The 144,179-nt window shown below is 46.2% G+C and overlaps 2 protein-coding genes across 3 annotated transcripts; one reads left to right on the top strand and one right to left on the bottom strand.

Annotated features, from left to right (window-relative positions):
- Positions 1 to 58,274: 58,274 nt before the first annotated feature.
- Positions 58,275 to 126,668, bottom strand: GLIPR2 (GLI pathogenesis related 2). 2 transcript variants are annotated; one of them, XM_019485309.2, is made up of 5 exons: positions 126,591 to 126,668; positions 87,652 to 87,760; positions 78,806 to 78,909; positions 60,677 to 60,754; positions 58,275 to 60,087 (listed from the first exon to the last, which is right to left on the bottom strand). In XM_019485309.2, exons 1-5 carry the CDS (start codon positions 126,634 to 126,636, stop codon positions 59,927 to 59,929), a joined length of 498 nt encoding a protein of 165 aa, XP_019340854.1. In that variant the 5' UTR covers positions 126,637 to 126,668; the 3' UTR covers positions 58,275 to 59,926. The 2 variants fall into 2 exon arrangements, with proteins under 2 accessions (XP_019340854.1, XP_006266216.1); XM_006266154.3 differs by lacking the exon at positions 126,591 to 126,668 and adding an exon at positions 96,729 to 96,857.
- Positions 106,123 to 143,419, top strand: LOC109282636 (uncharacterized). Its single transcript, XM_019485304.2, has 5 exons — positions 106,123 to 106,344; positions 123,352 to 123,531; positions 123,896 to 124,021; positions 133,607 to 133,750; positions 141,954 to 143,419. The coding sequence occupies exons 1-5, from the start codon at positions 106,269 to 106,271 to the stop codon at positions 142,037 to 142,039; spliced, it is 612 nt and encodes a 203-aa protein (XP_019340849.1). The 5' UTR covers positions 106,123 to 106,268; the 3' UTR covers positions 142,040 to 143,419.
- Positions 143,420 to 144,179: the final 760 nt, after the last annotated feature.

The raw sequence follows: 144,179 nt of genomic DNA, 5'->3' as shown, positions 1-144,179 counted from the left end.
GAAGCTGCTCCTTCCTCTGGAAACTTAAGCACAGCTCTGGGAAGCAGGAACATTATTCCTATCTCTTGCATTTCTAAGTCAAGTGATGAGATGTATCATAAATTCACTATATAATTCAAGAAATGTGAATTGCTATTTCTAGAGGTAGTGACTAACACTAGCAAAAATTTCAGGGGTGTTCTGGTACAGTTCTGGTACAGCTGTATGCTACCATGGGCTCTGACACCAGGTGACAAATTGATAATGCACAGTCTTGTGAGTTGGGACACATCACAGATTACAGAAGGCATATGAGAAAATAAATGTATCTGAAAGGAGTCCAAATCCCACAGCACGTTCATAGCCAGACATGCATGTGATTGTGTGTGTGTAGTTATGTAGGGGGAACAGCCCTTGATCTCCTAGCTATCCTCTCATATTCACACACTCCACTGGGTAGGGCTAGAGGGAGAGTGAGGCCTGGAAAGAAATTTTTTTCTCTTATATTTTGAATGCAAGGGAGGAAGGCCAAATGCTTCTTCCCCCTTATAGGCATAGTTACTCTCTTAGAGCCTTGTTACACGAGAAGTTTAGGTGGCTTCTGGAGCTCTTTACCCTCAAACTGGCTGCACGTTAACATCTTTTAAGTGGCTTAAAGTTATGCCACTCCAGGGCAGGATTATCTCCAATCCATCTAGTTTTGTTCCTCTTTCACTACCATGTGGCCACTTCCCACAGCTAATCCACCCAAGTTCAAGTCCGCCAGTATTCCAAAATGTAGTGAACCCTCCTGACTCAGGGCAACACAGGCAGATTAACAGAGGGGCCAGCTGGGCCCCTGCCAAACAAAGGCTCCCAGATGCCTAAGTCCCCGCCCACCCTCGCCCGCCCCCCATGCCTGGGCTCAATGTTGGCAAGTATATGATAATTAGTTTTCAAGTTTGACCCAGTTCTCATTCACTCACTGGCAGTTACAGTGAGCAATATAAAGCAAATAAGAAGAACACTTATTTGCATATTGTACACTGGAAAATATGCGAATAAGTATACAAATAAGTTCTCTTCTTATTTACTTTACATTGCTCACCATAACTTGCTAGTGAGTGAGTGAGAACTAGGTCTCAAACCCCTACAGCAGCAGCAGGAAAAGAGGTTACTGTGTGGGTGCAACACAGGGGTCCAAGATTTATTGATGGTGGGGAGCTATGCAGGTGCTGTAAAGAAAGGCACAAATGTTGGAGAAGAAGCAGCCAACAGAGAAACAGCTAGACCAAAGAGAAGGGGTTTTTGCATAGAGTTCAAGGTGACTGGATATGATTCACAGACTGGGTATCTCTCCAATGGCATGAAAAGGGAAGATTTCAACAGGAAAGTCCTATGAAAGCTACTCCAGGTAAATAAGGAAGATGTAATTTACATATGGAGGGAAAAGTCTGCTCATGATTGGGTGGTGGTATTCAGGAACCCTGAAGCCAGGGTGCATTTCTGACAATGCCTGGAGGAAGTGGGGGAGGACCCCAGGCTACAGGACTATGCTTTCTACAGGGGAGATACCAAGGGAACTCAGTGAAGACAGAAAATTGTAAAGATTGATCCATGTACAACATAAATATACGAGGCAGACCTCCACTTCTGGCTGAGTAGGCACTGTGAGGAGGTGAAAACAATAGAGGAGGAGAAGGATGGGGAAGGAGTCTGGACTTCACCCGTGTGGACCCAGCATAGAAAACCAAGACCTGAATAGACTTTGTCTTCCTCCACAGGGAGTGGAAGGCAAGGGAAGCTCACTCCATGCCCATCTGTTTCTCGGACAACCGTCTCCTCACAATCCAGGAAGAAATGGGAGGACAGCTGGACGGGGCAGAGGGATGTAGAAGCTAAACACCAGCCTGTTCACAGAATCATAGAAGTAGGGTCGGAAGGGACCTTGTAGATCTTGTAGTCCGACCCCCTGCCTGGGCAGGAGGGAAACTGGGCTCAAATGATCCCAGCCAGGTAGGCATCAAGCCTCTTCTTAAAGACCCCCAGGGTGGGAGCCAGCACCACTTCCCTTCCAGATCCTAGCCGCCCTAACTGTGAAGTAGTTCTTACGGATGTCTAATCTAAACCTACTCTCCAACAACTTGTGGCCATTATTCCTTGTTATCCCAGGGGGCACTAGGGGAAACAAGGTCTCCCCAAAACCCTTCTGGTCCCCCCTAGTGAGTTTATAGACCATCACAAGGTCCCCTCTCAACCTTCTCTTGTGAAGGCTGAACAGGTTCAGATCCCGTAGCCGTTCATTGTAGGGTCTGCCATGCTGTCCCCGGATCATGCGGGTGGCCCTCCTCTGGACCCTCTCAAGTTGTCCACATCCCTCTTGAAGTGGGGTGCCCAGAACTGGATACAGTACTCCAGCTGTGGCCTGACCAGTGTCGCGTAGTGGGGGAGGATCACCTCCTTGGACCTACTTGAGATGCACCTGTGGATGCACGATAAGGCCAGGTTAGCCCTGCCAACCGTGACCTCGCATTGTTGGCCCGTGTTCATCTTGGAGTCAATAATGACTCCAAAATCCCTTTCTGCCTCTGTGCTCTCAAGAAGGGAGTTTCCCATTTTATAAGTGTGCTGCTGGTTACTACTGCCCAAGTGCAGCACCCTGCACTTGTCAGTATTGAAACGCATCCTGTTTTTGTTAGCTCACCCCTGCAACCTATCCAGGTCTTGCTCCAGTCTTTCCCTCCCTACTAGCGTGCCCACCTCACCCCAAATTTTGGTATCATCAGCAAATTTGAACAGGTTGCTTTTCACCCCATCGTCCAAATCGCTGATAAAAAAATTGAACAGTGTGGGCCCAAGGACCAAGACCTGGGGGACTCCGCTGCCCACTTCCCCCCAGGTCAAATATGACCCATCCACCACCACCCTCTGAGTACGACCCTTCAGCCAATTTGCAATCCATCTGACTATGTAGGCATCAATGCCACAGTCACCTAGTTTTTTAATGAGGATGGGGTGGTCGACAGTGTCAAAGGCCTTGCTGTAGTCCAGAAAGACTACATCCACAGCAACACCTGCATCCAATGCTTTGAAGATTCTTATGCTTGTATTGGCTGAGAATCAAACCCAAGCCCCCTGTATGGCAGGCAAGAATTCTACCACTGAACCGCCAATGCTCCAGCTGTTGGAAGATGAAAAGACCCAACATAGTTTCAGAGAGCTCTATGCAGGCTGGTGAACCCTCAAGACACTGTACCAAAACAAGACAGAATGGTGGGCCAATGCCAAAGACAAGACCAAGGATTTCTTCCAGCAGACTGGCAAATGGTGAGCTTTCTTCCACAGAAGGCAGCATGAGTACCTGACCCATAAGTTGCAGGCCTTGCCTAGGTAGGCAGTGGTGGGCTGGGATGTGAGGGAGGACATGCAGAAGGCAAAGGCCCAGGTTGGTGCCTGGTACCGGGAGGAGGCCAGGAAAAAGATCTTCCAGGCCAGGGCCCACTGGGTGGCAGACCGGGAAGAGTGGTCTGCTTACTTCACCAAGCTAAGGAAGAGCAAAGAAAAGCCCATGACATGCCTGAGAGATGGCGCAGGAGCAAAGCACCGGTTGAAGGAAGGCATGCTGGAAGTGGTGACTGCTTTCTACCGAGAACTCTACACTGCACAACTGGAGGACCCGTAGGCCATGCAGCAGTGTCTGCAGGGTCTCACTCAGGCGCTTGGAGAAGCCAGGCAGCAGCAGCTGAAGAAGTAGACACTAAGAGGTCGAGAAGACCCTCTGGAGTTTCAAAAACGGTAAGATTCCTGGATTGGACAGCCTGCCCAAGGGGTTTTATGTGAACTTTAGGGACTTCGTGTGCCCTGACCTGCTGGAGCTCTTTCAAGAGTGACTGCAGGATGTCCATCTGGGGACTGGGATGGACCAGGGCCTTGTGACCCTCTTGCACAAGAAGGGTCCAAGGGAAGAGTTGAGGAAATGGAGGCCCATCACACTCCTGAACTTCAACTATAAGCTGCTGGCCAAAGTCTTGGCCAAGTGATTTAAATCTGTCCTAGGTTCCATCATCCATGAAGACCAGTCATGTGTGGTACCAGGACGCCAGATCCATGGGGCCCTGCTGCAACTGAGGAACGTGCTCCAGCTGAAACAGGACAGAGGACACAAACGGGGAGTGCTGAACCTGGACCTGGAAAAGGCCTAGGACAAAGTGCCACATCAGTTTCTCTTTAGGACGCTGAAGTGAATGGGTGTGCCTCCAGCCCTCACCGGCTGGATAAGGACACTGTACATAGACATAAGCAGTGAGGTGCTGGTCAGTGGGTTCTTGAGCACATGGATCATGATAGAGTCAGGTGTTCGACAGGGCTGCCCACTCTCCCCGATCCTGTTCATCTGCACCATTGAACCTCTGGCCCAACGAAATAGGCAGGACCCTGGGATGCATGGAGTCCAGATCCCCAGGGGAAGCAAGGAAGAGACCAAGGTCCTGGCCTGCATGAAAAAGTGCATGTGCCAGAAAAAGTGTGCTGTAGAGAGAGCAAGAATGACTGGCTGGAGGGAGGGAGGGGGCTGGGATGGAGTGCCACCACCTAACGACCCATGCTGCCACTGTTCACAGTCCCAAAGTTCGTAGGCCAGCCAGTGAAAATTAAAAGGAGTGTCCCCAACACGGGATGGAGTGCAGAGGCAGACCAGCAGGAAATAGGAAGTGCTATTATCACTAATTGTTACTTCAGAGGTGATTGTTAATACCTGTGAAGTAAAGAACAATGGGTTGTTAATGGACCAGTGCAGATGGCCCCTGAAGAGATGACCACCACCACCTTCCACACCACCTCTTAGCTCTCTACAACCTACACAAGGCAGGACAGTATGAGTTTTGCTTCATACAGGACCTTCCACGTACACAGGGTAAGCTGGAGGGCTGATCCTTTGTTGCTCATTGCAGTGATCCTTATTGTGATATAGCCATTGGAACTTGCTGTTACTAATATTTGGACTGGGGCACCCAGGAGCACCTATCATGGACCTGAACCCCAGTCTGCTAGGTGCTACGTAAACACCCTGGCCTCAAAAAACGTACAGTTTAACTAGACTGAAATTAAATCCCTTTCACAAAGATAACTGAACCTCACAGCTTGAAGGGAACAGTCCTGCACCCTATTGGTAGTCTCCTGTGTTATAAGGTCTGCTGTGGTCCTTTTTATGTTTGAAAAATTCACCCCAGAATGCAGTAAATTAGTGGAAAATAGAGCAGGCTGCCCATCTACACTTAAATTTCTTCATCCACTTCTTTAATCAGAGGAAACAAAAAGTACAAACAAAAATGAAATGTAAACTATGCAACCACTACAATGTTTTAATTATATGGTACTTATAAAAGCTTTAATAAGTATTAAAGTTTTATTTTACTAGAGAAAATATTTCACTATCTCTTTCTAGACTTTGGAAAAAAAATATTAAAATGCAGTCTCCTAGTTTAGCATGCTTGCATTAAAATGATGCTTAATCAAAAAAAGTATGTCTATTTTGTTTGTAAAGTAAGCAAAACATGTTTGAATAGATTTTTAAAAAACTGTGTAGATGCCATAAATCTCCATGGAAAATATTGTATTGTCCATGGGGGAAAATATCTACCCCAGAAAATTAGTTCTTAAAATTCAGAAATGTTGGCTGTATCAGTCTTTTCACAATTGGAATTTTCACCTAACAGAGATTTTTTACAGGCCAGTTTTAGGCTAGTTCTGAGATTTATGTTTATACATAAACAGAGCTCTGATTTTAATTGCTATCAACTTCTGATACTTTGTAGGTTGTCTTAAACATTGTGTGTCCCAAGAGACTATTTAGTTTTCCAGGCATGGTCACTGTTTCTAGATTTATATCGCTCCAAAGAAGGAAGCGCACAATAAAACATAATGTATTCCATGGCTGTGAATGGTAATGTCACAAAAGAATGCAGGGATATTTCAAGTCTTATAACTATATCCCTATCACAGTTGCTGCTGCAGTGCTGTAGTTTCATAACAGGAATAGGTTTTTCAGGGAACTAAAATATTTAGTCTGTCTGCCATGATATCTCAAAGCTCTGATATTACTGACTTTTAGTCCTTCCTAGCTTTCTTACCACTGGACCAATACTTATGAGTGCAGTTTCTCCACTTTAAATCTTGTGGAGGAAATTCACTTTGTTATGTGTCAGGAATAACTCTTTAAGGAAAAGTTTGCAGTGTAGCCTTCTACAAAAGCTTATCAAAATGCAGGAGGAAATAGTAGTTACTTCCTGAATAGTAAAATGTAATGTGAATCTCATCATTAAAACAGTTATTAAATGTTAAACAGATATGATTCCTTGGATAAGTGAAGTTATGTTCTAATCAAAATATCTGAACACAGCTTTTGTGTGGCATTATCCATTTACATGGAAAATCCAAGGCAGCTAGCAAAAATTCTTAAGACATCCTAGATAAAATTCCAGTATCCATACTCAGCCAGAGCAATACATTCCCTTAGGTAGTTCCAGTGAGATCTGCCAATAGCTCTTTGAAATCAGTTGAAAGGAAATGAATCTACCTGGTATGTGTCAATGTAATAAAAAAGAAAATTGTGAAATAAAAGTAGTCCCCCCAATCTTGAAGGAGAGACTTTTTAAGGAGGAAAAGCTTCGAAAGTCTCACAACAAAAATTTTTAAATTGTTAGATCATTCCAGCTTTAAAAATATATTTATGTTAATTTAGAGGCACGTATGTTGTCCAGGATTCCTATCTGTACCAGGCACGAGAGATAGAATAGTTTCTGTTTACCAGTTATTCTGAGACCACAGGAAGGGAGGACAGTAAAAGGAAACACACCCTAAACTAGAGAACAATACTTTGTTGTTTAGTAAATTAATTAGATATAGCCTGAAACTCTCTCTCTCATTCTTGTAAGCTATACTGTCCTCTTAGGGTACTAATTATTGTGAAGTTTTAAATGGAACATTGTTTAGTTTATTAAATAATAACTTGTTTGGTTATTACTCCACTTCAGTTACCATTTGCTCTCAGGCATGGATTAACTTGCTCCTGCTGATTTCTGCAAAATATCTTAACATATTTCTAGCAATTAGATATTTGGTAAGGGGAATCATTTTGGATGAATTGCCCTCCAGTATGTGACCCAGTGTGTGACCCTGTATTTTGGACTGAGGCAAGTTTCCTAGCAACTTCCTTGGTGTTTGTTTTTTCTGAACAAGGGCCATGCCTACACAAGCACAGTAACATCGCCAGGCATGAACCATGATGTGATACTACTGTGCAGTAGTAACAAGTTCCTGTGCAGTAAGTGTCGCTTGGCAACTGTGCTGGGATGCTACTGTGCAGTAACGTTGGTTACTGTGCAGTAGGGGTGTGCGAAGCAGGACATATTCAAATCAGATTCGGATTCGGCTCGATTCATGGGACAGTGATTTGATTCACTGATTCAGATCACGGTCCCATTTTGATTTTGCTGAACCTGAACATTCAATTCTGATTTGGAGAATAAGTGATTCAGCCATAGACACAGCTTTATATGTTTTTTCTACATACCTCAAGGTACCAGGCGCAGCTCGTGAATGCTGAGATGGTGGGACAGATGGAACATCCCACAGGAGGGGAACCCCCACGTGCTCAGCAGCGGATCCCTGCACCCTTCCAGCTGGGCAATTGGCCACGGGGGGACCCCGGGTACTTCCCCAGGAAGCACTAGTCACCGAGCGGGGGGGAGGAGGGGGTCCACTGCCGAGTACATTGAGGACCCCCCCATGCTCCTGTGGGATGCTCCATCCGCCCCACCAGCTCAGCGTTCACAAGCCACCTGGTACCTTGAGATACGTAGAAAAAATATATAAAGCTGTGTCTATGTCCAAATCATTGAATCTCTCCAAATCTCTCCAAATGGAATCAGAGTCTTCCAATTCGATTCAGAGAGATTAATGGGTCTCCTGATTCTATTTGGATTCAGAGATTCGGCCACTGAATCAAATTAAATCTCTGCTGAATAGAATCAGCGACCGAAGCTTCACACAGCCCTACTGCGCAGTCATTTAGTACTTGTTTATTTAAGTACTAAATAACTGTGCAGTAATAACTGTGCAGTGGGCATCTCATGTAGACATGTCCAAGGAGTATAAGACTGAAGATAAGCACTGAACAATGAAACAGATGCATGGCAAGAAAAAAAGAAAATACAAGAATGGGAAGTTGTAACTGCTGACAGCTGCAATAACCAAATTTGAAATCAAATTGGTGAGAATGATTAGAAGAATAAAAACACAGAAAATAATAAAGATGTTGTTTCCGACTTGAGCATGGGGAAGTTTTCGATTCAGAAAGCACTTAAGCAGTTGCTTAACTTTAAGTGCATCCCTAAGTCCTATTGTGATCAAGTGAAACATATTTATGTTCTTTTCCCGTACCTAGACAGTGAGACCTCTTGGTAGCAGAATGCAGATTTTGTAAAGTATCATGATGGACTCTCCAGAAAAATGACATAATTCATAAGTAAATGTAGGCTGGAAATCAATTTCAGGAGATAAATGTAGCACAGCACAGTTATTGTTTTTGTTTTTATTAACCCAAGGATATACATAAATCCCAAAGTAAATGTATGCCACTGTACTAGGAGGCTTGTGAAAGAGAATAGTATGGAATAATTAATTTATATTAATAATAATTTTACTTGCTTTTCTTTTCATATTTGTATTAATAGCACATTTTATGCTAATATTCTATTGAGTTGCTGGGAATTTACTGGTGAATTTTACAGTATGTATGTAATACATTTAGAACTGAGACTGAAAATATTAATATAGTATTAATTAAGCTAATATTACCTACTGTGCATGTAAAGGGTTTAAACACACAAAGAAGCTAATGGTATTATGATTTTCAGATAATCTGTTTTAAAATTGCTGACTTGGAAACTGTTTGTGAGATTAATAGCACTGAAAACATGCAGAGGTAATAGGATTACAATGTAATATTAAAGAAGGGTTTCTTGGGGGTTTGCTGCAATGATGTCTCATCTCTGGGTATCCTGGACTAATTAGTCTGTAGTGGCATACAGTGGCAGAGCATGCTAACTGCAGATTTATCTTGCTATAAGTAGGGCTTCCAGTTCTGAGATAACTGATATTTATTTTTTAATGCCTGATGTAAACCAAGCAGGGCAAACTCTGGGCCATACCTCTCTACATCAAGCTGTTCAGCGATGTGCTGCAATTCCCCAGATTGCTATGCCTCTGTCAGCTCCCTGGACAGCCCCTGCTTTGGCCCGTGGCCACACATTTGGCCCATCAAAAATTATATAAAGAATAGCAAGGCAGGTGAGCTGGTGATTTTATGACTGTGAATCTCTACCGTCTATAACCATATATGAAGACAAGATGCCATAGAAAAGGAAGGACTTGTGTGCTGTGGAAAAGCATTAAACATACTAGAATTGAAGATTTTTTAACTCATTTACTTTTATTTTTCCCCTAATTTTTCTTGATATTTCTGCTGATTGATTATATTTATATTTTAAACGATTTGCTTCTTCCTAGCCCCTGTTCTCAGATCCTGTCTTGGATTAGATATAGTGATTTAATACAATTTTAACATATTATTTCAGCTGATTATAGTAGGCCTGATGGACATGGCAGCACATTATCCCTGTTTTTGACCAAGCCAAGTCTGAAGTGTAGTTGATCCAGAGCAGTAATGAGAAAGCTAAGAATGGTAATATTCCAGCTGAAGCCAAGCAGTGCATGGAAGATCCCACAATAATGAGTACTTGCTTGCTTGCTGTAGTATAATGATATATTCATTAAAGATGGGGATTGTAATGGATTAGGGAATCCCATTCCTAGCATGACCCTGGTAAACAGTTCTTAAAGACCATAAAGCTTGGCTTCTTCCATGGCTGTTGACTAATATAAAAATGTTGAGTAAGGAAGGGATTTCAGTTATGTCCTCTAAGCCCAGTGAAAGACTGAATGTAAGTGTCCCTGGGCTGGGCAGGAAGGAGTACCCACCTCCCCAGCCTGTCACCCTGGCACCACAAATGGGATCTGTTTCACAGGCTTTTATAGGTACGCAGAGAAATCCCATTCAGTGAAGATTAGTGTTGTTCATAATGAGAGTCAATGGTTAGTGGCAGCATGAAAGGACAACAACATTATTTACCATGACTAAGGGACTTGACTTTTCCCTTAGCTGGAAAACTTGCTGGAGAAGCCCAATCCATACAGCCCTCTCCATTTGGAAAGTAATACAAGGATTTTGATACACAATCAAATTCTTAATTATAACAGTGGCCAGTTTCTATAATCTTTTTGAGCAATGCACAAAGGAACTGCCAATGGCTCTTGCCCCTAGGTGGAAGAGGAATTCCCAGTCCTGGTGAATGCTGTTTTTAAATTTAGTTTCTTCAATACATCTTATAGTGTATTGTTACATTACACTGCAAGAACCTAGAACAGTTGAGAGAGTTTGGTGAGAGTCTTTCTTTCCAACACACTTTGCCATGAAGGGCAGTAGAGGACAGAAGTAGAGCTATGGCTATTCAGTGAATGTTCAGGTCTAAGGATAGAGATTGGAACTACACAGGTAGAGGAGCTTAAAGTCTCTTTGCCTTCTCCTGGAAACAAAGTGCCCTACATGTGAAACAAAAACACTGGTAATTGTGAATGCTTCAGACAGCAGACAGTACCTGGATAACAATTAGGGGTGTGCAAAATGGGCTATATTCTATTCGGATTCAGATTCAGCCCAATTCAGGGGACAGTGATTTGATTCGCTGATTTGGATCATTGTCCCGATTTGATTTGGCCAAATCTGAATATTTGATTTGGATTCAGAGAATCAGCGATTCGGGCATAGAAACAGCTTTATGTTTTTTCTACATACCTTTAGGTACCAGGTGCAGCTCGTGAATGCTGAGATGATGGGGCGGATGGAGCATACCAAGGAGCATGGCAGGGCCCCCATGTGCTTGGTGATGGACCTGGAACTAGACCGGAATTACTTCCGGTCCACTTCCAGGTCCACTGCCAAGCGTGAGGGGACTCCCCACAGTCCTCCCAGCTCAGCAATCAGCTGCAGGGGGACCCTAGATGCCCCCCCCCCAGACCCAGAAGGCACCAGTCATTGAGCTGAGAGGCAGGGGGGATCCCCCGCTTGCTCCGTGGTGGACCCAGAAGTGGACCAGAAGTGCTTCTGGTCCACTTACGAATCCGCTGCCGAGCGCACTGGAGACCCCTCCCGCCCCCCACGCTCCTGTGAGATGCTCCATCTGCCCCACCATCTTAGTATTCATGAGTCTTCTAGTGCCTTGAGGTATGTAGAAAAAACATATAAAGCTGTGTCTATGTCCAAATCGTCAAATCTCTCTGAATCTCTCCGAACCGAATTGGAGGCTTCCGATTCAATTTGGAGAGATTAATGGGTCTCCTGATTTGATTTGGATTCAGAGATTCGGCTGCTGAATTGGGCCAAATCTCCTCCAAATAGAATCAGTGACCAAAGCTTCGTACAGCCATAATAACAATATCAATAAGCCAACCTCCTCATTCACAAAAAAGTCCATGGGCAAAAAAAGCTTCATCCACTTTCAGCCTCCCAAAAATGCAAAACCAAAAAAGCATCTCTAATATTTACTGTGAAGAATGCACACTTCAAGAAGAATATGCATAGGACTTGCAATAACACTGCCACACAAGTGCAACTGCAGGAAATCAACAGGAGTGGTTCTTTTGTTCATACTGCAAATTGCACAAGGAAGATTCAGCAGCAGCAACAGCACAAAAGAAACTGTCCTGAAAGTAAAACATTTACAGTTGTTAAAGCATTAGTACAGCTAAATCTTTTCTACCTGGGGAAATTACTATGAAATAAGTATGTGTGAATTTATAGCATGCTAGCTATTCTGCAGAATGGACAAATGCTCTTAAATAAGAAATAGTTTACTTCACTCATCTGGGATGAAGAACCTTGAAGACAAGTGTTAGGGTGACAATATTTGGATCTTGGGAAGCACTGGATTTGCAGCTGAATAAAGGCTTTACTCTATGTCTCAGCAAAGCTGCTGACCACAAAGCAGAATGATATATTAAAAGTAACATTGCAAGACGCTTAGGCAAGCATTTTTCTAACGATATATTAGTGCTGTAATACATATACATATATATATATATAGCTCATTATGTATTGTTAGAAGATAAAGCAGATTTTGCTTATGAGTGCTTATGCTAAGCCAGCCATTTGCTTATGCTAAGTAACCGTCTTAACTGTGTCAACCATTTTCAAGTGAGTCTGTGTAAGTTTGTGTGCTGTGAATGAGGTAAAGTCTTAGGAATGTGGAAGATGGTACAATATGGGACTGAAAAACAGACTGGAACATGAAAGACAAACGTAACTGGTAGCAGAATCCAAGATAAACATATGCAAAAAAGGTGAATGGTGATAGGTGAAGAGGCCTCCAGAAGCTTTCAGGTTTGGTCAAAGTCCACGCAGTGACTGAAGAAGTGGAGTCAAGGTCTTAGACATGCGCTTATAACAAAAAGCTATGTAAATGAATGAAATGCATAGGCAATTCCATGGTAACAAAGTAAACAGTAAACAGAGGCAGAGCTTGAGATAGGAGGGAATATGGGTGGAACAAAGGAGGGACCAAGGTGGAGTAAATGCTAATGGGTATGAACCAAGGTGTATAAATGTGGAAAAAAACTGATGTTTAATGCTGCTCCCTGGTTTACTGGTTTTTGGGGAGCTCGCTCGAAGCTGTCTCCATTCTGAATAAAGCTGTTGTCAAGCAATGTGTGCTGGTGTTTGCTCCCTGAGCAACTGGATCCATGAGCAATTGGATCGTCATCTCCCTAGTCGTGGGGCACCGCATGGAGTCAGGGTCTAATAAGGATGGGAACCTATCTGGCCACTTTGGGAGATCAGTCTATTTCTGTGGACCCTGAGAACCTCATTTATCATTAACAACATTTTTGTCAGATACAGAAATGTCATTAGCTCCATTTTACAGGTGGAGAACTGAGCTGCAGAGAGAGACTGACTTGGCTAAGATCATACAGGAGATCTGAGGCACAGGAAAGAACTACAGTATGCAGATCCCCTGGTTCACAGGCTGCTGTTTAAGCCATCCTTTTTCTCCATAACAGCAATTATCTTAGTGACAAAGTTACCTCCCACCCCACACAAATGTTTCTCCTCACTCCTACTGTTGGAACTTACTTACACAGGAATTTAAAAGAAAACCATGAGACAGTTTACCAAGTTATTTACACTAAATTGATAAATCACCTGATTTCATTCCCTGATTCCTCCTGGGTATTTGTTGAAAACACTGAATCTTACATCTGGACATCAACAGGTTGCCAAGCACAGCAAGGAAGCCAACATGGAAAAGACAAACTATTAGAAGCAGTGGCCAGCAAAGTGCCAGCAAAGTGCACAATAACTAACAGTAAAATTTTGCAGCCATCTGCTAATGAATAAAAAAAGAGTGAAAAAACAAGAGAAAAGAAAAGACAGGAAAATAACATGTTTCTAAAGAGGAAAAGGGTTGAAGGAGTGAGCTCTGGTCTCAAAGAAAGATCTCTTATGCTAGGAATACTCCAGGGAAGAGAGGAAGGATTATAATTTAATTCATTACGTCTTTCCCACAGGAATAAACTGTACTGGTAGAAGTACATTAATTCCAAGAGGACTGCATGAAAACTAGGGTGGTCCTATCACTCTAATTTTACAAGGGTAAAAGGCTGGGCAGAGTGGTATCTTATAGACTAGCTCATTCAGGAAGTCATGAATTGTAGCCTACAAAAACTCATGCTTCTCTGAACAACTTAGTGCAGGGGTGGGCAAAATGCGGCCCACAGGTCGGATGCGGCCCACCAGGCCATTCTATCTTGCCTGCGGGGCCCCTAAAAAATTTAGAAAATTAATATTTATTTGTCCCTGGCTGCCTGTCATGCAGCCCTCAATGGCTTGCCAAAACTCAGTAAGCAGTCCTCCACCTGAAATAATTGCCCACCCCTGATTTAGTGTATAAGGTGCCACATGGGTGCATCTACACATTCATTAATGTGCCATAATTACTGCACATTAAGTTTAGTGCTTGCATAACCAAGTATTAAATCAATGGGCAGTAACTGGCACTACTGTGCATTAGTGCTGCGCATGGATTTTTACAGATGCTAACTGCGCAGTAGCCTAATACTACTGTGCAGTAGTAGTGTATTAGTACGGTTTTTGCCTGGCACACTACTGAGCAGTGTTATTAAGTTTCTGCACTGCTAACATCTCATGTAGCTAGCACCCACTGTCCTGTCTTCTGCCTAACCTAAGACTAACACAGCTAACTACCTCTGTTTACTACAATAGTCAAAGTACCATAATTTTGCATGCACACACACCCTTTGTGTGTCATTTTTGGAACTATTCAGTGTTACCTTGTTTTTGTTACACTGAGGTCATTAACTTTGGAAAATCCCACTCAAAACACCCTAATAGTATTGTTACACACAGTGGCCTGTACTCAAACAAATATTTTTATTTTATCGTGAGATTGCTAGTAAAATGTTAAACTTCTGAATGTCTCAATTTGTTATTGATCATGCCTTTTAAAGAGTCTGTTGTATCCTCCTGGTAGAAAGATTTGTTTTGCTTTAACAATACATGGAATTATGCTTTCAGTTCCTTTTCTTTGTTTAGTGAAAAGCTCTCTTAGTGAAAACCCAGTAGACCACAAAACTAGTCAGGGACTTTTATCCAGGATGCCTGACCCATTGCCTGACAATAATTAGTTCAGGTTAATTACAGCAAATCTGTAGATTTGCTGCCTGAAATCATCTCATCCCCTAAGCTGAACCCTCTAGAGGTTTCTTTTATGAGCTCTGCATCCTAAGGGTGGACTTAAAGTAATGAATTTGCCTCTAATAAGATTCATAGGTTTGTTCCCTAAGCAATGGTGTCAATTATAGAATCTAACACTGATGGCTTATTTTGCTAGAAAATACAGAAAATGGGAGTTTTTAATGAGGCATGAGGCATGTATGAGGTTTAACATTTTTATTTAACTCTTTGTCTTGTTGAAAATGACAAGACTTGATATAATTGTATTTTTATATCATTTTCTGTATATTTCTGAGTCTGCCAATGACTAATTTCCTTCTGCTTTATAAAGGAAAAGGTTAATATAATGACTCTGAGATTTCATTTGGAAATGTTCCAGAAGAGTGTTTAAGTATTTGCTGCACTAAACGGCAGGAAGTAATGAAAGAGGTTATATGTTGGCAAAAATATTTCATGTGCTGAGAAGATTAATATTGGAGAAAGGCACAGGGGACTCCTGTCTGAGCTTCCACCTCAATCCTTGCACAATATAATAGACCCATACTTAATATTTACACTTCTGTGGCCAGTACTTAATCATTAACAAAGCAAGCATTTAGTTTTGGGGGGCCACAGCATGAAGAGATGAAACAACATATTACAATACTCCAGTTGTCTATACCCAAGTAGATGCCTCATTGGTAGAGCCTGGTTTAAATCACAATTTTGAGTTTTTCATGAAAATCGCAAAATTAAAAAATTTCCACAAAAAATGTGATTTGCAGTGAAATGCTATGATATGGCCACTTGCTGCGATGTTCCTCAGCAAGTGGCCACAGCATGGCATTTTGTTGCAGCAAGATGGCTGCTACAGGCTCGGAAAAGCATTCATCAGCCAGGAGCAAAAGCCTAGCAGCCCAGGGGAGGGAGGAAGGGCTCACAAAAGAGACGGGGGGAGGAGAGAGCTTGGGGATGAGGGGCTGTTTGCTTCTCTGGGCAGTAAAACTGGGGTGCTGGGGCTTGGAGGCAGGGAGGGAGAACAAAAGCACAGAGGAGCAAACAGCCCCTCCTCTACCCAGCACCAGGGCTCTCTGCCTAAGGCATCCAATAGCTTCCAAGCCCAGGAACATTATTGCCTGCCTATTTCCCTGCTCCAATCATGCTTGAATAAGAAGAAATCAAGGCAAGTCAAAAACATCTCAGTCCAGGGAGGTGGGGGGCAGAGAGAGGCATGGGGGCCATGGGCTTTTCAGCAGTGATCAGAGGCCTTGGGAGCAAGGCCTCTGCTGCTGCAGTTAAACCTGGCCCTAAACCTGCCCCTTCAGCCAGTCTTAGGGCATAGGGAGGCAGCATGCTCTGGGCATGAAAATGGTGGTCCCTACCACAGTCGGACCATGATATTAGTGAGCTGGACCCACAATTTAAACCAGGCACTACTCATTGAAGACAAAGCAATACTCACATATTAGAACCCAGACAGAGGGGTAATGCTGGGAAACTCTTCAAGCTCGGTACTGAGTGGCTCAATGTTTCCATTCTTTTTTTTTTCATCTAGTTACTGTGCTTAGAGTCTCTGGAAAATGAACCACAGTGTTAGAGCTGACGGATTTATTTCATAAATCCTTTTATCCTGGTGAACCACAGCAGTAAGTCTAACTCCCGAGTAAAGCAGCAATAGATTCTAAACGGAAATGCATGGCTCTTATCACAGGGCAGATTTCTGCTACCTTAATGACTCTTACCAGAAATTTTCCTCTTCTTTTTGCTCAGAAAAGTATGTATATAAGGAATTAATCAGGAATCCAGGTGAACTCTTATCATAACAAAGGGGGAAACTTCTTTTTGTCCAATGTCTCTGCAATCCTTCCTGTTTGTCCAATGTCTCTGCAATCCTTCCTCTTAAGTCAAATTTTACTTTGTCTCCACGGTCAGCTATCTCTAAACTACTCTTGCCTGAAAATATTTTTGGTCTGCACTTTTCTTCTCTTAAATTCTTCTCTTTTCACTTAGAAGTGCCACCATTCTCCTGGCACCCAAATTTACCTTTACTTGAATTCCAGGTAGTGGAAATCTTTATTTGTGTCAGCATCACTTCCTAATGCAACTAGGTTTTTCTCAGTCCAAACCCTATGAACTCCAGAGAGTTTGAATGCTGCAGCCAGAGAAATCCCATTAAGATAAACCTGCCCCCTCAGCCAGTTACGGGTTGGGGGGGGATGAGAGAATCAAGCTCCACTATGGAGCTGATCCAGGAAAGCTGCAGCTTCTTCCCCCACACTGCCCCCCAGCTCCAGTGGCTCCAGTACTGCAGGATGGGAGCAGGGAGGAGGGAAGGAAGAGGCTCCAAGCTAGGGTTTGCCCAGCCTGCACTGGAGTGGAGGCAGATGGATTGGAGCTGGGCAAACCCCAGCCTCAAGCTCCCTTCCCCACTTCCCCCCTCCCATCCTATAGACAGTACCACTACTTCTAGGTCAGAATGAAAAATGTTGCTTCTGCCATTATCTCTGAATCACAAAGTTGTATTACCAGTTCATGAATGACAACAAGGATTATTGATTTGTCTGGCATATGAAATCATTATTTTGCCTTAAAAAGTCCAAGCCATGGACCACATTTCAAGACATTCATTTCCTTTATTAAAAGACTATTTTATAACTCCAAAATCAGATGCTATGATTTTTGATAATAGGCACGAGAGGAACAGTGTCTGAGTCTAAATGAGATGCTGACTACACAGTAGTATCACAAAAAAACCCATTCATCAGCACTACTACAAGGTAGGGCTGTGCAAATAGGGAAGTATTCAATTTGGATCTGGATATGGATTTGGAGGACAGTGATTTGATTCAGAGATTCAGATCACTGTCCTAAATCGATTGAGCCGAATCAGCTTCGGAAGATTTGACACTGATTCAGAGAGATTCGGTGATTTAGATCAGCTGGGGAGAGCCACAGGAGAAGCCCCCATGGCTGTCCTGCCCAGCCCGGCCCCATCCCCTAGTCTAGTCCCAGCACTTAAAAAAAAAAAAAGAAAGAAAGCCCCATACTCACCAGCTTCAGGAGCGGCGATTAGGGCCTCTGAGCACTTGTGGCAGAGCCTCTCCACACAGCGTGGGACAGTGAGGATTGCCCTCTTCCCCACTGCCTGGCACCCACACGGCTGCTGCCCCATGGCACAGGTGCAGCGTGGCTCGGTAGGGCACTGCATGCTGTCCCAGAGCTGGGGCCACTAGGGCTGAACAGCTCCCAGGCAAATTGAACCGGGGGCTTGGGAATCAAGCCAGGAGCTGGGGGGAATGTTCAGGTCCCTGAACATTCCCGCAGATCCTGGTTTGATTCACCAGCTCCCTGATATTTCCCCCAGTTCTCTGATTGCTTCCCCCAGCTCTTCCCCAGGGGCACGGGCCCCAGGATGATGTGGGATGACAGCAGGATGCTGCTGCCAGCTGGTGATGGCAGTGGCTCTGGGTTATATCCCCAGCTGCCAGCAGCAGTCTGCTGAAACCCTGTGTGCAGATCCAGGGGCCGCGCCCCTGGGAAGAGCTGGGGGAATGATCAGGGAGCTGGGGAATTGAAACGGGAGCTCTGGCTGACAGGTGGAGCCACCCCAGCTCCTGGACAGCGCACAATGCCCTGCCAAGCCATGCTGCACCTGCGTCATTGGGCAGCTGCTACGCAGGTGCCAGGCAGGGGGGCGGTTCCCACTGCCCTGTGCTGTATGGGGGGGCTCTGCCACAAGCCCCCAGAGGCCCCAATCACCACTCCTACAGCCAGGGTGTACGAGGCTTTTTTTTTTTTTTAAGTGCTGGAGGCTGGGCCAGTGGGGGATGGGGCCAGGCAGGGCAGCCATGGTGGCTTCTCCTATGGCACCTCTAGCTCTGCCTTCCTTTGCTCTGGCAGGGGGAGCTGTGGGAGCTCTGCCCTGCTGCCGCTTGCCAGCCAGGGTGGGGGAGCATGGGATGCAGGCACAGCAGCGCTGGGAGCAGGGGCTATGCCTTGCTGCCACTTGCCCCCTTCTGCCTGGAGTGAGCCATGCACGCATCCCGCACCCCACCCCCACTGCCCCAGGCTGGGCAAGCAACAGCAGGGCAGAGCCTCTACTTCCAGTGCTGCTGCGCCCGCATCCTGCAGCCCCTGCCCCCCCCCCCCCCCCAGCTGGGCAGCTTGTCCAAGCCCCAGCCCCAATCCCTCCCTCCCCCATGCCCTTTCTTTTCCCTTCCCCCCTCCGCCAACCCCAACAGACTTACCAGCTGGAGACAGCTGTCAGCTGCTTGTTTATTCTATGGCTGAATCTCTGAATCAGCCGAATCTTTTCCAAAGCTTTTCCGAATTGATTTGGATGCTTTGAATTGATTCGGACTTTTTACTTGGTCTCCCTATTCGATTCAGATTCAGAGATTCAGTCCCCAAATCGGGCCAAATCTCCTCTGAATCGAATCGCTACTGAAGCTTTGCACAGCCCTACTACATGGTAACTCAGGTTACTGGGCAGTCATTTAGTACTTGTTTAGACTAGGCCAGTGTCAACCTATAGGTGCTCCTAGAACTGAGAAATTATACACATTATTTTATTTATTTTCTTAGATTTTCTGTCAGTCTCATATTATTAGTGCTATTTAACACACAAAATAACATTATTCAGCACAGAACTTGAATGCTTCCCTTCACAAAGTGGATGCAGCACAGGACATTACAAAGCCAGCTTCATCATGTATGTGCCCTATGACCAAGAGAGTGTTGAAGCTGCTACTCTAGTTATATTCGAGGCTGCTTTTCTGTGGGCATGGACACACATAACAATTTAACTTCTCCCAGAATGTCATTGAGTGGAAAATGGTTCACAAATCAATGTGAGTCAGAGATGTTCATGCATAACGCTGCCAAGGGTTCCAAGTAGAATGGTAACTTTTTAGATTTTGCAGTGCTGTGGGTCAGCCACCAGGTGTTGGAGTGAGCATGCAGCCCAACATACCTTGCAGTAGCAAGTCCCCAGAATTTCCACAGGCAAGGAAGAAAGACCCCAGCTGGCTGAATGCCAAAGAAGACTAAAAGGAAGATACCAGTTGCCTGCAGTTGCAATTTTCTGCTTCCCCTTCTCTCCTACACTTGACTTCAGTAAAGACCATTCCTGTACTTTTCTGTATTCTGTGTGGTACTATTCTGATTGAGGGTGGCCAGATAGGTGTGTGGGTGGGTGGTTGCTGCCTGGACCCCTGCTTCTGCTTTCCCAGGAGGATGGGTGATCTGGTGGGGTTGCTGGCTTGCTCTCTTTTTATGAAAGTGATAAAAAGGTTCATTTTCCAACAAGACTTAGTAAAAGATGAGGGGTATTAAACATTTTGTCTTAAAACTCATGCTGCATCTTCTCTGGAAACATTTCCTTTTATAAAGTTATCATCAGCAGTCTAGTTACATGTAGAGCGTACTGGACTCAATGTGCTATGTTTTGTCACATAGCAACTGCTCCCTGTAGAAAGGCAATTGAAAGGTTCAGGTGTGCAGAATATTCCTCTTTTAATCCTCTATTTTAATAAGAATCCTCACCAATTGGAATCTGTAACCTGTTAATTGCCTTATCCTCATTTATATGATAAGTGGTTCATTTCCTTTATTGTGATTGAATCCCCTCCCTGTATTCCAGGAAAAGTGGAGCTGCAGAGAGTGCTTGATTGGATTTCATTGCCGTGGGCCATTTCTTAAACAGGTTACAGGTTGCCAAACATAGAAGAGGGATCAATATCCATCCTTTGCCTCATTGACAAGCTAATCTTTTCAGTAAACATTTCATCAGTACCTGCCATTTGTATACATACCTGCCACATGAGGATTGGAGAAAGCTCTGCTTTATAAGGTTTAGGCAACTAATAAATGAAAGGACAACAATATAAATGAAGCAAATCACCAAGATAGCATTTTTCTGTAAATGGCCTTTTGTTGCCTGCAGAAATTATCCAGGCACATTTTTAGCAGTTCTTAATGTTAATTGTGTGGGATTAGGCTCAAAACCTGCGACAAATTCTGTTTTTGCAACTTAACTTGCATTGTTATATCTAAAAGGACCAGCTTCTCAGTCTGAAATTTGGAACCAAGCTGGAACCAATTTTTGGGAACCAATGTCATCAAATTTGTTTCTGTTACTGGGCACATGTAACTTAAACAGGGACACTGCGAAAGGTCCCCTTGAATCTACAGGGGCTGCTCCACCTCCATTTTGCCTGATGTAAATTATTGGAAAGTACCCAGGTATAAACAAGAGCACAATCAGGCTCATCTCTCTCATGACAGACAACAGGAATATGTTGCTTGTATCTTGAGAGAAGGATACAGTATTCCTAACCCCAACTCATCATAAACCAGGACTCGAGCTCCAAAAAGCATGACTGTCTTTAAAATTGTGAGATTTACTTATTTATTATTTATTTTGTAATAATCTGGAGTTTTTTTCTTTATTTACACTTGGGTTTTGAACCCTTTGGTCACATGGGTTATGATTTCAAGCTTTTCTCCCCACATATATGGACAAAAAACATTTTTTTTAAAGTGAAATCCAAGATTTTCATATAATCACAGAATTATATATAACTATTGTCAGACCCCTGTTATAATTGCAAGAATTAGCAACATTAGATGGTAATCCAGCCAAATAAAAAGCAAACACAAACATACTGCAGAATTCTGATGCCAAAATATGCCAGAATATGGACCTCAAACTTTGGAGACGATGGAAACGTTTTATTGTAAGTTTTATTGTAAACAGTTCAGTAATATGTTTATTGCCATTCTGTCTCTGATATAGAACAGGAGCTAGGGCCTGCTCACATCAGTAATTCCACATGGTGACAGATAATCAATTTATTTTACAATCCATTCTTCTGCTTCTGAGATACAGCCACTGCATTGCTTATATTTGTATTAAAGAATTGCATTGTTCCTCCTTGTGCCACTGGGATTCAAGCAGTGTAAGCTGAAATCGGTCATAATATTCCCTAGTGCTTTTGGGGAATCTCCTGTCATTACTCTAGCAGTGGAGGAGATTTTGCTAAAATCCTAAGTGTAGATGTAGTCTACCTATGTTTATTGCTATTTTTCAACCAGGAAATGGTACTGGTTGTACCAATTGTATATCCTTACTACCATTTCTTCTAGTCCTGAAGCAATGTCCTTAAATCAGAGAAATCTTGTGATTTCTTTTTTAAAGCTCAAACAAATAGCTTGTTTCTTTTTTCGTATTTGTCTCTTGATACATGGCAGCACATTTAGTATAAGAAAGTTCCCTTGGGTGGTACACTTACATTCATATTCTCATTGCAGAAAGTCAGAAAAACTTGACCAGTTACAATTCCATTGACATCAATGCAGCTACACTAGGAATTGATATGATTCAGCATGTAGTGAAAATGATTGAATCCATCCGTTTTGTGTTCTAAAAATGCTAATATAGGAGGAAAGAGATATTGCACTAGTTTGAAAAGCTCATACATTTCCCATGGAAACTTTGAATTAATAAAAAAACATGTTTCAACTACAACCTAAATACCTTCAAAAACAGCAGAGAGGAAGTTAACACAACAGTTTGGGGAAGAATTTAAAAATAAAACATTTTCATATTAATTAATGGTATTCTATTAGGTATCAAGTTAGACCATCTAGGTCTGAGAATTTTCATTTTATAAACTTTCCAGGTAACAGAAGCTGTATTTGGATATGCCTTTCATTTAGGGTAATTGGGTGCTCAGACTAGAATAGTAAGAGAAAAAAAAGAGTTCCTAGAACTGTAAGTTAATTGCTAGTAAATGTTGCTCATGCAGTCTTGGTTTGGCTGATTAATGGCCGCAGTGAATAGCTGAAAATTTGCTACGGCTGTTAGAAAGATCAGTAACAGCTTTAACTTTCAGCTATCATGACAGGTGGAGGGAAACAATTAACAAAATTTCTAATGCATTTTGCTGGTGTTACTTTGCATCTTGAGCAAAGTAGAAGTGACCGGAGTGCTATTTTGGTTTGCTAAGATTTATAGACCCGTACAAAAAAAAGTAAGAAATTAAATTGTTTAGTCTTAAAAGACTTTGGGCACATCTTCATTGTATACGTAAGAGATTTTTTTTATACATAAGTAAAGAAACCCAATTCTGTTCATTAGTCCTACTATTTAAAAGAAGAGGGAGAGGAAGATGATTTAAGAAAGGTTACTTGTCAGCTGCACAAATCTTAGTTTAGCTCTTACAGGCTTAGGTGAGATTCTGTGCTGTGGCTCTAAGAGTCACAACACAACACAGCAGTCTGGGAGATGCTAAGGAGGCTTTAGGTTACTGTAGCATCTTCTTAATCCTGGGCTATACCAGAGGCTGGTATGCTGATATAGCTTACCCTACCTGGGGGACTGTCTAAAGCTATTTCTACACCACTCTTTAGGGTTGCTCTTAAGGCCACCTACAACCCCATACCTGCAGACCATCTACACTGAAAACCCCTAGGTAAGACCCTGTATCCCTACTTAAGCACAGAGGGTCATGTGCTAACCCCCTGGGCCTTCCTACACCAGTTGCCTCACTCACCTCACTCCAACCACAGACTTGTCATTGTCAGTGGTCTCGCCCACCATGACTTGTTGGGAGATCTTGACTAGAGACAGTTTTCCTAGCAGAACAGGCTCTTGGGTATTTGGCCCTTGTCTGGACAGGGGTCCACGCTGCCCACCCCTGTCCACTGCTGAATCTAGTGACTCTGGGCCCGCTATTCAGGGCTACGGGCTCCCCGTGCAGCAGTTTGTCCCAGGCTCTCAGCTGCCAAGCAGGGCAGTGTTGCTGTTTAATCGTCTCAGCAGGCACTTCCAAGCTGAGCTCAGAGCCAGTCCTTTCCCTCCGACCTGGCCTGTGCCGGCATCTCCTGGCTACTCTCCATGTCTCTCTAACTCTCAGTCTCTGCAGTTTCAGTCCCTCTTCTCTGTACTCCTGCACACTTCCCAGCGTCAAGGCTCAACTGCAGTCATGAGCGGCAGTCTGATTCCAGGCACAAGTGCTCTGCCACGGTCCTCTCCACCGGAGGTGCCGACATCAGAATCCCCACCAAAAGCAAAGGAAAACAAAGACATAAGTCTGGGGACTTAGCTGGTTCTGGCATATGACATCTTTCATCATCCTTACTCAGCCACTGCTTCAGTTTGTTCCTTGGCACCAACGCTGGCCACCTGTTGCAGCTCCTGGGAGGCTGTTCCCTTTGGACTCTCTCTGCTGCTCTCTCATCCTTCTCCCCCCGTCCCATCCCAGCTAGCCCCAGCCTCACATCTTGCAGCAGCGGGTCACCTAACCCTTCCACTTCCACCCTGAGTACTTAGCACCACCTCTGCCTGCACTCAGCAGTTCCTGGGCTCCCGCTGCTTCAGCCTAAGTCCTCACCATGGCAACACCCAGAAGCCCCTTAGCTTTGACCATGTGCTACAGGTAAGTGGGTGAACGTGCTTGTGTGTATGCCTGGAGCAATAGGGAGCGCGCACAGAGTGAAGCGAGAGATAGAAAGGTGCTGACACAGGAATAAACAGGAAGGTATGCCCACATCACTATGAGATGGGGAGTGGGGAAGAAGAAAAGGAAGGCTCTGAATGCTTGTCATCTCCCTAGTAACAGGGTAAGGGCCTGGAAATTGGCTGCTACCAATCCCACAATTAGCCTGTTCCTAATTCCCAGCCGTTCTAAATCCCATTTCCTGTTTCAGCTGCCCATCAATACATATGAGCAAACGAGGGGCAAGGAATAAGCTCTGGACCGGTTTCTAGAAGGGCTCTGCTTGTGGTGGCCTGTGGTGAAGGCCACAAGTTAAGATATAGAAGAAAAAGGGCACCTCACATGGCTTCAGCTGGTTGAGGATGATCTCCTGGATCAATTATTAATATCACCATATGCACAGCCTACTGCTATTCGGGGTCCCTACAGCCCATAATGCGGCAGCCCAATCTTGACAACCCATTTCTACCCCATAATGCCCCCAACACTGGGGATGCAACAAATCTTCAAGGAGCAATACTCTGGCTATCTTCTGTAGGCATGTGCCTGGGGAACCTTTCCACATCCAAAAACAGGGCTTTCTGCTTCTCTTTATACTGCTATGGCCCTTATTTTGCAGGAAAAAAGAGACTGGAACATGGACAAGAATCTCTCCCTTAGTGAGTATCAAAAAGTATTTACTTGTATAGAAGATGAGTTTTTTTTCTCCCAATCAGTATAGGGAAAAAGCTCCTCTTGTTATATTTACATAGAAGGAAATCTCATCAAAAACACTGTCTATCATTAAACTGCTATCAAAAGCAGCCTGTGCTCAATAATGGAAACCAACATGAAGGTGAATATATGTACCCAACACTAAGCATGGCTATAAAACATGTGCCCCATATTAGACAAACATACTGATGAGGACCTTTTTCTTTTCTTTTGTGTGTGTGTGCATGTGGCCCTTAAAAAATGGGCAGTTGATCCTCCAGAAGGGAATGAACACTGGGCCTGGAAGTACTGCAATACCAAGCTGGCACTCTGAGAAACCAGAACAAGCTCCAACACCCTCCCCTGGTGCCAAAAATGCTGATGGGCTGGGGTGGGGTGGGGTGGGTGGGGAAGCTCATCGGGCTGGGGTGATGGCAGCGGCATCCATCTGTGGGGCAGGGAAGCTCACCAGGTGGGGTGTGGCAGCAGCAGCCGCCTCATGTGAGCTTCCCCACTCCACAGAGGGGCACCGCTGCCCTTGCCCCACCCCTGCTCTGCTCCTGGGAGGCAGCAGTGTTCCATGCCCACCCGCCCATGCATACACCCTAGGAGCGGTCCAAGTACCTCCAGGGGTACACATACCCCTGGTTGACACACCCTGCTCTAATTTGTCATAGTCTCTCTGAATCCTAGCCCTACCCTCCAGCATATCTACTACTCCCCCTAGCTTTGTGTCATCTTCAGACTTGCTGAGGGTGCACTCTGTGCCATCTTCCAGGTCATTGATGAAGATATTGAACAAAATTAACCCTAGGACTGACCCCTGGGGCACTCCACTTGACACCAGCTGCCAACTAGACATCAAACCATTGACTTCAAGCCATGAATCCCTCTAAGCTGAAGTTCCAGTCAGTTTTCTATCCACCTTACAGTCCATTCATTCAACCCTTAGCTTGCCTAAAAGAATGTTGTGGGACACGATATCAAAGTCAAGGTATACACATTCACTTGTCTCTCTGCATGCACAGAGCCAGTCATTTCATCATAGAAGGCAATCAGGTTGGTCAGGCATGACTTACCCTTTGTGAATCCATGCTGGCTGTTCCTACTCACCTTCTTCTCCTCCAAGTGCTTAAATCTGGTCTGTGATTTTTCCAGGGCCTGAGGTGATGTGCACTGGTCTGTAGTTCCCTGGATCCACTTTTTTTTCTGTTTCTAAAATATGGACACTATATTTTCCCTTTTCCAATCATCTAGGACCTCTCCCAATTGCCACGAGTTTTCAAAGATGATAGCCATTGGCTCCACATTCACATAGGCCAATTCCCTCAGCACCCTTGGGTGCACTGCATCCAGCCCCATGGACTTGTATATGTCCAACTCTCCTAAATAATTCATAACCTGTTCTTTTGCCATAGTTGGCTGCTCACTTCCTCGCCAAACTGTGCTGCTAGGTGCAGTAGTCTGGGAGCTGACCTTGCCTGTGAAGACTGAAGTGAAAAAGGCATTGAGTACAGGCAGTCCTCTGACTTACGACACAATTGGTTCCTGAAAACTGTGTCTTAAGTCAAAACGTTGTAACTTGGAACCAATTTTCTCATAAGAAACAATTTTATAAATGGGGGATTGGTTCCTGAACCAAGGCCCAATACCCTATTTTCACCAAAAATACCCCAAAATTTTATACTCAACCAATTATAGATGAGTAATATACCTACATTCATGTATTTATATTGTAAATAGCAATCATACCGATTTGGAAGGACTCTTTCAGGTAACTTTGCTGGACTTTTTGAAGGGCTCTTGGTTGGATTTTTTGAAGGGTTCTTGGCTGGAGTCTTCTCAGGAGTCTTGGCTGCTTTCTTAAACAAAGTGTACAAGGAAGGTTGGACAGATGTTCTCCAGGGAGATGAGTGACGCAGCGAACTTGCTCACTGGCATGGCGTTGCATCAGATCAAGCATTGTAAAGTCGAAACTGACGTCAGAAAGCTGAAACAGGGTGTCAATTTATAAATGTTGTAAGTGCAAAATGTTGTAACTCGAAACGTTGTAAGTCGTGGACTGCCTATACTTCAGCCTTTTCTTCATCCTCTGTCACTAGGTTGTGACCCTCCTCTTGCTTTCTTTTTTTTTTTGTTGAAAATTTTTTGTGTCCCAAGTCAAATCCACCAGATCATATCCAAATCCATGAGTCATTCAAGAAACATATGTGGTCCTACCACTGGCAAGCATCCACCACCCTCACCTGAGGCTTCAGATGTTTCCAAATCCTTTGGCGGCATCCTACATGCAGGCCCAAGCCCAGAGGCTTGGGGTTCAGACACCCCCAAGTTTTGCTTGCCCTCAGCCATATGGCCACAGGAGCAAGCTAGCGAGGAGTCTCCTGTTACATTGAGTGGGACCATACATCTGGTTAATTGGCAACTGGCTGCCCCATCCCCCAAGGTCACATTGCTTTCCTGAGATCAACTCCCTCCTTCTCTCTACTTCCGGAAAACCAGAGAAGGCTCATCCCTCCAAACCTGGACACTTGGGTTCCTAGCTCTCCAGGCTCCCACAGCAGGGAGATGGAACCCAGGTGTCCAGGTTTTCCCAGCTGGAAGGCAGAATGCAAGTATTCTACAGCATGGTCAGTGCCAGGTTGTGAGCAACTGCATGGCCTCTGGCCCCAGAAAGGGGGAAAAGGACCAGACAGGGGACTCACCATAGGTCCCTTGGTTTCTCCCTTGTCTGCAGACTCTACATTTATGCACGGGAGGCCTGGTTGTGGAGCCCAAGAAGCTGGATGTAGGATGGATGGCCAGACACCTACAGAGTGCTGGAGGCATGTACATAGACTGTGTTGGTGAAATGAGTACTAAAGGGGACCCTCCAGGGCTGGCCCACAATTTTTTGGGGCCCCCTGCAAGATATAGTTTTGGGGCCCCCTGATCCATCAGCAGAGATGACCATAGCAGGGTGCGGGACCCAGGGCAAATCAGTCTGTGTGGAGCCCCCTTTCCCACCCCACAGCACACTTATACCAGTAAATGAACATCCCAGCACACCAGACACGAGGGGGGAAGGGAGGGTGGCCAGAATTTCCAGCCAGAACATTTAAACAAACATCCAACCACCCGGTGGGTGGGCAGGCTACACCGCAAACACAGCAGCCACCACCGTAGTAGTTTCATAATTTCATAGTATGTACCAAATAGTATGTACCAAGTACCAAATGTGGGAGGGGCTGCAGCCTCTCTGCCCAGCTCTGCAGGGCCCCCTGAAGCTGCAGATTCTGCAGGATAGGATGGGCTGAACCTGGGACCCTCAGTGTGGGGGGGTGGAATGGACAAGTTGGCAACTGCTTGCACCTGCACTGCCTTGGCATTTGAACAAGCCATCCAGGCCCAGGAACATGCTGCAAAGTTCCAAGAATGAAGTCTTCAGATGCCCACCCGCTGTCTGAGGAGCTGAGAGAGTTGCAGTGCTAGGATAAGCAGTTTATGCACCAGGTCAAAGACCACTTGAGATCCAGCTATGACACCCCTGAGTAGCATCAGTGCCACTTTCCATGAGGAGACCATTGCCCTCCTGGGCAGGAATGGTGGGGCAGGCTGCCAACCAGTCCCCACTCTGCCCCACCCGTGCCCAGAATGAAGAGCCCAGCTCCAGGGACTCCTCCCTGGGATGACATGCCTGAGAGTCCCGTGGGGGCGGGGTGGGTATTGGGTGGTGACCGTGGGGAAATGCTCCACACTGCACATTGATTGGGAGATGCTGGGGGCAGGGGAGCCCCAGAAGAGGAGATCTGACCCTTTGGAGCCATTGACCTCTGGTCCAAGAAGCCAGGAAGGCATCCAGCGGGGCAGCATTGCAGGAAGGGAGAGGGACCAGGCTGCCTGATACCCAATTCCAGGGCCGGCATTCACTCAGCCTACCTACCAGGGCCAACTTGATACCTCTGGACGCTGGTGGTTGCCAGTGTAGGTGCAGGGCCCCAAAGAGGTTTCAGACCAGTCCCAGAAGGGCACGGGAGTCCTCAAAGCAGGAGATGGGTGGGGGGAAGACTGCGCAACAGCCCACTGGGCCTGGCAATTCCGGGCCCAGGTCCCACTCTGAGGAGCGGCGCAGCCTCTGTGAGGATAGGCAGCCCCTTGGGCTTGGGTTCAAGTTCCAGAGTGGGCAACATTCCACATTTTTCCTTTATTATGCACACAAAAGTTTTGGCAGCTGCAACACATAATTAAACCAAGGGGCAGCAGTTTCATGTGTGGCATTCCCGCTACTGCCCCAAGGTTTCATATTTGTTGAGGGTTCAAACTGTCGCATGATCGGGCACATTTAAAGTACTCTGCAGCTGTGCTCTTCTGTCAGGAGACAGCTGAAGAGCATTTCAGGGGCCCGATCACAGGACAAACCATCACTTCTTTCATCGCCCTTAGTGTCATGCAAAAACTTCAGGTGAGGCATCCTGTACAACACTCCAAGTGACACATTTCTGCCTGTCCTCTATGCCAGCATGAACTGTGCCATTTAAGCCACATGTTCATGATCTTGATCATACCTATTAGCATTCAAGTACCAAAAACAAAACCTGCAAGAGGAAAAGACAAGAAAGCTGCAGGGCATGTCTGACTGCTAATTAAGCCAGCTGAATTGCAGTAGGTGTGGGGGAAGGTCATCATGAATGATCCCTTACACGGTGACAGAAAGTGTAGAACAGGAAATTGCTGCCTGCAGGCAGTTTGCTCTCTGGCAATTCCCAGCCAGGGAAGTTAAGCAGAGGACAGATTGAACCGAACACCCAGAGCTCACCCAGAAATTGTGCACTCATTTCTCAAAGTAGGCAAGCAGCAAAGGAGCGTGATCCAGAAATGGTCACCAGCTACAGGGTATGTTGTGTCCTGGCTGTATTTAAAAAAAAATCCTTACTGAGGGCACATGAACAAACCATCCTGATGTGCAGAAAGAATAGCAAATATGGCAGATGACCAGCTTGGCTTAGCAGAGAATTCTTCACTGAGCTTAAACACAAAAAGAAAGTTTACAAGTGGAAGCTTGGACAGATGACTAGGGAGGAGTTGCTTGGGCATGCAGGAATGAAGTCAACTCCCTAAGTGTAATTGGAGCTGCACCTAACAAGGGATGTGAAGGGTAAGATGAAAGGTTTCTTTTAGCTATATTAGCAACAGGAGGAAGGTCAGGAAAAGTACAGGTCCCTTACCGAATGGGGGAGGAAACCTAGTGACAGATCTTGAGGAAAAGGCTGAAGTACTCAGTGCCTTTTTAACCTTGGTCTTCACAGGCAAGGTCAGTTCCCAGGCTATTGCACTGGGCAGTACAGTTTGGGGAGAAGGTGAGCAGCCCTCAGTGATGAAAGAACAAATTAGGGACTGTTTAGAAAAACTAGACATGTACAAGTCCATGGAGTGGGATGCAATGCATCCAAGGTTGCTGAGGGAGTTGGCTGATGTGACTGCTGGACCATTATTTTTGAATACTCATAGCAATGGGGGGAGGTCCAGGGCAATTGGAACAGGGCAAATATGGTGTCCACCTTTAAGAAAGGGAAGAAGAAGGATCCAGGGAACTACAGACTAGTCAACCTCACCTCAGTCTCTGGAAAAATCATGGAGCAGGTCCTCAAGGAATCCATTTCTAAGCACTTGGAGGAAAAGAAAGTGATCAGGAACAATCAGCATGAATTCACCAAAGCCAAATCATGCCTGACCAACCCGATTATGTTCTATGAGGAGATAACTGGCTCTGCAGATGCGGAGAAAGCAGTGGATGTGATATTCCTTAACTTTATCAAGGCTTTTGATATGGTCTCCTGCAGCATTCTTGCAAGCAAGCTGAGGAAGCACGGGTCAGATGAAGGGACTGTAAGGTGGATAGAAAGCTGGCTGGATTGTCGGGCTTAATGAGTAGTGATTAATGCTCAAGGTCTAGTTGGCAGCTAGTATCAAGTGGAGCACCCCAGGGGTCAGTCCTGGGGCCAGTTTTGTTCAATATTTTCATTAACGATTTGGAAGATGGGATAGATTGCACCCTTAGCAAGTTCGTGGATGACACCAAGCCTGGGGGGCGGGGGGAGGTGGGGTATAGTCAGTACACTAAAGGGTATGGCTAGGATTCAGAGTGACCTTGACAAATTGAAGAATTGGGCCAAAAGAAAGCTCATGAGGTTCAACAAGGACAAGTGCAATGTCCTGTGCTTAGGATGGGACAATCCCATGCACCACTACAGGCTTGAGACCAACTGGCTAAGAAGTAGCTCTGCAGAAAAGGACCTGGGGGTTACAGTGAATAATAAGCTGGATATGAGTATGCCAGAAAGCTTAACACTATGGCTGCATTATTAGGAATGTTACCAGCAGATCAAAAGGAGTAATTATTTCCCCTCTATTTTGCACTGGTGAGGCCACATCTGAAGTAAAGTGTCCAGTTTCAGGCCCCCCACTATAGAAAGGAGGTTGACAAGTCGGAGAGAGTCCAGTGGAGGGCAACAAAAATGGTTAGGGGGCTGGGGCATGTGAGGCTGAGGGAAATGGGCTTATTTAGTCTGCAGAAGAGAAGACTAAGGGGGGATTTGATAGCATCTTTTAACTACCTGAAGGGTGGTGCCGAAGAGGATGGAGTTAGACTGTTCTCAGTGGTGACAGATGACAGGACAAGGAGCAATGGTTCCAAGTTACAGCAAGGAAAGTTTAGGTTACATATTAGGGAAAACTTTCCCATTAGGAGAGTAATAAAACACTAAAACAGGCTACCTAGGTAGGTTGTGGAATCTCTGTCATTGGAGGTTTTTAAGATCCAGCTCAACAAAGCCCTGTATGGAATGATCTAGTTGGGGGTGGTCCTGCTTTGAGCAGAAGGTTGGACTAGATGACCCTCTGAAGTCCCTTTCAATCCTAATTTTCTATGATCCTATAATTCTTTATCCACATTCTTTCCACTGGAGGGCTGCCTCTTACTAAGGCCTTATCTCCACTTAAAAGCTGTGTGTTAATAGCTGTACTAACTCAACCCCTTCTATGCCATGTCAGTGGCAGGTCCCAGGGAGGATGGGACTGAACACACCCCACCTACCTGATCTTGGTGACACATTCTAGAGATAGAAAGATGCCCATGAGGCTTCTCCAGCCTCATTTCCAATGCTTGGTCTCAGGCCTGCCAGATAAACAAGGGCTGGAGAGCAAGTGCTGGGAATGAGCCCAGAACCACCTGAAAGGGGAACTTACTTCTATAGAAGACACCAGTGGACTCAGGTGGGGGGACGGATGGTCGGGAGGGGACATGGCTGGCCCTGTTCTCTCCAGCCCCCACCACCGACATAGTAAAAATGACCCCTCAATGTAGATGCAGTGTATAATGAGGAGTGCGTTTCCCAGTACAGTCTGTGCTAATGGCACTGATGACACTTGAGTAGAGATACAGCATTACTAAATAAAGACTAATACTTATTTAAAACTAGAATGTTACAGTAAGGAGAACACTTCACAAAATAAAGTTCTTTGTTATTATTTTCCTTGACTATGTTGTGTCTAAACATCTGACAATAACTGATTTTAAAAGGATGCAAATGAAGCAGTAACTGATGCACCAAATATTCTGGTGCTCATATACTGTAATTAAAACAGAAATACTGTATAAAATATAAACTAAATGTTCTAAGCCCTTGGCTGATGCTTATACTCAAAAAGCTCTGAATATAGCTTTTCATGACTGGAACATGAGAACTGAAGAATTTAACCTGTTAGGAAAGATAGAAATAATAACAAATGACATAGGATAACAGCATATATCAAGGAAGTGATAGATGGTGATGAAAACTATGGCATAGACAAAACAGAATCTGTTTTGGGTAAGGATCACATAAGGAAGGAAAAGTGAAAAGGGTCCCATAGGAATTTTATGGGGGCTTATTGTGTATCCTCAGGCTCTTACTTGGATATGAACAGAAATCTCTGTAAGGTCATGGCAGAATTTAGTAATTGTGGAAATTGTGTAATTATGGGAGACTTTAATTTCCCAGTTATAGATTGGATAACAAATGCCACCAATAACCGTAGGGCACATATATTCTTGGGTGAGATTGCCAATAGATTTCTCTATTAAACGGTTGCTGAATCAACAAGAGACAATGCCATTTTAGATTTGGGTTTGCTAAATATTAAGGATCTCATAGAAGAATTGTTTATAGAAAACAAAGTTGGATCAAATCTACATAAGTGAATTCAGTATATTCTGAACTATAGGATAGTCTAGAATTGCAAATGATAAGAAATTAAAGGAAATAATTAGGGAAGCCAACTAGATTCAAGGCCTTGTTACACATTACACTGTAAGCCATACAAAAGTTGATGGGTGTTAGCGCTAGCTCAAGTTTGGAGTAGTCACACGTTCAGGCCAGCCCCCCTGGGGGCCTGGAGGATTGAAAGGTAAGAATTCCACCCCTCTCCCATTCTGGGTTTTCCCTTGGTCCCTTCTCTCTGGGGCTCCCTCCTTGCCCCTTGGGAATCCCCCTACCCTCACTTGCTTGTGACTGCCCACACTATTTGTCCCAAGGGAGCAAGTAGGGAACAGTTAATCTGCCTGCCCAACCCCCACCACTACAGAGCTGCTTCTCCTCTCTTAGCGTGGCCTTGTGTCCTGGTTTGGCTGGGGCACTCTAGGATTCGGTAGCCCAATCTTTGTAGGTTGGTCAAAAGTCCTGGCTGGAATCCAGTGGGGAAGCAGAGCCCATGGTGTACCAGGTAGGTGGCTGGGCAGGCACTGCTGGTCCTGTGCAAGGATGTGCCACATGTGGGAGGGTTGGCACCTGCTGCAGTCTACCCACCTTGCTCCCATCTAGAAGCAGCAGCACCTGTCTGGCCACCTGCCTGGTGCACCATGCTGCTCCACCTCCCTGCTGGACTCCAGTCCAGGACTTTTGACTAACCGGCTGGGACCTGGCTACAGAGTCCTGGAGTGTTCTAGCCAAACCAGGGCCCATAGCCACCCTATCTTCTCTGGGTTGAGCAGCTGCAACAGGGCAGGCAGGTTAACCCTTCCCTTCCTGCCCCACCTACCCACCAGGGACAGGCAGCCACAAGTAAGTGAAGAGGTGTGGCGGGGGCAGTGAGTGGGGATCCGGCGTGCTGGGGAGAGTCAATAGCCTACAGGTGAAAAATCTGATGAAAGGCACAAGAACATTTGGAATTTATTCAAGAACATCCATCAATGGACAGAATCATTATGAACTTGTATAATAGATAAGGAAAGCATTTAAGATGGTACAACTAAACCTGGTACACTAGACATGACAGGTATGTAGGGATATAGTAATTAAATAAGTTCATTAATCAGCAAATGGTAAGGTGCATGGCACCAGACATGGCTGATCATGTGTAGGCAATCATGTGTGCTTGATGTAATCACTTCTAACGTACAAAAGTATAGAACAGAAACATTCTTTGGGTTTGTGTTTAACCTTGCACTATCCCTCCTGTCAGCCAGTCTGATCACCTGGCTGGTAGTATGAATATTTAATTAGCATTCCTGAATAGCTGCATGCTTATTTGAACCATGTTGTGGTAGGACCTAATCAGCCCTTGGAAGCAACAACAAAAGATTCTTCAGTCATCTAAACCAGGGGTGGCCAATCTGCAACATGAGTGACAAGTGGCACAGGCAGATTTTATGTGGCATGCAGCAGATTGGGGAGGGGACAGGCAGCACAATGGCAGATAGGGCAGGGAGCAGAAAACAGAGCATCAGATCAAGCAGGGAGTACAGGGCAGGAAGCAAAAGGTAGAGCAGCAGTTCAGGTAAGGAAAAGGGATTGGAGTGGCTTGGGGAGGATGCAGGGCTCATTTGCAGCATGCCTACCAAAACGGTTGGCCCCCATTGACCTAAACAAAGAAAACCAGGACAAAAGAAGTTTTTCACTGAAGTTGGAGTGGAGGATCAAAGATAATCTAGATATGGCCTAAGAACTGAATGAATATTTTGCTTCAATCTTCAATAAAGATGAAGATTTAAATGAGGATGATGGTAGACTACCAATTGGGAACAGCAACACAGTAAAATTTCTACATCTAAGATGAAAGCAAAGCACAGGTTGTTTACTATGACAAGACTGAGGGACATGGAAAATCTATAACCCAAAATATTGAAAGAAATGTCATATGAAATAGTACTCTCATAGCATGGCTCTTCAATGAATCTGTTGATTTAAGGACAGTACCCTACAGCTGGAAAATGGCAAGCGTAGGATCAATATTAAAAAATGGGGACAAAGCATCCTAGGTAACTACAGGACTTTTAGTTTGAGTACAGCATTATGCAAGGTCTTAGAACAGACATGGAAGGGAGAAAAAAGCAAAGTTACATATATAAAAGAAAACGGGACAAAACAATAGATGAGATGCCACTCCACCTGTTATGCACATCAGTGAAGTTAAGTTGCCTAGGAATGATCCTATCCCACCTTACATGAGTCCCTGAAACACAGTTAATGAAAAAGGTGAATGGGTCCTGCTAGTCACTGTTTGGTGACTCAATCTTAGGAGCAGAATAAGGGTACATTAAAGAAGTACAGGCATTTACAGAATTTTCAGGAATTTGAGCAGGGTAGAATAGAATTGCATTTAGGCATGCACCTAAGTCTGCTTAGATGCCTCATAAGTAGAATAGGATCTGACCCAAAATGACTTTATCCAAAGAAGATTATATCACATGAACCTAATTATTCTTCTGTGCTAGAGTAACTATTTAGATACTGGCAATGCAGTTCACTTTGTCTGTTTAGAAGTAAGCAAAGTACTCAATACCATGTCTCTTGGGAAATTATTAGCTAAACTGTACTAGATGAGGATTAATAGCATAATTATGAGGTACATAAGAAGTTGGTTAACAAAGGAGATTACAACGGGTTATGTTCACAGGCTGGGGAATGGTTCTTAGGGATGTTTCACAAGGATCAGTCTTGGGACACATCCTTTCTAACATTGTTATTAGTGAGCTTCCTGCAAAAATGAAATGTGTGCTTATGAAAAGTGCTTTTTCCTGCAAACTAAAAGCTGGGAAGTACTGACCAAATAGCAGAGGATCAGATTATTTTTCAGGAAGATTTAGATTACTTTATGGAGTGTAACAATAGAAATAGCATCAGATACATTAGTACAAATAAAAAGTCAGTCTTTTGGGGTGAAATTCTGCTCCCCTTTGTGCATCTAAATGGCAGGTTTTTAGCCATAAAAGTGGTATTTTTGGCACTTGCACATAGGTAGTGATTCTATTACACCTGTGCTGTGGATATGTAAACAAGCTCATCTACACTGAGCATGCACAGTAGGCTATTGCTTGGCCAAAACATACGTGGCTACATATGTATGCCCATTGTGGACATTTACTTGTACCTCAGTCCCTAAAGGTAGACCAGAAACCAATGACTAATGCATATTAGATCCCAGAGCAGGATACCCCTGCCACATGGGTGCATGAGGTGGCCCACTCCTCACCAGGTTGCAGCAATGAGAGTGCAGCCACACACCCTTTAGCTGTGTGACACATGTAAAGTGAAGAAAGCTCTTTGTGTATGTGCCACACAGATGAAGAGTGTGGGGTTGCAGTCCTTTGCTGTGATTCTGAATGCCAAGAAGCCCTCAAAACTCACCAGCATGTCATCTGGTGAGCTCAGAGCTATATGAGTTCACTGGTACAGGGTCTTCCCAGAGTCCCTGCTTTCAGCTCCAGAGACTGCTCGTGTTCACTTGGAAAAGTGGTAGTTGGAAAAGAGGGGGGAAACACGTCCAGACCCCTCCCTTGTGTTTCTTTTGAAGCTGGTTCCTTGGACAGCCAAGAAAGGAAGGCATGTAATATCAGGAGCAGGAGAGAAACCTACTGGGTGCATGACATAGTGAGGTGGACACTGGCCTCAAAAGAAGCATGGTCTGGGTTCATAGCCTGGACCCTTGCTCCTAATGGATCAGAAACTTTCCTACTTTACTGTTCTCCATCCATTTTTTTTTTCAATGACTATTAAATGCAAAGGAAAGTGGCTCACTTTCCATTACCCAATCCAGGTGCTCCCTGTTCCTATGATATAGTCTGACATGCCCAGAGAAGGGGTAACAAACTCACTCCTACTTTTTAGCCAAGTGATTTGCAAGGTTTATGTGAGTTTTCTGCAATATAAAATAAAATTCTGTTCTGTGGCTATAAAAAGGGGGCTCAAAGACTGGAGACATGGGCAGATCCAGGTTCATGGTGATGGGGGTGTAGCCACATCCCCTTCATTGGTGTAATGTATGTGCAGTAAATAGAGCTCATTGTGCACATGCCACACAGAAGAGGGTGTAACCACCACCCTCCTCTCCTTCTCTTGCTAGGAAACTAGATGCCAGCAAGCCCAGAGCTCCTCATGTGCTGTCTGCTCTACCAACTCACTGACTGGTCAGCATAGGCAGTGGAAGACCAAGGCTAACAGGGCTCAGTCCCCGCAAATGTGGGGCAGTAGGTAGGGCCGCGAGGCAGCCCAGCCGTGGGCTCTGGGTGGCTGCAGGAGTGGGGAGGGGCATGCATGAAACCAGGATTGCAGCCCAGGGTGTTGATGACTGCCTACCCAGCAGGGCAGGCAACTATCAGTCTGTCTGTTCTGTGAAGGGGAAGGGGCTTGGGTGAGGGAAGAGGCTGTAGATCAAGACCCTCAGATTAAGGGAGGAAGTGCAGCAGAGGCAGGGGCTGGGATGAATGGGGCCCTGACTGGGCCGGGTGGTGGGACAATCGGAGCCCGGGCAGTTCATTCAGGGGCATGGGGGGACTCCTGCTGCTGTGCACACCTCAGTGGAAGCCCAGAGGATGCATGCCCCCCCCAATCTGTGCACAGGGCACAGGCGGCTGCCGCTGCACAGTGGGCTCTGTGCACTGCTGCCGGAGCAGCTGCCCCAGGAGTGGCACAACACCATGTGCATCCTGCCACTGCTAGGCTGCGCTGTGCCTCTTGACTGCCCAGTGAGACACACATGGCGTTGCATGGCTCTCAAGGCAGCTGCACTGGCAGCAGCACGCAGCGCCCAGCTAGCAGCTGCCTCCATGCCGCACACAGATCACAGGGTGGGGGGGAGCCACGTGCCCCCATGCCTTTGCCAGGGTACACACAGTGTTAGGAGCGCCCCACTACCCCCCACCCCTTAACAAGCTGCCCAGGCTCCAACTGTCCCACCACCCAGACTGGCTAGGGGCCCATTCACCCCTGCCCCTGCCTCACACCCTCCCTCACCATGGGGGCCTCAATCTGCCCCCCTACCCACAGCCCTTCCCCCACAAACTTACCTGCTGGGGTGGGGGAGGTTGCACACACATGCTCAGCCCCCCAAATATTTTTTTCTCCCTCTGCCTATGCTGGTCAGTGTAGGGTCTGCCTGGAGTCCCTGCATTCAAGCAGCTCTTGAGCCAGAGGATGAATGCTGTTGATGTTCACCCTTCTCCTCTCTCAGAATGGTTTTCTGAGGAAAGTGCTGGGAGCAAGGAACTTGAACTGCACTGCAGTGTGACTCAATAGGTTAATGGCAGGGACTGTGTGGTGGGGTAGGGGTGTCCTTTGTGTGGTAATTTGAGCTTGTCATAGAAGCATTCAGATATTTCATATCCCATGAAAAAATGCTATTTGTGTGGAGGAGATGTCTGAAAATTAATTGATTAAGGGCCTCTGCCAATTATGCGTTGGGATGCGGTAAAAATTTCCCCCCTGTGAATCATGAATGTTTTGTTGGCTTCTGGTAGGGGGGAGGGAAGGGGACTCTGCCTTCCTTTTAAGCATTAGACATTGTTGGACATTGGTAACATCTAGGAGTTGGAATTTGGCTGAGCTTTCTTGGTGCTGCTAATGGTACTTGGAAATTTCTCAAGTTAGGTTTGGCTCATGCATACAGTGCCAAACCAGTTGCCATATTTGGGGTCAAGAAGAAATATTTCCCCATGTTTGGTTGGCAATGCCTGTTGTGGGGTTTTTTGTTTTCAGCCTTTCTCTGTAGTTTGTTTTTCTTCATGTTAAAATTTGATCATATTTTAATCCAACTAATTTCCTGCCACTCTAGTGGCAAGGCATTAGCAATGCCACTGTCTCCCCTTATACTCTGTAGTGTGGCACACTGTCCAGGGAACTGGACTCAACCCCCCTGGAAGCTCCTTCCCATTCTCCATTCCTATTTCTTTATTTCACTTAATATTGTTATCACTTTCTGAATAGATTTAGTAATTGTATAGTAGGATTAAGAATATTTAAAAATTATGCTTTATTAGAGCAAACTGCTCCCATTTTGCACAAATTATATTATGTTGTAGCCCAAATAAAAAAAGATGCTAAGTAGTCTGCCAGCTAATACATTTCTGCTTTTTATTCTTTGGGCATAAATAAAAATGGAAGAGTCATGCTGCCATCTATCGTACACACTGTAAACAACTTCAGTTATAGGCTTGCAGTTAAAATGCCTTTGGTATTAAAGTAGTATTGGAGTGTTGTAGCTGAAGTGGTCCAAAAAATATGTGAGTTAGGAGAGATGCTAGACAAGATTTTGGGCACAAAGAGTCGTTCTTTAGGCCCTTTGTTTATTTTTTATCATTATTGGTTTTGTCAACCCCATGCCTCCCAAAATCATGACCCAGGCCCCAAAAATAGAAATTAGCTTAAAATAATAGCAGTGACAAATTTCTCATTTGCCTTTTCTTTTTATTTATTTTATTCTACTTATTCATTTATTTGATTTATATGCTTCCCTTCCCTAGAAAAGTTCATTTCAGGAGCACTTTCAAACTTTTCACTGTCACCTAAAAGCCAAAAACCCACTTCAAAAAAAAATGAAAGCTGAAATCTTCATGTAATCACCTGATTCCATGAAGTAAGGCTTCAGGAAAATAAATATATATTAGAGTAAGACATGTGAGTCAGCAGCATTTTATCCGACAGTGTTTGAAAATGACGACCTGCCTTCCTAGAACTCTAATTCTAATAAATAATTATTTCAAGCAAAGCAAACTAAAAATTGATCTTTTATCCCTTTTAAGGATCCTTTCATCCTTCCACCCTTTACCAGTTTGGCTGGTGTTAATCTAAATATTAAAGCAAAAAATAGAGGGGCCAGGGGGGCGGTGGAAGGAATACAGAGAGAAGCAGAAATGAAAAAAAGGTTTGGAAGAGAACAACATCGTGAAGACTTAAGGGAAAAGGGCAACAGAAGGAGGAGAGGCTTATATTTGCATGGTCCTATCAGTTTGTTACACAACCTTGGAATTGCCCATGATTCTCTACCGGTCTACCCCAACTGAGTCTCTCTCAAGGATTTAAAAACAAAAGCAATAAAAGCCCAGTTTCTCTTTCTCTTTCTAGCCTACCATGAACCAGAGGTTGAGGCTATTGCACTGCTTCACTGGTAGGCTGCAGGGAGGCTGGGATTCTGGCCTTCCTTTCAGCTTCTCTCCCCTGAGCCTTCTGGGATTGAAACCATTCGGTTCAATGGAAAGTCTTACCCAAGGTTTCCAGAAATTTCTATCTTTACTCCCAACAATTCCCAGTTCGTTAGAAAGACCAGTCAGTTTCTATTGCCGTTACATTCCAGCTCTGTGGAAACTGAACACCTTCCATCACCTTGGCTTGCAGGCATTGAGTAATAAGGCCATCAAGCACGAGTGCTGTTTGTGGCATCTCCAACTCCCTAGCCATGCCTGCCATGTCAGCTGATCTGCTGAAGGGTGGCAGCTCAGGACCCAATGACCCTGCTATTGGAAAGATGATCCCTGGCAACATGCCAGAAGAGGAAGAAATTAGGAATTTCATGGAAGATTTCATGTGGGACCAGCTAGTGCCGGTTCTAGCTTGGAAGGGACAAGCATGGACTAATGAGAGATTTCCCATGGTTTCTCAATGTCCTAGGTCTCTAACCATTTCTTGCTTCACTGCAAACATCAGGGTTTTGCATCATGGGCAGATGGCCCCCAGGGTTCAAAGACTGGCATAACTGTAAAGCCTTAAAGATTCTGTAATCTGATCTGGTTCCTCCCTGAAAGCTGCCTTTTTTGCCATACTTACAGTAGTGCATGGGTGATACTAGCATAGGCTACACTGGGCTTAGTACCACCCACTACCAAAGTGTGGGGAAGATACATGCCTCTTGCTGCCTTCTCTTATTTTTCCCTCTTGACCCCATGGTCACTGATTCCATTGTGGTTTCCTGTAATGTGGAAGGCCTTTATGGATTAGGATGCTCCAGACTCCTTGCTGGAGCCACCCACAAATGGGAGTGGGACAGGACTGCACATTTCCACTGCTGCCAAAGTCCTATACCCCATTCTCTTCCCTTCCTTCCTTTCCCTTCCCCTCACCCCAGCTCTTGTATCCACTGTGGAAACCTGTAGTGTAACAGGGGTGGTCCCAGCCAGGGTGTGAAAGTTCATGGTTCCTGTTGAGTGCTGCTGGCAGTAAAACATTTTATCTGTATTTTCATGCTGCCATGTAAATTCACTCCACAGAAGCCTAAGTCCAGGCTCATAACTCCAGTGTCATGGTAAATTTTAAGGATGTGTTGTTTGTTACTATTTGGTGCAGTACTTTCTTGGTCAGGATCCAGGAAGCTGCTTAGAAAGGGAAAGAGGTATGACTGGGGCCAATGTCTTTTCTCACAGAGTAGCTACAGGAGGGGTAGCACAAATACAGTGCAAGCCCACTATTTACTCCTTTCCTTGTTCTTCAGCTACTATTGCCTTGGAAAGGGCAGAGGAGATGTGCAATGGTAGGAGAATCTGGCTGGGTCTCAAGACTGCCAGTGACACTAATCCACAACTGGCCATCCCAGGGTAGCTGAAATGAAAGACCAACCTGGTAATGCTATTTTGGTTGTCTCCTCTGTCCCTCACTGCAGGGACAAATAAGAGAAGGGTAGTGAGGAAACTTTCTCCTGCCAACACCACCTCACAGGGTACATCTACACATTCAGCAGTGTGCTTTTGCTACTGAGCTTTAAATTTAGTACCTCTAATATAAGGTACTAACTAAATGTGTATTAAGATGCCCTAATGTGCTGTAGGCCTGCGAGAAGTGGCTAGCATTCACTTCAGATTCAGATTTGGCTGATTCAGGGGGCAGTGTTTTGATTTGGTGGTTTGAATCACTGTCCCGAATCGATTCTACCAAATCTGATTCGGAGATTTGGTAGCAGCCAAAGAACACAGGCTCATCCCCACCTCCAAATTTCCAAATCACACAGGCCTATCCCCTGGCCACTCTCCCAGCCCAGCAATGGCTGCCCTGCCTCAGCTCCCTGCACTTTGAAAAAAAAAGCACAGTATCACCGGGTGCTGCTGGCCGGTGGGGGCAATCCCTGATGCCCCCCCACTGCCCCACACTGCATAAGTGGCTCTGCACAAGCCCCCTGACCCCCCTCCCTGCTGTCCCAGCCCACCCCCCATTGCTGCCTCACCTGCCTCAGCTCAGGCCCTTTAAGGAAAAAAAAAAACCCCAAAAAACCCCAAACTCACTGGTTCCTGCCTGGCAGGGGGTGATCCCTGCTGCCCTCCACTGCCTCGTGCCATGTGAGAGGCTCTTCCACAAGCACTCTGAAGGCCTGAGGCCACTGCAGGAGCTGGTAAGTCGCAGGGTTTTGGGTTTGTTTTTTTTCTTAAAGGGCCAGAGCTGGGGCAGGCAGGGCATCCATAGGCAGGGCTGCGAAAGTGGGGGTGGGGGGGGGGTCAGGGGGCTCATGCAGAGCCCCCCACACAGCCTGAGGCAGTGGGGTGCAGCGGGGATCACCCCCCCACCCAGCAGCACCTGGTGAGTGGGGGCTTTTTTTTAAAGCACCAGGAGCTGGGGCAGGCAGGGCAGCCATGGGGGGCTGGGGGAGCAGGCAGGAGATGGGGCCTGGCAGGGTCCCCCCATGGTCCCCTTCCCCCTCCTCCAGTCCCACCCTCCCCCACCCCTACATACCAGATCCAAGTCCGGCTCCAGCTCCCTGCTGCAGCAGGCAGGGGCTGCCCGAATCTTCAAAGCTCTCTGAATCTTTTCTGAAGATTCTGTACTGGCACCAAGCCAACTCCCCTTCCCACCCCCATGGGTGTAACCAGGCCAGGCAGCTCACAGGAGCACGCAGAATCATAGAAAATTAATGTTGGAAGGGACCTCAGGAAGTCATTTAGTCCAGCTCCCTGTTCAAAGCGGACCATCCCCAACTAGATCATCCCAGCCAAAGCTTTGTCTAGCTAGGTCTTAAAAACCTCCAAGGATGGAGATTCCACCACCTCTCTAGGTAACTTGTTTCAGTGTTTTACTACCCTCCTAGTGAGAAAATTCTCCTAACATGTAACCTAAAGTTCGCTTGCTGCAACTTGAGACCATTGCTCCTTGTTCTGTCATCTGCCACAACTGAGAACAGTCTAGCTCCATCCTCTTTGGACCCACCTTTCAGATAGCTGAAGGTTGCTATTAAATCCTACCCTGTCTTCTCTTGTCTAGATTAAATAAGCCCAGCCCACTCAGCCTCTCTACATAAGTCATGTGCCTCACCATCTTCATTGCCCTCTGCTGTACTCCCTTCAATTTGTTCACATCATTTCTTTAGTGGGGGGCCCAAAACTGAACACTGTACTCCAGATGTGGCCTCACCTTATCATCTACTACAATCCCCAGCTCCTTTTCTGCAGAGCTTCTACTCAGCCATTTGGTCCCCAGCCTGTACCAGTACATGGGATTGTTCCAGGCTAAGATTTTGCACTTGTCTTTATTGAACCTCATGAGATTTCTCCTGGCCCAATCCCAAAATTTGTCAAGATCTCTCTGAATCCTAGTCCTACCCTCCACTATATCTACTACTCCTCCCAGCTTGGTGTCATCTGCAAACTTCCTATGGGTGCAGTCCATCCCATCTTCCAAGTTGCTGATGAAGATATTGAACAAAACCAGGCCCAGGACCAACCCCTGAGGCACTCCACTTGATATCAGTGACAAATGGGAAATCAAACCATGGATTACTACACTTTGAGCCCAACAATTCAGACAGTTTTCTATCCACCTGCTAGGCAATTATAGGAGGGTGGAGAGAATTCTCTGTGGCTGCAGAGGACCGGACTAGGAGCAATGGCCTCAAGCTGCAGCAGAGGAAATTTAGGTTGGAAATTAGGAGAAACTTTCTGACTATGATGGAGTCAAGCATTGGAACAGGCTACCAAGAGAAGTTGGGGAATCTCTACCCCTGTATTTTTTAAGAGCAGGTTGGACAGACACTTGACTGGGATGGTTTAGTCAGGGATGATCCTGCCTTGATCAATGGCTGGACTAGTGTGACAGAGAGCCATCAGTCCACTCAGCTGCTCAGAGCACACACCCAAGCACATAAACCCACCAAACAGCCCTCAACAAGCCAAACACAGAGGCAAGCCTGGCTCAGCTGCCTTCCCAGAGCAGGGTCTGGTGCCTGGTGCCAGGTTCCTATTTCCCTTCCTCTTTTTGCTCCCAGCGAACTGTTTGCAAACTGCCCCGTTTGGTACTTCCAAGTGTATGTACTAGTGCTCCTATGGCACCATTATTACTGTGCCATCATTTAGTACTTCCCTTTGATTCATAGATTCATAGATTGTAGAGTTGGAAGGGACCACAATGGATCATCGTGTCCAACCCCCTGCCCCTGGCAGGAAAGAGGACTGAGGTCAGATGACCCCAGCCAGGTGACTATCTAGCCTCTTCTTGAAGACCTCCAAGCTAGGTGAAAGCACCACCTCTCTTGGAAACCCATTCCAGATCCTGGCCACCCTTACTGTGAAAAATTTCTTCCTAATATCTAACCTAAATCCACTCTCAACTAGTTTACACCCGTTATTCCTAGTCCCTCCCTGGGGTGCCCTAGTAAACAGGCGCCCCAGGGAGTGACATCATGAAAGTGGAGGTGCCATGATTTTTGCCTGCAGACATAGTGTGTTACTATGGCAATGTAGTGTCACATACAGATGCACCCCCTTGCTGTATCTAGATGAGATGCTAACTGCACAGTAACTCATTACTACTGTGCAGTTGCATCACATAGCAGGAAGCATGACGCGATGCTACTGTGCAGTAGTAACGAGCTACTGTGCAGTCAACCTCATCTAAAAGCCATTCGGGAATGCTACTAAACTCCAGTTACTGCACAGTCATTTAGTAATTGTTTATAAACATACTAAATGACTGCACAGTAACAACTGTGCAGTCAGCATCTCGTTTAGATGCAGCCTCTGTTCGCTGCTTCCCTTCTTGTTATTCTTCATGTCCCTTCCTAGCTGCAACTCCAATTGCACTTTGGCCTTCCTGATTTCAACCTTGCTTGCCCAAGCAATATTCTTATACTCCTCCCAAGTTGTTTGTCCAAGTTTCCTCTTCTTGCAAGCTTTCTTTTTGTGTTTAAGCTCACCGAAGAGTTCTCTGCTAAGCCAAGCTGCTATCCTGCCATATTTGCTATAGGTTAGAGCAGCCCTGACTGGCAGGGAACCCAGGGGAGTTGGGGAGAACAGGGGGGCATGTGCCCCCCCTGAGATTGGCCCTTGCTGGCCAGGGAGCGGGGGTGCTGAGCGAAGCACTGGCCGGTGCCACCCCCGAGATTGGCCACGGCTGACATTGAGACATGGTGGCGGCACTGAGAGAAGTGCTGATGGCATTTCCGGTTTTGCCACCCGCACTTCCGTTTTGCCACCAGCGCTGCTATCGGCTGCTGGGGGACCCCTTCTCCCCCACCCCCCCTGGTCGTCAATCAGCCACTGGTGCCCCCCAGACTCTGGAGGCACCAGTCGCCCGTACTGCCAGCCTGGGACTGATCTCCCCATCTCAACTTGCAGAGGAGGGACTGGCTGGGGCATGAGGGAGCTTCAGCATGGAGCTAGCCAGGATGCAACCCCTGCACCGAAGCATCTTTTTGCCCCAACCAGTCAGTCCAGCTTCTACATGTGCACTGCTATGGAGTTTTTTACTGCAAAGTAAATTCATCTACTTCAACCTAATAGGGATGTACATGTACTGCAACATGTTTACTGTACTGCTAATTAGTCAACTGCTCAGTAAAAGTCTCATGTAGATGCACCCACAGAGGACCCACAGACTTATGCAGACAGACTATGGTGTGGCTTAGGAGCAGCAACTAGGTTCACTCACTAAAATTATGGACAGAAACGTAAATCTAATATTGTGGGATTGTATAAACAAATGCTTTTTAGTGGGATGCACACAGCCATTAAGACAAAAGTCCTAATGGTGGGTAATTCTACAAACATCTATAGCAAAATTATTAGGGCAATGAATAATGCACGGAAATCAGAGTAAGGAAGAAACAAATATTTAAAGTCAAGAAAAGCAACTGCAGTAAAAGATAAGAGATGAGGGAAATTGGAGAAAAAGTTTTTAAAAGATTAATACAGTACTGAGAGGGTTGTGACAACTGCCCATAATAGAAAATATTCTTAGTTAATAAAACATGAGCATATTCAATCAGGAAAAAATCCTGGGGAAAAACAAAAATCAAGAACTGGGGATCACAGACAAAAACCAATATCAGAAGAGGGAAAAACAGCAAAGTTACAACTGTCCAAACCTACTGCTCCCTGTCTAATATGGGTGTGTGAAGCAGGCCCTATTTGATTCGGATTTGGCCCAAATTGGGGATGGTGATTTGATTCGTTGATTCGGATCACTGTCCCTGATTCGATTTGGCCAAATCCAAATCTGAAGATTCAATGCTGATTCAGAGAATCAGCGATTCAGCCATAGACACAGCTTTAAATGTTTTTTCTACATAATTCGAGGTACCAATGCGGCTCATGAACACTGCGATGCTGAGGCGGATGGAGTGGCCCACAGGAGTGCGGGGGGGCCCCAATGTGCTCGGCAGCTAACCCAGAAGTGGACTGGAAGTACTTCTGGTCCACTTCAGGGTCCGCCAGGGAGTGTGCTGCCCCCCCTCCCCGTGCCCTCCTGGATCAGTGACCAGCCAGGGGGGGACACTGGGTGTCCCCCCTCCAGACCCAAGAAGCACCAGTCGCCGAACCGGGGGGGGGGGGGGGGGGCACGGGGCCCCCCATGCGCTCTCCAGCGGACCCAGAAGTGGACCAGAAGTACTTCCGGTCCACTTCTGGGTTAGCTGCCGAGCACATTGGGGCCCCCCCCCGCACTCCTGTGGGCCATTCCATCCGCCTCAGCATCGCAGTGTTCATGAGCCGCATTGGTACCTCGAATTATGTAGAAAAAACATTTAAACGTCGAGTGGGTAAGGTAACTAGTAGGGTGAAAGTGCTAGACTTTAGGAAAGCTGATCTCATTGCACTCAGGCGATTAGTCAAGGACACACTGCAGAGTAGGAGTTTTGAAGGGATGGGAGCCCAAGAAGGGTGGCTGTGCCTTAAGGAAACGATCCTTCGGGCACAAAGCAAGACGATCCCCGAGCGAGGCAAAAAAGGGAAAGGGGCCAGGAGGCTTCCATGGCTGACCAGAGAAATCCAGGGCAGCCTAAGGGCCAAAAGGGGAGCACATAAAAAGTGGAAACAGGGTGAGATCACTAAAGATGAATATACCTCCTCTGCTCGTGCTTGTAGGGAGGCAGTTAGGCGGGCCAAAGCTACCACGGAGCTGAGGATGGCAACCCAAGTAAAAGACAACAAGAAATTGTTTTTTAGCTATATAGGGAGTAAAAGGAAGGCCCAGGGAGGAATAGGACCGCTGCTAAATGGGCAGAAACAATTGGTGACAGACAGGGGGGACAAGGCTGAACTCCTCAACGAGTTCTTTGCCTCAGTGTTCCTAAGTGAGGGACACGACAAGTCTCTCACTGGGGTTGTAGAGAGGCAGCAGCAAGGCGCCAGACTTCCATGCGTAGATCCTGAGATGGTGCAGAGTCACTTGGAAGAACTGGATGCCTTTAAGTCGGCAGGCCCGGATGGGCTCCATCCGAGGGTGCTGAAGGCACTGGCCGACATCATTGCAGAGCCACTGGCAGGAATATTCGAATGCTCATGGCGCACGGGCCAAGTCCCGGAGGACTGGAAAAGGGCTAACGTGGTCCCCATTTTCAAAAAGGGGAGGAAGGAGGACCCGGGCAACTATAGGCCAGTCAGTCTCACCTCCATCCTTGGTAAACTCTTTGAAAAAATTATCAAGGCTCTCATTTGTGAGAGCCCGGCAGGACAAATTATGCTGAGGGGAAACCAGCACGGGTTCGTGGCAGGCAGATCGTGCCTGACCAATCTAGTCTCTTTCTATGACCAGGTTACAAAACGCCTGGACACAGGAGGAGGGGTGGATGTCGTATACTTGGACTTCAGGAAGGCCTTCGATACGGTATCCCACCCCATACTGGTGAACAAGTTAAGAGGCTGTGATGTGGATGACTACACAGTCCGGTGGGTGGCGAATTGGCTAGAGGGTCGCACCCAAAGTGTCGTGGTGGATGGGTCGGTCTCGACCTGGAAGGGTGTGGGCAGTGGGGTCCCGCAGGGCTCGGTCCTTGGACCGATACTCTTTAATGTCTTCATCAGTGACTTGGACGAGGGAGTCAAATGTACTCTGTCCAAGTTTGCAGATGACACAAAGCTATGGGGAGAAGTGGACATGCCGGAGGGCAGGGAACAGCTGCAGGCAGACCTGGAAAGGTTGGACAAGTGGGCAGAAAACAACAGGATGCAGTTCAACAAGGAGAAATGCAAAGTGCTGCACTTAGGGAGGAAAAATGTCCAGCACACCTACAGCCTAGGGAATGACCTGCTGGGTGGCACAGAGGTGGAAAGGGATCTTGGAGTCCTAGTGGACTCCAAGATGAACATGAGCCGGCAGTGTGATGAAGCCATCAGAAAAGCCAATGGCACTTTATCGTGCATCAGCAGATGCATGACGAATAGGTCCAGGGAGGTGATACTTCCCCTCTATAGGGTGCTGGTCAGACCGCAGTTGGAGTACTGCGTGCAATTCTGGGCGCCACACTTCAAGAAGGATGCGGATAACCTGGAGAGGGTCCAGAGAAGGGCCACTCGTATGGTCAAGGGCCTGCAGACCAAGCCCTACGAGGAGAGACTAGAGAAACTGGACCTATTCAGCCTCCGCAAGAGAAGGTTGAGAGGCGACCTTGTGGCTGCCTATAAGTTCATCACGGGGGCACAGAAGGGAATTGGTGAGTATTTATTCACCAAGGCGCCCCCGGGGGTTACAAGAAACAATGGCCACAAGCTAGCAGAGAGCAGATTTAGACTGGACATTAGGAAGAACTTCTTCACAGTTCGAGTGGCCAAGGTCTGGAATGGGCTCCCAAGGGAGGTGGTGCTCTCCCCTACCCTGGGGGTCTTCAAGAGGAGGTTAGATGAGTATCTAGCTGGGGTCATGTAGACCCAGCACTCTTTCCTGCTTATGCAGGGGGTCGGACTCGATGATCTATTGAGGTCCCTTCCGACCCTAACATCTATGAATCTATGAATTCTGGGTCTGCTGCTGAGTGCACTGGGGACCCCCTCCCTCCCCATGCTTCTGTGGGACACTCCATGCTCCCCAGCATCACAGCATTCACAAGTCACCTGCTACTTAGAGGTACGTAGAAAAAACATTTAAAGCTGTGTCTATGTCCGAATAACCAAATCTTTCCAAATCTCTCCAAATCGATTCAGAGGGTTCCGATTCAATTCAGAGAGATTAAAGGGTGCTTTGATTTGATTTGGATTTGAGAGATTTGGCCACCAGAAATTTGCTTCTGATGGGAGCAGTTCAGGGAAAAGATATTCCTGCCCTGCTCTGTTATTATATAGCAGCCAGAGGGAGCTCTAGACTCTCCCAGATGCCAGCCCTGGGCTGACAGGGGGCACTGGTGTCAGGCCTGGGCTCCGAGGGGCCAGGGGTGGGGAAGCTGTCCTGCTTCCCTGCACCTATGCCCCAGGCAGCTGCCTGCTGCCCAACCTCCACTCTGATCACAGAGCCAAGCTGGGACAATGTCAACTGTCACTGCAGCAGGAAGCTCCTGGCCGCCACTGAGATCGGAGCAGAAGCTGGGAAATTGCTCCCTGCCCCCAGCAGGTGCCTGTTTCTGGGGTGGGTTCTGATCACAGAGTCTGGGCCAGGACAATATCCAAGGGTTACCATATTTCCAGGTCCAAAGAAGAGGACACCTGTCATGTGAGCAGGGGGAATATGATGGTGGGTGGGGGCAGTGACATGCCAGTGCCCTGCCCCTGCCCATTCTGTTGCCCCTCACTGACAAGCTATACCCTTCCCCCCCCGGCCCTGCTGCTGCCCCTCACTCCAGACCCACTGACCCTAGCCCTGCCAGTGCCACTCACTCCCAAACAGCAGTACCCTGCCCTCCACCTCTTGCTGGTGCCCCTCACTCCCAACCTGCAGCCCCCTGGTGCTGCCAGTGCCCTGCACACCCAATCCACAGTCACCCATCCCTTCCCCCGTGCCTCTCACTCCCTATCTGCTGCCCCTGCCTCCCTCAGCCCTACTACCCAAGCAGCTCTCACGCTGCACACATGCCCCCCCCCCACCTGGTTTGCTGAAGCCTGCACAGTGAGCATATGACCTCTGACAGCCAATCACCTTGCCCCAAGCAGCCAGCCCAGGAGAGCAGAAAACCCAGACATTTGCTCTTATTTTAAAGACCTGCCTGGCCTGGGACTGATCTCCCCATCTCAACTTGCAGAGGAGGGGCTGGCTGGGGCATGAGGGAGCTTCAGCATGGAGCTAGCCAAGATGCAACCCTTGCATCAGTCAAACCTGCAGCAGGATTCAGTTTAGAGGGAGAGAGACAGGAATGGCCACTTCCAAGGTTACCCCCCAAATGGGTTATTCAAGAAGAACCACAATGGGAAATGTAGGACCCTGGAAAAAATAATCAACTTTACTTTAAAGATAAACATTTTTTATCAAGAAGAAACACAAAAGACAAGTTTTGCTCTGCTCAGCTTGCTGAAAATGGATTAGAGATAATACCTCTAGATAAAGATCTTTATTTTTTTTCTGATTCCCAATGGGTAGTGTCTGTTTTAATAGACTAGATGGGAAAATGGGAAAGAAGGAATTTTCTTAGTGCTATGGTAAACTTATAAGTCATGTATTAATAACCAAACTTTTACAACTTTTATGGAAGTTATATACTGACTCAATTATGTCTGTTAAAGAAAAATCTCAATCTACTACCAGAAAGGGGTGGTTGGATTTGAAGGATCTTCAAAGCAGTGATACTGAAAAAAGGAAATATCCAAATGAAAAGATTGTAATAATTACCAGTGCACTTCTCACAAAATAACTGATGATACAATTTTTGCCAAATCGGGGGAACACTGGGTCTGGACTACAATCAGACATGAAATCCTCTATTTGACAATGGAGAGCATTTGGGTACTCAAGCCACCTGTAACAGATAAATCCACACAGTTTGGTGGCCTGATTGTAAGGCTAATATTCAGAGATACATACAAGGATGTTTAAAGTGTGCTGCTGTGAATGCTAAAAATATCAGTCATGAGACAATGCATTGTGGGACCCCAGTCATGAATCCAACTTAATTATGCAGGATCTTTGCCAATGACACAAAAGGGTTACAAATCTCTTTTAGCCATTGTGGATTCCTTTACCAAATGGGTAGAGGCTTTTCCTACTAAAAACAATACTGTAGTAACTACTGCCAAAGTGTTGGTAAATCAGGTTATTCCTAGAGGGGGAATTCCATTAGAAATGGAGGCTGATTGAGGACCTCACTTTTTTGGCTCTGTTATGAAATTGATGTGTCAAATAATGGGAATAAAACAAAGATTTCATATTGAATAGCATCCTCAAGTATCAGAATGAGTCATTAAGTCCAGTCCCTTAAGCACCACATCAGCTAACGGTAGGAAAAGAGACCTGGAAAGACCTCAAGAGATTACCTAGTCTACCCATAATTCACCTGCATGCTTAAGGTAGGAACATCCCTGTCTGCACCATCCCAAATCTGCACTTAATAACATCTGATATCACCTTCTTCCTAGGTATTTTCACCCAGGGTTTAACTACCATCTGAATCAGCAAATTCTCACTAATATTCCCTGTGTTATAACTGAAGTACATTCCCTCTTCCCCTGTGGCCGCTGAGCAAAATTGATCATCCTCATTTTCATACCAGCCTTTTCATAGATGAAGTCTGTTACCAAATACCCTCCTCTCCATCCTCTCTTTTCAGGACTAAATAATCCCAATTCTTCCTGCCTGTCCTCATAGGTCATGTGTTCCAGATCTCCAGCCATTGCTCTCCTGTGACTTTTTTTTCGAGTTGATCTATGTTTACATGAAGTGCAATGCCAAACCTGAATGCAGGACTCCCCAGTGCTAGACAGAGTGGAAGAATCACTTCCTATGATCTGCATCCATCTATCCTGTTCATACTTTCCAATTCCCACTTGCTTGTTGTTGACCCCCTGGTGCTTCACACCCCCAGGGTGAAGATCACAGTCTTAAGGCCATTAGAAGATAGGTCCTCAGGAAGCAGGTTCATTAACATGGGCTGCAGGTCTCCTGGCAGGAACAGGACGGGATCAGTACCAGGGTAGAGTAGTGGGAGCTGGCATTAAGGCAGGTAGAAGAGGGGAGACTTCCTGGAAAATGAGAGCCATGCCTCTTGAGTCATGGCATCCGCTGGTCTCCCAAGCTCCTTTCTCTCCTTGCTGCCATCTGGGCCTTGTACTCCTCTCTTTGAACAGCTAGAGCCAGAGTGGGGATAGGGGGGTGGTTTCCAATCCCCCTATTCCTACCCTGCTGGGGCAGATGGGAGAGGAAGGGCGTTTACCACAGACAGAATGAGCTCTGATAGACTTGCAGAAAGCTGGCTATGACACACTGGAAATCTGGTGTGTCAGTGCAGACACTGCAGTGATTAATTAAGTCTGTTGGAGCACAGAAATAAACCCACTCCAGCAAACTCTGGTGTCACGTGTACTAGTGTTCCCGTGCTGAAAAATGGCGGCAGGTGGCCATGGGGACACACCAGACAGGACCTGACAGAGGGAGCAGAGGTGGCTAAACCTCATGTCCTGAGGTGACAGCAGCAGTGTAGTTCATAGGTGACTGGTAGGGGGTGCACATGCCCCCCTTGATGGGACTGGTGCCCCCCTGAAGGCCGACACTGATGCTGTTGGCAGGGTGCACTCAGCCAGGCAAATCAGAGGGCCGCAGGTGGGTGGGAAATGGTGCCTGGGAGTGGGACGGGTGGATGGGACCAGGGTCAGAATCATGGGGTGGTGACAGTGTGCGGCCACCCAGACCAGGGCCATGATTTGCTCCCTGCACATCCGTGCAATGGACACCAGTTCCAGGGGCAGGGACATGCGGGGAGCAGATCACGGCCAGGCTCTGGCCCTGTGCTGTCACTGCCCTGGGATCCTGGCCCTAGCCCCAGGCCCATCACCAGTCCCACCTGCCCATCCCATTCCTGGATACCACTCTCCACCTTAGTGACAAAGGGCCAGCCAGGGCCAAGCCTCTTCACACCCAACCCTTGACAGGTGTCCCAACCCTGGTAGCCATCTTGCAAGTTATTCCTTGCTCACTGAGTGCATCTACACATGAGCTTTAATGTGGAGTAGACTAATTAGCTCCATAGTAAAGTGTCACCGTCTATACATGCGCTGGTATTAGGATGCAGTAAATTAATTAACTCTGCCATAAGATAGTGCTACATAACTCCACACTTTAGCACCCTCATGCCCCAGTCAGCCCCTCCACCACCCAACACTGCCACCACCCTGGGCTGCTCCGCCTTGGCTCAAAGTGCTGCGGTCCTGGGCGCACGTGTAGATGCTGCACCCAGAAGCAGTTAACTTCAAGACAAATTATGCCAGTTTATTGCCTCACCTTAATTGCACATCCAACATACAGCTAAAGAGTTAATAGATTTCATAGACATTAGGGCTGACAGGGACCTCGCAAGATCATTGGGTCCAGCCCCCTGACCAAGGGGCAGGAAGTCAGCTGGGATCAGATCACCCCAGCAAGATAAGCATCCAAGCGTATCTTAAAGATATCCAGACCAGGTGCTTGCAGCATTTCTGGGGGGAGCCTGTTCCAGACTCTGGAGACTCGGATGGTAAAGAAGTTTTTCTTTATGTCCAGTCTAAAATGATCTTCCAGCAGTTTGTGACTGTTAGACCTTGTCTTCCCTTGGTGTGCCCTGGTGAATAGACATTCTCCCAGTTCCTGATGCACACCCCTTATATACTTATAGGCTGCCACGAAGTCACCCCTGAGCCTTCGCTTCTCCAGGCTGAAAAGTCCCATGCCTCTCAGCCTCTCCTAATAAGGCCTGTTCTTTTGACCTCTAATCATGCATGTGGCTCTTCTCTGGACTCTATCAAGCTTTTCCAGATCCTTTCTAAAGTGTGGAGCCCAGAATTGGATGCAGTACTCCAGCTGCAGCCTCACCAAGGCCAAGTAAAACGGGAGGATGACTTCTTGGGTCTTGCTTAAAATGCATTGGTAGATGCAAGACAGAGTTTTATTTGCTTTGCTGGCTGCGGCATGCATTGCTAGCTCATGTTCATCTTGTGGTCAATCATGACCCCCAAGTCTCTTTCAATTGTGGTGCTAGTGAGTGTAGCACTGCTAAGCCTATAAGTATGATGTGGGGGTTTTCTATTGAGGTGGAGTACCATGCATTTCTCTGTGTTGAATGTCATCAGGTTTTGATCCACCCATCTTGCGAGCTTGTCCAGGTCGGCCTGCATTGCTAGCCTGTTCTCTAGCATGACCACATTTCCCCATAATTTGGTGTCATTTGGAAACTTAGCCAGTCCACTTCTGACACCTGAAGCCAGATCATTTACGAATATATTAAAGAGTACTGGTCCAAGTATTGGGTCCTGGAGGACGCCACTGGTCACCATGTGCCATGTTGACTTGGTTCTATTGACTATCATTTTCTGGGTCTGACCACAGAGCTAGTTCCTCAGCCATCGGACCATAAAGTTGTCGAGGCCACAGCTCCCTAATTTTACCATGAGGACATCATGGGAGACCAAGTCAAAGGCTTTTTTGAAATCTAAATACATGACATCAACCTCTTCTCCTTTGTCCAGGTGATGCATCACCTGGTCATAGAAGGAAATGAGGTTGGTCAGACAAGACCTACCTACAATGAAGCCATGTTGGCTCTCTCTCAGAATGTTGCCTTCTGTTAGCCTGTTGTTGATGGTTTCTTTGTTGATTTTTTCCAAGATCTTTCCAGGGATTGAGGTCAAACTGACTGACCTGTAGTTCCCTGGATCATCCTTCTTTCCTTTCTTGAAGATAGGCACCACATTGGCCCTCTTCTAATCTTCAGGAACCTCTCCCGAATGCTACAGGTTCTCAGATATCCTTGCCATTTGTCATGTTATGATGTCAGTCAACTCTTTTAGCACTCTTGGGTGCATTCCATCTTGGCCACCTGACTTTTGGATGTCCAGCCTCTCAAGTTGTTCCCTCACACAATCTTCACCAATTATAGGCATATGATTGCCCTTACCCTGGTAGTCCTGCATCCTGTCAGGCAGGGTGATCCCCTTGGGCTACTGGAAAAATCGACGCAAAGTAATCATTAAAGAAATTATCTTTTTCCTGGGTGTCGATTGTCAGCTGCCCCATTTGGTTCAGCAAAGGGCGTGATGTTGCCCTTGGTTTTTTTTCTGACTTCCCACATATTTGAAGCAGGACTTTTTATTTCTCTTGATTCCTGTAGCCAGTTTGAGTTTGGTTTCAGCCTCGGCTTTTCTTGTCCGCTCCCTACAGGTGCAGGCCAGTGCTGCATAATCCTCCTTAGTGGTAGCTCCCGACTTCCATCCCTTATAAGCTTCTCTTTTCAGATTCAGGAGTCCATGAGTTCCCTCTTGAGCCAAGGGGGTCCCCCAGCCCTTTTGCTACCTTTCCTATGGGCTGGAATGGACTTCCCTTGTGCTTTTAAGATCACATCCTTAAGGAGCAACCACTCATCATGGACTCCCCTCCCTATCAGATCATGGTCTCTCAGGGCCTCAACAACCAACCTTATGAGCTTGTGAAAGTCAGGTTTCCTAAAGTGAAGGATGTCTGCATTTTTGACTGATTTGCCAGCTTTGCGATGGATAAAGTGATCAACTCGTGATCACTGTCACCAAGCTTCCCTTCAATCTTCAGGTCACTGACTAGATCATCCCCCTTGGCCAGTACCAGATCCAGCAGTGTCTTACCTCTTGTTGGCTTGTAGACTTCTTGAGTCAAATAGAGCTCGTCAATGCAAGTGAGAAAGCTGTGTGACCAATCAGATTTGGCTGAATACTCTGCCCGTGAGATGCCAGGGTGGTTGAAGTCTCTCATGATGACCATGCACCAAGAGCATGAAGCCTCTGCCAGTTCCCGAATTCATGGTCATGCTCTTCCTCCTGGAGGAAGGTCTGTAATAGACTCCTACAGTTATATCCCCTTCACCACGTTCTCCTTGTATTCTAACCTGCAGGGTCTCAAGTTGCTCTCCTTGGGTGCCAATCTCTGCTTCTAGGTAAGTGTACTGCTGCTTCGCATAGAGAGCTACACCCCCACCCTTCCTTGCAACATGATCCTTCCTGTACAAGGTACAGCCATCAATCCTATGGTCCAGTCAAAGGTGGAGTCCCACCAGGTCTCCGTTATCCTTATAAGATCATATTAATTTTTGCTTAGCAGAAGGGCCAGTTCCTCCTGTTTGTTCCCCATGCTCCTGGCATTTGTGTACAAGCAGCTAAGCCTGCCAGCATAAGCCCAGGGCTTCCCTGTCTTGTTAGGAGTCCTGTCCTTGGGCTGGGGTAGGAATGAGTTCCCTTGTGTTACCTGACCTGCTGATTCTGTGGTTGTCACTTCCAGGGCTTACACTAGTGATTGTCCACCCATTCCCCGGTGATCTTAGTTTAAAGCCCTGTCTTTTGGGAAATAGTTTATGCATCTTTTGGGAAATAACTACTTGCCACTGTATTGTTTTTAAATTAAAGATACCAGCTGGTTTTCTTTCATCCATTCTTCTTGCTCCCATTCCCTCAGTTCTCCATGACATCTAAAAATTGTTATTAGATGCAGACAGAATCATGGCAGCATATCTAAATACTGATCCAGTTTTCTAAATATAGGCACCTGATCAAGAGGCCATGTGGTCAGTAAGAGTGCTATTAGGAAGTATAATGCATATATTTCCTCAAATAAGGTCAATAATCCTCAAAATCAGTTTCGTCAGATGCCTTTTGTCTTGTTAGCAAGTTGTTCTGTGTTTACCTCTGGAGAGGACAGTATATAGTATATATAATATCTACCTGTTTGGAATGTCTTAATTCCAGCATTTCTGATTTCTGAGATACCAGGGCCTGGACTGAAAACAGAAGTACATGTGTAAGAGTTTACAAAATCAGAACCAAAGTGAATAACCTCTACTGAAAATGTGTAAAATTGTAAAATGGGCAGGGTGGGAGACAGGGAGATAAAAGAAAGCGAGAGAGAAAATTACAGAGAAATAATGGAGAAACAGAATTTCAAAAGACATAGTCCTCTCAGCTCAGTGAGAAACCTGCATCAGTCACAGAGAAAACCTCATATAGAGAGACATGGGATATTTATGATCTGTTGTAGCATTTACAGATTGACAGGGTTAGCCCCTCCATTCTCCCTGTACCAATGAAATCACTGTGTAATGTGAATGTAATTTATAGAGCAGCAGAAGGAACTAGGGGGCAGTGTGCAGAGCTGTGATGTCTGTTAATTTGGACAAGTCCCAAGAAACCCCAGGGACTGGGGCAAGGGAGAAAGGAAGAGGAAGCTTAAAACTGGAGTAAGCAGAAGAGATAGCAGTGCACACCTGGAACCTGGTCAGCCCTACACAGAGGAGTGCACAGTGGAGTTGGAGATCTCGCTGGCTCGGTCACCCAAGACTGTGGACCAAAGGAGCTGGACTCAGACTTTCAGGCTGCTGTTTTAGTGCTCTAGGTACTAAGGACACCTGGGGACAAATCCAGAGGTGTGTGGGGGAAATTAAGATGCTGAGAGTATGTTACCACAGTGTTGGTGTTTCTTTACCTTTTACCTGTTCCCTCCCTTTGGCTCATTGGCTTGTGACCCTAACTCTATGATTTTCTATATAAAAGTGGGAGGAACTCCCCCTCGCTTCTTGTGCCAGTTTCTGAGGCTGCAGGGTTGGCACAACTGTTTTTGTGTTTTGCATTATAAAAGTTATGATGACAAAAGTGTATATTCTGAAAGTACAGTTTCTGGATTAATTTAGCATAGACTGAGTTAAAAGACTTGGAAATCAGGCAAATTACCTAGAAATAATTCATATGAAAATATTTATTTTAATCTTCAAATTTTCATTATGTGCATTACATTCTTGTGTTACAGCAAAAAACACCTGACATACAGTACCACAGTGACATATAATCAAGCTGTAGAAATCTAATATACCAAAATTGTGTAAACAAAAACCTTTCCATCTCAGTACTTTCCATGGACCAAATTCTGACCTATGAATCCCACTGAAGGGAATATCTACAAGGCAGAGCTAGACTCAGTACGAGGAAAACTACCAAGACTTGGTCTTATTCTTCTGGGGTAACAAACACCAATCCCTATTTTATGCAGATAGGGAAAATGCAAGTTTTAAAAAAGTAAATTAAACCTGGGTCGTTTCTATATATTCATATAGATATTATGTTACTACTGAAAGTTACAAACTCAAAGTAAGCTGCATGGACCAAAATCTTAGTTCACAGATACTCAACTGCCAACTGCAGTTGAGCTTCCAAGGAGACGGAGTAAGATACTGGACTGTCTTTGCCCATAAAATATGATACCTGCAGCAGAAATTCAGTTGGAAGTAAAAATGAATTCACAGAATAAAAGTACAAGCTGAAATTTTTCTTCTAGCTGCCATCGGTAAGCTAGGAAGTCTTGTTCCCTCTGCATGGGGGAAAATATGGCCTTCAGTCAAGTTCCTGAACAACCCCAAACTATCTGAACTCATGAGTAGCCCAAACCAATTATAACTAAGCTAATACCTCTTTAGTTCATCCTGTCATGGTTTGAAAAGGCATCTCTTTGGGAACATTCAGTAAATTAGAAAGGAGGACCAGAGAAAACTAAAGAAAGGGGAATGTTTGGTTTTTCTGTAATGGAAATAACATATCTTTGCTGAATATCCATCCCCAATTTGATGCAAACTGTGCTAAGGCAATCTATATACTGTAAAATGTAACAAATAATTTTAGAATGGGAGATACATTCCACTTGAAAACACATTTAACTATTAAATTTTAGTCTCCCAATGGAATGGAAACATTTTTTACAGCTGTTGTATGACACATCAATTACAGGTTTGCTCTACTGGATTTTTGATAACATTCAGCAAGACTGGTTTGTTTGTTTTTTGGTAGAAATGTATGGCTCTGATTTTCACCATCCTAACACACACGTAACATCCTGAAGTCAAAAGCCCACATCACAACTGCAGGAGTGGACCAAAACAACATAGTATACAGGTGGAGACAAATGACTGACTTTCCCATTAAGAAATAGTGGAAAATCAGAATTCCTTAAGGTACAAAAAAAGTTTTGCTTTCAGTTTTAAACAAATGTTAAAAAATACAAATGTATTTGATATAAAAAGCCACACAGAATTCACTCAAACCCATTAATAATCCATATAATCTCCTACCTTTTTCCTGCTTTGCACAATTAAAACCTTGGAATTTGAACTTACCCATGCCTTTATATTTCTCGAATGAGTTAATTCAGAACAGGAACACACTTCATAACCTGTGTAGGTCTACTGTACAGACTAACTCAAATACCATATATGTATTGCCGTTTCTGTAGTTACAGGTGAAAGTTAGTATCATATATGGACTATCATTTGATTGTATTCAAATTTAAAGATCCCAGTCCACAACTTCATTTTCCATTAATCAGTAAGACTATAATTTTTATCATTATTTCTTTGGAGGAAGAACATTTTGTTCATAGTAACCAGGGTTTACTACGTTTCCAGGTGGGTCGTACCTGGCCACCACAAACGTGGAGCCATCACTTGCTGTGGCTTTTCCAACTCCCATCTTCTTTGTGTTCTTCCAAATCATAGCTGTAAAGTGACCTGGGAGAAAAGGAGATTAATACATTAACTTGGGGCAACGGATCAGCAAAATTCTTTCCAGTGATTGATCAAAAAATGTCATAACAAACTAATGACTAATAACATTTTAATGCTGCCTCTGACTTCCAGCTTTGGCTAACTAAGCCCTCCAAGCCCCAAAGCAGTCCCATTAACTTCAGCTGGGGTTACTTGATAGGAGAGGTAAATCAAGGCAAGTATCAGTAAAGCATATTCAGAAAAAAAAATCTGTGTGAGTTCTTCAATGATTAATATATTTTTTTAAGGTTAAAAGTACATTTGTCTGCAAAATTACATTTTAAAACTGTGAAGGTTAAAGTAAAGAGAGAACAAGACTTTCTTAAAAATCATTTTTAACACAGAAATGTTGTTTACTTCCTCGTTCCTCCATGAGTCATAGTTTCCTTCCTCTTTCCTGTTATCATCAGGTTACTGTGAGCAACTGTAAGATTTGCTGTTTCTACTATCTGATTTTCACTACTTTTTGAAAAAGAACAATGAGAAAAGTAAATGAACCACCTTTAAAGTAATTTCTGCACCTCTGAAAGAGAAAGGCCTAGCCTTAGCTCACCTGTTCCTGAAGAAAACCCTGGATTTTGAAAGCTGTAATTTTTTATTTCACTGTACCATCTGTCAGCTACTTCCTTTCCTGGAAGAAAAACGAAGTGATTCTTTAGAATTGCAACAGACAGGATGAACTCAGCAAAATGTAACTGATCTAGCTTCTTGCCCACATCATTCCCCTAAGACTCCTGGCAGATGTTCAGTTAAAGATGCCATGGGATCTGGTGCATAACCCCAAAAATCACACTTCCTGCCCTGGCTACACGTGAATGACAGGTGGCAAGATTGTGGGATTGGGGATCAGATCCCCATTGCACCATACTGTCATTGCAGGGGGAGCCTGGGATTGCCAGCAAGTAGAACACCAGTCAGCCGATTCCCGGTCGTAGCCTTGGAAGCATACTGGAGTCAAGGGCTCCAATGCCCGCCCCACCTACTGCTCCCAGTCTCTGGGGTGCACTGGAACCCTTGGCTCTGTGTCCCCAAGGCTGGGAGCCCCAATAAGCTGCTGCTCCCAGTCTATGGGGTACATCACAGCCAAGGGCTCCAGTCACCCCAGGGGCTGGGAGCCTGACCAGCTGTCACTTCCAGCCTCCAAGGCACAGCAGAGCCCTTGATTCTACTGTGTACCAGAGGCTAGAAGCATAGGCTGACTGATCTGTGTTCCCAGCATGCAGGGTGCAACAGAATCAAGGGCTCTGATGGCCTCCATGGCTGAGAGCTGCAGCTAGTCAGGACTCCCAGCCTCAAGGGGCACACTGGAGCCCTGAATCCAATGCAGCCCCAAGGCTGGGAGCACTAGTCAACTGATCTGCACTCCCAGCCTCGGGAATGAGCAGGAGTCAAGGGTTTCCATGTGCTCCTGTGGCTGGGAGCCCCAATCAGCACATGCCTGACCACGTGTGCGGTTTAAGGCATGATGGGAACCAGCCACAGAGTTATTACAGATTTTTTGTGTAATAATTGTGTGGCTTATTCCTTGTTTTATTGCGCTATTCATTGCATTAACGTGTGCCTGTGATTAACTGGTTAATGACATCTTAAGTGTAACATCTGCCAGGGGCCTAATAGTTAGCAAAAACTGCTGGAACCTAAATGGAGTTGTATAAATATGAATTAGGCAACAATTTTAAGTTCCTTTGTTAGTCAGGGTGAGCTCTTAGCTACAGATGGCCTTCCCATTATTGCTAACATACTCTCCAATTCAGCATTATTAAAAAAGAAACTAGAGCAGGAAAAAGATGTGACAGAGACATAAATCCTTGGTCTCTTCTGAGACCTTGGACACACACTACTGTTGTAATGTTATACATGCCCTTGTGGTGCTACAAAGAGCCTGTGGCCACACATTCTGACTGTTTGTAGCACGACAGAGATGGAAGACTCCCTACGAAAAAATTCCTATTTCAAAAAGAAATCCTTTGTGGCACTACATGAAGAAGGTTTCTTAGACCCCCCTTCATCCTAGAGTGCTCTATTCTCCCTTCCACCATGCCAAGAAGGGAGGAAGAGTGTCTAAATGTGTTTGTACATGAGTATTCGAGTCTGCTCCGAAGTGACGGATCTCCAGTGCGTTGCGGGACGAAAAGGTAGGTGTATAAATGCCTTAAGTTCCTAACTGCAACAGGAGGCAGACATACAGCCCTGTTAGCTGCAGTAGCTGTGCTGCTTTTCCTCTTCCCTTCTCTACTATGTTGGCAGAAGGGAGCAAAAAAGCAGCCCCCTATTGGCCCCTACCTGGAGAGTATGCCTCTGAGGTCATTTTGGCATGCTCCAGCCAACAGGCTGTTCAGACACTTGAACAGATGGACATATTTCTAACACTACAAAATTCCCCAGACTTTGTAGCACTCTAAATGTAAGGTGTAACCAAGGCCTAAGGAACATCAGCAGGCAAAAAGGTGCTGATCTTTCACAGGGCATGTTCAGACATGTGCTTTAATGTGCAGTAGCCTATTCTACTGTGCATTAAAGCGGAATGTAAAAAACCGTGCTATGCTCATGCATGGTAGAATAGGCTTTTGCACATTAAGTGTCACCTAAAAAGCACGTGCTTGCGCTACTGTGCATTTAGTGCTGCCTAATGTGCATTTGTTTAGTACCTCATATTGGAAGTACAAAATTTAATGATCATTAGGAAAAGTGCATTAATGCATGTGTACACATGCCCAGAAAGAATTAAAATTAAAAATCAGAGCCACAGTATTAGAAAATCAGTTTGGACCCAAGGCTTTAGGTGCAGCAAATGTTCCAGATGCATTAATTTTTGCCTTGAAATCTGCTTCTATTCCCCATTATGTGCCATCAATCTATGACTATATAATGCCACACAACAAGCCTGATGCAGTCTATTTAAGACTCAAGTGGAATGAAGATGTAGGGTTCAGATAACAGAACCCCAAAGCAAATCAGCAATTTAGAATATTCAAACATCTACAGTTGATCTCAGCCTGAATCTTATAAAGCAAAAGATCATTTTTCGTCTTCACTCAGCTCCCTCTCAACTTAAAAAAAATTAAATATACTGCCAGTTAGATACATGTTGGAGATGCAATGCATCACAGGCAGTGCTTGGTCACATGTTTTGATTGTGTGCTATTATCAATTCCTTTTGGCAAGAAACTATGTAGTGAGCATGTTTGTTATTACCCTGAAATAGAATAGTTTTCTGATAGCATACTGTTAGGTTTACAATAATTTGGATTATTAAGAAGTATTAGCTTTACAGCTGAATACAAGGCATGACCTGTGGCCTAGCAATGCAGCTGACCACAAGGCAGAACGATAGCTAGGCCTTTGCTTGTGTCATGTAATCATTTTAACTGTACCAAGCATTTTCTGAGTTAAAAAGCGGATCTGTGTCTGTGTGCTAAAAAATCAGCTACAGCAAGAAGTAAGATAAGACAGAGAAACCATTGTTCTGGGTATACTAGTTGCGTCCTTGAAAAGTATCTACTACTGTGTAAGGTTTTGCTAACATATTATAATGTTACTGTTACTTAACTTTTAGCTTTTAAAAAGTGCTAGTTCAGCTTAATAGAAATATGCTGTTACAAAGATTTGTAAAGCACCGCCCAAGTATTGCTTTTTGTTAACCATATAGTCTTGTTTTGTTGTAAGAAGTATAAAAGATCGCCTCACCCTTGAGGGGGGGCCATTTTGCCTTTTGCTGGCTTTATGGTCTTTGCTCGAGCAAATAAACAGCTGTCTTTCTTTACCCGCATTGTCTGTCAATCAAATTACAGCTAGACAACGGACCTTAGGGAGGTTTCTCCCACCACAACTATAACCAGAGTTAATACCATTTTGAATATAGCACTGATGCCTTTGGCAAGTATGTGCACTCTTGGGTGTATACCTAAAGAGTTCAAACTGAAACCTTCCCAGAATGTGCTCTTACAACAGGCCTTATTAGTGACACGCAGGATTATAATACTGCTTTTGAAAGATATAGGACCTCTCCTAAAGTCAAAACCTGGTATAGTGAGACGGCACACCTGGCATTTATAGAAAGAGTCCTGTTCAGCAGGTATAACTACTCTGACAGGTTTGGTATGATTTGGAAAGACTTCTTAGAATGCTTTGGTAATTAAATCATTACTCCTTGCACATTTCTCTTTTCATCTGCTATTACTCCAGCCTTCTTCCCTCCCTCTTTTCATTCCTTTTCTTTTATTTAATTTTTGTCTTTCTTTTCCCCTTTACTGATTACTGATTATGACACACATGTATGTATTTCAGGTTGATATGTGCAATTGATATATATGTATTTCTAATTTTTGTTGCAATTAAAAATCAATAGTTTTTTTTAAAAAACCACATCAAACCCTCAAAAATGTTAACAATGAACTAAGGTTTCAAGATTGATTAATTCCTCATGATGACAGCTGACATATGACAATTTTATCTACAGCCTGCATTTTCCCCAGCATACTCCCTGCCATTGCAGTATCAAAGTGCCCTTGTCTCTCTGGCTCTTACGGCACACCATGGGGATTTTTACTACTGGGTGCTGCATGACTGTAGGGGAGGGTCCGGCATGGATGTACTTGTGAAACCTTTGGGACAGATGTTTGATGTGATCGGAGGGGGCCTGCACTTAAGAAGCAATACACCCCTTCCAGTCCAAGTTTCCCTTTATTTATGCACAATTGGGAAAGTTAAGGGTGAAGTGATGGTCTTGTACAAAGGGGTTTCTGCCCTAGGATTTGTGGACAGATGCCACTGCAAAGTTTCTCCTTCCTGCTTCCATGAGTATTGATGGTTTCCAGCCCTGTTTTGGCTCCTTCTGGTCCATAGAGCTGAAATATGTACAGTTATTATAGGCCTGGACAAATTTATGAAATAAACATTTCAAAGATACTCCTCCCCTGTCTCACCTATGATAAACCCATTCTGATAGATTAATAAAATACTGACAAACATTTGAAAAAAATAAAAGAGCAATACATAAAAAAATAAGGGTATTATCTGGTGATAATATAAAGCAGCTGTCAATAGATTTAAGGTCAAACATTTACCAGGATTTCCCTGCAATCCCAGAGGTGTGGTCTCCCACCCCTGCTTGGCCCACAAGCAGCAATGGCAAACAAGTAACAAACATGCTGCAAGGCAATAGTGTACATCTCTGCTTTAACTTTTTAACTGCCACTGGCCATAAGCAATGTTGGAAAGTCCCATGGGAACACTGCCTGTGAGCATGTGGTTGGCGACTACTGTCTTGAAACATTTTTCTCTGGCTCGCTGAGCTTCAACTGGAGAACAATAGTAAAGACTCTAGTCTTTGGCTCTAGTTACTATGTTTCTGCCGGAGGGCAGATCTATTCCTGAAACTGAATTAGACAAAATAACAAAGGGTTCTTTCACTCACCAACAGTCCTTAAAAATGGCAAGTCAGAAGAAGGAGTCAATTTAACAAAGGGTTTTTTTATCCACCAACAGCCCTTAAGGAAAAGGCAAGTCAGAAGAGGGAGTCAACTCTGACTCTCTGAAGAAGCAAAGAGACCATCTACAACAAAACTAGAAGCAAGACCCTGCTGTCCAATCCAGCAACTTTTGTGACCAAGGTATCTGTGGTGGTCTCTTGCCCCACTGCGAGCATGGATGGTGTTGAATGTTGTACCAGACTCGTGTCACACAAACGTTGATTGCATTCCCTCAACCCTTACTAAAATGCTAACCACACACCACCTGGAGAACACCTGTAGCCTAATTTCTCATTAACTATCTGGTAGGCTAGAGTAGTAATTACACATAAACTGGTATAAGCAATTGGAAACTGGTTCAAATCTGTAACACAACAGGGCTAGGGACAGAAGTTACACATAAACAGGTTTAACTGATCAGAAGCTGGCTTAAACCTGTAACAGAACATAAGTTCAGTGCACATAAACCAGTTTCAAAATGGATGAAACTTGTTTAAGATAAACCTGGTTGAATGCAGTATCAGACTTAACTGATTTGGGTCAAACTGGTTTATGGAACTTCTGTCCTAGGCCCCTTCCTGGTTTCAGTTAAATCAGTCCCTCAGCATCCCAGATGCTTTGCAACCCTGGACTGGGTGAGGTTGAGCTGAGCTGTCTGCTCCAGACAGCAGGGCTGGCCCTGCCCCTCTCCTCCCTAGCTGGAGCAGTGAGGACTGGCTGAGAAATAGATGGAGACTGCAGGCACAGCAATGTCTGCCTGGCTTCTCCCTGTCCCCTTCCCCTCTTACTACTTGCTGTTCAAGCAGGGATCCCCCCCCTCCCTCCCCTCTCTGACAGCATGGAGCCCAGCTTGCATCTGGTCAGGATCATGCACTCCCATGCTAACTAATACTGAGGGGGGGTGTGTGTGTGTGTGTGTGTGCGTGTGTGTGTGTGTGTGTGTGTGTGTGTGTGTCCAATTTCACTGGGACAGGCAGACTGCACAGTGTTTGCTTAGGGCTTTGTGGAGCTAATCAACAGGTCAATTGGTAATGTCCCTCGTTCCTTCCTTGGAAAAGCTGTTTAAGAGCTTGAACTAATGAGAGGCTTTTGCTTTCTTAATGGGCTAATAAACTTTGTGTTATCAGCACCCCACTGGCTCCCTCGCCTGTCAGGTTTGCTGCAGACAGTATGAAGAAGCAGAGAGTGTCTCAGAGTGCTAGCCAGGGCCAAGGTCTGGCAACACTGCCGCCCTTTAAGCAGCAAGCTGGGAAAAGCCTGATGAGGGCTGCTTCCCCCTCCCACTCCAGGCACACCCCAGATGGCAACTGTGGAGGCCAGGGTGGAGGTTTAAACCCTCCCCGTATCAAAGCACCATGCCAGGGCCTCACCACAGCCCCTCAGCTCAGCAATGTGGAAGGAATGGGAGGGCTGGTGTAGAACCCCCCGGCTTCTAGCCTGAGCCACTGCAGGCATGTGCCTACATCTCTTAATTTAAACATGAATGTCTATCCACCTCCAAATAGGTTCAAGCTCCGCATGTTAGACTAACCTGCAAAGACTGAACCAATTCTTTTTTAATGTGTTGTAAAAGACATGTTCAGATTTTCCAGTCCAGCGCAAATGCCCAAGATTACATGTTCAGCACAGTCAGGCTCTCAACCAACATAAGCAAGCCAGGGGAAATCTCCTGAGTGAGAGGGCAATCCTTGGGCCAAATCCAAATAATCCTATCTGATTATTTGTATGGCTGAACATACAATGCTGAAGGGGAGGGGGCGTGGCAGGTGGTCCTAACACATAGCTGATATAGAGTAGATTGGAACAAGTGGACATGGTCAGTGTGCCTTTGTGACACAAGTCTTCAGCTATGGTTAAAGCTCCAAAGGAACATTAGTAGCCTAAGGGAACCACCTTCAGATCACAGGACACCACACCAAAAACAAGATGAGGTTTCCACACAGATACACAGGGCTTTACTCACTGAAACTGCATTTCACTTTGCTGTTTTTTCTGCTTTTCATCATCTACTTTTTTTGCCTTGCAAAGAAGTTGTGGAATTTTTGCTGGACTGTGTAAACACTGCCAGGGCATAATGGTAAATTAGGGGGAGAGGGAGTGGCGCCTTGAGTTAGCTCTTTGATCACTGAACAGTGACTCTCTTAATGTGCTACTGCTCCGGGACCTGATACAATGGAGGCTGCAGTTATTAGGGCAAGTTAATTATTGATTTGAAGTCCAAGTACTTAAAGTGAACTCCATGAGTGTACCTGGAGTTCATGAGACCAACTAGCTTCTCCTTATTTATTTTTATTCATGGGAGAAAGGGGAGAGAGACGGTTGAGGCTGGAAGGTTTATTTGGTACTCTGTATTCAAAAAAGGTATGCCCCTTCTCCATTTGGGGCCAACCCAACAGTCTGCAATTCCTGCTTGAAAGTTACTAAGTGTTTCTGATTCTGCTGGAACTACAAGTGAGACTGAAAGACACATAACATCTCTCAGGAGGTACTCACAACTTTCAGGGTCAGTAAGAGGTCAGACCATGGACACTACCACTGGGTCTTCTATGGCTTCTATAGCTACCAAGTTAAAAACAAAATATTGTAAGTCATCCAAAACTTGGAGTACTAAAGCTACAATTGGTAAAGATCTAAGGCAGGGGTGCACAATTATTTTGGCTGGAGGGCCGCTTAACTTTTGGTGCACTGTCAAGGGGCACGAGGGTAGCCCTGCCCCTTGACAGGAGTCCCACCCCCTGGTTGCCATCTTGGGACAGGAAGTCCCACCATTAACCCCAACCTTTGCCACTGGAAGTCCCTCCCCTTGCCTCCAGAAGTACTCTTTTCAGGAGAGGCGTTTGCCATCTTAGAACCAGAAAAAAAAATCATATATTAAAAATCAAAATTCTGCTATAACATATTTTAATTTTATTTCAAAAAATATTTTTGTCCTGATTTATGCATTTTTGTGTAGTGTATATAGAGGTGATTGCATAATAGCTCAAAATAAAGTCTTACTTTTGCATATTGTGTGTGAAAGAGTGGGAAGGGTATGGTTGGGGGGATGTGGGGGGTTGTGGGTCTGTAGAGAGGTGTGAGTGTGTGTGTGTGGAAGCGGTTTCTTAGGGGGGTATGGAGTTTGTGGGGGGATGGGGGTGTGTGTGGAGGGGTACGGTTTGTGTTGGGGGGGCTGTGGAGTTTACGGAGGGTGTGATGATGTGTGCAGGTGGGTGTGGGGTTTCTGGAGGGGGATGCGGGTATGATGGGATTTCCATGTGGGCACCCGGCCACAAGCCTCCACCACCTATGTTGCATAACATAACCCCTGCCACTGCCAGCAGCACCAGCAGGTGGCGGACTCTCGGGGCGCTCATGGTCCACAAAAGGCAGAGCAGCACGCAGCTCCAGCTGAGTTCTGGGAGCTTCATGTGGTAGCACGGAGCCGGCCTGGCCCAGCTCAATGGTGTGCAGCTCCCTACTGGAGTGCCAGGAGCCACAGGGAGTCACATACCATTGGGTCAGGCTGGCTCCGTGCCTCTACTTGGGGCTCCCAGCACTCCAGCAGGAAACCACATGTGGAGGCACAGAGCCAGCCCGGCCCAATACGACAGCACGCAGCTCCTGCCTGCAGTGCCAGGAGTCCCACATGTTGGCATGGAGCCAGCCCGGCCCAAAGGCGTATGGCTCCCACCTGCAGTGCTAGGAGCCCCATGTGCTGGCACAGAGCCATCCCAGCCCGCCCAATGGTGCATGCTCCTCGATGGAGTGCCAGGAGCTGCGCATGGCAGCACAGACCCCACCCAGCGTGACTCCACGTGGCCACCCACAGCTCCTGGCTGGAGTGCCAGGAGACAAGGGGAGCCACAGGCCATCAGGCCAGGCCAGCTCTGTGCTTGCACATGGGACTCCTGGCTGGAATGCCAGGAGCCCCATGGAGATGGAGGCACAAAACCAGACTGGCCTGTACTGGCAGCATGCAATCTCTGAAAGGCTGAACCTCCCACCGGCTTTCAGAGGGGCAGCCACAGAATGGTAATTATTGCCTTTTGGAGGGGCCCCGTGGGCTGGACAGAATGGCCTGGCAGACTGAATCTGGTCCATGGGCCATATTTTGTCCATCCCTGATCTAAGGGGAGAGATCCAGTAAAAGACCTAAACTGAAATTGAGATGGAATTTAGATATCTCCCCTGTACTTTATCTCTTGACAGTTTAAAATATAAGTAATACAAGTAGGGTTTTCTGCACATGGGGGATGAAGCTTGGCCACAGGTCTCTGTGATGGCCTGCCCCACCTTGTTCTGCCATCAGGGTTCCTGGGAGCCACAGTGTTTGGGGGGGCAGGGGGGGGAAGGGTGCATATGCACATGCACCTCCCATCCTGGACTTCCTTACTCCGTCCCAGATTTCCTTCAAAATAATATGGTCACCCTAACTATAGGGCAAGGATGACAAGCTGGCTGAATATGGACCACAGAGCCATGTCATTCATCCATGGGGATTTTGGAGGGACCAAGAATTCCCTGGTGGAGCCCACCACAGAGTTTCAGGGTATACAGCCCTGTTCAAGATACATTTTGACAGTAAAGGGGCCAATAATGGCTAGGTTAATCTCTGCAGCTCCTTCGGCTGATAGTACTGTTTGCCCTGCTGTTGCTCATGCTGCCACTAGCCCAGCCCACAGGGAGTCCCATGGTCTAGATCCAGCCTGAAAAGCTAAGTAAATTTGACAACCCTGCTATAGAAGAACTGTGTGATCAACATTTATGTCACACCATGCATATGCATTCTGTTCAACAGGCACGGTCTGTCAAATAAGTAACCCTTCCTTGAGTTGTGTTTATCTAGTACATTTCAATGCTTTCAACTTAGTTTCCTAGCTGATTATTTGTATGGCTGAACATGCAATGCTGAAGGTTTCAGAAGCAATGCACCCTGACACCAATTTTTCTGTTTTCATCTCTTGCAGGGACTGCTTATTGCAAGCAGCAGGAGGTATAGATTCTTCCCCCAACATGCAAAAGTAGTGAAGCCAGCACTGACATTCCAAACACTGTAACAAGAGATCAGGTGATTTTCCAGCACGCTTCCAAAGCTGCTAAGTTGACAAACATGTACAATGTTTGTCTCCAGTTGACTATCTGGCAGCAGAACACCAATGACTCATGGTTTGCTATTTCATAAGAAAGTCTCCATATATCACCCAAACTCTATGGCTCATAAGCCCTGTAAGTTTATATCCTCATCTGTCTGGATGTGACACATTCAAACTCTCATCTCACATAGGTTAATTGGCTTTTTAGCCACTCCCCTTGCACCAATGGCCAACCAACCAGGTGCACGATAGTGCTAGAGCAAGCAGCAAATCGGTGAGCTGCATCTGGGTACTCAGAGTGGTCAGTGTGCTGTGGCTGCATCCCAGGGACTAGAAGGGGGTGCTGACTTGGGATCGGCACCTTCCCACCCCAACCCGGGGCAGTAGAGTTCAGGAGGTTTGAAAGTTTGCCCATGGAGCAAAGGAGTGGGAATGGTGTATGTTGTGATGCTGAAGGAACAAAAATAAAGGGCTTTATCTCCCTAAAGCAGACTAACAATGCCCTGGAACAACCTGACTAAAACAGATTAATGATGAAAAATGTCACTTTGTGTGACTTAATGGCATCACAGTGTACACATGCAAGACTTCTCAGGGTATTAAATGACTCTGCATCATTGCAAACTAAACTACATCTGGTGTAGTTTAGTTTGCAACTTTGCAAATTACAACAATGCAGCTCACCCCCTGGCTGCAAGAGAGGTGGGCAGGCGTCACAGAAAAAAAAAAGATTGGGCCCCTCACGGCTTCAGCAGCTGTCGGCTAAAGGCAGAAGGAGCAAGGAGTTGTTTTTTTTGGCAGAGCCTCTCCGGCGGCTGGGGATGAACTGCCAGTAGGCTAAGCAGCCCCTGTGCTCCAGGGGACCCTGGTCCTTGCCTCCACAGTAGCAGCGTTCCCTGGGGCCACCTGGGCAGGCTGCTAGTGGGCCAGGTGCTGCCCCAGCTCAGGGTTGGGGAAGAGCTGGGTCAAGCCAGGTGCTACTACAGAGGAAGGACCGGACTCTCCACAGCTCAGGGGCCACTCAGCCCACCTGCAGCTCACCCCCTGGCCACAGGAGAGGCAGGCAGGCTCCGCCAAAAAGAAGGATCAGGCCCCTTGCCACTTCTGCTTTTTTTTTTTTTCTTCTCCTCCAGCAGAGCCTGCCTATGACTGGGGGGTGAGCTGCTGGCAAGCCAAGCAGCCCCTGAGTTGTGGGGGTCCCCAGTCCTTCCCTCCATGGCAGCAGTACCCCCCAGGTGGACTGCTAGAGGGTCAGATGCTGCCCCAGCTCAGAGGCAGCACCCAGCCAGATCCAACTCTTCCCTGAGTTTACCAGGGCTTCTAGTACCTTGCATTGTCCCCACCACCTTCCCACTGCCTGGGACTACCTGCTAACGGGTTGGCTTGCCCCTGGGGCAGTGCGGGGAGGTGCAAAGAGAGCAGCTGGGTGTGCTGGCAGCCAGATAAGGTAGCAGGGATGGTGCATAGGGCATTGGAAGTCTGCTGCGCCTGAGCTTCCCCAAGCCCAACCAGGCTTCCAGTGCCCTGTGCACCATCCCCACTGCCTTCTCCGGCTGCCAGCACACCTAGCCGCCCTCCTGCTGCCTCCCTGCACTGCCCCAGGGACAAGCCAGCACATTACCAGGCAGTGGGAAGATGGCAGGGACAGTGCACAAGGTGATGGTGTCAGGGAAGAGTTGGATCTGGTTGGGTGCTACCTCCAACCTGGGGCAGCACCTGGCCTGCTAGCAGAATGCCCACGTGGCCATGGGGGTGCTGCCACTGCAGAGGGAAGGACCAGGGGCCCTTGCAGCTCAGGGGCTGCTCAGCCTGCCAGCAGCTTGCCCCCCAGCTGTGGGAAGGCTCCAGCTCTGCCAAAAAAAGAAAAAGAAAAGGATCGGGCCCCTTGCCATAATGTGATGGAAAAATTTAAACAATTTAGTTGTCAGGGTTGTATTCTATGCCCCACCATTTCAATTTAGAGGGCACAGAATAAAATCCTGGGTATTAAAGATTAAACCCCAGTCATGTGTACAAGTGCCCTAGGATTTGGTTATAAACCAGATCTGCTACAGTAAAACATGGCATTGCAAGCACAACAGTGGAAAAAAGTATTTTATGCTACTTTGAGTCAAGTAACAGCTGATACCACAGGAGGGTGTACTCAAAAAGAACAGAGGTAAAAGGTGCAGGTACATGTGCAGAGCATATTTCCCCAAACTGGATGGCACAAAGAGATGGCTGTTCCATTTCTGGTAAAACCACTTGGAATTACTGTGTAATGACACTGCAACTTTATACTGAATGCCACCATCTCACCTTATATTTGAATAATCCTATTGTTGAAAACACAACTAAACAAAAACAGATAGAAAGCATTTGTCTGGTTTATCATGTGTAAGATACGCATTTTTATTTAAAGCAAAGAAAATAAGAATGGACAAATTTCTAATGTTGTTCAATATCTTTATCACCGACCTGGAAGATGGGATGGAATATACCCTCACCAAGTTTGCAAATGATATTTACCTGGGGGGAGTAGTAGATATGCTGGAGGGTAGGACTAGAACTCAGTGAAACCTCAACAAATTAGAGGACTGGACCAAAGAAATCTCATGAGGTTCAAGTGCAAAGTCCAGCACTTAGGACGGAACAATCCCATGCACTGGTACAAGCTGGGGGCTGACTGGCTGGGCAGCAGCTCTGTAGAAAAAGACTTGGGGTTACAGCGGACAAGCAGCTGAATATGAGCCAAAAGTGTGCTCTTGTTGCCAAGAAGGCTAACAGCATACTGGGCTGCATTGGTAGGAGTCTTGCCAGCAGATTGAGGGAAGTGATTATTCCCCTCCATTTGGCACCGGTGAGGCCAAATCTGGAGTACTGTGTCCAGTTTTGGACCCCCTGCTACAGAAAGGACGCAGATAAATTGGAGAAAGTCCAGCGGAGGGTAACAAAAATGGTGAGGGGACTGGGACACAGGGCTTATAAGGAGAAGCTGAGGGAATTGGATTTATTTAGTCTGGAGAAGAGAAGACTGAAAGGGGATTAAATAGCAGCCTTCAACTACCTGAAGGCTGGTTACAAAGAGGATGGAGCTCAGTGGTGGCAGACAGTGGAAAAAGAAGCAATGGTCTCAAGTTGCAGCAAGGGAAATTTAGGTTAGATATTAGGAAAAACTCTCCCTCTAGGCACTGGAATAGGCTACCCAGAGAGGTTGTGGAATCTCCGTCCTTGAAGGTTTTTAAGACCCAGGTAGACAGAGTCTGATATAGTTTGGGATGATCCTACTTTGAGGAGGGATAGACTAGATGACCTCCTGAGGTCTTTTCCAACCCTAGTTTTCTATGATATATACCACACACAACCCACTGCACAGACAATATTTAGAGGAAATAGTGGCTGCAAGAAGTGTAAAGACTGATGTGATCTCTTTTTTAAAATCAGGCCTGCACTTTTCTGCTCTTCTTCTTGCCTTATGAACCACATCTATAACTGCAAAACTTTTCTAAGGAAAAATAGTTGTTTCCATCCTTGTCCTGATAATGACCACCTGATTACTTCATCAGGCATTAATGTTGACATGCCCTGTCTGAAGTATGAGCTGAACACTGTCTGAGTTTTTTATATGTTCTGGATGCAAGGAAAAACTGATGCAAGATTCCTGAACAGGTCAAACTGATAGGAGGTTGAATTATCACTGTGCTGTTGAAAATTCTCTGCTGCGACAGTGATTAAGATCTTAGTGTGGAATGCATTATACCTTTCCCTCTATAATTAAGAGTGCAACAATAAAGGTTTTTTGGGCCGATACCGATGGCCGAATATTAACAAGCCATATCTGCTGATACTGATCCAACTGCCAATACGCAGCCTGGCAGCTTGTAGAGCAGCATCCAGCTTGTAGAGCAGCTTGTAAGTCTGCTGTGGGGAAGGGGCATGGGGGGGCAAATTGAGGCCTCTGTGGTGAGGGAGGGAGTGGGGCAGGGGCAGGCACTGCTTAGCTGGGGACAGGCAGGGCACAAGGCAAAGCTGTGAGTGGCTCGTCCAGTGGGCACTCAGGGGTGTGGCTTCTGCTGCTGTGCACACCACCAGCAGAGTCATGGGGGGCATGTGCCCCTGGATCTGTTTGTGAAGCAACAGTGGGCTTCTGCTGCATGCTCTGGCCGGGGTGGTGCCAGGGTCTTCCCCGTGAGGAGGTTGGGTTGCACTTGGGGCAGGTGGCGGTGGTGCTGGGAGGGCTACAGCCAGCCCAGAATTTGCCATAGTCCCCCTGTAGTCCCCACTCCTAGCACCACTGCCACCTGCCCTGAGTGCAGCCCTGGCCCAACCTCCCACTGGGAAGAGCCCGGCGCCACCCCCCACTCCAGCCTGAAGCGGCAGCTCACCCTTGGCCTGCACACAAATCCAGGGGGCAAGTGCCCCCATGCCTTCCCAGGGGGTGTGCACAGCAGCAGGAGCTGCCCCCCTCCTCCTGTGCCCCCCCTCCTGTGCCTCCCAGATGAGCTGTTCACGACTCTGTCCCATGCCCCACCCTGGCTGGGCAGTGCTTGTACCAGATCCACTCCCTCCCTCCCTCTCTGTGGGAGCCTCAATCTTCCCTACCACCCCTTCACTCCCCTCTACCCCTTCCCCCACAGACTTACCAGCTGGATGTTGCTCCCCAAGCTACCAGGCTGGCCATGTGCATGCTGCGACTGTGCACGTGCAAGTGGCATTTATCGGCAAAATTATCAGCCACACCAGCCAAAAAAAGCTGATTGCCAATAATGCTGATCTTTTTATCGGTGCTGATACGATATGGACCAATGTATTGGTGCACCTCTATCTATAATCCCTCATTTCTCGGTATGTTCCCTTAATTTCTCTGGGTCCATTTTTATTGTCTTTTTTTACATCCACTATGTATCCTAACCTGTAAGTAATCCTACTGAATAAGATATTAAAATCACAGAATAAATCATGCAGGATGGTACACTTCCACATAAGAAAGTACAGCAGATTGGCACTCATTTTAAACAGAAAACAAAACATGACTACTTTTCTTCTTGCATTTTTCTAATCTTACTTTTTGTAAAAAATCTAAAAATATACAGCATTTACTTGCATGCTACACATACCTTTTCCTCAAAAATCAGTCCTCTGAAATTAGGGTGCATGTCTTAAGCAGGAAAGCTGATTTTTCTTCACTGAAATAGATGAATGGAGACACTATGCTCTAATGGCTGCCAAAATGGCTGCCACTTCTCTCATTGCCAGTAAATAGTAGGTTTGGTGTTCAGTGTCCCAGCTGTTCAGACAAAGCTACTGTTAATTCCTTAGTAGGTGTGAGAAAGTTAACACAGTAGCTTGTGCCTAAAGCAGCTACTGAACTGGCTGAGGGCAACTGAGTTGGCGCATGCAGTCAGTCATGACTCCAGAAAAATCTTTCCTCCTACATTCTGCCTTCCAAAAACAAAATGTGTGTCTTATTAGGGGTTGCATGGTATGTGAGAATGCATGGCATTTATTCACCAGTTTTCAATGACACAGAAAGGTAGGAAACTAAAATGTAAGCTTCCTTAAAAAACAAAAATATTTACCGGACCTAATTTTATGTATAGTATTGAATCTCTCCTTTCTGCCATTCCTCATATAGTTCTTTCCTAGCAGACATGCAAAAAGTTTGCTGAGTAGGTTATGCCTGTTTTTGACTAAATTTTCTAAATCCGATTTTAAAAAATCCCCCAAAAGCTAACTTAAACATTTCCATTGATTAAATCATTTCTTGTTTGATTTTTTATTTTGATGGGAAAACCAGATAATCAATTATTCCCACAGCTTGCTTACAGCCTCTCCTGCTTTATCTACATTGTGCTTGCACTTGTAAGTGGCAAGGAGACACCCAGGCCATGAGGCAAACGGGGACCACCAAGGACATGGTGTATATATACCCTATGTACTCCCTAGGGAGTACAGGCAGTAAAGTCCCTCTCCTCTCCAGGTTGGCCTCCCATAGGGCTTGTTCACGTGCCGTACAGACTGTTCTCTTGCTACCCACCATACAAGTTACATGCAAAATGTGGTCCCAAGTATCTCTAATACTTGCTTTCAGGCACGATGACACATGTGGGATGCCATCAGGATCCAGTGGAGCACTCTATATACCACAGAAGCCCAAAGGAGGGAGTTGCATAACGTGCTGGGTTATTGGCAACTGTGATGTTATGCATTTCGGCATAGAAAAAAAAGTCTGCAACTCAACTTCCTTAGGATTGGAGGGAGAAAACAATTGCTTTGTATGTGTTAGAAAATGGAGATACTTTTAAAACCATAGCCTGTGCTACTCCAGAAAACTTATAATATCATTTAAAGGAATTCTAAAAACTCACCATTAGACCATTACATTGTCAAACCCGAATTATTTCTGAAACACTAAACGTGCCAGCATTCTTGTGGAAAAGTCTAAGAATCCAAACATACAATAACCACTTTTCTGACAAAATGTGCACCACGTTGGGAGTTTATTGAGTTTTCCTTCATCTGAAAAGTAAATTGGAAGACACTGAGTCTCTTTGTCAACTGCCTGAATAGACACTGAAATACAAGCCTGTTTCCAGCGTCATTCAGCAGGATACAAATTAATTATCTGGATGGAACTGCACAGGAAGAAAAGGAAAAAAAAAGAACCAACTCCACAGGGACAGAGCCTAAGCCAACAACTGAGAACAATTTTCTGTATACAACTAGCTTTCATCCTCAGGTACTTACAAAGGTCCTACTCTACAGAAAATTTAATACAGTCAAAACAATCGCAGCATAAAAATGATAACTGTAGGGAACAAATAAGACGGGTGTCAGATTTCTCAGTAGGGCATGCAATATTGTAAATAAAAAATTAGGTAAAGCTACATAAGAAGTACTCAACAAAGATAAAAGAGCTGAGGAAACAGCATGAAGGCTCTATGGAGGCATAAGCTTCATTTAATCTTTTTCTGGCTCTCTCAACTAGAATTTTATAAGTAACAATGTTATATAATTTTACTTTTCAGAAATTTTTGTGGGGCACTGATCCTACTGAAAAGGAAGAATTAAGATCAGCTAACAAGGCATAGTCACTGTGTTAACCTCATCACACAGCTGTGCTTTCCCATACTACCTGAGGGCATTCCGAAGGACAATATGCTAGTAGTCATGAAGTGGACCAAAATGTGTAGTGACTTTTCAATATTAACAAATATCCATAAACTGACAGAGCCAAAAAGAGTTACGGGCCAGGCCAACTTCAACAGAATTTGAATGCCTACCTTCCTCAAGCTTTTTTGAAAATGCTAGCAAAGGGTGATAATGCAAATGTTCACTTTTAATGAACAGAGAGAGCTTAACCCAGTGTTAACCCAGTGTACTGGAGAAGAGATAGGGATGAGCAAGAGCACACTGAAAATTATTCTGACTGAGAATTCATCATGTGTTGCCTATGTGAGAGAGTTTTAATGAGATCTCAGTTCTTTTAACAACTAAACTAAACTAAAAGCTGCCAAATTCATATCGCTTTTGGATTACAGAGTATTTAAACAGGAGATTCAGAACTGAACAAAAAGAGGTGGGCACAACGTTCTTAAGCATTTCAATGGAGCAATTTCCATACTTCATAAACAACTAGATTTCTCAAGCTTTTTGGCAATCTTGGGCCAGGGGTTATGGTGTGTTAGAATGATGCAAAGTAACAAAAAAAGAGAAACAACAAAGAGGATGTAAAGGGTTCTTTCTCCATCCCCACCCCCATGAAAGCAGTAGGGCAGAATTTGTTTCTAGCACTCAAGACTCCTCTTCAGCGAGGAGTTGGCTGTTAAATGAGTCCATGCACTGCAGCATCAAAGCCTCTACTCACAGCCCACCAGCTTACTAGCTCCTTACCCTGATATCACCAGGTCATGTTAGCTGCTGCATATGCTTCTCCTTTTCAGAACAGAGGTTAAATAATGTACAAATGCACATCCCTACACCAGTATCAGGGAACCAGGCTGGGAGTGTTCCTGGAACAAAGGAGATACCTTTCACTGCTCTTCCCCCTGCTGCTGGCCAGCACAGAATATGGCCTGTTTTACTATTTTTATTTCTAACTCAAAGTAACAAGACTTGTATACTAAATATTGTTGACACAGGAGGAAAAACTAAATTTACCTGGCTGATCATAGGAAGCCCATGCTAGGTTTTCTCCACATTTTCCATTAGCAGATTCAGGGCTGTGTTTGAGGACTCTTGTGCTAGCCAATGCTTCTGCATACCTAACAAAGAAATCCACAAATTATATAACATACCAGCGAGAGAGAAGCACCAGCTTGTATGGCATGCAGAGGGAAAATCAGACTAGAAGATGGGGATGTTACAAACCTGTTTCTGAATGTCCATATACCTATATAGTAGTGAACATAGGCAGCAGAAGGGAGACGGGGGGGGGGGGGGTAGGGTTAACCCTAACATGGCTTAGCCCCCTATGGCAGGGCACTGTTGGTGCCTGCCACTTTAAGGGCCCAGCCAAGCAGCCAACAGGTGCTTGATTGTGGCAGCCATTTTAGATCCCTGGCTGCCTATATAAACAGAACAATTCACCGCTGGCAGGCAAGTAGTAACATTGTCTGGCTGCAAGGCTGCTTGGAACATTCTGGAACTAAGGGCAGGAGATGTAGGGGATGGTTTGGAGGCTCTTGGTCCTGGGCATGACCTAAAACTGCACCCTGCTGGGAGTGGGTGGCCTGGTGGGACTCCCAGTGGTGCGGGAGTCCCTGGAAAATACCAGGCCAGTTACCACCCCAGTGAAAAGCAGGTTGGGGTGCCTTAATAACCCCAGCTCCCCCAACCGGGTGGGTTACCCCCTCATAGGGTCTGGAAGGTGGACCCTGGAGAGAGTGGGGCTATAGACTCAGAAACCTGTCTTGAAATCCCCCAACTGGTCAATGCTGGGGCCAAGACCAGAAGAGTCAAAGGGCCAAGGGCCCTCTGCAAGGGGTGCCCAGAAATGAGGACCTGGGGTTCTGACTGGCCTGGAGGTGAGGCCAGGGCGAGTGTAGCCAAAGCTCCTGGGGAGACCACACACGTAAGGGGGAACAGCTCAGGGAGCTAGGTAGCCTAGAATGAAGGCAGAGTAAGCTGCCTAAATGGAGGGATCCAGGTGGGGTTCAGACTAGAGGATTCTGGGGCCCAGAGTGTGGCCAGTGATGTTGACAACAGTGGATGCCATCTGCAAGGCTTGGGCTGCAGTGTAGGGGAGGAACAGAGCCACAAATAGTGCCCCCTGGCATCGGGGCAAGAAATGGGCAACCTCCTGCCTAACTAACCTCTTAATTGGATAACAACAAGGCATGGTAGGTGAGAAGGCGGGTGGCTGGCCCAGAAACAGGTGGGTGGGCTGTTGATAGACTGGCTCCAAGAAGGCCCCCTGGTACTCTCCCCCCCCCCCCCCCCCAAAAAAAAAAACACGCAGGGCAGCTGTAGGGCCACAAGGCAGACTGGCCCTGGGCTTCCGCAGCAGAGGTGTGGAGGGGCATATGTCCAGTGGTGAGGGAGGGAGTGGAGCTGGGGGCTGGGCAGGTGCTGCACAACTGGGGCAGGGAATGGGACTGGGTCACGAGCAGCTTGTCCGGGGGGACACAGCTCCTATGCGCACCCCAGGAGGGCATGGGGGGCGTATGTCCCTGGATCTGTGCGGGGCAGGCTGCTTTTGCAGGCTAGGGCCGGGGCTACACTGGACTGTTCCTGATGGGGCTGAGCCAGGCTGTGCTCAGGGCAGGCAGCAGCGATGCTAGGAGGCTAGGGGGGCTGCAGCCACCCCAAAATTCGCTGTAGCCCCCCAACTCCCGCTCCCAGCACTGCCGCTGCTCATCCCAAGCACAACATGGCTCAAACCCCCTGCCAGGAAGAGCCCAGCACAACCCCAGCCCCAGCCCCAGCCCACAGCAGCAACCCACCCTCCCCTGCATGCAGATCCAGGGGCACACGCCCCCATCGAAGCCACTCGCGGCTCCATCTCGCCATCCATCCCAGTTGCGCAGGGCCTGCCCCAGTCCCACTCCCTCCCCTCCACCCACGGCCCTTTACCTTCCCCCTGCCCCTTCCCCCATAGACTTAAGTGTTGGGGAGGGGCGCATGCACGTTCAACCCCCTCATATAATTTTTTCTCCCTCTGCCTATGGTAGTGGATGCACTGAAATGTACCCAGGTTGAGGGGGCATGAGGAAGGGAGGCCCAGAGGCCTTGCATCTTCTCACATCTGGGATTCTCCATCTTCCGTAGGAACATGGCTCACTACTGCGTAAGGCCTGGAGATAACAAGAAAACACCAGCCTCAAGTCCTTGAAATCTGTGGAGATGTAGAGGAATTTAGGGGCCCAGACTGTCTGCTACTTCTATAAGGAAAGAAAAGGAAGAACATACAGGAAATGCTGTTAAATAACACACCCTGAAGGGCTAACTTTCCCCACAGGAACCAGGTGCACAGCGGCATTATGACCAGGGATCTGGGTTTTCCATCTGCCATGGAAAAACTCAGACTTTCTGCTTTTAAAGGAGGAAAACCCAAGAAACTGCAGGTTTCCCCTTGCAGGCTAGCAGAGTTCCAGCCTGCAAGGGGCTGCTTGGAGCCCAGGGGAGTGGGATGCCTGGGGTGCCACACTGCATGTGGCAGCCAGGCAGCAGTGAAGAACAGCTCCCTGGAGCTAAGTTTACTGGGGCAGGGGGGCCAAGGCAATGTACTGGGGGTGCGGGTGCACAAGCCACGCAGCATGGGAGCAGGGAGGGCACAGACAATGCAGGGGGGAGCACATGCCCCCCCAGATCTCTGTGGTCACAGTGGGGTGTGGGGCTGTAGCCAGGCTGGACTAGCTCTGGGCAGGAGCCACCTCTGCAGCCCAGCAGATGGAACCCAGCACAGGAGGGAGTGCCACACTACCATGGCCACCAAGATGAGGTGCAGCAGCACAGAGTTGTGTCCCCCTGCTGCTGCAAAGCGGGCAGGGGGCGACTCACCTTGGTGGCCATGGCAGTGCGGCACAGTGCTCCCTAATGCATCATGTTCTGCCACTGAGCTGCAGAGGCAGCTCTTGTCCAGAGCTGGTCCGGCCTGGCTGCAACCCCTTACCCCACAGTGGGCACAGAAATCTGGGGGGGCACATGCACCACCCTGCATGGCCTGTGCCCTCCCCACCCCCTGCCACATCATCTGTGCCCGCACCCTGATGTGTTGCCTGTGCCCCCACCACACCCTTCCCCACCCTCTTCCTCACACACTGGGGGGGGCAGAGAGCATCAGGTCAGGAGGTAGAGGCACCAGCAAGGCTGGCGGAGGCTGTGGTTCACGGGTAAGGTGCACTGGAAGAGCCAGGGGGCTGTGGGTTGGGAGTGAGGAGCACGGACAGGACTCTGTGAAGGGGAGGGTAGGGGCTGCAGGTTGAGAGTGAGGAGCAACAGTATGGGCAGGGGCAGGACACTGGCATATCAGGGCTGCTCAGCACCGCAAAGCAGGAGAGGAGACCGCTGCAACCCTGATAAACAAAGTGGGCAAGAGGAGCTCTGATTATTTTTTTCCCCCATGATAAAACCAAAATCAAAACACCAAAATACATAGATATTTAAAATTTATTTTATTATAATGACTGAGGCACTGGTAGGGTTCTAAACTGCTCTAAAATTGTAAATATATCAATAAAACATTGTGTTCAATAGATAGATATTACACACACACTAGTAGCATTTCATTTTTTTGCAGAAAAACGTGGATTTGGGGGGGTTAAAATAAGAGAAGTTTTGTTTGTTTGTTTGTGGGGGTTTTTGAGAATTGGGGATTTTTTAAATAGAGAAAAGCAGGATCCCTGTTATGACTTACAAATCAGAACACAAAGAATGGACAAATATACAATTATAGCCACTTTAAAAGGGGAAAGGGAACTGCTGCTTGGGTGTAGACAAACAGCCGTTTCCTCTGTTAGGTCTGCGTGACCTTGTAGAGTAAGCTAAAACACCCCAATCATGACCCTTGTCAAAGTAAGGTGACACCTGACCAATGGTGTGGTGCTTAGAGCACTGTACTAGGAAGTTCCATTTGTTTTGACTTTTGCTTGCTATTTTCTATATGTGCATTTTTCACTTCTTGTCTGTCCTCCTTAATAGGAAATAGTTTTCATGACATCATGGCAGGAGTAGGGGTAGACGTCATTTACTCAGACTTCAGGAAGGCCTTCGATACGGTATCCCACACCATACTGGTGAACAACTTAAGAGGCTGTGACTTGGATGACTACATGGTCCAGTGGGTGGCGAATTGGCTAGAGGGTCATACCCAGAGAATTGTAGTGGATGGGTCGGTATCGACCTGGAAGGGTGTGGGCAGTGGGGTCCCACAGGGCTCGGTCCTTGGACCGATACTCTTTAATGTCTTCATCAGCGACTTGGACGAGGGAGTGAAGTGTACTCTGTCCAAGTTTGCGGATGACAAAACTGTGGGGAGAAGTGGACACACCAGAGGGCAGGGAACAACTACAAGCAGACCTGGACAGGTTGGACATATATGGAGAAAACAACAGAATGCAATTCAACAAGGAGAAATGCAAAGTGCTGCACCTAGGGAGGAAAAATGTCCAGCATACCTACTGCCTAGGAAATTACCTGCTTGGTAGAATGGAAGCGGAAAGGGATCTTGGAGTCCTAGTGGACTCCAAGATGAACATGAGTCGGCAGCGTGATGAAGTCATCAGGAAAGCTAATGGCACTTTATCGTGCATCAGCAGATGCATGACGAACAGATCCAAGGAGGTGATAATTCCCCTCTGTCGGGTGCTGGTCAGATCGCAGTTGGAATACTGCACGCAATTTTGAGCGCCGCGCTTCAAGAGGGTTGTGGATAACCTGGAGAGGGTCCAGAGAAGGGCCACTCGTATGGTTAAGGGCTTGCAGACCAAGCCCTATGGGGAGAGACTAGGGCACCTGGACCTCTTCAGCCTCCGCAAGAGAAGGTTGAGAGGCAACCTTGTGGCTGCCTATAAGTTCATCACGGGGGCACAGAAGGGAATTGCTGAGGCTTTACTCACCAAGGCGCCCCTGGGGGTTACAAGAAATAATGGCCATAAGCTAGCAGACAGCAGATTTAGACTAGACATTAGGAAGAACTTCTTCAGTTACAGTGGCCAAGGTCTGGAATGGGCTCCCAAGGGAGGTGGTGCTCTCCCCTACCCTGGGGGTCTTCAAAAGGAGGTTAGATAGGCATCTAGCTGGCGTCATCTAAACCCAGCACTCTTTCCTGCCTATGCAGGGGGTCGGACTCGATGATCTATTGAGGTCCCTTTCGACCCCAACATCTATGAATCTCCCCTTAGGGATATCATAACCCAATCGCATGCTCTTCCACCCCTGCTGGCTTTCCCTCAATGCAAGGATGGGCAAAATACAGCCCATGGTTCCAGCTGCTGCATGGTGCCAGGCAGCCAGGTGGGGTTGTTTCTGCCATGCCAGGCAGGCAGGACTGCTTTCACCCAGCACTGACACAGTGCAGTCAGCTGTGGAACGAGGCGGATGCCCCAACCTGGCTGGAACCTGCCACTAGAGCCTACAGCTGATGTCAGCAGCATGGGATGGGTCCTTAAACACTGCTGGGACCCACCCAGGGCCGCTTCTACCATGTCGCGGGCATTCAGGTCAGGGTGGGGATGCTACAGCTCCGGTGGAGAGAGAGAGAGAGAGAGAGAGAGAGAGAGAGAGAGAGAGGTGAAAAAGAGAAAGTGTGGCCCTTGAGAACATACCAAAATTCATTAAGTGGCCCTCCAGCAAAAATAACTGCTCACCCGCGCCCTAGCTCATAGTTTAAAATTCTTCTCTAACCTCTTTAAGCACCAGCAGTCTGATTTCATTTTGGTTCAGATGGAGCTCATCCTTCTTACACAAACCTGCCCATCCTAAAAAGGTTTCTCATAAACTAAGCCCCTCCTACCTACACGCTATGCAATTCTGCCTGTCATTCTGGCCTAGCATATAGCACTAGAAGGACTCCTATTGATAGAAGAACACTACTGCTGGACTTCTATCTATATTTTAGCTTTTGAGGAAGAAGGGGACATGGTTCTGTCTTTCTTTCTGATTTTTTTTGTGTGCGTTTGTTGTGTATTTTTTGGTTTTTGTTTTTTTTTTAATATAGGGTTTTTCTGGGGGGTTTTTTTGCTTTTCCTTCAATTTTGCAATTTTGGTTTCTTTTGTCTATTAATATTTTCTACATTTTATCTAGGAGTTCAGTTTAAAACAATGAATTTAAAATTGGGAATTTATGGACCAATTATTTCACTTTTTCCCCAGTTTGCCATAGGACATCGTGGGAGACCAAGTCAAAGGCTTTTTTTTTTTTTTAATCCAAGTATGACGTCAACCTCACCCCCCCAATCCAGGTGATGTGTCACCTGGTCATAGAAGGAGATGAGGTTGGTCAGGTATGACCTACCCATAATGAAGCTGTGCTGGCTGTCTCTCAGGATGACACCTTCTGTCAGCCTGTTATTGATGGATTATTTGATAATTTTCTTGAAGATCTTTACAAGGGTTGAGATCAAACTGATTGGTCTGTAGTTCCCTGGATCTTCCTTCTTTCCTTTCTTGAAGATAGGCACCACATTGGCCCTCTTCCAGTCTTCAGAAACCTCGCCCAAGCGCCATGAGTTTTCAAATATCCACGCCAATGGCCGAGCTAAGGTGTCAGCCACATCTTTTAGCACTCTTAGGTGCATTTCATCAGGGCCCGCAGACTTACAGATGTCCAGCCTCTCAAAGTGCTCCTTCCCAATGTCTTTGCCAAATGTAGTGTACAGTCGCACATACCCTCGTAGTCCTGTGTCCTATCAGGCAGAGTGATTCCCTTGGGCTGGTGAAAAACTGATGCAAAGTAATCATTGAGATTAGCTTTCTCCTGGGGGGCGGTTGTCAGCTGCCCCATTTGATTCAGCAGGGGTCCAATGTTGTCCTTATTTTTCTTATGACTTCCTACGTATCTGAAGAGGGACTTTTTTTTGCCCTTGATTCCCATAGCCAACCTGAGTTCAGTTTCAGCCTTGGCTTTTCTGGTCTGTTCCATACACGTGCAGGCCAGTGATACATAATCCTCCTTTAGAGGTATTACCTAGCTTCCAACACTTATAGTGTTCTCTTTTAAGATTAAGGAGGTCCATGAGATCCCTATTTAGCCAAAGAAGTTTCCCATCCCTTTTACTCCCTTTCTTGCAGGCCAGAATGGACTTTCCTTGAGCTATTAGGATTGCATCCTTAAGGAGTGACCACTCATCTTGGACTCCCTTCCCTGTCAGATCATGATCTTTCAGGATCTTGACAACCAACCTTCTGAGCTTTTGGAAGTCAGCTTGCCTGAAGTCAAGGATTTCTGCATTGTTGACTGATCTGCCAGCTTTGCAATGGATAAGGAAGGTGATTGACTTGTGATCGCTGTTCCCTTCGAGCTTCCCTTTGATCCTCAGGTTGCTCACTAGATCATTCCCTTTGGCCAGAATCAGATCTAGCAGTGCCTTGCCTCTTGTCGGCCCATGGACTTCTTGAGTCAAATACAGCTCATCAATGCAGGTGAGGAAGCTATGTAACGGATCAGATTTGGCTGAATGCTCCTCCCATGAGATGTCAGGGTGGTTGAAATCACCCATGACAACCATGCACCGAGAGCATGCAGCCTCAGCTAGTTACCTAGAGAATTCATGGTCGAGCTCTTCCTCCTGGTTAGGAGGTTTGCAATAGACTCCTATGATTACATCCCCTTCACCACATTCTCCTTGTATTTTGACCCAGAGTGTTTTGAGTTGTCCTTCTCGGGTGCTAATGTCAGCTAGTAGGGAGGTGTACTGCATCTTGACAGAGAGCTACACCCCGACCCTTCCTCTCAGCTCAGTCCCTCCTGTACAAGGTATAGCCATCTATACCTGTATTCCAGTTATAGGTGGAGTCCCACCAGGTCTCCATTCTCCCTATGAGATCCTATTTGTTATTGCTTAACAGGAGGGCCAGTTCCTCCTGTTTGTTTCCCATGCTCTTGGCGTTAGTGTACAGACAGCTAAGCCGGCCATTGGAAGCCCTAGGCTTCTCTGTGCACTTAGAAGAGTCCAGAGGAGACGGGAGAGCCACACATGATCAGAGGTCAAGAGAGCAGGCCTTACAAGGAGAGGCTGAGAGACACAGGACTCCTCGGCTTGGAGAAGTGTAGGCTCAGAGGCGACTGGGTGGCAGCATACGAGTACATCAGGGGTGTACATCAGGACCTGGGAAAACGTCTGTTCACCAGGGTTCCCCTACGGAAGACTAGGTCCGATGATCACAAACTACTGGAAGACCATTTTAGACTGGACACAAGGAAAAACATCTTTACTGTCTGAATCTCCAGAGTCTGAAACAGACTACCCACAGAAGTGGTGTAAGCACCTACTCTGGACACATTCAAGTTGCGTTTGGATGCTTATCTTGCTGGGGTCATCTCACCCCACCTGACTTCCTGCCCCATGGGCAGGGGGCTGGACTCGATGATCTCGCGAGGTCCCTTCCAGCCCTAATGTCTACAAAATCTATGGAATTTATGTTCTGGAATTTCATGCACCTTTATGGTATTTGATATTAAGTGCCAAGTCCTGGACTATGAGGAGTATATGGTATCTGAGTCAGTATGGTAATTTTCCATGTTCCTAAACCATGATTTTTTTTTACCCCAAAGCACAAAATAACATTACCACAAGATATGTATCTATCATAAATTTATGTTGATAACTTTGAAATTATTGTGTCTCTCCACACCACCATGACAGAGATTCATTTGTACAGAATCATCATTTATAGACGTATTGTAGAACAAAGGCAACACTTCCACTAGTGGGTGTTATCATACAAACATGCACAAATTGTTGCAGTATGAATAATCAGAACCAAATGTTGGCTGATAGAATATTGTACACCAATCCACAAATGTGATTAAAATCTCATTTAAAGAAAGAAAGGACTGAACTCACTGTTGTGCTCCACTGTTTAACGCCTTACAAATCTTTAGTGGGGGAACTCCATGCTTTTTTCTGTAGTCATTGTGGGTTTTTAAGACCTCTTCAGCAAATTGTTTGGAAGCTGAAATAATACAAAATAAATATTCAAGAGTTCTATCAAATATAGATTTAATAAACAGTCACATATATTATTAATATACAGTCATAACTGTATCAAGTGCTTTAGATCTAACAATTCTATAAAGGCATCTTATATTATTTTAACTACCTATCAGTAGGGATGTACTCAAATCACAGAGCCTGGGGTCAAATTTTGAGGATTCAACACAGCCCTGGGCTCCAGTTTCGTGGGCAGATCACAGACGCTCCCCCAGAGCCTCTGAATGGCGGAGGCGGCTGGCAGTCACATGGGCTGCCACCGTCCCACTGCCTTGGTGTACCCCTGGCTCCCTACCCAGCCCTGGCCTGCATGGGGGGAAAAAATAAGCACACCCTCACCCCCTCCCCAACACCAAGTGGGTGTGGGAACTGGCCGCTGCTGCCCCACTCCTCCCTGGCCAGGCCCCACTTCCTCTACCCACCCTGGCCCAGCTCTGTTCCATTTCCCACTTCCTGCAGCACCCACTTACCACGGGATGGCCCCAGCCTGGCCGGGCAGCTTTAAGCTGTCGGGGAGGGGGGGAAATAGCCGGGCTGGACCTTGCAGGGCTGAAAGGCTGCATGTGGGCAGCCTTCTCGCCCAACCAGCATCCAGCAGCAGGGGCAGCAGCCATCCTGACTGCTGCTCGGGGTGGGGGGAGAAAAACCTTTTACTTTTACACACAGCTCTGCTTTTTCCCCCCACTTTTTTGCGGGGCGCTTTTTTTTTTTTTTTTTTTTGCAGATTTCTCTGTTTTTCATGGAAAATACCTGATTTCACATTTTCCTGGGGGGGGCGGAAATCACAAAATCACAATTTCAGTACATCCCCACCTATAAACCACCTCAACAGGATGTTGCAAGTTGTTAATTAACATCCCTAAACACTTCAGGCATTATTCTCATCTACAGTAGGTCCTTTTACAGTATTCTACCAATATAAAGGGATATAAAACAAATTATACTTTACTCCCATTATACTCCATTTAACGTTCTACACACTATGAAGGGGCCTCAATATAAACAAAAAAAAAATCAGGTTATTTGAAATTCTCTGTTGGAAAAGCTCTAAATAAATAGTATTGTAATATGATGCTGAAAGAAAATTAAGTTAATCTTTTTATTCAGTAACATTTAATCTACTTCAAGAACCCATTTCCACATAAGTCAAATGACTTGATGCCAAAATACATTAATATTGAAAAATATTAAATGTATAAGGTCACTTGCCTCAACTTTATTAACCAATACTAGGAAAATTTGAATGCGGACCTGAAAAGGAAGCTGAATAGTGTTAAAGACTGAAAAAAAACACCACAAAGTGAGAGGCAAGATGAGAATTAACTGGAGAGATTTTGTTAGTTTGTTTTGCTCTGAATATAAATTTGATTTTATTTCTTAAGTGCTTCAGAAAAGTTATTGTTTGAATCCTGGTGAGCTTGGGGCTTTCAGGTAGCACACAAGGGGCAAGGCTACACTACAACATTCTGCCCCCAGCAGAGAGAGAGAGAGCGAGCCTTTGACTTTTTAAATATTTATTATATTAAATATATAATAAATATTTATTATAAAAATATTAAAGACAAATGGTGAAAGTGCAAAGGACCCTCAGGAGCCAAGCATGAGATCTGGGGGGCACAGGTCCCCCCTACCCCTCAGGAGTTCATGCAGTGGCGGGGAGCAGCCTGGGTGGGGAGCAGCCTGCAGCGGCAGGGAGCAGCTCCAAGCCCCAGGCACTGCCCAGCTGGGCAGCATTCCCAGCCCCAGACCTACTCAACTCCTGCCCTCCATCCCTATGGGGGGCCTCAATCCCCCCACCACACGTACCTGCAGGAGCTGCTCTCCAGGCTGCCTGGGGCCAAGTGCATATCCGCATATGGTGCCCCCTGCCTGACCACCCTCCTTCCACTCCCTTGCAGCCCCCTGTAGGCTGGAACTCTGCCAGCCTACAGAGGGCTCATTGCAAAACTGCAAAATCCACGGGTTTCTCTGGTAAAATGAGAAATCCACATTTGCCTCCGGCAAAAGGTAAAATCTGTGGTTTACTCCATTTTTCCGTGGGAAATGGAAAACTCAAATCCAGTGTTCTCTCTCATCTCCATACACTGCTGTTAACAAGGATGTTATCTTTGGAGACACCAATCCACACTTTGAAAACTGAAACTAAGCATCAGACAGATGCTTAATGGGATCTTCTAGACTGAGCACCGAGTCCCATTGGACAGAGTCCTATTTTCTTTAATCTTTACTAATCTGTAGAGGAGCCTCTGGGAACCCCATAAGATTGGGCCCCTAATATAGTCCATGGCCTGTTGTGACCTATTTATAAAACTTTTCTAAAAAAGTTACATGAATATACCGTCTCAAACAGCATATAATTAGAAGTTACAATCCCTATTCCGTTATATCTTTGAGTGTTAACATTTCTTAAATTAAAACTTAATTTTTGTAAAAGCATCTTAACAAAAAGTTTAAAATATGATTTAAAAAAATTTAAATTTTTAAAAATCCATTTTTTTTAATCGTTGATTTTTATCCATCCTGACTACCAATGATATCTCTAAGCCAAACAAACTTGATTTGGTCTTGCCTAAAGTTTCTCTTTTCTTTTCTCTGTTTCCACTACACCAACAAAAGTAGCTACTATTAGATGACTGTGTAAATTAGCAAATATCTACCATTATATCCAGACTACCTAATATGCTCTTGTTCCTTCCCCCCACCAAGTTCTTTGGGTGTTTTGATGTGTAAGCAGGGACTTCAAGCTGCCAGACTTCTTTTTCAGTTTCTTGGGAAGGAAGCTTGTGTTTTCCAAGTCAATGACATGCCATGCACTGTGCCAGACACTGAAAGTGAGTATTAGTGGGAGCATTAGTAGAAATTTCCATGCTCTTAACCAACTGGATATGACTTCCCAAATAACTTTTGCTTCTGACTCTTGTGTGTGTTTAAGTGGCTTAGGATGACAGAAAAAGTTACTCTCTACTCACAGGAAGCTTTACATTATGAAACTTTACACATTCTAATTAAATAAAAGTAGTTTTATGAAATGCAACAATGAATGTTCTCATTACTCATACTTAAAATCCTTTTTTGAACCTTACTGAACACTTGTTCCACAGGTTAACATGCTGTGAAAGATAGTATTTGCTCTTTTTGTTTGCTGCCTTTCAATTTCATTTTCTGGCTTCTTGTTCAAATGCTATGGAAAAAAGTAAACACAGGCATGTAATTAACCTTCTTAATAAATATCGTTTGGAATACTTCTATTTTCTCCACTCTTCTCTAAACTAAACAGTACTAACCTGTTCAGCCTCTTCTCATATAAAATCTACCTCTAATTCTCATTCACTTCCACACTCCCCTCCTATTTCTGCTCCATTCTGATTCAGACAAGGAGAGAAAGGTGATCAGGACTCAGTACAAACCTCCAGATTCTTCACTACCCTGGCTCCAGTCTCTTTGTACTACCTCCACAGACACAAAATTGCACTTAAACTCAAGTTGTATAGAGCTACTGTGTGAGTGTGTTGGGGGGAAGGGAGAGAAGTACTCGGCCTTGGTGTATTCAGCCTTGGTACTCGGCCTTGGAGAAGAAGTACTCAGCCGCTGTACTTGGCCTTGGTGAGGCCGCAGCTGGAGTACTGCATCCAGTTCTGGGCTCCGCAATTCAAAAAGGATGTGGAGAAGCTTGAGAGGGTCCAGAGGAGAGCCACCCACATGATCAGAGGGCAAGAGAACAGGCCTTATGAAGAGAGGCTGAGAGCCATGGGACTCCTCAGTCTGGAAATGCACAGGCTCAGGGGTGACCTGGTGGCAGCCTATACGTATATACGGGGTGTACATCAGGATCTGGGGGAAACGTCTGTTCACCAAAGCGTCCCAAGGGATGACAAGGTCCAATGGTCACAAACTCCTCCAAGACAGTGTTAGGCTGGACATAAGGAAAAACTTCTTTACTGTCTGAGCCCCGAAGGACTGGAATAGACTCCCCTCCACCCCGAAGTGGTGCTCTGGACTCTTTTAAGAAATGTTTGGACGTTTATCTTGCTGCGATCCTTTGACCCTAGCTGACTTCCTGCCCCTGGGGCAGGAGGCTGAACTTGATGATCTCCGAGGTCCCTTCCAGCCCTAATGTCTATGAAATCTATGAAAGGGACAGTGATGTGGCATCCCACAAGACAGCACATGGTGCTCTACCTGCATCATGACTAATACAGGGGGACCACTGCAGCAATCATAATTTAGGAGTTTCCTTAGGCTGAATTCTGCTGGGGGCACTGTTGGCCTAGGAGAAATGTAACACGCTCTCTTTTTTTGGCCCCCTGTCCTGCGTCTGGGCCGGTTTCTGAAAAAAAGAGTGAATGTCCAGGTTTTCTGCTGTCCCAGACAGCTGCTTCAGGCTTGGAGCAGTGGGCCAGATGATTGGTTGGCAAGGGTCATGTGATCCTCGCACTGGCTCAGGCAAGCCAGTGAGAGAGAGAGAGAGAGAGAGAGAGAGAGAGAGAGAGAAAGCAACAGGGCTGGGGGCAGCAGGGATCTGCAGGTCAGGAGTGAGGGGCACCAGTAGGGGCTGTGGGTTGGGAGTGCGGGGCACAAGCAGGGCTGAGAGGCAGAGCAGGGGGCTGTGGGTCAGGAGTGAGGGGCACCGGCATTTTAAACAGTGATAATTTGGGAAGAGCATATCATAGAAATTTAAGGTTAGAAGGGACCTTAGGAGGTCATCTAGTTCAACCCACTGCTCAAAGCAGGACCAGCCCCGACTAGATCATCCCAGGCAAAGCTTTGTCTAGTGGGGTCTTAGACACTTCCAAGGATGGTGATTCCACCACCTCTCTTAACCCATTCCAATGTTTTACTACCCTCCTAGTGAGAAAATTCTTCCTAACATCTAACCTAAACTTCCCTTGCTGCAACTTGAAACTGTTGCTCCTTGTTCTGTCATCTAGTTCCATCCTCTTTCGAACACCCCTTTAAGTAGTTGAAAGCTGCTATTAAATCCCATCTCTTCTCTAAACTAAATAAGCCCAGTTTCCCCAGTCTTTCCTCATAAGTCATGTGCCCCAGGCCCCTCACCATTTTTGTTGTCCCCTGCTGAACTCTCTCCAATTAGTCTGCATCCTTTCTGTAGTGGGAGGCCCAAAACTGAACACAGTACTCCAGATGTGGCCTCACCAGCGCTGAATAGAGGGGAATAATTACTTCCCTTGACCTACTGGAAACACACCTACCAATGCAGCCCAGTATGCTGTTAGCCTTCTTGGCAACAAGGGCATACTTAATATTCAATAGGCTCAGGCAGAGAACAAGTTCATGACACAATGTTTGCAGTTGGTTCAACCCTGTAAAACCTAGAGTGGTTTTTTTCTTTGCTTGCTTGGTGGTTGTATTTGTTTTCTATTTGTTTGTTTAGTTTCATACCTGTGAAAGCTGAGCTTCTGCGGAAGTTAATGCCTGGCGGCCTTCTTGCACTGTGATTTTAGAACATTATACTAAACATGATATTGATACTCCCCAATCACGTTTAGAACATCTTCTTCCATGGAAATACCCCACAGAAGGACTGAGGAGGTGGGAAATTCCCCAGATTCTACTTCAGGGTTTCCAAAAAGTCATTCCATCTACTGGAGGAGGTCATGGTGGGGCCTCCCAGCATGATGCATACCAGAGCCAAGCAAAATGATTTTTCAGAATACTTGTTGGCTGGGAAAGACCACATAAGAGAGCTGGATACTCTGTGCAGTCCTGTTGCTGTTCATCCCATGATTGCATTAACTCCTACAGATTGCATTAACTCCTAAGGCCAGCTAATCAAAATGTTTCAGACAACAGCCAGTTGCCAGCTCCACTCCTAAACTCTGAGGAGTGTAATCCTTTCCACAAACAGGCTTTGAAGGTCAGTGGGGAAGGAGTGAAGGAATGCAACAAAAGCATCTTTCCCTCTCCTGTCCCTGTGTCCATGCTACAATAGGTCAGCTCTAAGCAGAGATAATTACCAGAGGATTTGTCACTCATTGTCTTTTGAAATTATCTAGCTATCTTCTTGGTAAGAAAGGTAGTTAATAATAAGGAATGAGTCATGAGTACATAGCATTTAAGGTGCTTTCCTGTAAATGAGTCAGAAGTCAAAAGAAGTGTTAGAAGTGACAGAGCTATTCTACCTTGTATTTCAAAGGAACCAGTACAATAGAAACTATCTTCCTTTTTTAATCGTCTTTTATATAATTAGGTTTATCTATTTCTACTTCCCTTTATTTTCTTTGTATTCATTTCTTATAACTTATCTTTGATCTGTAGTTTTACATCCCTCTTCCACTTTTTTTAAATGAACTTATCCATTAACATAATTAAATTAACAGTACTCCTTAGGGGTTTTTTTTAATTCACATCTGCTTCTGTTCAGACCCAAGGAAGCATATTTTGTGCCTGAAAGCTTGTGTAACATGTCTTCCAACAATACAGTTGGTCCAATAAAAAGATATTACCCAAAAATCCTTGCTTCTTGCATATCCATCACAACTACAATACTCCAACCCTATTGCAATGATTAGAGGAGGGGAAAAAATCAAAGCAGATATAGGTTATTTTTGCAGTTACAACCTAAAAAGCCAATGCCATTTTTATCATTTGGAGATTTGTGATAAACACAACTTCTGAATATATGTATTTTAAAAGTTTAATAGCTTTGCATATAGTAAACTAAATCTTAAAGTGAAAGGAAATTCAAGGCAATATTCTATGGAGCTTTTACTCTTTGGAAACTTGTTACTTTTTGTTAGGCAGTTGTACAAGGCAGTCGTATCACAAGTTCACTAGAGACACCATCTGTTCATTCTCGGAGAAACCTGACACATGCAGGCTATGAAAATGACAACATGCTTTCTGTGTTTGCCTGTTTTACAGGACGTGAGGGGATAGAAAGAGGATGATTAATTAGTCTTTACTGTTAGCAACAGAATGTTCGCATTCAGTAACATTAAGATCTGCAACTGCACTGGTCTTAACATATCTTCCTGTCTACTGTCTGTCTGCAAAAAGAACTGAATGAGAAAAAAAGGTGCTTTTTAAAAATCAAGTTAATTCACTCAATTAAAAAACACACCCATCTAGTCATTGCATAGAAAGGCCTTTAATTAATCAAAGGATGCTATATGAGAAAATGTTGCATTGTAATTTTTATCTGGTAAACAGTACTTTTGGTCAAATTCGGACATGCATATTATAATTGAAAATCAAAGGAACTGCACATGGAGTGCAGAATTTAGTCCTAACTTTCACAGAACTTATCTTTTGCAACACTGGTGAGTCATTTTTGGTATCAGACTAACTCTAATTCTGCTTTCCAACTGAAGGATAACTGCAGACCACGCATGTTCAAAGCTATTAAAATACTACGATCAAATACATCAGAGAACTTCAAAAGAGTCTAAAGAAACTGCTAATCTGTAGTATTCAATTTACTGATCCAGGTCCTTGTGGGGAAAAAAGCCCCCTGGAAAATAAATACATTGTGTATCTCTGTAAATCACTTACTTGCAACAAGCTGATAAAGCGGAAAGAAAGGTTAGATGAAAAATGTTAAGACAAGTAAGTTGCTTTCTGCCAACACAACTGCTAGTTTCTGCACTTCTTCAGTCTGAGTTGAACATAGTTACTACTCCACATATGCTATTGCAGCAGCAGCAGGGTAAGAGAAAAGTGGGAGGGGGTTGTTGCTAGTGGTAAATTCATTTCTTTGCCTCTTCCTGAGGCAGACCTATACGATACACTTGCACAGAAATGGCATACTAATAGAGAAGACCTTGGGGGCAAAATCTGCTGTCAAATAGATCTGCTGTCACTGTCAGACAGTGTACATCTACCATCCAGTTGCAGTAATCCAGTTTTTTGGCCTTGATATGTCTGCTGTTGCACATGTAGTCCCTGCAGTTCCTATAGCAAACAAGCCTTCTATCCCTGGAAAGAAGTAAACCTGGGAAGTGCTAGCAATGGGCCTGGAGGAGCATTTTCCAGCTCTATCACTGTAGAGCCCTCCTAGGTGTGGTTGAGCAGGTGCATCACCCACCCCAGGACAGATTCAGCACTTGGATTTAGGGGATGGCAGATGCACCTTGCTCTACCAGAAGGGAGAGGGAGATGTCAGGTAACTAAACACCCAAAGAAATCAGGGGATCTGGGAGGAGCTGAAAACCACCCTTCTGCCCCCAGTGCCCTGCAAAGATCACCCAAGAGCCTTGGGATGAAGTGGTGACAGCCTTCATCTCTCTGAAACATAGATATCAGATTCACCCAAAGAACCTTGTCTGCATATATCAGTCTATAACTTGCTGACTAAGGTTATTTGGACAAGAAAACACTTAACTCCATTACACAAGAGCTTTCATGACCATTCTTCCCAGCCAGCAGTTTCAAAAGCTACAGCACTTAGACCTATTCTTTAACTGCATTGATCAAAGCACAGCATGAAAACCAGGCACAAAATAAAATATTCAAACTTCTTTCCTTGCAAATAAGTGTGCACTGTAAAATAAATCAATAAGAAATAACTAGCCCGTTTCACGGTACTATAAGAAATCTCCTGGAGACTAGCCTGCATAACAGCAAGCAGGTCACACAGGATGACGTTGCTCATGTTGCCACTAAGCCTTCCACAAGCGTGGCCCGCCGCATCCAGGGGTGGATCCAGAGTTTGGTAAAGAAGGGGTGCGGTTGCAGGGGAGGGCTGCACTTCCCGCCGTCCCCTACCAGGGCAGGGAGCCCCGTCTAAGCCCCAAGGAAGGGAAGCGCTACCCTCCTTCCCCTCCCATTCCCTGCTCCTGCCCGGTGCTGCCCTGGGAACGAGACGAGATCCAGCCGGGCTGCGCTGCCCGGGGTCTGAGCACAGCCGCCGTGCACACGCAGCACGTCCAACAAGCCCTCCCCCCACCCCAAAAAAAAAAACATTCACCAACCTGACTTTCCCATGACCACGTTCTTGATGCTGGCTTTAAATTGCCCCTGCGCCCTGTTTCACTCCTAGAAATCCAGCTGCCAGCCCTTCCCTTGCAGCATTCGAGCCTGCCCCCCCCCCCCCCAGCCGTCTGCCAGCTCGGTGCTTGCTCAGAGCAGCATGAAAATGCAACCACCCCTTCCTATCATTCAAATAGCCTGCCCGTGCCTTATAAGGAATAAAGCAACTTCCCCCCCCCCCCCCCCCCCCCCCCCCCACCACTTAAAAAATTTCTGTTTTCAGGTCAGGATTATTTATCCTGCACAGCAACGAAGCAGCTGAAAAACACCATATGGTTTCACATACCAGTTCAGCTTAGTAATGGGGAAGACTTCCGATATAGCGAGCTGGGAAAGTATCACCAAGTGACAAACAAAATGCTACACAGCATATGTCCTGGCACAGGGGAGTTAGTTAAGATGCAAAATTGTGTTGTTGATTGAGTTAAAATACAAATAAGCATGCAAGAGAATGTTTTCAAGTAAAAATACAGATTTTACACATGCATAAAAATAACAGTGTGGATAAAATACTAGAAAACACGTGGACTGGCACAACAAATCTATACAACTATATGGTAAGGCAGTAGGGGGTTACACAAATGGATCGGGTTAGTTAAGAAAAATGTGTTGATTATTCAAGTGTGCTCCCATTGTTGAATTGTATATAAAAAAAAAAAAAAAACCCTCATAGATTAATAGGCTGGAAGGGAGCTCTCAAGATCATTGGGTCAAGCCCCCTGCACCAGGCAGCAAAGACAACTGGGGTCAGGCGACCGCAGCAAGGTTTCATAGTTTCATAGTTGGTAGGGTTGGAAGGGACCTGAGCAGATCATCAAGTCCGACCCCCTGCCATGGGCAGGAAAGAATGCTGGGGTCAAACGACCCTGGCTAGATGTCTATCTAACCTCCTTTTAGAAGCGAGCACCAGGGTAGGAGCGAGCGAGCAGCACTTCCCTTGGAAGTTGGTTCCAGATGCTAGCCACCCTGTGAAGTAGTGCCTCCTGATATCTAACCTGAATCTATTCTCAGTCCATTTATGACCATTATTCCTTGTTACTCCCACTAGCGCTCGGGAGAACAGGGACTCTCCCATTGCCTGCTGATCTCCCTTGGCCAGTTTATAGATGGTCACCAGATCCCCTCTCAGCCTTTTCTTGTGGAGGCTGAACAGGTTCAGGTCTCGTAAACTGTTCTTGTAGGGCCTGCCCTGCTGCCCCCTGATCATGCTCGTGGCCCTCCTCTGGACCCTCTCAATGTTGTCCACATCCCTCCTGAAGTGCGGCACCCAAAACTGGACGCAGTGCTCCAACTGCAGTCTGACCAGTGTCGCATAGAGGGGGAGGATCACCTCCTTGGACCTGCTCATGATGCATCTGTGGATGGTGCGATCAGCCTTCCTGACTGCGTCCCCACATTGGTGGCCCATGTTCATCTTGGAGTCTATAATGACTCCAAGATCCTTTTCTGTCTCTGTGATGGCGAGATGGGAGTTCCCCAGCCTGTAGATATGCTGCTGGTTCTTCCTCCCTAGGTGCGGTACCCTGAGGTGACCGTTCAGTCTCCTCTTGAAGATTTCCAGGGTAGGTGATTGCACCACCTCGAGAGGGAGTTTATTCCTCAAAGTCATCTGAGCAATATACAATACTTGAGTAACTTAATCTGTACATCTAATAAAAGATATTGGATTTACCCAAAGAACCTTGCCTGCCTCAATCTGAACATAATATTTTGCCAAATTTTTAACTTCAGAAGTTTTAGAGTCATAGAAAAGTAGGGCAAAAAGGGATCTCCAGAGGTCATCTAGTCCAGTTCCCTGCCTGAGGCAGGATCATCCCTATCCAAACCATCTAAACAAACCGTAATCTAAACTCTACACAAGCCTACCATGAACCCTGGCACAACACAGACCTAACATCCTAATCTGCTACTGGTAAATCTGGGAAACAGTAGCAGCAACTGTCCTGCTCCTATGAAATGTTGCAACTCCATAGATGCAAACTCTTATTTTCACAAACATGAAACAATCACACCTAGTGTTTGGTAGCTTTTTTCATTTATTCTTCCATAAAAATTCAGAGCTCTCATTGCTTTTTGTATCAAGATGCTTCTCTGAACAAATTAGTCTGTAAAGTGCCACCCGGACTAACCATTACTCCACGGGCATCGAGTCTGTCAACCCAAGGGTCCTTGGGTTGACAGACTCGATGCCCGTGGAGTATTGGTTAGCCAGAGTACAGTCAAAAAGCCCAAGGCTGAATTGATTTGATCTTTTAATCTCAGGTTAGTCTAAACTGCCTAAACTGAATTGATAGGCAAGGAGCTAAACTTTCACTTCTGATTCTGGAAAAGGCACATGCCTACAGTGGCTCAAGCCAAGGTTGGTGGGGAGGGGGTGCTAGAGCACTCCTCCCTGCTTGGCTGGAGCAGATAGTTTGGGGCAAGGCTGCTAGCCCACCCAATCTGCAAGGGAGGGGGGGTGTCACAGGGAAGGTGCAAAGCATCCTGGGAAGCTTTTTTTTAGATAGGAAGATTTTCCTGAAGTTTAATCTAAAACAGCTTTCCTGAAATTTACACCTATTGTTCTGTGTCCTACTTTTGCATCATAGGAGAGCAGCCATTTTCCTGCTTTGTTTTGGGTATGTCTACACGAGATGCATTACTGTGCATTAATCTAACGCACAGTAAAGCATCACCGTTTACATGTGTGCAGCAATTATTGTGTAGTACATTAGTTTAATGTGCCATTTTCTAGTACCTGTAGATACAGGTATGTAAGGCGGGGGGGAGAGGGGGGGGCAGGCCTTCTGGGGGTCAATTTGCCTTTGGCCTGCCCACCTGTTTCTGGGCCAACCACCTACCTTTTCGCCTGTCATGCCTTGTTGTTAATTAATTAATTATCTTAATTAGGCGGGAGGCTGCCCATTTCTTGCCCCAATGCCAGGGGGCACTATCTGCAGCTCTGTTCCTCCCTTACCCTGCAGCCCAAGCCTTGCAGATAGTATTTATAAATTCCTCTTTATGTTGAGGTCTCAGCCACTGTGGGTTCACCCCTTCTCTCTCTAGCTAGGCCTGTCAGCCAAAAATAACCCACTATTCAGGGCTTGATTCCAAGGATCTAGCTCTTAAAACTCACTTAGGCTTCTGCATCCTATCTGGCACTGGGGTCTGCTCACCCCCAAATACTGTGCCCTCTCTGGTGCTGGGGTCCCTACACTGCAGTGGGCCCCCAATGAAGCCTCCTCCTTTCCCAAATAGCCTTAGCCTGATCCTCTGGTTATTAACATCCAGCGCAAACCATCGGCTTCTATGGCCATATAATGGGAAAATAATAATAAAGAAATAAGAGAGGCAACAGGCCTGCTTACTTTCGATGATCATGCTTCTGACGTGGCGTGGCGTGGCGTGGCGTATTCTTCCGAAAGAGGCTGCAGCCAAGGCACCATGGTCATTGGAAGTCCCCCTTTCCACTGCCCCTCTGGCCTTCTCCACTCGTCATTTATAGCGTTCTGGCCTTCCCCTTCCTGTCACCTGACCGGCTGGCAGGGCTTCATTGCTACTGCACAGTAGGGTCAGAACAACCTGTGTACCACCAGAACCGCACAATAATGGCAGGTACTGCGCAGTGGGGTGCTCTAGACATGCCCAATTGTGCATCTGAAGGTGCTGGGTGAGATCTGGGAGAGATTTGGAGTGAGGTGCCATTAGTATGCTGATCAGGAATGATGTGTAGTGTTATGCCTGGAGGACTGACTAGACCTATATCACAATGTCTGGTATACACACTAACACTGAACTCATTCACAGTGAACCAGTTCAAAATAAACTTATTTTCCAGGTTCACTTTTGACCTGTCCCAGGTAAATTTAAACCAGTTTAACAGACATAGATCTACCTGCTTCAGGTTTAAATCTCATTTAAACCATTTTAAGTACTGTGTGTGTCTATGCCCAGAAATATTTCTGTGTAAAATAAACTTTTAAGGGTGCAGAAACACATAATAAATGCATTATTTTAAGATGTCACTGATTAGGAACAGGTTCAAAATCGTTGTGGCTACACAAGATGCAGACACACATAACAATATAACCATTCCTAAATGTCACTGATTGGGATCAGATTCATAACTGTGTGAAGTATGACTCTGACACCAGGGATGGATGTGAGCATCTAGACCAGAATGCCTCAGTGGATAAATGGGAAGCAGTCTTTGCACTCATGTTTTGAAGGTCCCAGAGGATGGGTGACCTGTGGATGGGGGCATTTTCACTTTTCTACTTTCCTTTCTCTCCTAAATATGAGTTCAGTAAACTTCAATACACGGCACTTGACCAATATCTGCAGTGTGTTTGCCTGATTTAGGGTGATATGTGGTGGGGGGGGTTGCTTTTGGGTTTGCAAGGGTTGGGGGGGCATGATAAGGAGACAGAGTTGAGTAGGGAATGAGGAAACAGCTGGTTGTTAGATAGCTTTTACTGAACAAGCAGTGCAAGGGAGCTTACTGTACTGATAAAAGTGTCAACAAAAGGGAAAAAAGGGGGTGACAGTAGAGCTCTGGCTGTGTACTAAAGCAGTTAGTTGCAGTAGTGGAGAAGTAGGGAGGGCAGAAAAGAATGATGTAGTGCGTGATGTCTGGAGGACTGATCAGACCCAGGCCATGGAACATTTGGTTACGTGTGAACCAGTTTAACATAATAGTGAACCGGTTTAAAATAATACTTGATTTCCCAGGTATACTTTTGAACTGTTCCAAGTAGCTTTGACCCACCATGCATGTACAGGTTTCCCTCGCTTCATGCTGTACATGCGTTCCTGAAAAATGACGCATAACTCAAATTCACATGAAGGGAACCCACTTTACAATGTAACAAATAGGGATATGTTCCAAGACCTTGACTGTACTGACCCCCAGGCCCATTCCTACCACTTTTACAAAATATTCTGGTACTCAGCAACAGCAGACAGTACACACATGCACAGGATGGTGGTGAATGTTACCATAATGGGGATGGCAACTTGGCAACTACAGAAACATGTGTCGCAGACAACGAGATCCACACAGGAGACTATATTTTTGTACACATCACTCCCACAATCCACCACAGAAAGCAGCTGACTGCAGGCTTCCACCACACCGATTGCATAAAAATGAATTTACCTCACATGTAACGAATTTTTGGTATAAAAGGGTCATCGCATAAGCGTGAATTGGCACATACAGAACTCACATAAAGCAAGGGAAACCTGTAGGTCTGTCCACTTCAGGTTTACACCTCATTTAAACCAAATGTTATGTGTTGTCCATGCCCTCCGCAAAATACTTATCACCATGGGTTGTTAGGTGTAATTGTTTGTTTTATAAAAATGCATTGGATCCTTAATGAGGCCAACATGGTCCCTATTTTCAAGAAGGGAAGGAAGGAGGACCTGGGTAATTATAGGCCAGTTAGCCTCACCTCTATTCTCGGCAAGGCCTTAAAAAAAATCATGAAGGATCACATTTGCAGGGGCCAGTGAGTCACACTATGGTAAGGGGCAACCAGCATGGGTTTATAGCAGGCAGATCCTGTGTGACTAACCTGGTCTCTTTTTATGACCAGGTCACAAAGTGCTTAGATGCAGGAGTGGAAGTAGGAATTATTTACCTGGATTTTAAAAAAGGCTTTTGACACAATGTTGCACCCTATTTTTATGAGCAAACTGAATAGCTGTGATGTGGATTTTTTCACAGTAAGGTGGGTGAAAAGCTGGCTCACAGGACGCACCCAGAGAGTGGTGGTGGATGGGTCCGTTTCTCCTTGGAGGGATGTGGGCAGTGGTGTCCCCCAAGGCTCTGTCCTTGGCCCAGTGCTGTTTAATATCTTCAGCAGTGATTTGGATGAAGGTGTTGAAAGCAGCTTGTCCAAATTCGCACATGACACTAAACTATGGGGTACAGTTAACACACTGGAGGGCAGGGAGTGAATTTAGGCAGATTTGGACAGACTGAGGAAGTGGGCGGATCAGAATAGGATGCAATGTAACAAGGATAAATGCAAGGTGCTGCACCTGGGGAGAAAGAATCTCCTACACACCTATAGACTGGGGGATACCATTCTAAGTACCACAACAGGGGAAAGGGATCTCGGAGTCCTGGTTGACACAAAAATGAACATGAGCCACTAGTGTGATGAGGTAATAAGCAAGGCTAACTGCACTCTTTCTTTCACCAGCAGGTGCATCACAAGCAGGTCTAGGGAAGTGATAATTGCCCTCTATGAGGCATTGGTGAGGCCGCAGATGGAGTACTGCATCCAGTTTTGGGTGCCACACTTCAAGAAGGATATAGATAACTTTGAGAGGGTTCAGAGGAGGGCTACTCGTATGGTTGAGGACCTGCAGGTAAGACCCTATGAAGACAGACTGAGGGACCTGAATCTCTTCAGCCTCCGCAACAGAAGGCTAAGAGGCAATCTTGTGGCTGTCTACAAACTCATCAGGGGGGCCCAGCAGGGAATAGGGGGCACTCTGTTTACCAGGGCACCCCTCAGGTTTACCGGAAATAATAACCACAAACTGAAGGAAAATAGATTTAGATTGGACATAAGGAAGAAATTCTTTACGGTGAGGGTTGCCAAAATACGGAATGGGCTTCCAAGGGAGTTGGTGCTTTCCCCTACCTTGGAGGTGTTTGAAAGGAGTTTAGACAAGCACCTAGCTGGGGTTACTTGACCCCAGCACTCTTTCCTGCCCAGAGCAGGGGGTTGGACTCGATGATCTAATAGGTCCCTTCCAACCCTAGAAATCTATGAAATCTATTAATCAAACTTCCTCCCAGATCAAACTTCCTCCCAGTTCAACCCCTCTATAATTTAACTTTTTTTTTTCTTTTCCAAATTCTGATCTGTGTTATAAAGAACATGTCATGTTTTTTTATAACATAGCTATATTAGATGCTCAGAACTAAGCTCCAGATCCAGTCTGCCCAAGTTCAGGACTATGACCTCTAGTTTATGCAAGGAGTTCATAATTTTACTAGACACTTACTAATACACAAACTGGAGGAGGCCTCTTGGGCCTTCAAGGGTAGGCCTTTGTGTTCATGTTTCCTGCCATACTGAATGCAAAGAATGCAAACTCATAATTTTCCATTTTCTATAACTCATCCCAGATGTCCTTTATATTACTACTCTTCTTGTAATCTTTTTTCCATTGACTAGCTTTGTTTCAGATTTTCCTCATGGATGCATTATTTGCATTTTTTCCCAATTTTAGTCTATTTCTGTAATTTCCTATCAATTTCCCTTAGTATTTCTCTTTATTGCGGTATATGCTGATTATCTGGTTGTATTGTTTATTTTGTTGTTCCCTGTTGAAAGTGTTTTCTTGGATGGGTTTTGTTCTGGTGGGGAAAGGTTGATGGCTGGATTGCAGAGGGGCTGGGTGTCGTCTGGCTCCCTGTACTCCATCCTCTGGATGAGACAGGAAGGGATCTTTCCTGAGAACTCTGGATCTTCGTAGAAGCGGGGAGGGGAAAGGAAGCTTTCTAGAAGCTAGGGGTGGGCAACGCGGCACGTGTGAGTCCCGCCGCTGGGCAGGCTGGGCAGCGAGGCACATGGTGCCGTGTTGCTATCAAAGCAACAGCAGCGAGGCAGGGAGCAGAGGCTGCAGCCCACCTTGCCCTGTGCACACACCAGGCTCCAATTCTCCCACAACCCAGCCTGGCCAGGGCACCATTCATAGCGAATAGGGCCCCGGCCAGGCTGGGCCAGGGCATGGGGCAATCAGAGCCCAGTGGGTCATCCAGAGGTGCAGTGCCGGGGAGCCAAGGAGGGGTGAACATGCCCACCCTCCCCCGGCTCCCTCATGGTGTGCGGACCGGTGGGAGCCGCCCACACATGCCGCTTGTGGAGCCACCAGGCTCCAGTTGCCCCATGTGCCCAGGCCAGCCTGAGCACAGCCCGGCGTAGCTCCAGCCCCACTACCACCCCTCCATGGCTCTTCCCCCAGCAGTGGCAGCTGGGGTGCCATGATCCTCATTCCCCTCCCCTCCGTGACAGCTGTTGTATGGTGGGGGAGGGCGTGGCACCGCAGCTCCCTCGCCCCCAACATCCTCCGCCTCCTCCCCTAAGCCCTGGTGCAAAGTTGTGCCCGCAGCTATCCAGGCTAGCCAATCGCCGCTCACCCTTTCCACAGCACATGCGCAGTTGGCCCGGAGCATTGCAGACAGACAGACAGACAAAGGCTTTTATTATATCAGAATGCTGCTCTGAACAGGTTTCTGGGCCCCCGCTGTTCTGTACTGTCATGCTTAGACTCCTCCAGTGCCTATGCTATCTCATGTAGAGCTGGCTTACGTATCTTTATGCTACGCTACGGTCTGGAGTGCAGGCACACCTTTAGGCTGGGCCTTTGCTTGTAGGTGATAAGGGTGAACATACCGCTTAGCAAAATAAGTGTGGGGACCAAATGTGATAAGGAGTTTCAAGGGTTTGACAGCAGAAGTTATGGACATTATGGAAACATTTTAAGATTCAGGTGCAAAAGGGCACTAGCTAAAGGCCTTTTGTAGTTATTTAAGTCCTTGTTCAGATGCGGTATGTGAATAGGCTTGGTACTATAGGCCCAGTAGTGTAACTAATATACCAGGAGCATAAAAAGATGTGGTCGGACTGGGAGGAGCGATGATGTAGCCCTTAAAAGTGCCGGAAAAAAAGTGAACCAGCTAGGAAGGACAAAGACAAGCTTTGGGGTACTATTGTACCCTGCTGGAGTGCTTGGTCCTCAATGTGAGGAGCATTGGTGACGCGCAGCAGGCACACCCTGAGTGTGGCACTGCACCCCCTATGAAAAGGTGCTGCCTGCAGGGGGTTGCCGCTCGCCATCTTCCTCCCCCTTGCTGCCAAGACTGGTGGCAGCGTCTGCGGGGGTCCACGATCACCGCTGGCTCCCGCTGCCGGTGGTGTCTGTGGGTGGTCACCAATCGCTGGTCAGCGCTTGCCACCAATAGCACCGTGGCCGCCTGCACGAGCTCGCCGTGCCCCCCCAGCCCGCAGGGCCACGTGCACTTCATGGTGAGGAGCATCTGGCTGTCCAAAGCCTGCGCTCACTGCTACCCAACACGTGGCTGAAGGGCACTTTTGCTTTTAGGCCGTGCTTATCTTCCGCTCTCTCCACCAGCGCGGCGGGGGAAGCTGAGCCCTGCCCTGGGCCTCCCCGACTCCCACTCCCAGCAAGGGGCTTCTGAGCGTGCCCCCAGCTCTGCTCCAGGCAGCTGCGTCCGCTGCCAGCTGGAAGCCGCCGAGCCGCTGCGAGTGGCAGCCCTGGCCCGCGGGGCTGCGCCGGCGCCGGCGCCGGCAGGTGTTGTGGGGGAGCGGGTCCCTCCGGTCAGGAAGAAACGCTCGTGTCAGCGCGGGTGTGACGGGACCGCGCGCCCGGCGCCCTCCGCACTACCGCCACCGCGCGAGGAAGGGCAGGGCAGCGCAGGGCAGAAGGGACGCGGCCGGGCCGGGCGTAGCGGCACGATGGCGCGCGCGGCCCCCTGGCGGCCCCAGCCTTGGCTGGCGGCGGCAGTGCTACTTCTGCTCCCGGGGGCGGCGGGTGAGTGACTGGGGGGAGGGGGAGGGCTCGACCCCGCCCCTGCATCAGCCTCGGCCCCGCCCCCCCCTCAGCCGGCGTCCTAGCGGACGTAACGGCCAGGGTCAACTTCGCTCGCTGCAACGGCGCCCTCCGCGTGGCGGCCCCCGGTGCAGCCCAGCAGCCCGGGCTCTGCCGCTCTCCGCCTTCCGGCCCAACCGCCACCGCCGGGTCCCGCCAGAGGCCGCCCGCCCCGAGAGGCGCGCTCCTGCTCCGCACCCCCACGGGGGCCCCGGGGACCTGTGCGGGAAGCGGGGGAGCCTGGCGGGTCTTCTGTAGCCGGGGAGCAAGAAAGTCGTGACAGGGCCAGAAGCCGCAGCTCTCTGCCCTGGTCCTGGGACTTTCATGTACTTCGCCCAGTGCAGGGCTAAACAATGGCGGTGGAGTCCCCCCCCCCCCCCAGCTTTTGGTGCTAATCCTCCTCCGCGGTGCAGAGATTTGTTGTTTGATTCTGTTTCATGCTGATATCCCAATCCCCTTTGCCATGGATTTCTGTTCTCCTGCTTTACATCTTACTCTGTTATCTTGTAAGCTGCCCAGTGCCTTTAACTGGGAAGGACCATACATAAATCGAATAAAGAGTTGAAATACACCTTTTTCCCCCCATTACATCTTTGCTTAATGATCTTAACTATGGGAATCATTGAAAGCTTTCACTACCACCTCTTGTTATGTTACTGGCATGTTATTATTAGTTATGCTATGTGGCTGATGGTATTAAGCATGTTCAAATACATCATCACCTTACCAAGAACTTGAATAATTTTACAACAGGCCTGTAGTTAGGAGGGCAATAAATATGTCGTTAGCATGCCTCACTGTCCCAGGCCAGTGCTATCCAACATTTTCAATTACTTCCTTTTATTCTTGACCTTTCAATACATTGCTTTGGTTAAAGTACAATTTGAAATACTTTCAAAATACGAACAACTCATTTAAAAAATATCACAGAAAAAGTTTAGCATGCAAGAGTTTGTGAGTGTGCGTTTTCAAGCAAGGATATTTGGAAACCTTGAAGGACATTAAAATAAAGTTAATAACAACACTCATCTTCAGCAGGACCAGGTTTTTATCTTTGTTCTTTATTTTCAAAAACTTCTATGTCCACATCATCCTCCAAGACCCTGAATGCCCTTGATTGCTCTTAATCTAGTCTCGATAGCTAGAACTACTGTATCTCACAGTGAGATTTGTGCATCTAGGCAACTGGGATTTCTTAGTAGAATAAAATCATGGGTGACCAAACATTGCTTCTATTTTGGTTTTCCATAAAGGAATCCCTAACATTTTTTAAAATTGTATATGGATATGATAAGTAAAGCACCTCCCACAGATGTGGACTGAAGTCATCTCCTGCATTTTTTTTACTCTGAAAGGTGCTCCAGTATCATGAGGATAACAGAACTTCACTAGAATTGTTCTTAGTAACATAAAGTAATCCTTCATGGCAGGGGTTTAAGATTTATTACAGAATCTTAGATTAGCATTGCTAGTAAAACTGCTATGGGTGTAGTCTAAAAATAATGAACTGGGGTTCTGATATATTTCTAATTCATCCTGTAATCACAGATGATTTTATTTGAGAGGATAATACACAAAGTCCCTTTTATTTCTGTTTATTTTGATAGTGTGTATCTTTCCTTTAGATTCTGTCATAAAACAGGAATTTAAGACAGAATGTCTGTTATTCTGTCTTTAGATGTACTGATTAGTCATAGCATCAACAGTAGCAGAGCCCAGGCTTAAAAACAAACAAATCTATAGGTCAAGATAATCTAATTGCCAGCTTCTGTCTTAATTTGCCTCTTCAAAACAGGTATTATCATATAGTCAAATTCTATATGTAGACAAATGGCTATAAAGGAACAGTTTAAAATATACCTTAGATTTCATAGATTTTTAGGGTCAGAAGGGACCTCAGTAGGTCATCAAGTCCGACCCCCTGGCCTGGGCAGGAAAGAGTGCTGGGATCAGATGACCCCAGCCAGGTGCTTGTCCATTCTCCCCTCGTAGGACCTTCCCCCCAGGCCCCTAACCATATGAGTGGCCCTCCTCTGGACCCTCTCAAGGTTATCCACATCCCTCTTGAAGTGCAGTACCCAAAACTGGACTCAGTACTCCAGCTGCGGCCTCACCAATGCCACATAGAGGGGAAGTATCACCTCTCTAGATCTGCTTGCGATGCACCTGCTAATGCATGACAGAGCGCGGTTAGCTTTACCTATCACTTTGTCACATTGACAACTTATGTTCATCTTCTTGGAGTCAACAATGACTCCAAGATCCCTTTCCACTGCTGTGCTGCTTAGAAAGTCATCCCCCAGTCTCTAAGTGCATTGTTGATTCTTCTCCCTTGGTGCAGCACTTTGCACTTATCCTTGTTAAACTGCATCCTATTCTTTTCTGTCCACTTTCCCAGCCTATCCAAATCCTCCTGAATCTGTTCCCTGCCCCCTAGTGTGTTTACTTTGCCCCATAATTTGGTGTCATCTACGAATTTTGATAGAGTGCTCTCCACGCCCTCCAAGTCACTGATGAAGATATTGAACAGCACTCGTCCAAGGACTGAACCTTGGGGGACTCCATTGCCCACACCTTTCCAGGTTGATACCAACCCATCCGCCACCACTCTCTGGGTGCGTCCCATAAGCTAATTTGCCACCCATCTGACCATGTAATCATCTACAACACAGCCGCTTAGTTTATTTATAAGACACTATCAAAGGCCTTTTTGAAATCCAAGTAAATGACATCTACTTTGATTTCTTCGTCTAAGTATTTGGTGACCTGATCATAAAAAGAAACAAGGTTAGTCAGGCAGTATCTACCTGCTATGAACCTGTGCTGGTTGCCCTTCAGCATTATTTTTCCTGCTGGACTCCCACAAATGTGGTCCTTAATAATTTTTTTCAAAGGTTTTCCCAAAGATAAGAGGTGAGACTAACTGGCCTATAGTTACCCAGATCCTCTTTTCTCCCCTTCTTGAAAATAGGAACCACACTGGTCCTTTTCCAGTCCTCTTAGACCTGTCCTGAGCACCATAAATGCTCAAACAGTTGTGCCAGTGGTTCAGCTATGACACTGGCCAATTCCTTCGGCACCCTTGGATGAAAATCATCTGGGCCTGCTGATCTGAACACATCCAGCCCCTTCACTAGGTTGGCGCTAACTGTTGATGGGCTGATGTCCCTCTTGTGCCCGTCTATAGTCCAAATGGGAGACATGTCCTTATCCGTGTTCAGGAATACAGATACAAAAAACTCATTGAAGACCTCTGCTTTGTTCATCCCATCTGTCACCAATTGCCATAGTCTGTCCTATGTTGCCATGCACCTTCTTTTTGCTTCCTGTATACCAAAAGGAGTTTTTGTTGTCCTTAATTTTTGTTGCCAGCCTGAGTTCCATTGTTGCTTTGGCCTTTCTAACTGACTACCTGCAAATACAAGCCAAGTAGGTATATTCCTCTTTGGTGGCTACCCACTGCTTCCACAGTTTGTATGCCTCTTTTTTCACCCTTAGGCTTTCCTGGATTTCCCTGTTCAGCCAAGAGGGTTTCTTGGTCCCTTTACCCGGCCTTGATGTGCAGTGGGATAGTCCTCTTCTGTGCTCTAAGGATTATTTTCTTGAGAAATGACCACCCGTCCTGTACTCCCATGTCACCAATGCTCCTGTTCCTCAGTACCTTGCTTACTACCCTCCTGAGCTCATTGAAATTGGCCTTTCTGAAATCTAGCACTTCTGCCCTACTGGTTATCTTTCCCACCCTTTGCTGGATAATGAATTCTAACAATTGGTGGTCACTATCCCCTAGGTCAGTGGTTTTTAGCCTTCTTTTATTTTTGCAGACCACTTGAAAATTGCTGAGGGTCTCAGTGGACCACTTAATGAACTTTCTTTTGTTCTACAAATCAAAGCACACAACTCATATTTTAATATTAGTAGTCTTACCTTCCAAGTACAGATATTCTCGATTGTTCCGCAACCTTTCTGCGGACCACCTGAATGGAGTTCGTGGACCAGTGCTGGTCTGTGGACCACAGTTTGAGAACCTCTGCCCTAGGTTATCCTCTATCTGAAGATCTCCCACCAGATCATTCCCTGTAGCAAATACCAAGTCCAGTAAGGCATCTCCCTTAGTGGGACCATATACCTCCTGCGTTAGGTGAAGGTCCTGTATGTAGGTTAAGAACCTACATAAAAGGTCAGATCCAGCTGATTGCCCCTGCCAACAGTTGTCAGGGTAGTTTAAGTCACTCTTGACAACCATGTCCCTTGAGCGTACTGCCTCAGAGTTGCCTTGAGAATTTCATGTCTCTCTTCCTTCTGGTGTGGTGGTCTATAATAGACCCCCACTACCAAGTCTCTTTTCGCCTGACTCCCTTGTATTCTGATCCACAATACAGGTAGTATTTAAGATATTTTGAGTTACAATGAATGACATGACATTTATAAATTGACACCCTGTTTTGACTTTGACATCAGTTTCAACTTTACAATGGTTGATCCGACACCACGCCATGCCAGCAAACAAGTTTGCTGTGTCACCCATCTCCCTAGAGAACATGTGTTCAAACTTCCACAGATGCTTTCTTTAAGAAAGCAGACAAGACTCCAGAAAAACCTGCAGCCAAGACTCCTGAGCAGACTCCAGCCAAGAGGTCTTCAAAAAGTCCAGCAAAGTCACCTCAAAGAAGTCCTTCCAAATCAATATGATTGCTATTTACAATATAAATACGTTAATGTAGCTATATTACTCATCGATCATTGATTTAGTAAAAAATTCTCTGTTCTTTTTGGTGAAAATAGGGTATTGGGCCTTGGTTCAGGTTTATAACATTGTTCCTATGGGGGCGGGGGGGACAGGAAATTGGTTCAGAGTTATGACGTTTCAACTTAAGGCAGTTTTCAGGAACCAATTGTGTGTCATAAGTCTGAGGACTGCCTGTACCTCAATTTGTCCGCCTTCTGATCCCATCCTGATTATAGAAGATGTGTATTGCTCCTTAACAGAGAGCAATGCCCCCCACCTGCATCTTGTCTGTACAGCCTGTAGCCCTCAACGCCCACTGCCCAATCATGGGTAGAGCGCCACCAGGTTTCAGCTAATCCTACCAGTTCGAAGCCTGTGTGTGCAAGCAGGAGTGTGAGCTCCTCCTGCTTGTTCCCCATGCTCCTAGCATTAGTATAAAGACACTTTAGCCCCACAATACCTTAAGTTTTTGTTCAAGAGCTTTGTAAAACAGGAAGTTTTATATGCCATGCACTTAACCTTGATTCTCTTGCTAGTGGAGTTTTTTTGTACTGAAACCTTCTCACAATAAACAGAAGTCTCCCTGTGTAGAATTTGTTGTGCTACTTTATATCAGAATCTGATCTAAAATGTATTTGTTATAGTCTATACACAAATTTATGCAATTGACTATAAAAGTAAAAGTTTTAAAAATTAATGTCTCATCCATTATAAAAAGATGACAAGATCTATCTATCTATTAGTTCATTCATATTTTACATTATTCCATTTTCCGGGCCTGGCAATCTGACTTGATAATAGAGCTGGTTAAATGTTTGTGTGTTCTGTTACAAGAGGCTTTCAGTCAGAATTTTTGTAAAAGCAGTTGAGTACTCAGTCTAATATTAGTGACCTTGTTCCAACCTTTCTTGTACCGAAGAACTCAATTTCAGTAGAGTTACTCTTGGTTTATACCATTGTGAGCGAGACCAGACTCAGGAATAGTAGACTGTTCTGATTTAGTTACAGCTCTATTTAAAGGGATGTAATGGGTTGCAAATCTTAGAGGAAAGGATGAAACAATATAGGAAAAACATGGTACTTCCTGGATTTGTTCCAAAATTTGAGTTGGATATCTAAATACAAGCCAAGTAGGTATATTCCTCTTTGGTGGCTACCCGCTGCTTCCACAGTTTGTATGCCTCTAAGCAATAACTTGGACCAGTGAGGATGATTTGGACCTCTTTAAGCAGTGATGCTAGAGAGTATGAAAATCCACTAGAAAAGAAGAACACTGAGCAAGTTATGCTAGTATTAGGCAAAATAATTACCAATTCCTATGTAAAATTATGCAACAAATCAAGTCACACTGGTAGTTTATGAAGGTGCAAGGTGCACAGAGATTCCAGACTTAGAAACAAACTTGTGCTTCAGTTTAAAGGAGGGTCTTCGCTTGCTTGTCCCATCTAAATGGGGTCACTGTTGTGGATCCTGGCTCTCCACTGGCTTTGGTGAGATGTATCTTCTTCTTCCAACTCCTCTCTCATGTCCCTCTCCACTACATCTCTCCATCTCATCTTCATTCTTTCTCTTCCCCTTCTCCCTGGCAATGCCATTCTGGTAACATCTTTTCCCATTTATTCTTCCGGACTCTTTTGAACACGCCCATACCATGCCAGTCTTCTGTCTTGTAAATTTCTTAGTTGCCTCTACTACCTTCACCAATCCTCTGATGTAAGTATTCCTTGCCTGATCCATCTTCATCAATCCACACATCCATCAGAGTGTTCACATCTCTATCACATTCATTCTTCAGGGCCATGCCTTCGGTCCATACAATAGTGCTGGACGTACATGTTTAGTAGACTTTCCCCTTCAGCTTCAATGATACTTTCCTGTCATATAATACTCCTGTCACCAGTTCCTAGTTCGTCCACCCTGCTGTTATTCAATGGTTCAGCTCTTCATCTAACTCTGCATTCTGCTGAACGGTTGACCCCAGATACTTGAACTTGTCAACTTTACAAACATGTTTTTCATTGATTATCACATTTCCAACATCAGGTACCTCAGAGAAGTCACAGTGCATATATTCTGTTTTGGATTGACTAATCTTCATTCCTCTTCTCTCTAGTATGTCTCACCATTGGTTCAATCCAGCTAGCACTTCCTCTAGACTCTCCTTGCAAGTGACCCCATCTCCACAAACATAATATTCCAGGGTGGTCTCTTTTGTTCAGTAAACCCATCCATCATGACTGCAACAGGTATAGGCTCAAAGTTGAACCCTGATGTATACCCACCTTTACCTCAAAACTCTCTTTCTTTCCTGAATTGCTCCTCACTTTCATTGTACATTTCCAATACATGTCCTTGATGGTACTGACATATCTCTCCGGCACCTCCTTAGATCTCAGGCACTCCTATATTTCCTCCCTGGGCACACGATTGTAGGCTTTCTCCAGGTCAATGAAAATAAAATGGATATACAGCCTTCCCTATATTTCCCCATCATCTGTCTTATTGGGAAAACCAGATCCATGGTACCTTTCCCTGGCATGAATCCATACTGGTCTTCTTCAATGACCACTTCAGTCCTTAACCACTTTTCCACCACTCTTTCCCATGCTTTAGAAATATGAGGGCGAGACATCAATTAAACTGCCCGATGGTTGCCACAAGCCTGGACATCATCTTTCTTCTTGAATATTGGCACCAACACACTCCCTCCCCATTCATTTGGCATTTTCTCTGTTGCAAATATCACTTTAAACACCTTCCATAGTAAATTGATTCCTTCTTCCCCCAAGATTTTCCAAACTTCCCCTACTCGATTATCAGGTTCTGTTGCTTTCCCATTCTTCATTTTGTTCATTTCTCTTTTCACCTCCATGCTGCTGATATCAATCACCATGCCTTGGTTTTCTGTGGCACTTGCTCACAAAATGTTGGGGTTCCCTTTGCTCATCAGGTCTTGAAACTAGTTCTTCCAGCTGTCCTTAATCAATTCTTTGTTCGTCAACAGTCTCTCAGAAATGTCTTTGATCATTCTCACATGTATTACCCTTGTCAATCTTTCTCTTCTTGTAGCTATCCTGTACACTTCCTTCTGTCCCTCTTGTTTTTAGCCTTTGGTACAAATTATCCATTGCAGTGTTTTTGGCCTTAGCAATAGTTCTCTGTGCACTCTTCCTCTCCACTTTGTATGCTTCAAAGTCCAGAGGGTCCCCTGTATCTTTCCATTTCTCTTTCTCCCTTACTGCTTCCTGGACCTCCTCATTTCACCACCACATTTCCTTCTGGATGGGCATCTTTCCAGATGATGCTCTGAACATTTCTTTTCCCACTTTCCTGACCTTATCCACTGCCTCTTGCCAGCAACTTTCAAGGTATTCTATTTCTTCAACCTGTACTTCTTTCAACACTTTTTCTGAAGGCCTCTCTTGTTTCATTGTCCTGTCACAGCCTCTACCACTTAATTTTCTTAACTCCTTGATATTTAGTATGCCTCATTCCTTTCACCCTCGTGTCCATGACTACCATTCTGTTACATGGTAACTTCCTCTGCTGGGATCACTATGCAGTCTTTCACCTCTTTCCAATCCCATTTCCTCACTAGCAAATAATCCACTTGAGTTTCTCTACCTCCATTCTTTTACACGATTATATCATAGAATCGAAGGACCAGAAGGGACCTGCACATTCATCAAGTTTGGGCCCCTGCCATGGGCAGGAAGTTGTTGGGCTCAGACGAGCTCAAGAAAGTGCTTTTCCAGCCTCATGTTGAACACTTCCAAGAATGGTGACTCCACCACCTCAGCTGGGAGTGTGTTCCAGGTTCTGGTGACCCTTACAGAGAAATTTTTTTTTCTCATGTCTAGCCTGAATTTACCCTCTATTAGCTTGTACCCATTGGTCCTCGTCTTCCCCTGAGGTTCCTTCCTGAAGAGTTGCTTCCCTAGATCTTGATGCTCACCCCGATGTACTTGTAGGTAGCTATCAAATCACCCGTCGGCCTTCTCTTACTCAGACTGAACAGGCCCAGTTGCCAAAGTCTCTCCTCATAGGACCCATCCTCCATGCCCCCAATCATACGGGTGGCCCTTCTTTGTACCGTCTTGAGCTTATCCACATTCTTCTTGAAGTGCGGTGCCCAGAACTGGACATAGAAATGCAAAGTGCTGCACCTAGGGAGGAAAAATGTCCAGCACACCTACAGCCTAGGGAATGACCTGCTGGGTGGCACAGAGGTGGAAAGGGATCTTGGAATCCTAGTGGACTCCAAGATGAACATGAGCCGGCAGTGTGACGAAGCCATCAGAAAAGCCAATGGCACTTTATCGTGCATCACCAGATGCATGACGAATAGGTCCAGGGAGGTGATACTTCCCCTCTATAGGGCGCTGGTCAGACCGCAGTTGGAGTACTGCGTGCAATTCTGGGCGCCACACTTCAGGAAGGATGCGGATAACCTGGAGAGGGTACAGAGAAGGGCAACTCGTATGGTCAAGGGCCTGCAGACCAAGCCCTACGAGGAGAGACTAGAGAAACTGGACCTTTTCAGGCTCCACAAGAGAAGGTTGAGAGGCGACCTTGTGGCTGCCTATAAGTTCATCACGGGGGCACAGAAGGGAATTGGTGAGTATTTATTCACCAAGGCGCCCCCGGGGGTTACAAGAAACAATGGCCACAAGCTAGCAGAGAGCAGATTTAGACTGGACATTAGGAAGAACTTCTTCACAGTTCGAGTGGCCAAGGTCTGGAACGGGCTCCCAAGGGAGGTGGTGCTCTCCCCTACCCTGGGGGTCTTCAAGAGGAGGTTAGACGAGTATCTAGCTGGGTTCATCTAGACCCAGCACTCTTTCCTGCTTATGCAGGGGGTCGGACTTGATGATCTATTGAGGTCCCTTCCGACCCTAACATCTATGAATCTATGAATAGTACTCCAGCTGTGACCTCACCAACGCTGAATGGAAAGGGAAGAGGACCTCCCGGGATCTATTGGTGACACATTGGCTGATACATGCCAGAGTTCTACTTGCTCTTCTGGCAACCTCATCGCACTGTTGACTCATGTTCATCTTCCAGTTGATTATGATCCCCAGGTCCCATTCAGATGCAGTGCCAGTCAGTGGACCAACACCCATTGTGTAGTTATGGTGAAGGTTCTTCCCACCCAGAAGAACCCTGCACATTTCTCCCTGTTAAACCTTGTGACAGCTGAAAAATATGTCTGTGTGATAAAGGTGCTTGTTGAAGGCTCTATGAAGATTAGACCAAGTGTTTTTCAATTAATTTGGTTAGATATTAAGCAATATGTTGTTGCTAAGAGCCTAATTAAAGTCTAAGATGTAGTGCAGCCTTGTATGAAATAAGGCCTAATAAATTTAGCAAAGCCTTATAGAAGTGATGGTAGGCCCTGTGGCATAGTAAAAATTAACCTTATCAGAAGAATGCAAGGCTTGTACTGCTATTGGTCAGTCTAAGGACAGTTGAAGTAAAAAGAATCTGAATGGCTGTAAGTTATCAGCATAGCTCAGAAGTTATAAATTGGCTGACACATCCGGAAATCATTTAGAAGGAAGATACAACTCTGTGAAAAGAACTACAGATTAGCCGTTGGCCTGGATTCAGTGGGCCAGTGGATCTCGAGGAGCCCAAGGACTGAATACCAGGGTTTTTCCTGGTACCCCTCGGACAGCGCTGATGGGGGACACCTGACTTCGCTGAGCTCTGTGGAAAAAGGAACTTGTCGTACATCGGGCATCAGAGGGGACTGCCGATAAGTTGCCAACGTGAATTATTATCGTCTTTCATTGTCTGTCTTGTTACTATGCGTAGTTGTGTTTTTGTTAAGTCAATAAACCTTTCTTACCTCTCTACCCCCGACCACACTCTCAATCCCAAACCCTCTGCAGGCGGCTGGGACAAACCTCATCCGATTCAGTTCCACCCATAAAACCAGTTTGTCAAAGTCATCCTGGATCTTTACCCTATCCTATGATGTGTCCACATTTCCCTACAGTTTAGTATCATTCCCAAACTTAATCATTGAGCTTTCCACCCCTCGTCCAAGTCATTAATCTGTTAAAGAGCATGGGTCCAAGCACAGATCCCTAGGGGACACCACTGGAGACAGCCCTCCAGGATGAGGCCATTCCATTGATTACAACTCTCTGGGATCAGCCTCTAAGCCAGTTGTTCACCCACCTCACTGTAGACTGGTCCAGCCCAGTATCCTCCAGTTTGGTTGAGAAACAGACTTCACTAAAGCCTTTGATTCTAAGTAAATGATATCAGCCTCATGTCCCTTGTCCAGTTGGTTAGTTATCTGGTGACAGAAGGACACCAGGTTTGTCAGGAATGATCTACCCTCAACAAAGCCATGTTGGTTGCTTCTTAATACCCCATCAGTTACCAGCATGTAATTAATGACCTCCGTAACAAGTTTTTTGAAATTTTTCTCCCAGGAATGAAGTCAGACTGTAGGTAGTCAGTCTGTAGTTTGCAGGGTCATCCCTCTTCCCTTTCTTAAAGGTAGGGACCATGTTGGCCCTCTTCCAGTCATCTGGGACCACCCCTGAATTCCACAACTGTTCAAACAATTTTGCCAGTAGTGTTGCCATAATCCCAGCCAGTTCTTTCAGGGCTTTCAGATGCAAGTTATCTGGCCCAGAAGACTTGAAAACATCCAGGTGTTCTAGGAGATCCCTCACCTGTTCAGCACTGATTTCATGTAGTCTAGATGTTCTTCTCATTTCTGGAAGCATGTATTTGAAATTGTGAGATTGTAAGATATCATAAAGTCTACTACCCTTCCCCACTCTAGATTAAGATTTCCAAATCTATGTCCCCACAGATTCTCTCGTAGTCATCTCTACTTCACTCACCGTGTCCATTGAGGTCTCCCTCCATAATGACTACTTCATTGTCCGGCACCCATTATGTCATCACCTCATACACCTCTTCCCAGAAGTTCTTCTCCTTTACTGGACTCCCTACTTGTGCGGCATACATGCATTGCTCATCATGCTCATCAATTGGCCTTCATTGTCCAGTTTCAGTCTCATGACCCTGTCATTCTTCCTTTCAACTTCCAAAACTCTGTCCTTCAATTGTTTGCACAGGCTGATCCCGACTCTGTTTCTTTTTCTGTCTATACCACTGTAGAAGAGTTTAAATCCTCCCCCAATCTCTCTCACCTAGTTTCCTTTTCACTTTATTTCCTGCACACATGCAATATGTACTTTCCTCCTTTCCAAAACTTCTCCAGACTGAGTGTTGCAATGAGTCATACTCCCCACATTGAGTGCTGCAACTCTCAAATCCTTTGTTTGGACTAGCTTCTTTGGCTGTATCTGTCCTTGGTGTGGTATCCCTTGCCCATTTCCCATGGAATCTGGATGTTGATCCTGTGCATTGCCTATGGGGTATGTCCTACCTAAGTTTGTTTCTTGGATCCACATCATGATGATTTGCAGAGGTTTTTGCAGCTGGATACCCTTCCTAACACTACCCCCCCCCCTCCTTTATCCAGGCTTGGAACCGGCATTGAATGGGTAGAATTGCTTATCCACAGTGGAGTTCTTCAATTTAAGGAGGATATACTAATGTATATTCATGTTTCAATCAGGTAAAAACGTACAGGGATAGGAAAAGCATTGCAAAAAGAAATAAAATTCTAGTAACCCACAGGCTTGACGAATAAAGAATGGTGTTTGTAAATTTTAGGAACATTCAGTAGCATTGTTAATAATAAACTGCAGCATAGTGAATTAGGGAGATCTCTTAGGTTTGTTAAATGACTGATTCTCCTCCCAATGAAATTAGTGATTAATTTCCTAAATTATATGTTCTTGAAATTCATAGAAAGTACTAAATGGTAAGGCATTACAAACTAGGAGGATTGAGAGAGGTGAAAAGGTGCCTTAGAGCCACTTTGCATCCTCAAGTCATAGGCAGCCACAGCAATGAGTTTGACACAGTCAAGGGATGAACTGATTCTGATAGGCACAAGCATAGTATTTCTAGGAGCCTTCCCTCTTCTTCTTCCTTCCCCGAGTGAGTCTGTCTTTGCAGAGGCATGAGCTTAAACCAGATAAAGGGTTACTCAGCATCTGCAGTGCACTTTTATATGTTCCAATATCTATATTTGAAGAGCTATCAACTTGTATAAATAGATTTTTTTTCTTCATTTTCAGTGCCATAGACTTAATTTTATTACAAATAAAAAGGAAAGCTGAATTCTTTTGAATCAAGAGCTTTTATTAACTGTCCTGTTTAGGAAGGATAAGCACCAGCTAAATAAAGCAGTATTGTTCACTAGCAGAGCTGAGTTTTAGTGTCACTGAAAAAATGTATTGTGCTTAGAGATATACAAATTATTCCAATTGACAGCAGTTCTGCAGTTGAAGTTATATTGAGATATTGTTGTCTAATAAATAAATCCCTGTATTTCACATGCAAAGGGATTTATTTAGTCTTCATACTTTAAATACTCACATTTTTAAGGCAGTCAAATTTTGTTTAGGTTTTTTTTTTCCTAAAAGAATTAGCAGCTTTGGCAGAGTAAACCTTTTAAAATGCCCCTTTTTAAATTAGGCCCCAAGACATCTTTTTATTCAGTTTCCTATTGTTAGGGTGACAATAATTCAAATTAATCGGGGAGCACTGGATCTGCAGCTGGAACAAGGCTTTAACCTGTCTCTCAGCAAAAAGCTGCTGACCACAAGGCAAAATGGTATATTAAAATAACCTTGCAGATGCTTAGGCAAGTAGTTTCTTTAACAAAGGCAGTAGTATGCAGGATAAAATAAAATCACTAGGCAAAAGGAAACAGGATGCCAACCACCTATCTTTAGGAGATAAGACAGAAGCCGGACCTTGGAGAGGCTGCTGAAGTCAGCAGAAAACTAGAAAGAACCAATAGTTGACTGACAGTAGCCAGGCTCACGGCCTTACGCATGCACTCTTAGCAAAGAGGCATGTAAATGAAGGAACTGCATAGGCAATTCTACGCTAATTAGGCAAACAGTAAACAGAGGCGGAGCTTGAGATGGAAGGAGAAATGGGTGGAACAGGAGGAAGGAGGAAGGTGGAATGAATGTTAATGAACCTGAACCAAAATGTATAAATGTGGAAAAGAACTATTGTTCAGGGCTGCTCCCCGTGTTCGTAGACTGGGTGTCTGTGAGGGAGCTCACCTGAAGCTGTCTCCATTTTGAATAAAGCTGTTGTGAGCCATGTGTGCTGGTGTTTGCTCCCTGCCTGCTCTGGCTAATGAGTAACAGGACCCATGAGCAATTGGACTGTCGTCTCCCTAGTCGTTGGGTGCCACATGGAGTCAGGGTCTAACACCTATAGTTAAAAAATCATACACACCATAAATGCCAAACTTCAGGTCACATACTTGTAACAAACAGCTTTCCAAATATTTGTATGTACCACTTTGTGGCAGGGGACCATCCCAAGGCCAATAACATTATTGGCCTGCCCACCTGTCTAGGGAAGTCTGCCTTGATTTTCCTGCCAAACCTTGATGTATCTGAACTGGATGTAAAAATGCAGGAGGCTGCCCATTTAAAGCTTTGATGCTAAGGGCATTATACATGGCTCTGACCTACCCTTTACCATGCCCCATGCCTCGCAGATGGCATCCAAAGATCACTTACACTATTACTCCCCCAGCCCCATAGCTGGGCTGCAGTAGGCCAGTAGTCCAAACTATCCACTATCACTTCTTCTGGCCCCACATTGTTGCCCAAGCTTCACTCTCAGGCTTCAGGCCTTGGGCCCTCCTGGCCTCCATGTTGTTGCCCAAGCCTGCTGCTCTTCTCTCAGGGTGTGCTCCCCTGGCCTTTCTCCTCCACAGGGTCACCCACAAGGCTGCAGGGACTGAGGCTTTACAGAGCCCCATACTCACCTTTCACTAGAGAAGCACTGGTGTGGCATTTCCTGAGGACTGCCACACCACCAGCAGCCCCAACACTCCATCCTCCCCAGCAGGGTATAGTTTTAAGTCATTCCCCAGGAACAACTGCAGGCCTACCTGCCCTGGTCTGACTTCACCTCTCCAGGCTCCTAGATGTCCTTCCTGGGCTGCTCTCTGTCCTGGGCACTATTGTAGCCTCCATCTCATAGCCTGCACCCAGTCACTGGCCCATCTCTCTCAGACCCCCTTATAGGATGCCTCTCATTAAGAGGCTGAGCTGCAGCCTCCTTCATCAACAGCCTGCATGGTAGCTGACCCCTACCCTCTTTCAGTAGTGATGTCTCCCCCATCGAGGGGACCTTCAGCCTCTTCTAGGCTCAGACCCCACCTTTAGGTCAGTTAGGGTGCCAGTAGCTCGCCACAGCCCTGGCCTGCCCTTTGCCCTGTTGGCCCTGCCCCCCTTGCATTGACCAGTTGAGAGTCTCAGGAGCACCTGATCTCCCTACTTAGCAGGGGTTCCCCCTTGGGCTCCACCATAAAGCCATTAACTCCCATCTAGCTTGCCCAGAGCTCCAGAAATCTTATGCCTAGCAGCCCTTTACTGGGCTCATCTGAGCCCCTGACCTCAGTCCCAGTCAGTTCTAATCAGGGGCTTGCCCACACACTATAAGCCCCTTCCTAGGCTGGCCTCACTCTCCCTAGGCCCATAGCCTTTTCCTTGGGGCTTGGGACCCCCTGGGTCCTAAGGAGCCTCCTCCATCCCCATAGTTCCTACCCTTGACTTCCAGATGTTCTGGGAGCAGCAGATCTCAAGTTGGGTGGTGTTAAATCATCAGCATCCCTGCAACAACTTCTGGCTCAGCTTCTCAGTGCCTGCTCTTATACTGCAGTTGCTCAGTCCTGCTCCAATCAGGCAGCCTCCTGGTTGTCATGTTACCACCTGATTGGCTCTGCAGTCATCTGCAGGCTGCCTCACAGCCTGCTCAGGCCCTTAAAGTGTCAAGCACCCAAACACGCACTGCCACACACTTCTTTCTGTAATGTGTTACTACTTAAGTTAGTTTTGCAAAAATACACCCCTGACTGATCCATCTTACCTTCCTTCTGGCTTCCAGCTTTAGAGTGAATTGAGTTTTAGTTTTATAGTAAAGGAAAAAATTGAATGAGATACAGTGTAAAAATAAAGTTATACTATTTCAATGTAATAGACCAGAGGTTGTCAACTGGGGATATGCGTACCTCTAGGGGTACTTTAAAAGGTTCTAGGGGGTACGCAGAACTAATGCGGCTGATATATACTGCATGCGTGTGCACAGATGCAGCGCAGCACACAGGTGGCCAGGAGAGTAGCCAGGTCCAGCTGGTAAGTGTGTTGTGAGGGAAGGGGCTGGAGGGGAGAGGGCGGGATTGAGGCTCAGTGGTGGGGCTGCCCAGCCAGAGCAGGCGCAGGACTGAGCTGTGCAGGGGGCAGTTTCCACCTCTGTGAGCACCCCAAGAGAGCATGGGGGCGTGTGCCCCCAGATCTGCGTGGGGCAGGTCGGGATGCCACTGCGGGCTGGGACTGAGACTGGGACTATGCTGTGCTCTCAGCAGGCAGTGGCAGTGCTGGGAGGGGCTACAGGAGGAGCTGCAGCCACCCCAAAATTCATTGTAGCCCCTCCCAATAGTCTCTTCTCAGTGCTGCCACCACCCACCCCCAGGGCAGCCCAGCCCAGCCCAGCCCCTGCCAGGAACAGCCTGGCACCAGCCCCAGCCCACAGCTGCAGTCTGCCTTCCCCCATGCAGATCTGGGGGCACATGTCCCCATGCCCTCCCAGGGGTGCGCATAGCTGCAGGAGTTGCTCCCCCCCACACAGCTCAGTCCTGTGCCCTGTCCCTGCCCTACTGCCTCCCCCACCACTGGGCAAGCCCGCCCTCACCCTCTGCGCAGATCCATAGGCACACAGCTCTCCTGGGGTGTGTGCACTGGTGGGAGCTGCCATCCCTCCTCCCCGCACCCCTCAGATGAGCCGCTTGCAGCTCCATCCCATGCTCTGCCCTGGCTGTACAGCACGAGCCCCACTCCCTCCCTCACTGCAGGGGCCTTGATTTGCCCCCTTAAAAACAAGAACAAAAAATAAAGGTGGTGTACATGAGCTGGAACTTTGAGAGAGAAGGGGTACACTTGTTAAAAAAGGATGAAAACCCCTGTAACAGACCATTCAGTATTTTAGAGTAGAACTACTTTTAATTATTTTTAATTGATTAAATTATTATTTAAATAATTTATTTCCTGTTTTGAAACACATGCATTTCTTTTATACTGATCTAGCAAAAAGGCCTCACTTTTTTGATAAGATTCTGCATGGAGAAGAAGGAGTTGCACATTCGCTGCGAGAAAATTCACAACAAACGTATGACGATCAGGCCTTCTCTGAAACTGGGGATGTTGCATCTATTCCAGATGCTCCAAAAACGTCCGTTGAAGTACTTGGATTAGAAGGGTCAACTGGTAAGCTAACTATACCTTGACAAATGTTCCTAACATTCGTAACTGTTTTAACACTTCATAATTATTATTAATTAATTAGAAGATTTGTTTCATTCTCATCCCCCAAAATTCTTATTTACTAGCACAAGATGATTACGCTACTTATTTTCTTAATAATGAAATTTGCCTCTATTGAGTGCCAGACTGGCATTACAAATCAAAGTCCTCTTTGTTCATATCCAAAATGTAATGAGGCTGGCATCTAGGCACCTGCCAAAGTACTGATTTCTTCACCACTAGACAATAGGGCCAGTCCTTGTCTCTGTCATCAAAATGAATATAATGTATATATTCTTGTATCTAATTATATATTTTTCTGGTTCAGTTTCAGTCTATGTTCTTATTAATTCCAAAGACTTGATTCTTAAATGTTTGACAAAAAAGTTGTTAATGCAGAGAATCATTGATCCAAAGTATCAGTGGATTGGTCCCATGGGATTGATAACCAAAGGTAAAGATATTTTTATTATGGACAGCTAATTACACATTCTAACTTGCATTGAGTTAAACTCTTATAAAGTAGGCAGAAGGGAAAGGGTAGTGTGAATAAGTTCATTGCATTTGCAGGGAAGCATAAATGGATTATAATGAATATAATACATTCAGAAGAATAATAATTTAAGTACAGAGCAATATAAACAGTTTGAACTGTATATTTGCTACAGTTCTAAGGTTGAATTATTTGATAAGACAAATTTATAAATTTTCCGTATATAGAATCAAATTATTGGAAGGTTGTCTTATAGTCAAGTAAATATGGTGGTAAGAGGAAAAGTAGGAAAAAGAAGGACATAAAAGAACAAGTGAAAGAGAAAACAAAATGAAATAATGAAAAATTGATGAGGGTAAAGGGAAAAAAGGAGAGGAATAAGGAAAGAGAGAGATGAAAGGAAAGATAAGCAGAGAAGAGGAAGAGGATGAATAGAAATAAATTATACAGATCTGAATGCTGTGTACCATTCTCTCTCAGGGAGTGATAAATTCGACAGATAAATTTACTGCAGATCAGATTTAGATCTCTTACTCGTAAATCCAGAGTAGCAGAAAACATGCCCCTAAAATATTAGAGATAGTCATCTGGTTCAGAACTGGGTATGCACTATGCATCTCCCCATTTATGCAATGTCTCTTGTATTATTTTAGCCCTTTTCACAGAGTCCCTGTTCTGTTTGTAAATTAAGCCAGGGAAAATGGATGATCCCTTGTCCTCATGTGACAATAAGTTTGACCTAAACCTTCAAGTAACTCAAGACTGTAGCTTTTTGCACAAAACCACTTTCTACTGGGAAATCCCCTTTTAGAGACAGCCATGAGGATTATTGTTGTATTCAAGAAGAAAGAAAGGTTTGGGCAATAAAATGCCCAACTCTTTTAATCCACCAATAAATTTGTGAAAATATCTGTGAAGGGAACCTTGAGGAGTGTTTTTCCCAGCAGGGGAAGGGATAAGGAGTATCTGGAACTGTTCTCCCTTCAGAACTCTGAGTGAAGTGAAAGGTTTGCTGTGGATAGAAGGCCATGTCATTTATCAGCTTTGCAGAAAGCAAGTTTTGTTTGGTGATACCTTTTACTGGACCAACTGTATAGTTGGGAAAGATGCTATACAACCTTTTGGACACAAAACTAAAAATGTTGTTCTTCCCTGCACTCAGATTAAATAATGATCTTCCCCAGGCTTAATAAAAAATATATTTTATATATGAAAATCAATGCTATAAACAAACTAATAAAATTTAGAAATTACATCAAATTTTACTCCTGAAAATTCAAAGATTTGCACTGTACAGCTATTTGCAGGCTTTGTTGAGAAAGATTATTCATGTATTCTGCTTGTATTTGAAGATTCAGTTGCTTGATCAAATAGCAAGATAACTAGGACTGACAGAAGAAAAGTTTTGGGGAGATCCAAAAACTCAACATTTTTTTAAACTTTTTGTTTTAACCTCTTGCTTTAACTTAGGTCTAAATTTCTTAAACTTTGAATAAATGTTGCAATACTCAAAACTATAGTAGATTTAAAAGCATTAAAAATTCTCTCTGTTAACTTACTAGGCACGTTCTTCCAGATCAGAGGTCCAATGGATAGTATAGTGGATTGAAAATCTAGATGCCTGAATGATAGTTCAAACTTTTATGTTGACTTGCTCTGTTACCTTGGACTAGGCCCTATATCTATATCTATCTCAGAATCAGGGCAAGAGTAGTCTAGTTCCCCTTGTTTTCCCATGCCCCTATGTAACAGAATCAGACCCTAGGGCACCCTGACATCCCTTGGTGGCCAAATGGCAACTGCCCAGCTCTGGTTCTAAGGTACCCTCCCTTTAACATTTTCCTGCCATGCCTCAATGTAATTGATTGGGTTTTTAAAAGGGAAGCTGCCTAAGCGTCCTAAAGCAAGACCCTACAGTCTGCCAGCAGATCCCCTTTCTGAAAACTGCTAGCCTCCAAATACCATCCTCAAGCAAGATGGGCCTCCTTGGCCTGTCCATGCTCCAGGGCACCTGTAGCCTGAAGGGCTAATTACATAGCTCCAATCGCCCTTTACATCATGCCAATGCCTCACAGATGCCACTGTACCACCATTCCCTTGTTGGGCCCTTGGCCTTCTCAGCCTCCACTCCTTTTCTCTATCTGGGCCTTCTAGCCTAGCTCTTGATTACCTTGATTCTGAGCCCCCTGGACCCGTCTCTACCCTGCTCTGGGCACTTTCTGCCCTTGTCTGAGCCCTGGGCCCCCTAAGCCCAAGCTCTGCCTTCTCAAGTGCTAGGCCCCCAGCCCCAAGTTCTGCCCTTCTCTGGGCTCTGACCTTGATCCCAGGCCTCTATCTGTGTGTTGAGCCTGACTCCTCTTAGGCACTAGTGGGACTTCCAAAACCACCCCACACAATCCCACCCAAACCACTGGTTCAAGTCATACATAAGCCAGCTAGCTCAAACAAAACTCCCAGCCAAACCTCTGTTTGCCCAGCTTCCCCTTATCTTGGGTCCTTCCCCCACTGCAGCAAACATTTAGTGTCTTACTGGCATTGTCAGGCATTCCAGGGATCAGCAAAGTCTCCCCCTTCATCTTTCCAGGGCAGGAGCTCTTAACTCTGGGGCTTACCGGGTCAGACTGCCTGCTCACTCTCAGGCACAGGCTTTAAGAGTCTTGCAAGCCCCATCCCATACAGTCATGTGATTCTGTAGGTACTCACAGGAGTTTCCCCTTCTGTGCCTGATTACATGCTTGCCCTCCCTGCTAGAGCTCAGGTCAACAGTCTGCAGCCCCTTGTTTCTAGACTGACTCCCTTCCTGCCCTTGTTGCCTTACATTGCTCTGCCCAGGGTGAGTTACCTTCCCATAGTTGTCCTGTCCCTGTGCCTTGCACCCTGGGCTAGCTGCCAGCAGACATTTCATTAGCAGATAGCTTGTTTCTTAGCTGCCAGTCCTGCCTGATTCAGCTCAGCCTGGCACTCTTTCCTCCTAAAGAAACAGGAGCCTTCTGGCTTTCTGTTACACCCCGGTTTCCCCATTCTACGATATGCTACTGCCATGTTATAGGTAAGCCCTTTGTGTCCAGGAATTCTTGCACCTGGAATTCCTCATGATCATGGATAACAGGCAGGATGGCAGTAGCATCAAATGGCCAAGACATTAGTTGGTGTCATAGGGCTTTAAAAGGGACATATAGAACACTGTATTTTCATATGCTGTGGTAAACCCAGCTTTAAAGTGAATGGGTTGATCTGCCTAATGATGGTGAGAACACGTGGGTGACTTCTGAGCTAGCTTATCAGAAGGCAGTGTGCAAGGAAAATGTGATATGGATACTGCCTAGTGCACAAGTCAGAGACAGAATCTAGGCAGAGGTCAGGAGGGTCAGTAGTGAAGAGGAGAGAGACTGGCAAGCAAGCAGGAACTGGGACCAAAGCCAGGAACTAGAGACAAGACAGAGGCTCAGGAACTGGGAGACAAGACAAGAAGGCAATGAACAATCATAGCTAGAAGCTGGTAAAGCATTGGGCAGGTTATTTATCCAATTTGATTTATGTGCCACACGTCTTAGAAAAGATTCGGGGCAGCTTACAATTAAAAACAAACAAACAACAAACTTAAAAACAAGAGAACGACAAGAAAACAAAAACAACTGAAAAGATTGCCTTCTTCCTGTGTGACATGGACCATAAAGGAACTGTGTATGATAGCTAGTCAGCCCACAGGTGTGAAAAAAGCATCTATTCTAACCCTAAATCTAGGAGGATAGGTAGGGTTTGGGCCTGCCAAAGGCTAAGAATCTTCTCCATTATAGAGGGATGGTAAAGGATTTGTAGTCCTGGGATAAAACATATTTGTAGTCCTGGGATAAAACATGAGGAAGGGCTTTACAGCCCTCTCAAAACTAAAATTCTTCCGTGATATCAGGGACAGGCTATAGGTCCAGAGCTGTAACTGATGGATTTGAAACAATGGGGAAAAACAGATTTAAAAGTGAAAGTTTCAGAGAAAACACCAGGTGCATGACAGTGAGTCATCCTTCCTGTGTGTAATGGCAGGTCATCACGAAAAAGGACTTAGGCACCTAAATTTTAGGCACTTGTATCCCAGAGTAGAAGTTGAAACCCTAGGCTTCATGTACAATGCATAGAGAAAGTTGAGTGCCTCAGAATGGCAATCTAAGGATATAAATGAATGTTGTCTGTGAAGCGGGATCAATTGTGCTAGGATGTGCCCTAGCACAGCTGATCTGCTTCATTGGTGTCACAGGGCTGTTGTCCTGCAGGGTCAAGCCCCTGCAACTTCTGGGGCTTCCAGGGCCCAATCCTGCAGGACAATGGCCCCAGGGGGGTACACATCTGAAGCAGGGCATCTTTCCATGGGTGTTTGCATAAGATGGAGTGTGATGGTGAGATATGCACAGTTCAGTAATTCCCTGCAGGGGAATTCCCAAGGCATGCAAGAAACAAACAAGAAGATATCCTCCCCTTTAAGGCATCACAAACTGTGACTACCTTTGGTCATAGCTAGGGGTGCGCAGATAAAGATTTTATTGGCTGATACCAATAGCCAATATGCCGGGTGAGTAAATGACTAATATCAATCTGATAACCAATTTACAGGAATGCAGCTGAGCAACATGGAGAGCAGCACCCTGAAGGTAAGTCTGTGTAGGGGAAGGGGCATGGAGGGGGGCAGATCGAGGCCCCTAGGGTGAGGGATGGAAGGGGAAGGACAGCGGGATGGAGTCACAGGTGGCTCGTTCAGGGATCAGCATTCTGGTGCTTAGAAATGGCAGCAGGGGCACTTGAACTAAAGCTCATTAAAATGAGCAATTTTAATTATCCAGACATCTCCTGGGAGGAACACTCGGCTAAATTGGATTGGTTGCGATCCTCCCTGACCTGTGTCAAGGAGCTCTTCGTGACACAGGAGGTGCATGGGCCAACCAGAGGTGATGCTCTGCTAGACTTGGTCCTGGCCAAAGGAGATGACCTAGTGACCAACTTAAATATAGAGGGAAGTCTGGACAACAGCGACCATGAAACCATCATGTTCACTGTCCGACATAAGGCAGACAAATCAGATAGCAGGATTGAAGACTTGGATTCCAAAAATGCAAATTTCAACAACCTTAGGTCACTAGTAGAACAAGTGCTGTGGGACCAGGGACCAAAGGCAAACAATGTGCACAAAGAATAGTTGTTCCTTAAGGACATGATCCTTGAAGCACAAAGGATGTCCATTCCCAAGAGGAGAAAAGGTAACAGAAGGGCTGGGAAGCTCTCTTGGCTAAACAGGGAAATCACGGTCCTCTTAAGAAAGAAGAAAGAGGCTTACAAACAATGGAAGCTTGGGGTGAGTCCCAAGGAGGACTATTCCATGACAGCCTGCATTTGAAGGGAACAGATAAGACAGGCTTAATCAGTGAACAAACTTAGATTAGCAATGGGAATCAAGAACAACAAGAAGTCCTTCTTTAGGTACATAGGGAACAGATGGAAAACAAATGGGAGTGTGGGGCCATTACTCAACAACTCAGGAGAGCTGGTTACCGATACCCAAGAGAAAGCTGAACTCCTGAATGACTACTTTGCCCCGGTCTTTCACCAGACCAAGGGGAAAAGCATGCCAGGTAGAGTAGAGGATGAACACAGTAGGATTACTCGCCTTCCTACTATTGCCATCGAATTGTTGTATGAACAATTAATAAAATTGGACATATACAAGTCAGTGGGATCAGATGATCTTCATCTGAGAGTGCTGAAGGAGCTGACCGAAGTCATTGCGGAACCCCTGGCAAATCTCTTCCACAACTCGTGGTGCTCTGGAGAAGTCCCTGAGGACTGGAAGAGGGCCAATGTTTGCCCATCCACAAGGGCAGGAGGGAGGACCTAGGTAGTTATAGGCCAATCAGCCTAACTTCTATCCTAGGGAAAATCCTAGAAAAGTTCATCCAGGAGTCTATCTGTGATAAGCTTGCAGAAGGTAAGATTCTGAATGATGCTGGCTTTGTTGCAGGCAGGTCTTGCCTTACCAACCTCATATCCTTCTATGACTAAGTAACTCACCACCTGGACACAAGAAAGCAGGTTGATATTGTATACCTAGACTTCCAAAAGGCCTTTGATCTAGCATCCCATAATGTCCTTGTGAGAAAATTGGAGGGTTGTGGGCTTAACTCCAAGACACTCAGGTGACTGAGAAACTGGCTGCAGGATAGGACCCAGAGAGTTGTAGTGAATTGATCTTTCTCATCCTGACAAGTGGGCAGCGGTGTCCCGCAGGGAATCAGTGCTTGGTCCAGTACTTTTCAACATCTTTATTAACAATTTGGATGTGGGGGTGAAGAGCTCACTGGCCAAGTTCACGGATGACACCAAGTTATGGGGGAGCGTGGTCACGCTTGAAGATAGGCAACAGATACAGGCGGACCTAGACAGGCTAGCAAGTTCGGTGGATCGGAATCTGATGAAGTTCAACGTCGAGAAATGTAGAGTGCTCCACCTCAGGACAAGCAACCCCCAACACACCTACAGGCTTGGTGGCACCAAACTGACTAGCACCACGAATGAAAGGGACCTGGGGGTAATAACAGACCACAGTATGAGTATGAGCCGACAGTGCGATGCTGTTGCCAGTAGGGCAAATAATACTCTGGCATGCATCAATTGATGCATCTCTAGCAAAACCAAGGAGGTGATTCTTCCACTCTACTCAGCACTGGTGAGACTACAGCTGGAGTACTTCATCCAGTTCTGGGCACTGCACTTTAACAAGGACATGGACAAGCTTGAGAGTCCAAAGAAGAGCCACCTGTATGATCAGAGTCTTAAAAGGCAAGCCATACCAGGAAAGGCTGAGGGATCTGGGACTCTTCAGCCTGAGGAAAAGAAGGCTGAAAGGGTCCTGCTACACTAGGGGAGCACATCAAGGGCTTGGTGAGCAACTGTTCACTAGGGCACCTGAGGGGAAAACCAGGAGTAATTGCTACGAACTCCTGGAAGATCAATTCAGGCTCAACATTAGGAAAAATGACTTCACAGTCAGGGTGTCCAGACTGTGGAATAAGCTCCCTCCAGAGGTGGTGGAATCACCTACCCTGGAAATCTTCAAGAGGAGACTAGACAGTCACCTTTCTGGGGTCACCTGACCCCCAGTTATCTTTCCTGCTTGGGGAAGGGGGCTGGACCTGATGATCTTCCAAGGTCCGTTCCGGCCTTACAACCTATGAATCTATGAAAGTGCTGCTGCCACCATTTTTAAGTGCTAGGACACTATTAACTGGAGTGGAGCCAAGCAGGGCGAGGGCAGAGACAGGCTGGCCACTGGACTTGGGGCTCTTCACCCTGCTGGCTTTGCCCTGGGATCCATGGCTGTGCTGAGTCCCCTGGCCATCTACCAGCAGTGGCAGCGGTGAGTTGTGTCTTCCACTGCTGGATGGGGAGGGGAAGTAGCGCGGTCATCCTGCAGCTCCCAGGGCAAAGGCAGCAGGGCAAAGAGCTCTGAACCCACAGTGGGCAGCCTGCCTCCACCCTCACTCTTCTCAGCTCCACTCCAGTTAAAAGTGTCCTGATGCTTAAAAATGGTGTCAGTGGCACTTCAGTGAAAGTTCATTCGACGAGCTTTAGTTTGAGTGGCCCCACCACCATTTTTAAGCGCAGGGACACTGATTCCTTGGACAAACCACCCACGGCTTGGTCCCATTCCCTGCCCTGGCCCCTGAGTCCCATTCACTGCCCTGCCCCAGCCACAACCCCTGCCCCTGCCCCTGCCCCACTCCCTCCCTCATCGTAGGGGCCTTGATCTACGCCTCCTCCCCACCCTCCTTTCCTCCTCAGTGCCTCTTTCACTCCACAGACTTTCCTGCAGGGTGTTGCTCTCCACGCTGCCTGACTGCATTCGTGATCAGAACATGCATGTGGCTGCATACATGCATGCAGCATCCAGGGGCCCTGGCCAGAAGGCATATTATATTTATTGATATATTATTGGCTACACTGCCAAAAAAGCCAATAGCTGATAATGTTAATTTTCCTTTTATCAGTGCCAATCCGATATGGCACTGATATATCAGTGCACATCTAGTCATGGCAACATTTTGAAGCACTTGAAGTATGACAAGAAACTAGGATGTCTGTGTACTTGGCACAAGGGCAATGTCTGTTTACATCCTAAAAACCCACATGAGAAGATCAAGCCAATGCAAAACGTAAAGAACAGGGAAATGCCTTGAAAACCCACCACTCTCTAGAGTTGAGGTACCTGATGCAGGCCTGCAGAGGGCACCTCTATTCACTCAAGATCCAGACTGTGGAGTCCTCTGCTGAAGGCTGGTGTCTACATCTATGGCTTGAAAGAACTGAAGGGGGCTTTCTGTTTTCTTTTAAAATGCAGCAGAAGTAGGTGGTGATGGTAGCGCCAGACACTTTTTATATAAAACCCTAGTGGAAGATCTGGATTCTATGCCTACTTCAGTATGAGGTGGATAAGGGTTCAAACCCTCATTTCTTACCTTCTAGAAAACTGTCCTAATAGCAATGCTAAAAATTGAACTAAAGGAAGGGCACCTACCCTACTTGTAGAAACTGTAGGAAGGAAATGCAAGGCATATGGAGCTGAAGAGATGATAACTAAGGCAGAGATGGGCAATTATTTGGGCTGGAGGGCCACTTAGTGAGTTTTAGTAAGCTGTTGAGGGCTACAGGGGGTGGGGAGATGCCAATTGATCCTATCTGGCCTGCCAGCTGCTGCCAGGAGCCTGAGGAGGGAGGGCTACACCCCATGCCACTCCACTGTGCCTCAAAGAGGGCCAGGCTGAGCAGAGTGCAGATTCCTCCATTCCCCTACATCCATCCTTGCTTTTCTCCCTGCCTGGCTTCCTGTTGGTGCTGCACAATCCTGGCACCATGGCCACCAGCAGCTGGGCCTGCATAGGATGGGGTGCAATACAACATGCTGAGCAGCCGTCCTGCCCATTGTGATGAGCCACTATCGCCGCGCTGCACCAGGGAAGTCAGCAGCGGCTGCCCCCGACAAAGCCCCCACTGCAACCAGCTCAGATTCACCTCCTACTGGCCCTGCAGTGGCAGTGGCTTCTCATGGCAGGTGAGTGGGTGAGTGGGACAGCTACTGGCTGCACTGCATCGCACCCTGTCCCATGTGGTCCTGGCTGCTGGTGGCCGTGGTGCCAGGACTATACAGTCACAGTGCCAACAGGAAGCTGAGCAGAGGGATGGATGTGGGGTGGATGGGTCACATGGAGGGGTCTGTGTGCTGCCTGGATAAGACCCAGCTGTGGCAGAGTGGCACGGGGCACAGCCCTCTGAAAGCAGTATCTAGTGGGCTGGATAGGATCAATTGGTGGGCCAGATATGGCTCGTGCACTGTATTTTCCCCACCCCTGAAGCAAGGTGTAGCTTGACTTGGTAGCCTTGAAGGTAGGGTTTTCATTTGGGAATGGTGGTGCCCAAGGTTCTGATCCCTACTTCTAGGATTGTTAATACATTTATAATTAGATAAAAATAATAATTTAAAATGATGTGTTTAACACTTATTTCCAGAATCACAAAGATTTCTTTTAACTGATGAAGGCAACTTGGAGGTCTATAACATTCATGCAAGTGACTCTGGGAGTTACACCTGCAGCGTTATCTATATGCATAATGATAGACATGTGATAACAGAATTCAGTTTTATGGTCTATGGTAAGTGCAATTTAATTGGCGTTGTTTCTGAAATTTTTAGTTACAGGCTATCTTTCCATAGTATTCATTTGAGGTTTGGCATTATAATAACCTGATGTCTCAAAGCTATAAGCAATCCTCAATATAAAACTTCATAGAAATACACTTTAAAGAAAATGCTCAGATAAAACATTGTAAAATTGTGTATATGTGTTTAATTTTTGCTATCATAGTTTAAAAAAAAAAGAATGATTATAAAAGGAGCTGGCTGGTTAAGTGCTGATTTTTGGGGGTTTTGGGTTTTTTTTGGGGGGGGGGGGGGGTCCACTTCTGTCAGCACCCATAAATGCTCCTTTTGAAGTTGTCCTTCTGCCCTGAGCAACCAAGAGAGGGGTCAGGAGGAAGAGAACATACAGGAGGGTGTCTGACTCAGTGAGATGGTTCTTGGGAGCCAACACTGGGCTCTAGCCTGGACCCTTGTCCCCAGTCAGGCAGAAATTTCCCCAGGACAGACCCTGCTTGCTGTCCATCTTAGCTGATGATTAAGTGCAGGGTGCAGTGGCTTAGCTTCAAGAGGAGTGCTGGAGAAGGTCCTGAATAGTGTCTAATCTGTGGTGTGGTGCTTACAGCACTGAGATGAGAAGATAGAGTGACAAAAGTTCAAACCACGTGTAGGTAAGTGGGTCCAGGAAGCTAAATCTCCTTCCCCCTGGGTGAATGCCCCAACTATTCAATTTTAGCTATAACATGAAAGGACCATCTTCTTCTGACAGCTAATACCTGTTAGCAATGGGCTTTTGTCCTACTACATATCTGTAACCTACATGCACTTATATCTCCCCACCAGTGGGCATGCATACAAATCTGTATATCTGCCCAGCCAGGGTGTAGTCTGTTGAGCACATTAAGTCTGTGTGCACATGTTTAGGATCGACAGTGTAGGAGTAGTAGAATTATAACTAGGCTTGACATGAACCTATTTCTATCGCTAAACATCCATTTCACCTATCACTTACGGACTGACAGAAAAATATTTTTGTTGCATGCGCACATGTGCATGTGCATAGCAGCCTGCATGTGCATAGCAGCCACTTGAAGTGTGGTGGGAGGAGCCCCAGCTGTGTCACCCACACACTGCTCCTTGGCAGCTGCGCAAGCAGCCACTGAAGTAGCCGGGGGCTGTGCTGGGATGGAGGGTTGGAGGGGCAGGGCTGTTGGCATGTGGGAGCCTGGTGTTGCTGGCTGCTCACCCTGCCGAGGTCCCAGCCGTGGATTGGACACCAGACTTCCAGTGAGTCCGGGACAGCCCCTGTGTGATTGGGTCTTGCTGGGAGTTTTGCCCCTACCCTGATCACACAGGAACCAGGCTGGGGAGCAGTGCTGGGAACACGAAGAAAGGCAGTGGCCTCCCAGCCTGGGGTGGGAAACAGATCCCCGCTCCCCACAACACCTCAGAGGGCAAGCCCTGCCTGGCGGGCACCAGCACAGGGGTGACCTGTTTCCTTGATGGCTGTGGCCTTCCGCCCTTCCTTACAGCATGGGGCAGCAGCTGGGCCCCGGGGCACCCCTGCACACCCTGCTCTGATCATGTTGCCTCTCCCTGTGTTCCCAGAGCTCCTGCCTGGCTTGGCCTCTGTGCCCTCAGGGCAGGGTGCATAGGAGTGCCCCTGGGACCCAGCCAATACCCCTGTGCTGCATGGGGCGGCAGGAGGCCATGGCCTTTAAGGGGCTGGGCCACCCCTTGCTGGTACCCGCCTGGTGGGGCTGACCCCCTAAGCAGGAGCAGGGAGCTACTTCCCATCCTAGGCTGGGAAACTGCTGCCTCTCCCTGTATTCCCAGAGCTCCAGAGTGCCACTGCTCTCTTCTGGTCCCTACCTGCCCAGCTCCTTCCTGGTAAATGAACAGAATGATTTAAAATAGTTATGCTGTATTGATTTCTGGATATTTACTTTTATATATTTTAATGTGATTTTTATAAAGTTTTTTACAGTATACTGTTATTGCTAAACTATCTGCCTCCTACACCCCTAATTCCATGCAGTCCTGAAATTTAAATAGATAAAAGTCTAAAGAAAGGGTAAAAAAAAAACATTGATTGTAGCTGTGGAAATTATAAAAAAAAATAAAATTGAATTCTGCCAAGCCTAATCATAACCTATAAGTGCCAAAAACAGCCATTATTTTGCTGGAAAACTGCCATTTAGGCATACAAAGTAAAAGTTTTGCCCATTGTATATGCATTCAGAATCTGCTAGACTGAATTAAATCTCTAAATGCATTAAATTTAAATTGAACTGGTGAGAAAAAGTGTAGACAGACCAAAAAGAGTCCAATAAGTAACCTAGATTTCTCCATCTTCACAAAAGGTTTCTAGAGTTTAGGCTTTTTACTGGGTGGGTTTTTTTTTCCATTTGGGTGTGCATGTGAGCTTTCTTTCTTGTTTTTCTTAAGTGTTTTAGCAAACAAGGCTAAAGAATGACTTTTGTTTGTTCTTCTGTGAGCAATGACCTCAGAAGTTCCTTTTACTTTCTTGAGACGAGCATTCTAAAGTCTCAGATAAGTTTCCAGGAAAAAGAAATATTCTCCCATTTCCTTTAAGATTGATTATTCCATTGAACTTGGAAAAGTTTCGTGCCATGAAGTGATGACAGACCTGCAAGAAATGTTCATTATATTGTCTTTTTTTTTACTTCTAGGCCAGGAATGTTTACTAATTAATTATGTCATCATTAATTATATTGAATGTTTCCTGGTAAGGATCAATAGAAAAAATAAACCAAGAAAATGTACACAAGCTGCCATGGTGGGGGGCTGTCATCTGTTGGTTACTTAGGGTGGCTTTCTGTTCTCTTCCTGGCCATCCAGTATCCAAATTGGGTCATCTATGGCTACAAATAGACATAGCTTTTGTGGCAGGATCAGCTGTGCTAGCATTGCATGTGTCCCAGCACAGCTGATCCACTTAATTGTTGGAGACAGACATTGTCTGGGGCCATTGTCTTTCAGGATCATGCCCCTCTACTCCCAGGACATCGGCCCTGGGCAGCATCTGCCTCTGTCATTCAGTCATATCAGCTGTGCCAAGCCCCATGGCGTTCGTCTGCTCTGCAGCATGAAATGCATAATCTACAAGAGAATTTGTGTGGTGTGCCTCTTCAAATGTCAAGTGGGAAACAAATGGCATTCTCCAGGAAACCCCCAGGTTGGTGCCAGGCACCCAGGGCCTTGTTTTGCAAGATTGTGCCTCTGAAACCCTGGGAGGCACCTGCCTGGAGTACCTGAAGAGTACGGTCAGCCCTGGGCTGCCTGTATTATCACACTATAAATGAATAGATGTCCACCATGAAAAGGTGGCAGAGACTGTTACTGGGAATCATTGTGTCACCATTTGGGAGCACTTGGGGCACAAAAAGGAGAAGAGATGTCTGTTTGCTCACATTTTCTGCCTCCACAAAAATGTTATGGAGGTTTGTTTGCAGCCTGTGTGGCATTTCTGGTCATGTCATTGCCAAAGATGTCACACCCACATCTGATTTCTGTTCCTGGCTGCATAATCTGTATGCATAGTTATCTGCACATGACCAGCCTACATGTATAGTAGGAGCACATTGACTGCATCCATAGCCAGACACATGGGCATGTCCCTTCTGGACATGCAGTGGCCTTAGACACCTAAAAATGTAGATGACTAAAACCCATGACAACCAAAGTTAAAATCAGAAAAGGAGAATGGCCAAGAGAGTGACTTCCTAGCTTTTCCTCCAATAGCTGAGTAACTAGAAGAGTGGTGCTCAACTTCCAGCCCGCAGAGCCATCCTATCTGACCTGAGGGATTCCCTCACCAGTTGACCACCCTTCCCCCGCCAAATTCCAAAACTCCAAGTCCCACATGGTGAGTTGGAGCCCGGCTGCTGATCCTCCCACCTACTTCGTGCGGCTGGATCAGGGCCAGGCCATGTCCTCTTCTCCTCCCCATCCCCACAGCTTTATCAGATCCAGGCCACACTGAGTCCCCCCACCTATGCAGGGCCCGGTTGGGACCACGCAGCCACAAGGGGCCTGTTCCACCTGCTGTGGATACTGGATCAGGACCATGGGCCCAATCCAGCCTACTGACAGACTGGGCACTGCCCATCTGGCCCACCAGGCAAAAGGGTTGAGCACCAATGGACTAGAGCACTCTTAGAAGCTAGAACATCTGTATTCTAGACTCTCTTCACCCAGAGGGAGCTTGAACCTGAGTTCTTCCGGCTTCCTAACACACTCCTCTAACCACCCATTTTCTAGGCCAGGGTTGCCCGACTTTTAAGTGGGTTGGGGCTTAATGCCCTGTGGGCCACACCAGCAGGGGATGCATACCCACAGGCCACACCAGGGCAAGCTCCTGAGCTGCACTGCATTTGGAAAACAGTACCCCTTCTCCCCATCATTCCACAACTACACCATGTGGTCCCCACTTTACTCCCTGTCTATTACTGTATCGTGTGCTCAGGCTCATGCTCAGCTCTCCCAGCCATACCACACTGCACTGCCCCACCACAGGGGGAACCTGGAGACTCTGTCTTCTGTTACAGTCAGAGCGATAGGAGTTGCAGCTGGGCAGGAGCCAGGCAAACCCTTGTGGGTTACATGCAGCCCATGGGCCACCAGTTGAACAGCCTTCTTTTAGGCCATTATATGGCTCTCCTTTTGAAGCTGTCCTCCTGGGCAGCAATGATAGAAAAGTATGTGGGAAATATATGAGGCCAAGAGTAACAGAAGGTGTGTGTTTCAATGAAGTGACTGCAGGCCTGGAAAAGAGAGGCCCTTGACTTCTAATTAGAGCCCTTGCTCCCAGCAAGGTAGAAGCTTCCCCCTGCACTGTCCCTCGACCCTTTTTTTTTCTAATGACTATATTAAATGCAAGGAGCAGTGACTCCATTTCAAAAGGAGTGCTGCAAAAGGTCTTGAGTAGTACCTGATCTATGATTTGGTGGTTAGAGTTCTGTGCAAAGAAACTGGAAAGATGTTCAGATCTGTTGCAGCCCTGCTCTTCCCAGCTGTGCCCAATCGCACCCGCTGGGCTGCAGAGGCACCCAGGGGAGGAAAGCAGAGTATCAGGGAACAGCGGTTGCTTGCCCTGCTGCTCTTTGAGGGACGCAGCCCTGCATCGCAGCTGTGCAGCCCTGGACACAGGAGGCGCTTCACCAGGGCAGCACGGGGCGAGCAGTGGTGAAAAGTTCCCTTGTGGTTCCTCCATTCCCTGCAGCGCCAGGTCGCAGGGGAGGGAAGCTGGGCAGCAGCTGTTCCCTGCAGGGAGTTCTCTGCACTACTGTTCTCTGAGGTGATGCAGGGAGTGGAGGAGTCACTCAGGGATCTTCTCGGGACCGTCTTGCTGCCACTCACCCTGCACTGCCCCAGTGAAGCACCTCCTGCATGCTGGGCTGCAGTGAGGGCAGCAGTGTGAGGCTGCACCCTTCAAAGCAGTGGCAGGCACAGGGGGCACGTCGCCAGGGCAGTGGAGTGAGATCCCCACTGCCGCCAGCCATGCCAAGTTGTGCCCGCCAGGTGACAGGGACCCTGGGGGAGGGAAGCAGGAGCTTGTCGATCAGCCGCCAGGGGACCCCTCCCTCCCCCCAATCCCCTCGTTCATCATTTATCATGGTGGGAACCAGGATTTTGGGGATGAATGGTTGGTGGGACGTAAGGTGGAAAAGGTTGAGAACCACTGGTGTAGATGACCAAATCTGGACACTTAGTATCACAGTACTTAGAGTTGGAAGGGACCTAAATGGATCATCAGGTCTGACCCCCTGCCCTGGGCAGGAACGGGTGCCGGGGTCATATCACCCCAGCCAAATATCTGTCCAGCCTCCTCTTGAAGACCCCCAAGGTAGGAAAGAGTACCACCTCACTTGGGAGCCCATTCCAGAGCCTGTAAAGTAAAAATCAGATCAGTAATGGCCAACCTGTAGCACAAATGGCATGGACAGCCTCGGTGTATGGCGTGGGGACAGGCAGCATTGTGCAGATACAGCAGGGAGCAGAACACAAAGCATCAGATGAGGCAGGGAGCACAAGGCAGGAAACAGAAAGCAGAGCAGTAGATTGAGTATGGGGAAAAGGATCAATGTGGCACTTGGAGGGTGTGGGGCTAATTTGTGGCATGGCTGCCAAAAGGGTTGGCTCCCACTGATTTGGATGATCAGGAAGGAAACAAAGTCAGTTGTAGAGTATGTCTACATAGGAGAGACATCACAAACTTTTTAAGCACCTGGGGTGGGGCATGAGGAATTATATCAACTACTGGAGAGCAGGGAGAGAAGTCTTACTTGCCTGGGATCTCCTCACTTAAATGGCAGTTGCTACTGCTGCTGCTTTAACAGCATGGACTGGGCTGGTACCACTGAGTGCAGTGCCCTGTTCATGCCCCCACCCCTGGGAGCAGGCTGATCTTCCCATGGCAGAGCTCTCTGGGAGGGGAGAAAAGGGTGTCATTTCATCCCTCTCCCACTGCTAGATACAGTACTGAGCATGGTGTTGCCTCTGCCCATCTATGCCTACCTAGCTCCCTATGGCTGTGTTATACTAGTGCTCTGCATATCATGGAAAGACTCGTGAGGGGAAGGAGGGCATACCAGTGATCCCTTTAAGTCAATATCTGGAGCTGTGCCCCTCTTGTCCCACCCTAGTTATGCTTCTGCTATACAATGCAATAAATACGCCATAGAGACACTTGATTTAAGGCTGGAAAAGTCTCCATGAGAACTGTATCTGGCAATATTTTATAATAAAATAAAAGAAGATATGGATCTCCTCGTTGAAAAGGAAAAGTAGTTTTTACTAAAATGAAAATTATCCCATTCCTTCAAAATTCAAACCAGGTCAAATAATAATTAAAATTATACTACAGCACCATCTAGTGGATTTATGAAGGGATCACAACCATGCACACGACTGTATTAGATTTGTAACACACTTTTCTATTGCAGTTCTGTTTCAAAACTACAGAGAATTCAGTGCCCATTAACATATCAGACTAAACCTTTCCAAACATTCCTGTGGGTGTTTGTTTGAGGTATTATTATTACCAAATAAATGTTTTGATTTTTCAGAAGTGCGTGTGCACACTCAGCTGTTTCCACTCAGTCAATAGAGTTGCTAAATGCTGAGCGCTAGCTCTGGTGAAAGATAATTAGCTACACTGTCAACTTAAATATTGCTACTGAGATAATCAACTTGAATCTTTTGCAGTATATCAATAAGTTCATTGCTGGATCTGGGATGTAGCTGTTGAACAGGCTTTGTGTGCCCAAAGGACCAAGTGAAAAATTCCTCTGATGTTATTTAAAATACAGTATGTAACACAGGACCTTACAATGCACTTCTTGGTCTGACACACAAAGAAATGAAGTTAGTGGACAGGCTTGAACTATGCAAAACATTGTCTGGGGAGTGAGTTTGCAGGATGGCAGAGCAAAAGTGTTGAATGAACAAAAGCTTTCTGTGCTGGAGATTAGGGTTTTATTTATTTGTTTGTATTTATTGCACACAAAATAAGAGAGGAGCTAGTGAAATTATCAGGAACTATAGTATAATGTTGTTGCTACTTATGTATTATACTAGACTTTCTTAACTAACAAAGTTTATTGATGTATCCTTGGAGAACATAGGATGGAAAAAGTGGATCTGTAGGATTAATAAATACTGTTTATTCTCATTAGACCAGAGATGCTCCCTATTGAGATGGGAAAGGAACATTAATAACATCTTTAAAGATGAACAGTGGCTACAAATATTATAGGAAAACAGGGTGGGAAGGGCTCTCACAAGGTCATCTTGTCCAGTCCCCTGCTCAAGGCAGGATTATCCCAGATTTAACAATCCCAGTCAAGTGTCAGCCTAATCTGCTCTTGAAAACTTCCAGGGATGGAGATTCCACAACTTCTCTAGGTAGCCCGTTCCAATGCTTGACCACCCTCATGATTGGAAAGTTCCTCCTAACCTCCAACCTAAATTTCCTCTGCTACAGTTTGAAGCCACTGCTTCTAGTCCTGTCCCTTACGACTACAGAAGAAGCCCAACCCATTCCCATAATCACTTTTCGAATATTTTACTGACTTAGGGGGGGATTTAATGATAGTCATCTTCTCTTCTTGAGACTAAATAACCCTAGCTCTTTCAGCCTTTCCTTACAAGTTGTGTATCCTGGATTGCTAACCCATTTTCATTGTTCTCCATTAGATTCTTTCCAATCTGTCCACATCCTTCTGGAAGAATGGGGCCTGAAACTGGACACAGTACTCCAAGTGAGGCCTCGCCAGTGTTGAACAGTCAAAAAAATCACTTCACTTGATTTGCAAGAGACCCTCCCATTAATACGATGTAGTACACAGTTAGCCTTTCTTTGCAACAATAGCCCCTGTTGGCTCATATTCATTTTATAGTACACCCAGGTCCTTCTCTGCAGTACTGTGGCCTACCCAGTTATTCCCCTATTTGTGCATACAATTATTCCATCTCAAGTGCAGGACTTAGCATTTGCCCTTGTTTTATTTAACCTGGTTGATTGTGGGCCATTTTTACAGTCTCCCCAGGTAATTCTGGAGCCTAGTCCTACCCTCCAGAGTGCCTGCAACTCTACCAAGCTTGGTGTCTGTTGGCACTGGACCTGGTCCCAGTGTCACAGGGTCCTGGTCCCAGTGGAGTTACCAGTTGTTAGTACTGGGCCTGGTTCTGATGGAGTTGCCAGTTGTTGGCACTGGATTTATGATCCAGATGCCTTATTCCAGGCAGACCCAAACCCTCAGACTGATCACAACTTCTTCCATTTGATAATAGGAAAATGTTATTGATACACAGTGTGACAGGGGGAAGTCCCGAGGCCGAGCACAAAGCTGGCCTGCCCACCTGTCTAAGGCATTTTGCCATGTCTTTCTTGCCACGACTTAATGTATAAAAGAAGATGTAATAATGCAGAAGGCTGCCCATTTTATGCCCTGATGCCAAGAGCATTATACATGTCACAACCCAAGGGTGTGATTTTTGTTTGTGTGCGCTTCGGCACTGCTAAATTATTTCCCGCCACTCGTAGCTTTCTTTGCAGGGTGCATTTCTTTGTTGCAACAGAGAAATGCACGTTGCAAGGAGTTCCTGCCATTTGTATTCAGATTTGTGTCCCGCTATTGGCCAGTTCTAAATTATTCCTACGTGGCGGCTAGCGATTGGCTTGCTAGCCGTATAAGAGGCTTGAGTGGTTTCCGCCCAAGTTGGAGAACTCCACGACTATCAGGAGGAGGAGAACTTCACGTCTCATGAAGATCTCTAAGCGCTGCGGAGCCTATCGGACCCAGCGTGTATCTCAACAAGGCTATAGGGGTCTGATCAACCTCTCGCCTCTCCCCGTCGCCGCCTGATCCCTCGACGTACCCTTCCCTGCGCGCAAAGTTCCACGGAGCCTAGCAAACTTCGTGTGAGCGAATCCAGAGCTCTACCCGGGCTTCGAGTCATGCAGTTTTTTCTTCCCCTCGCCGAAACCCCATTGCGACGTACTCCTGAGGTTTTTGTTCATCTCCCGTCGCCAAAACCCCATTGCGACGTACCCTTATGTTCTGCAGGTTCGAGTTTTTTGTTTTGTTTTGTAACCGCAACTCAAGCAAGTTTTCCTGCCTGCACTGCGACCATCTTTGGTGTAAGTAAAATAATCTTAAATCAACCACTAAGCGTCCGTGCCTAATTCTAGCGTGCCGCCTGTCTTCCCAGACCCGGCATGTCCGGGCTGCTGGCCACAGCCCGCCGCGCGAAAAAAGGGCCTCAGACCGCTCCCGGCCCACACAATACACAGCTCTGACTTTCCCTATACCATGTCCCATGCCTTGCAGATGGCATCCAGATTACCATCCCGGCCCCTAACTTCAGCCTTACCCATTGGGCTCCATGCCCTTCACTCATACTGGAAATACTTGCCCCTCGCATACACTCGGGCTCCTAGCCACTGAGCTCCTTGCCTCTCACTAGACTCCATGCCCCTCACACACTCTGGGCTCCTAGCCTCTCACTAGGCTCCATGCCCCTTCCAGACTCTGGGCTCCTTGACCCTCACTTATTCTGAGCTCCTTACCCCACTCTGGACACCTTTGGTCCTGCCGACTTCCTTGCCAGCTTACCTACCAGGTTGTGGGGGCTGAGGCTGTAAGGTGCCCCATACTCGCATTTCACTAGGGAGGCAACTGGTGTGGCATTTCCTGGGGACCACCCCACCACAGGCAGCCCCACACCATCCTACCCTCACAGGGTGTAGTTTTAGGTTATTCCTCAGGACCAGGAACCTCCTGCCATCCCCGTAGTTCCTGCCCTGTATCTCCAAGATGCTATGTGAGCAGCAGCTCCAGCCGGGTGATGTTCCTGCTCCAGCTGCTTGCAGCAAACTGCTGGCCCTACTGCTCAAAGCCTGCTCTTATATCTAGCAGC

This window comes from Alligator mississippiensis, chromosome 5, assembly GCF_030867095.1.
Source record: "Alligator mississippiensis isolate rAllMis1 chromosome 5, rAllMis1, whole genome shotgun sequence".
Lineage (NCBI taxonomy): Eukaryota > Metazoa > Chordata > Crocodylia > Alligatoridae > Alligator > Alligator mississippiensis.
Note: the sequence above shows the minus strand (reverse complement) of the source record. Positions and strands in the feature narration are given on the sequence as shown.

Coding starts and splice junctions, on each gene's coding strand:
- LOC109282636 (XM_019485304.2), top strand. CDS start 106,269: ATGGCGCGCGCGGCCCCCTGGCGGCCCCAGCCTTGGCTGGCGGCGGCA. Junction 123,532..123,895: donor TGGATTAGAAGGGTCAACTG/GTAAGCTAACTA, acceptor TTTCTGGTTCAG/TTTCAGTCTATGTTCTTATT. Junction 124,022..133,606: donor CATGGGATTGATAACCAAAG/GTAAAGATATTT, acceptor ACTTATTTCCAG/AATCACAAAGATTTCTTTTA.
- GLIPR2 (XM_019485309.2), bottom strand. CDS start 126,636: ATGAAGGGGGAGACTTTGCTGATCCCTGGAATGCCTGACAATGCCA. Junction 87,761..126,590: donor TGGAATGCCTGACAATGCCA/GTAAGACACTAA, acceptor GTATTATTTCAG/CTTCCAAACAATTTGCTGAA. Junction 60,755..78,805: donor GGCTTCCTATGATCAGCCAG/GTAAATTTAGTT, acceptor TTTTTCTTCCAG/GAAAGGAAGTAGCTGACAGA.